This window comes from Podarcis melisellensis (genome assembly GCF_964234715.1).
Source record: "Podarcis melisellensis genome assembly, chromosome: 6".
NCBI classification, from domain to species: Eukaryota; Metazoa; Chordata; class Lepidosauria; order Squamata; family Lacertidae; genus Podarcis; species Podarcis melisellensis.
The window spans coordinates 48,388,704-48,520,614 of NC_138538.1; the positions used below are offsets into that span (position 1 = coordinate 48,388,704).

Here is a 131,911-nt window from a genome sequence, read left to right on the forward strand (position 1 = left end):
AAATTCAGTAGATAAATTGTGCCATTATTTTCACATCTTTTTTCTGTGTAGTGGGTGTGAATCTACTCAGTTCTGGGGAAAGCTACAGCCACAAAGTAAGGGTGTAATTTTAAACAGACTGTGGGGCATCTCTCGCAGGGGCAGGATAATTCTCCAGTGAAGCTTGCTTTAAACACTTTTGGAAATACATTATTGCATACATAGTTAAGGAAAGTATGTTATGAGTGGTACTCATATGTAAGAATGGAGTATAAAAGAAAGGGAAAGGGGGGATTTTGCTTGTTCTTCTCATAGACTTTCCTATTGGGCATCGATTCCAGAGATGGGCTACCAGGAACTCATGAAATCTGAAACAGCAGCTGCAGGATTGCACATCAAGTTTCCTCTTTTGCTGCTGCTGCTTTGCAAGAGCAGTTGTATGCTTCAGTTTCTTGTATAAAGCACCAACCTGCTATCATTGTTAGACAGGCATGCCTAACAGCAGATGATTCAGTGTGCCTTCAACATCTTTCATGTCATTATCAAGGACATTCAGATGGCACATGAGAATAGACTGTGGCTTTGAAATAAAATTATTCTCTTCTTAGTAAAAGGCAAGGAGAACACGGGCTTTGTCTCTTAGAACAATTTTATCCATTATTCAAAAATCTTTGCAACCTTTAATTTATTAGATCAATGAGCTTCATAATAGAGATGTGTATCATCCAGTCTTGGTTTGCAGAAGCATGATGAGAAAGCTCTAGAGAGCAACTGATTAAAAAGAATGTACTGGGGGGGTGTTTAAGACATTTTTAGTGATAATAAGAAGCAGAATTGCAGCCAAGAAATAATGCAATTCTGTCCTCAGTTTACACTAATTGAACAAGACAGAATTGTGATTGTCACTAAATCCCCTATGCCAGTGCAACTCCTAAGTTACATGGCAAAGTAGTGACTGACGATGGATTCAGTTTACATTTATGTTGATGTGCTAAGATTCAAACTAGAAATTGGAGAGATCAATTATGTTCTATGGAAGTGATGTTCTGGAACATCCCTTGAAAACTGAGAGGTTTCAGTCGTATATAAGATTTCACTATGAACAACTATCTGGTCATAACAGGCTTTACATATTAAGGTTTTGGGGATAGCCAGGGAAACTGATGATAGAAATAAATGTGTCCTGTCTCATACATTTAAAAAACGGAGTCTCATGGAATCAACAAGTTTTCTTAAAATATGGACAGAAACCATAAGAAGTGGTTTTAAAAGATTTGCCTCTGCAAAGAGAAACATAAACTCTAATTAGGCACAAGTAACAAAACAAAAAAAGAAAGCCAAAAACTTTATTGCCCAGATGACTCAAAAAGAATGAAAACAACGATCAAAATCAAGTCTACAGAGGTACCTTGGGTTAAGTACTTAATTCGTTCCAGAGGTCCGTACTTAACCTGAAACTGTTCTTAACCTGAAGCACCACTTTAGCTAATGGGGCCTCCTGCTGCTGCCACGCCGCCAGAGCACGATTTCTGTTCTCATCCTGAAGCAAAGTTCTTAACCTGAAGCACTATTAATGGGTTAGTGGAGTCTGTAACCTGAAGCATTTGTAACCTGAAGCGTATGTAACCCGAGGTACCACTGTATATCCATATATTAAAGGTAAAGGGTAAAGGGACCCCTGACCGTTAGGTCCAGCCACGGACGACTCTGGGGTTGCAGCGCTCATCGCGCTTTATTGGCCAAGGGAGCATACATTAAAGAGCAGTAAATCCTAAGCAGGCCAAAGTGGGTTAATTTGTTGGCTAAATCTTTGTCATTAATGAATCAATTGATCTAGTTGACAGTCTGCCCTAGCTTTTTATAACCTTCAGGGCTGCAAACAGTCAATTAATTCAGTGGATCACATTATTATTTGCAGATTTTGAATGTGAATTAATTAATCAGTGCTGCTTCATAAACGTGTTCCATGCAGCTGATGCTGTAAACAATGTGGATAGTTTGTTTCAGGTTACACGTTGAAGATGATTCTCCAAATTGTAATTGATTTGCCTGTATTATTTAGCAAAATTAAACTTATCATCTGTAACAAGACAGTATAGAGATTTTAACCCATTAACAAAGCAATTGAAAACATCACAACTAACAGGAAAGGTTATCCTATGGTCCTGCCACAATGAGAGGGGGTAGTATGTGAGGATAAATCGTCAGGCCTCGTATCACATCCATGGCTGAAGATGATATGTGCTGGGGCCCATCACCAAGGATGACACCTCCCAGGGCTTCTGGTCTGCGTCAGGTTCCAAAGTAATTGGACCAGCCTTAGGTACTGTGCATTTTGGCTGGAGTGGGTGGAGCAAGGGAGTCATATTTGCTGCTCCACCTCAGGCTGCAAAGTATCTTGGAGTGATCCTGCCTTTCACTACCTCCTCACCTCCACAAAATTTCTAGTTGCAAGCCTGAGAGATAGGGAGGCTCTCCTGAACTTATACAAGTTGGGAGATGGGATGTAAACAATATAGGGTGGGGCACTGGGGATGCTGAAACAGAGGATCACTCAAAATCTGGTGGGATTCCACACAAGATTTGACAATTTTCCCTTCCCCATTCAAGCTTCCTGCCTGCCCCCACCCCAAAGTTGCATCCTCAGGGTAGCTGAAGCTAGATCATACTAGGGGTTAGGTAAAGATCTGTTGGTACATCTTAGGCATTCAGTTGACATACCTGCCTTGGTGAGCAGATGGTTTTTCAGTTTCAACAGGGGCTCACGGTTCTCTTCACCACATATCCAGACCATAATTCAACCCATTTTTATTGTGCCATACTGCCAGCTCACTTCTGGAAGCTTTGTAGCATGTGAAATTGCACTGCATTATGCATGTTGTCAGAGCTGCCCCTCGGTCCCAGCTCACAGAGGACCAACGCCAGGCTGTGTTTATGTACAAAGGTCTTTATTGAAGTTCAGTTTCCATTTCAAAGCCGCAGCGCGCAGCTCTACGTCCTAAACCCTAGACCGGCGAAGTCCCGTCTGAGTCTCCTCTCCTCTGACACCAGTTTAATATCCTAGCCCTGGTCCACCTTTTCCGCTGCTCTCTCCTTCTCTGGGTCCTTCTGCCCATTGGTGCATTCCCCTTTCTAGACTTCGCTGATTCGCTTAGCTCCTCCCCCTGCCTCCGGCGAGCTTTGGGACCCGGCTCCCAATCCTCCTCCTCTGAGGTCCCGCGCTCCTGTACATTTGAACTTGCTTCTCGCGCCAAACCAGTGACCTTCCTCCTAACCGTTACACTACTCCTGTCACTGCTTCCCTCTTCCGGAATACTGGCCAGATCTGACCTCCCCTCCGTTGTCCGACTCTCCGATGGAGGCGTGGTCAGCCCTGCCTCGTCTTCTCCCCCGGTGGGGAATCCACTGGCCCTGATACTTGGGACTTTTCCCCCTCGCTATGCTCTGGTGGGGAAGCTGGTCCTGATTTCCAACTGCTGCTCTGGGAGTCCCTGCTTCCCCCTTGCTCCTGGGGTGTTCCCCTTGGGAACCCTCTACCCCTGGCCACTGGCGCCCCCTTCTGAGAATCTTCCGATTCACTGGAGAGACTCATGGAATCCCTTGGGCCACTGTCATATTCTCCTACGCTCCCCTCGGATTCTTCCCCTTCACTCTCCATCTCCTCTCTTCCCTGTGCCTCTCCTCCTGAGCCTCTGACACATGTGATCTTCCCTCATGCTGGACCTCAGTGCAGAAACTGAGTTTTCTCCCAGCACAGATAAAGCCATCGGTCAGTTGGGCCAAACAATCACTGATCCAAATTTCAAACCTTTGTACCCCGTACTATTCATTTTCCCATAGTCTTTTCAACAACCTCAGTGGGTATGATGATTGATGTCATTACTAAGAAGTGCCAGAAACATTCCCTCTCATCACATTATCAGAAACTTATCACTTTCAAAGAAACCATCAGACTGAGGAAAATGTAATGGGGAAGGTCATAAATATTTATTTTGCCTAGGCAGGAAAGAGTTACACCTAGATTGTCAACCAAAAATGTGGCCTTAATTGTAGAACTTAATTTCCAAGAGTCATGCATGCATTAACCAATTAAGGAAGGAAGAAGCAGGGAAACAGATCAAACTTCAGTAATGAATTTGGAACAACGACACAAACATTTTTATTTAACCATTTTCTCTGGGAATTAAAGCCATATTAGGAGGTCATACACAATCCAGACTATTCTTCCTTCCCCAGATCTTGCATTAGACCTCCTGGGCTGCTTTCCACAATCATTTATTCAGTGTTTAATGTTTTGAGGCCACTCATTTCCTTCCTATGCCTGAGTTGTTATCAAAGACAGACATCCCCCATTTTATGTTTCTCCTTCTGGAAATCCTATTAGTCATATATCACCAAACATTGGATTGATTTGACACAGTGGTATATCTGGAAAATAATGATGCTATCTGTTTTAGTCCTCTTGTTCCCATTCTGCTTTCTGAAAACTGCATTGTTTCAAATTTTTACACTCATGATCTAAATATATCCTCTCTTTGTGCAGATGAGATGTGACCCTGTCCCAGTATTGTATGCAGAGGAGAGTGTGAGATGCAGGCTGTGGCCATTCCTAAGCCTAGGAGACAAGCTGAGATGTTCATGGAATTGCATATCCTGATGTCTTTGGTTAAAAGACAGTGCAGTAGGGAGAATTTGGTTTGATACCATGGTATTGGGGGAAGAAGAGTTAACCCTGCCTGGTCTTTCTCCATACAGTGGTACCTCGGGTTACATACGCTTCAGGTTACAGACTCCACTAACCCAGAAATAGTACTTCGGGTTAAGAACTTTGCTTCAGGATGAGAACAGAAACCGCACGGTGGCGGCATGGCAGCAGCAGGAGGCCCCATTAGCTAAAGTGGTGCTTCGGGTTAAGAACAGTTTCAGGTTAAGAATGGACCTCCAGAAAGAATTAAGTTCTTAACCCGAGGTACCACTGTACTGTTTTTTATTATTTAGATAATTCCTCTCTCCAAGAGACAGTTATCATGCAAGTCCCTGTCTTTCTCCACCATCATGGTTAATAGCAGCTTTGAGTGTGATTTAAACTGGGGACAAGACACTGGAGGCAAAGTGTTAAAATTTATATCCAAGCACCACAGGCCCAGTTTAAATTGCCCATCCTCACACAAAAATGCTGGGAGATCTGATCATGGATCAGAGGATCTGCCATATTAATTGTGTTGCGATAAAGAATCCTTACTCCCACTTAAGTGTCTTCCACAGGAAGAAGACTTCCTGGAGCTCAAGAGAGAGAAAACACATCAAATCCTCCCAGTTGACTTCACTCTTGTCTTCTTCTTGTAACCATTGCCCCTGGGAATTGGCAGAGAAAAAGAAATTCAGATTTATGTAGCTGGTATGGTGCAATATGTATGCAGATCAAAGACTTAAAGACTGAAATAATACAAAAACAGCACTCACAGCATATGGGAGAGAAAGTTGAGTGAAGAGATTAGCTGTTAGTCCTCTCCCCTCAAGTCTGGTGGCCTGTCCTCCTTTCAAAAAGCTAATAATAACAAAGTTAGCGACTGCCTACAAAATCCTGATGAGCATGATGCTTTCTCATTCCTTCATGTTGCATTTACCCAGGTCACAGTTAGGTTTGCATCTGCATGCCTTCCGCACTGAGATGAGATCCCTGTGTATGGCAGTGTGCCTCTTTAAATGCCACACATTATTAAGACAGACAGATCCAGCCCCTAGCACAGGCTCCACTGCCCAGCCAAATGCCAATATGTTGCAACCATACATCAGTTCTAAGTACTTTCTCTCTAACTGGGCATCAGCTTGTATGTATGAAAGAGCCTGAGCTGGATGTGTCAATTTTGAATATGGACAAGGTGCTTAATCAGCCGAGGAACCCAAATCCCCTTTGCCACAGCGAGGGGCACTGGGGCTTGGATTGGGCAGAGGTACCCTCCACACAGCCCTGCCAGCCCCCAACAGGCTTCTGCCAACCACTGCCTGCAGAGGGATGCCACCATCACTCTGCTGCTGCTGCTGACCTCCTGCTTTGAGTGGAAGTGCAGTGTGGGGATTTGCATTGTTGACGGCCTGTAAAAAACAATGGGGGCATGGCATAGCACAAAATGGCTGTCACATCCAAAACAGCTGAAAAGGAAATTACACACACACACACACACACCACATTGGCCACACCACCAATGGGGGAAAGACCTGCTTCAGCCACTGCCATGCTACCTCTTTGCACCTCTCCTCTGTTCAGAATCAATGGGAGAGTGGTTATCCAATGAAACACGGGTCTGAAGGAGAGACTGAGCCAGTGCAAACAGGAACTGAGTGAGGTGAGTAAACAGTCTCTTGTGGGATGTGGATAGAGATGGAGGTAGAATTCAGTTTACTTTGCCTTTGAGCCTATGCAATTCACGCTTTGGCAACAATGCACAAACCAAAACACAGCAGTCCTTCAAAATTCATAGTTCTCTGAATTTTTCAATGCCGTTCCCCTGTCAAGTAATCCATACCAAAAAAAGGCATATTATATGGTAACGTGTGCACAGAAATGCATATATTAGTGAACATAACATTCCAAACTATATTGTGTAGGGCAAAACTGCATGCAAAAATGTGTATATTAGAATAAATTCGTAACGCTGATTAAAAGAAAACAATTGCCGTCAAATATGGAAATGTGGGGAATGAGTTTAAGGGGGGAAGTTCAGTTTGTTGCTTTGTGTCCTTCTCTCACTGGATTTATTTAGCCTTCTCCCCTGATCCAACCTTCAAATTTGTCTTATTAATCGCCTTAACCTAACTGAACACATACAGGTCAATTGCATAGACAGGTAGTCACAACCATTCACCTGCAGCTACCACACCTGTCAAGTGTTCAGTTGCTTCAGCGGCTGCAATTTCCATCTCTTTTGTTCTTGTCTCTTCTTTCAATTCCACCTGATGTTTTCAGCTTCAGGACTGAAAGAGAGGTGGAATGTTTTCTGGTCTATCAATGACGAGACATCATGAATAAACCAAGTATAGAACTCAGTGAAGAACTGTCTAAGAATGAAAGTATCACAAAGGGAAGACCAGTAACTTGCCAACTTTAAATTGAGGATAACACCTCCTTGGAGTATGTGTGTCCTACATATTTCTTAAAACAGCAGGAGAGTCATGTGACAACCTATAAACTTGCTCTTGTTCTGCTTTATGTATGCCTTGCAGCAACCAAAATGTCAAAGGAGTCACTTACAGATATCTGCTGTTCAAAACAAAGAGGGCCATATCCCAAGATGGTATCTATTTGTGTCACTTCACTGAAATCAGCTGAGCGATGCTGATTCACACCAGCTCAAGAAATCATTCAGAAGACTCTCTGCCATGTTAGGTGACAAAAAAGAGATCCTTCCATAGCCACACAGAAGCACTGTGCCAAAAATTACTTACATCCCCTTCTTCATCCATTGTGCCAATCCATGTGCTCCAGTTCTACGGTGAGATAGAGAAGGCATACCAAGCCATAGCTTTCTGTATGAAGTCGTCATACATTGTTGTGAGTCTCTGGAGTGGTACAGGACATGGTTCATGGGCCAGATCTAGCAGGGCACATCCTTTTGTTAGATTAACTACAATCAATATGCTGCCATGGAAATGAAATGTTTTGCCACCTACTTCTTGAAGTAGGATCATTTTAGGAATGTTCTGAGTAGGAAAAACTGAGAAGAGAAGGGGGCAGGTCTTCCTCTTTGTCATGCCTGACTCAGGTCTGAGCCACGACAACTTCTCCTCCAATGAAGACCCCATGACACAACATCTGAAGAGCCTATGGAGGCTCCTGACTCTAGCACTGCACCAGCCACTTCCAGCATCTCCAGAGAAACAATGCCAGGCCCTTGACGAATCAAGGCAGGGCACTCCTTCCCAGCAAAGGGCACAGAAATCCAGGTGCCTGTCTATACAGAAGTTTGAGTTGGAAATAAGTGAAGGGACAGAGAGCTGAGTTTAATATCTGTACGGATCACAGGTTTCTGGCAGTCTCTACAGAGATCTTGTGTAGGACCAGTGGACTTCAAGCCTATCTGTTCTGAATGTTTAAGCTGCATCTCTCCAACTCTGCTCAACTTGTACATTTGTAAACACTGTAAATGTAAATATTTTATCTCCGGTGACTTCCAAAAGAAAACTAAACCTGGGTTAGCAGCACCCCTAAAACTTCACACTACTCATTAAAGTGGAGTTTTCCCAGGATGAGGCTCATCCGTTGCACTCTGGGTGCACTGACCCCTGCAAGTTCCCCAAATCTGGGAAACTTGACTGAGTAATTTATGATTAGAGTAGTTTGCTGGCTTGACATTTCTACTGCACATCTTCAGCATCCCCTTTCAACTTGTCTAAAAGTTGTTTGGAGCCAATAATGGCCTCCTGTGAGTATTATGTTCTGTGATAGCAGATGCTGACATAAAAGCAAATCAGATTAGAAGAGATTTGTTCCTCAGAACCACACATTTGTAAGATGAATTAAAAATAATTCAGTTTATAGAGGAATCTTCTAGAGAAGGATTCTATCTTAAGCAGAAGTCCCATGATAGAAAGTGCTAGAACAACTCACAAAAACATTTGATGTTCATGGTATATAGTGAAGGAACTGGGTTTAGAAGTTTGCTCACTGCTGAAGTTTAATGGCACTTTAGCCCACAAGTATTTCACATCATTACAGTTAGTACAGAAACGCGGGCTGATTAGGAATAAGAATAACCTTTCTTCATTATTCCTAATCATCAAAGGACAGAAAGAACAATTAGGTTAATGCCATATTCATATGCAAGATTAAGTGGTTTTGTTAAAAATGGATGGGCAGCTTATTCCTGTTTTGCTCCCTCTGAATAGCAGACTGGGGGTCTGTCCAATAATTGTTTGGCTACAGAAATGGTCATAGTAACAAATAATTTCCCATGGAGCCTGGGAAAGTTCCTATGGGCTGGTGGTGAAGCAGGAGCACTTGAACTCAAAATTAGAATAATATGGATTCACATATTACTGTAGTGTAGCAAGTATTAAGAGAGAATGGTTTTTGAAGGAAAGTTATAATGTATGTGTGTGTTGTGTGATGGGCTTGCTTTTATGTTTGTGTGTATGCTCTGAGCAGTTGTGTAATTGTTTGCTATACTAATATAGCAGGTTTGGGGTACTAATAAAAATATTTAAAATACAACTATAAGACATAAAAAAGCAAAAATATATATATAACAGCATAAAAATTCCAGCAGCAGAGAGTAAAAGCAGTATAATGTTTTGGGTTCTCTTATTTCTTAGAAGTATGTAATAGTGCCTGAAATCTGCCAACCTAGCAGTTTGAAAGCATGCCAAAAAGTGCAAGCAGATAAATAGGTACCACTCCACAGGAAGGTAGACGACGTTTCCGTGCACTGCTCTGGTTTTGGTGTTCTGTTGCACCAGAAGCGGCTTAGTCATGCTGGCCACATGACCCGGAAAAACTGTCTGCGGACAAACGCCAGCTCTCTCGGCCAGTAAAGCAAGATGAGCACCGCAACCCCAGAGTCATCTGCAACTGGACTTAACTCTCAGGGGTCCTTTACCTTTACCTTTTTAAGAATATAAGAATAACTTGTTGGATCAACCCAGTGGTCCGTCCAGTCCAGCATTCTGTTTTCACAGTGGCCAACCAGATGCCAATCAGAAGCCCACAAGCAGGCTATGAGGATCTGAGGCACTCTCCCCTGCTTCAGTTTCCAGCAAGTTGTATTCAGAAGTATACTGCCCCCAACAGTGGAATTAGAACATAAAGGTAAAGGGACCCCTGAAGGGTAAGGTAATCTCGCTTTATTGGCCGAGGGAGCCGGCGTACAGCTTCCAGGTCTTGTGGCCAGCATGACTAAGCCGCTTCTGGCAAACCAGAGCAGCGCACGAAAACGCCATTTACCTTCCCGCCAGAGCGGTACCTATTTATCTACTTACACTTTGACATGCTTTCGAACTGCTAGGTTGGCAGGAGCAGGGACCAAGCAATGGGAGCTCACCCCGTTGCAGGGATTCGAACCACCGACCTTCTGATTGGCAAGTCCTAGGCTCAGTGGTTTAACCCACAGCGCCACCCGCGTCCCAGAATTAGAACATAGCAAGTGGGTTATCAGCATACTCATCCACTATCAGCAGCCTTGGATCAGAAAAGGTTAAGTTGAGAATGGAAAATGACTCCTCCATCTCTTGAGCATTCATATTGGTGTAAAAGCAGGTTTCTGAGTTCCAATCTTGATATATGCCATTTAATTGTTTGATTGCTGGATGTGTAGGGACTTAGTGTATTCAGACCCATCCCTGCATTGATGTACCTTCACACCATCACTGACCTCAGTTTCTTTGCTGATAGGTCTTATCTGTAGGGCTACAGTCAGAATTTCTGTCTCCACTATCCTGACCAGTGTACCATTTATAGCATTCAAATCCAAAACTTCCTTTTCCAGTGTGTTAATTCTGCTAAAGATTCCCTTTGCTGTTGTCTAGACAGGAGACATTGGTCATGTAAAAGTTCCCACAGGGAATAAGTTTCAGTCTGTGTTGTGGCTGAGTCTATCACACCTAGATTGTGTCCCATTAAACTTTAATTAGTTTAATGTAAATGCCCAGTGCACTTCCTTCTTTAAAAGTCTCACCACGGCAGAGGATTTCGTGCAGCAGCTAAGAAGGGCAGGAGAGGCAGCATCTTCCCAAAAAGAGTCCTGGAGCATGCGGTTTGTAAATCAAAAAAAAGGTTTATTTACAAAACACAAGAAAACAATCCTGGCGACGAACCACACATCTCAGCAAAACACACACCCAAAAGGAGAAGGGGGAGAACAAACAAACAGGGGGACTATTTATACAGACTCATGTTCCTGGAAGCCTAATGACCTCCAGCTGCTCAGTGATTAGAGCGTTTCTGCTACTCTTTTAACCCTTTGATAGCAACACCCCCTCTCGCTCGTAACACTGAGCTGCACCAACCTTAATACAAATTTAAACCTGAACAGAAACATTTATGAGATTGCGGACTCAAAGCTTTTGTAAAACCGTCTGCGAGATTTTCATGGCTTGGACAATACTTTAGTTCAATTAAACCTTGTTTTACACTTTGGCATACATTTTGATAACGGATATCCAAGTGTTTTGTGTGCGCCTTGAATTGACCTGATTTAGCTAGTTTAATACAAGGTTGATTGTCTTCCCACACTCTGATAGGTAGGGAACATTCTCCAAACAATTCTTGTACCAGTTGCTTATAAAATTCCAGTTCTCTACATATATCTGATAACGCATTGAACTCAGATTCAGTTGAACTTAAAGCTATAAGTGATTGTTTTCTTGATCTCCAACCAATTAGTGCATTTCCAAATTTTATCGCCATTCCTGACACTGATTTTCTATCTGGTCCAGCATCTGCCCAACTGCTGTCGGCCCAACATTCAAGTTGTGTGCTGCCCTCTGCTGATACTTTTAAGCGAAAGCTTTTGGTAGTTTGGAGATACCTTAAAACTCTTTTTACTCCTTGCCAAGCATGCATTGATGGTTTTTCAGCTTGTCTACACAGCATGTTGACAGCATATGTTATATCGGGCCGAGTCCACTGTGCAATGTGGAGTAGACTGCCTATCGCTGACTGGTAAATCCCGGGATTACAGAACTCTGCCTTTTGCTCAGTTTGAGCATCCTTTGTGTAACTTAACTCCATTGGGGTTTTAACACCAGCACAGTTGTCCATTTTAAACCTTTCCAGCAACTGCTGGATTTTAGCTTCTTGGCTAAGCCAATAGTTACCATTTTCATCTTGCTGAATTTTAACTCCTAGATAAACAGATACATTGCCTAGTGATTTTATCTGAAACCTTTCTCCAAGCTTTGTGGCAAATTGTTGTGCAAGTTTATCATCCTTTCCACTGTATAATAAATCGTCAACAAATATCAAAACGGCTTCTTGTTCACATCCCGAGCCTTTTAAATAAAGACACGCATCTGCTGCGCTCTTTCTGAACCCCATGCTCTCTAGAGCATCGTTTAAGCAGGAATTCCAATTACGGGCGGACTGTTTCAACCCATAAATGGATTTGTGTAGGCGCCAGACCTGGTTTGGCTTGTCTCCTTCAAAACCTGGTGGTGGTGTCATATAGACTTCCTCCTGTAAGTCTGCATTTAAATAAGCCACATTGACATCAAAATGAAACAGCTTATTTCCCTTCTTAGCTGAAGAGGCTAAAAGCATTCTTAATGACTCCGATCTTGAAGTAGGGGCATAGATTTGAGAATAGTGAACACCTTTGCGCTGCGAAAACCCTTTTGCAACTAGTCGGGCTTTATATTGCAACTCTTCAGTAGTTGTGGGCTTTAAACGATATACCCATCGACAACCTACAGCTTGTTGCCCTTTCGGAAGCTCTGTACTTGTAAACACACCGAGAGACTTCATTGAAGCCATCTCTTTTTCCATTGCTTCCTGCCACTTTACGGCTTCTGAGCTTGGAAGCTGTTGTACTTCCATATAGCTTTCTGGCTCACACTGTGCCATATTTACGTATACACTTGTCACCTTAAACCGCTCTGGCGGCTTGCCCTTCGTGGCGCGTTTTGACCTGCGCAATTGCTCCTCTTGTGCCCCCTCTGACCGTTGGCTGTCAGAATCTGTCTCAGACTTTATGTCTGGACGTGCCTCTAGGGATAAAGACCTCCGTTTAGATACCTCCCTTGGGCTTGGTGTTGCAGGTGACCTGCTTTGCTTTTGCTGTCTGCTAGGCCTACTGACTGGCGAAGTTGGAACACTCCTAGATTCTGGCTTTTCTACCTTAGGAGAAGAACCTCGTGCCTGATCAGAATCTGCATCTGAACCATGTGCACCATCTCCTTCTGGCTCATCACTCTCTGGGCTTTCTTTCTCAGCATGAATGCCTAAATCATCTCTCAAAATGTCAGGGTTAGCGTGTAAGCGAGTCCATCCGGACTGCTCACAAAAATCAGCGCTCCTACTGAGGACCACTCTTGTAGTATCCCCATCTGGGTCCACAAACCTCCAAGATTTGGCATGTGGTTCGTACCCGCAAAAGATGAGTTTCCTAGCCCTTGGACTTCCCTTTTTCCTTAACGCTTTTGGGATAAGTACATAGGCTTGAGATCCAAACACCCGAAAGTAATTAACTTTGGGCTTCTTCCCATATAAAGCAAAATAAGGCGTAGTATCAATTACCGAATTATATACTCGGTTCAGAATATGAGTAGCCGCCTGCCAGGCTTCCGCCCAGTAACTTTGAGGAAGTTTAGCATCAAACAACATAGAGTTTGCCAACTCTTGCAGAACCCTGTTTTTACGTTCGGCCACGCCTCCTTCTTGGGGGGAATAAGGTGTAGACAAACGATGCTTAATTCCCTTTTTCTTAAAGAAATTCTGCAACACAGACCCGGTAAATTCTGACCCTCTGTCTGTCTGAAAAGCAAGTACTCTAGTACCGAATTCAAGTTCTACTGCATGAACCCAATTTTTAACTGTTTCTGCAGTATCTGCTTTTGTTTTGAGAGGAAAAAACCATGTAACCTTTGTTTTGTCATCCGAGAGACACAGTGCATACTTCGAACCTCCCATGCTAGCAACAGGCATTGGGCCACATAGGTCCATATGCACAAGTTGGAATACTTTGTCAGATTTCCTATCTGAACTGGGATAGCTGCATCTATGAACCTTCGCACTTTTACATGCAGTACAATCCAAATACTTAGTACATTTGTTCAATTTGCACCCTTCTGATAATTCAGGTTGCCTTTTAACATACTGAAAATTAATATGCCCTAAACGGCGGTGCCATAAATGGACACAAGAATTATGGGTAGGCGTGTTCACACAACCAGCATGAACCTGTTCAACTTCATCTGGACTTGTCTCAAAATAATATAACCCATTTCTGCATTCCACCTGCAAAAGAGATACGTTATTCTTTGAAATAGTGCAAACCCCATTTTCAAACACAGTTTTAAACCCATTTCTATCAAGTTCTGACACAGACAAAATACACCCCTTCAGTCCCTTTAGCACGTAGGCATCAATTTCTGTTTGCAAACAATTTAAGAACACTGTGCCTACAGTCTCTAAGGAACGTTTAGTTGAATCTGCCATTGTCACAACTTTAGGAGTTTGCAAATGTCTGCTATTCTGCAAACGGACACTAGATGGCGCCACCAGGTGGTGAGATGCACCACTGTCGATCAACCAGCGTAGATTGCTGCCTTGGCCACGCCCTTGCATCAACGCCATTGCTGAAGCCACGTGCTGTGTGCTGTGGGAGTAGCCACGACCTCCTCCTCTTCTTCGACGTCCCCTGGAACTCCTTGTCTGGTAACTAGGGGTAACGGCCTTGTTGCTGTCTTGACCAGGTTCACGTGTGCAATTCCTGATTAGATGGGAAGGGGAACCACAGCGAAAACAGTGTCTAGCTGCAAAAGCATTTACTGTGTGCTCAAACTCAGCATCAACACTCTTAGGCACAGCATAACTCCCCTTTAAAGACAAACCTCTTTCTCTTTGCCTTTTATCCTGTTCATCCGCAAGCCGAGAAGAAATGTATTCAGGGGTTAATTCAGTTGAAGGCATAGCTTCCAAAGTTAGAGCTAGAGTCTCATAGCTTTTATCAAGAGAAGACAACAATATGTATGACTGCTGCTCCATTGAGAAAGGAATGCCCAGCTGTCTTAGTTGATTAAAGGCAGACACCATTTTGGCAATATGTTCTTTCACACACGCTCCCGGTTGGAGACGTAAATCAAACAAACATCTTGTAGCATGGATCTTGGCCCCCGCAGTGTTTCTGGAATTTAACCGCTGCAGAACCGTCCAGACCTCATGCGTGTTCTTTAACTCAGAAACATAAGGCATTTGCTCTGGTCCCACTGCCAAAACTAGTAGACCTTGGGCTTTCCTGTCGCGTTTCTGTGAAGCTGCTGCTGCTGCTTTGTCTGCTGCTGACGCGTCTGCAGCTGCCTGTAAAGGCGGTGCTTCAGTACAACTCCACAACTCTTTTGCTTGCAACCAAACCCTTACTCTAGCCTTCCAATCTTGCCAATTTTTCCCATTGAGTCGCGTAAACGGGACAGTAAAACTTTCCTGGGACTCTGCCATCCTCCCTGGGGCTTAGGAACGATACTCACACACCTGTAGACCGTCTCCCAGCTGCTGAGGTGGCTCCTTGAGGGACAGACGTCTTCCAGCGAGTACAAACTGCGCAGTGCCTCTTTAAAACTTTTCTAGGCACTTTGCAGGACTCAAGCTGCTTTGAAGGCTTTCGTTGTCGGCAACCGCTTCTGTCTTCACTCCAGTCCTTGCATAAATCACTCTGAACTGCTCTCCTTATCTCCTTCTTGACGTACAAACAACCATAACCTGTCCCATTAAACTTTAATTAGTTTAATGTAAATGCCCAGTGCACTTCCTTCTTTAAAAGTCTCACCACGGCAGAGGATTTCGCGCAGCAGCTAAGAAGGGCAGGAGAGGCAGCATCTTCCCAAAAAGAGTCCTGGAGCATGCGGTTTGTAAATCAAAAAAAAGGTTTATTTACAAAACACAAGAAAACAATCCTGGCGACGAACCACACATCTCAGCAAAACACACACCCAAAAGGAGAAGGGGGAGAACAAACAAACAGGGGGACTATTTATACAGACTCATGTTCCTGGAAGCCTAATGACCTCCAGCTGCTCAGTGATTAGAGCGTTTCTGCTACTCTTTTAACCCTTTGATAGCAACAGATTGCTATTACACCTAGCTGAGGTTTCATTATATGGAAGAAGGTGAGATTGCCTTGGAGCATATCTATCAGTGCCTAACATGTCCAGATGAATTGGCCAGTTAGCTAAGCTTTCATTAGAGGAATATGTAGCAAAACCTCTCACTTGGGTTAAGGCTTTTCCAGCCCCATTACTTGCACTCTCACATTGTAAAGGACCAGGCTTGTCCATGTTGTTGTTTAGTCATTTAGTCGTGTCCGACTCTTTGTGACCCCATGGACCAGAGCACGCCAGGCACTCCTGTCTTCCACTGCCTCCCGCAGTTTGGGCAAACTCATGCTGGTAGCTTCGAGAACACTATCCAACCATCTCGTCCTCTGTTGTCCCCTTCTCCTTGTGCCCTCCAACATCAGGGTCTTTTCCAGGGAGTCTTCTCTTCTCATGAGGTGGCCAAAGTATTGGAGCCTCAGCTTCACGATCTGTCCTTCCAGTGAGCACTCAGGGCTGATTTCCTTAAGAATGGATAGGTCTGATCTTCTTGCAATCCATGGGACTCTCAAGAGTCTCCTCCAGCACCATAATTCAAAAGCATCAATTCTTCGGCGATCAGCCTTCTTTATGGTCCAGCTCTCACTTCCATACATCACTACTGGGAAAACCATAGCTTTAACTATATGGACCTTTGTTGGCAAGGTGATGTCTCTGCTTTTTAAGATGCTGTCTAGGTTTGTCATTGCTTTTACCTCTGCCTCCCTTGCCGAGTCACAATAGTCCAGCATAGATTTTTGGACTAAATTTGGCAATGGAGTTCTGAAGTACTGCAGGTCTGTGCTCTTGTAATAACCATGTTAAGAACTGTTAAATGTGCTGAGTATCCTTTGGTCGATATGGTCTTCTAAGTGTTCCTTATCAGTTAAAAACGCTGAGCCAAAACAGCTGCTCTTCCAGCTCCTGTCCTCCAGTGAAAATATATGGCTTTTAAGCCCACATAGAAGTAAAACAGATAAAACAGATACGGTGGTACCTCTGGTAATGAACTTAATTCGTTCCAGAGGTCCGTTCTTAACCTGAAACCATTCTTAACCTGAGGTACCACTTTAGCTAAAGGGGCCTCCCGCTGCCACACAATTTCTGTTCTCATCCTGAGGTAAAGTTCTTAACCCGAGGTACTACTTCCGGGTTAGCAGAGTCTGTAACCCGAAGTGTTTGTAACCCGAGGTGTTTGTAACCCAAGGTACCACTGTATGCGCCTTGCCTACATGAAACAATTAGCATTAATTGCTGATCCAACTGACTTTAAACATTTAAAACTGTTCAAGAGAAAAACAAATTAAACTACAACAGACCACAGCACTCAAGGGCAAGCAGTCTTATTTGTCGCCATCTTCACTCAGAAGTCAAAGTGTGAAATCACTTCTTTTGTTCAAAGCACACGAGCTGTCACCTGACTGGGGGGGGGCAGGGAACCCAAGACAGACTAGCCTGCTCTGCTTTCTTTAAAAGCATCTTGCTCTGTGGAAACCAACAGAAGAAAGATAAGCTGGCTCTCATTTTCAGTGTTGCTAAGCCAGGATTTCACATTGTGAAAAGCATTGTATTTGACACTCGGTTTTGTGTGTGTGCGTACAGTGGTACCTCAGGTTAAGTACTTAATTCGTTCCAGAGGTCCATACATAACCTGAAACTGTTCTTAACCTGAAGCACCACTTTAGCTAATGGGACCTCCTGCTGCTGCCACACCGCCGGAGCACGATTTCTGTTCTCATCCTGAAGCAAGGTTCTTAACCTGAAGCACTATTTCTGGGTTAGCGGAGTCTGTAACCTGAAGTGTATGTAACCTGAAGCATATGTAAGCAGAGGTACCACTGTATTTTGTCAAACCCTGTTTACTGTTACCAGTGACACCCATGACACATCAACCCCGCAACATTTCGGAGGTAGCTTAGACTTGTGTACATATGAGGTGCCTGTCAAAATGAAATAGAATGGAAAGATAGCAGCGAGGCAGCAGAAAACATTATCTAAAGACCCCACTACCTTTTCCTGATGGACTTACCTCTGGGGCAGGCAAATAGTAGTGATCTGTAGGCACATTTAGAGATTTGTGGCTACTTCCCAGGCATCTGGGTTAGGCTTTTCTAAATGAGAATGAAATTCCTTTCCCATTGATGCTGTCCGTATTCCTGATGAAATTTATCAGCCATAGACTAAAAAAAATAGCAACATATTAGAAGGCTCAAACAGAAAAATAGTTGGTATATCCCGACTGAGAGTAGAACACCACCTGGTGGATAGATAATGTCATATCTAAGATCATTGCAATTACCTCCTATCTCATTTAATCCTTCCATTTGCTGTACAGTTTCTCTTTAAGGTACTGTTAATATCATTTGACAATAAACTAGCAGGATAAAAACTCCTGTTCAGGAGTAAGGAATGCTGGCATTTCTTGGCAAGAGCTTATTATCGACTAACTCTGCTCTAGCTCTTCTCTAGAATGTGGTTGCCAACTCTTTCTGGCAGGGCTCCTATGCCATTAACATATGCATAAAAAGCAGGAATTCAACAGGTAAAGCTTTTTTTAGCATGCAGGTGCAGTGATAGAGAGAGTGAAAAGTTGCCACATCCTTGCCCAAAGGTTGTGCTCATAATTTTTATTGTGTGTACTCTGAGGAAGGGGGTGGAAGGCAATAGCACCCCTCTTCTGTACACAGCGGGTGGCGCTGTGTTCTAAACCACTGAGCCTCTTGGGCTCACCAGGTGGAAGGTCGGTGGTTCGAATCCACGTGACGGGGTGAGCTCCCATTGCTCTGTCCCAGCTTCTGCCAACCTAGCAGTTCAAAAGCATACTAGTGCAAGTAAATAAATGGGTACCACTGTGGCAGGCAGGTAAACGGTGTTTCTGTGCACTCTGGTCACAGTGTCCAGTTGCGCCAAAAGTGGTTTAGTCATGCTGGCCACATGACCCGGGAAGCTGTCTGTGGACAAACGCTGGCTCCCTCAGCCTAAAAAGCGAGATGAGCACCGCACCCCATAGTCACCTTTGCCTGGTCTTAATTGTCCATGGGTCCTTGACCTTGACCTTATACACATAATCGGCACAAACCCTCTGGGTGGTATGCTGCTATTCCACTCATGTAGCAGACATCCATTTGCACAACAGAACAACCCTCTCTTCTTCTCTGCACCCCCTATTCACCCTTCCAAATCTACTCCAGAGCACTGAGGGACCCTGCGGAGCAGATTTGAGCCCCACTACCGAAACATAACTCTGCTCACAGTGGCAGATAAAAACTTGTCTATGTACAAACTGTCCATATATAGGCTTGTCCACATCATGATCTGAAAAGCGCACTCTGCTGAGCTTACTTCTGTATGGGAGCTCTCCAGCTATGAGAAAAGTAAATGGGATGATGGACTGTAGGGAGACAAGACATGGGCGAGGGAGGATGGTGGTCATGTGCTCTACTTTTTTGAAAGACTTTTGCTCCTTCAAATATGTTTTAAAGAGCCACGAGAAGGACTCCTGAGAAGTCCTTGAAACTGCCCATCAACATTAGCACCTGAACAAGAGACTGAGCAGGCACACAGGTCACTTGGTCGCAGTCTTCCCCTCCATGGTGAGATTTCTGTTTCAATTACTGTAACTATCTAAGCTTGTCCTCTTTTTTGCATTTCCTCTTTTCCACTGATGCATACATGGCCACTCTATTCATCTGACCGACTTGTTTCGCAGCTGATAAAGACATAGGAAGTACCACAGAAAGAGGTGCCGACCCTGCTTGGAGCTGGTTGATTTTGAATGCCAAAGTTTGACCCACATTTGAGGATGACGCTACATGTTAACACAGGCTAGATCTCCCAAAGTTTTTATTTTCACTTAAAAGCAGTTGCAGGAGGAAAGGACTGAGTGGACCAAAGCTCAGTGGCAGAGCACCTGGTTTGTCTTCAAAAAGTCTGAGATTTAATCTCTGGCATCTTCCGCCCTGGTAGGATTGGGAAAGATCTCTGTCTGAAACTCTGGAGAGCTTTTGCCCATCAGTATAAATACTACTGATCTAGATGAACCAATGGTCTGCCGTGGTGTAGGGCAGCTTCCTATGATGAGAGCAGGAGGGACTTAGCCCTTTCCAGCAACACCATTTCCCGCTATCTGAATGTCTCCCCTCACTCCTTAGGCTGCTATTTGCCTTGCAGGGAATCTACATAGTTTCAAAAGTGGCAAATAGCAACTGGGGGTGGGATTTAGATCAGGAAAACGGCACTGGGGAAAATGTTCACCTCTCTTCCCCCACTCCATTGCTCTCATGCAGTTCAGACCACCACCACCCCATACCCTGCAGCTGTTTTTTTAGCACTGCAAAACACTGAGAGAGCTTATCTCCTCCTACATAATGTGTGCAGTTTGACCCTAAGCAGGAAATGTGGATTGGACAACTGCTGATAAGTCAGGATTCTTTATCGCATGGGTCATGTTAATAATAATAAATCTGGCCTCTAGCAGTTTGCACTGATAGATCCTGAAGCTTAGAGACATGAGATTCTAAAAATAACAAGTCTACTTCCAAGCCCTCCACCCCCTTCTTTCTGAGCCTTCCTTAACCTTGCACACCCTTGGTTAAGACAGAAATCTATTCTTGCCTCACCTCGGGCCTTGTGAAAAATAGCATTACTGTCATATGCATATAAATGGCTTTCTTTGCTGCTGTGTTTCATGCTGTAAAGTATTTGTTTTCACAACTGGCATCACTTTTAGCAACAAAAATGAGGCTATGAGCTTGCAACCATTGCATCATCCAGCAGCTACATTTTAAAGTCCCGCTGATTTCAGTGGAAGAGATTTGTAATGGAAGATATTTTAAGCACACGCTTACCATTCCTGGTGAACTAAATGAGACTTTAACTGAGCATCCTATACATCATTTTGGGGGGGGGGGCAGGGAGATGCTGCTGCTACACCTACACAAACAGTTGTGAAAGCCCACTCTTGCCCTGTTCAGGAGCAGGTGAGACCACACAAAGTCCTATCATAACCAGCACTTCAACATGATGATATAAGCTGGGTGGTTGGCAGGTTGGAGAGGGTTTCATGGTTTTGGGGTGTTTTTCCTGCCTTGCATAAGCGGAAGTGTTTTCTATTACCACAAAACTGCCATTGAATTCAACCTAATATTAGACGTGCACAGTCCAGCTCAATCTGATCCAGACTGTATTTTAACATAGTCATTACCAGGGGCCTTGGTCACTTCACATGCATATTTTTCCAGTGAGCTACTGTAACAATCCCAGCAACTCAGGTTTCTTTTGTGCCAACCTCGGTGCAACATGGGATCTGTCTTGATGTGCTGAAATCAACAGCAACGTCTCCATGGAGCTTTCCTTTGGGGGACATCACTGATGATTCCACTCAGGCCCTCAATGAGCCACTCTCCAATACTGAGGGTGCTGACCGGGTTGCCAGCTGGCCAGATAAAACAGCTTTGCTTGCTCGTGTGCTTTCGACAGCCACTTGATCTGCAGAAATCAGCAGGGAAGGCTTTCATTGGGAGAAAGAAATCAATAGTACCTGCTGCTGTCTGCACATCAAACTGCTGTCAAAGGAGGGATGGGGAACCTATGGCCCTGTGGATGTTGTTGGACTCCAACTTCCTTCAGCCCCAGCCATCATAGTTACCAGTATTGCCGAGGGTTGGTGGGAGTTGGGCCATAGGTCCCTGTGTTAGGGAGACAGCAGCCCATCAAAGAAGCTGGCAAACTTAAAAGATGAATCTTGGGGATCTGTGATTCCAATTATGAAATTGTCATCTACTGAGACCTCTGCATCCCTGTTGTTGGCCAATGCCTGGGTCATCGTCATATTACCAAAACTGAGAATTTTGTTTAACATCTAAGCACCGGCTGTGATCAGAACAACAAACAGTGGTGCAAAACACTACTGCTGCTTGATTGTCTGCCAGCAATGCACTCAGTTAACCTGCCTCCCTTCTTATCCTTGTTGACAAGATTAATATCGGGCATTTTGTCTGAAATGGAGCCTCAGTTCAGGCCCATTTATCCTCTTTCCCATTAGCAAGACATTCTGTGAGCTCTTTATCAGGAGCTGGCAGATGGGGGCTGTATTTATCATGGCTGCCCAGAAACTCAGTCAGCTTTGGGGGAAATAGCAGAGCCTGTCAGATTCAGCCTAACTACAGGTGTGCTCGGTTTCTTCTCCTAGAAAAGTAAAATGCACGCACATGCAAAAAAAAAAGAAAATCCCATAGTGGGATACTTGAGCCAACCAAGCACCCAAAGTCAAACATTTGGTGAGTGGGCTGAACAAATGATCAGTGGGAGCGAGCAACTGGCACTGAGCCTGACTTGGGGTGGGGTGTTAGGCTCTTCCCAATGCAGCAAGCATAGGGCTGGCAACACCCATTGCGCAGTGGTTCCCAAGCACCCAACATCCCCCCCATCAACCATGTGATGTCATGATGACACCATGTAACTGACAGATGAGTTGTCTCAAATTCCATCCACCTGTTAAGTTAACCTGTCCTGCTCGAAGCCAAACAGTTCCCCCACCTCTTTGTAAGATGGTAGGACATTGGGCCTGAATCCTAGTTCTGCATATATATAACTTTGCTTACACTAAAGCACAGTACTCATCATCTTAATTTGCCCGGTAGTGTCTATACATATAAATTAACATGTGAATGTTATTTTTTTAAAAAATGTGTCTTGGTCCTGTGCCCCAAGTCCTTTAAGTAGCTACTAGCAATGCCCCCTGGAGCCAGGGAGCCATCCCTGGAATGAAGAGGAGCCCAAGGTTGTGCATGCAGCAGAGTGAGATGGCAGAGTAGACTGTGTAGCATGAGTGCAGAATGTCCTCCAATTGCCCCTCTTCTGTCTGGGTAGCTGCCTTTTTCTGATCCCTTCTTTGGTGGAAATCCCATGGCCCTTTCATCTCAGTTTTTAGGAAGCAACTAACTGCATTCCCTCCCCACTTCTTACTTATTTAGGAATACAGCAGCTGATACCCAACATAGGCATCACATATCAAACACCTACACAAGTTAGATAAATATATATATGCATACACCCCTGCGTTGTTATTATTTTTACACCCAATAACTTAACGATGATGCCAAAAATGATACCTTTTGAGACAAAGAAACTGGCATGAAATGTATTCTTTTAAAGGTACTTGCTGATTTCCCCACCCGCACCCCAAACTTTCCTCCCCTAAGCATGCATCTCTCTGTGTGTACATATAATTTATGGAGCTGAATGTGTAGCTGGCTTTTTTTCTGACTCACCAAAAGAGAGGTGGGGCAGGGAGCTGTATGCTATTTGGAATAGGATACAGCACAGCTCCTGCTTTGTCTCTGCCTGTGTCTACATGTGAAGAGCAGTAAGGAAATTGATAGGAATGAAACATGTTGTTGGAGGGGTAGACTACTCCTGCAAAGGGAGGCTCTGTTGATAAGCTTATGCTGCAAGGAAAGAAATGTGAGCTCCCTCCCTCTCTCCCTCTGTGCGTGTGTGTGTGTGTGTGTGTGTTATGCCAGTTATGCACACACACATGCACAGGAAACAGCTGTAAATAAATCAATGAATGGGTAAGAGTCTTGCATGGAGTCCAGAGTCTTCTCATGAAAAGGATTTGAGTCCTGTTGTTGAAGCAATGTCTCCAGGGAGACAAACCTCCATTAATACTGCCTATGTACAACACATATGCACTGCTATCTCTGCAATGTCAATCTGCATTTTGCAGCGGAGAACAGGCACGGTCAGCCCCAATACTGTGGTTGTCCTGCGTATGGAGAGACAACAGAATTAACTTCATCCATTCCGTTCACAAAGGGCAATCTTCCACAGTGAACTATGTACCAAACCAAGGTCAGACTTGAATGGTCACAGCCACAAGATGTCACTGTTGCCTTACCTGTGTGCATCCACTTGGGCTTGAAGCACAATTACCTGCTTGGTGGGCTTCATCCTATGCCACTCCAGGGCCATTTTGAACTAGAATTTGGAACCAGGTGGGCAGGCCCATTAGGACACCTTTGCACTTAAAAACAGCCGTCTTCCCAAGCTATAGTAACCCTGAATTGGGCTTTATTCAAGCCACACAAAAGGAAATAGCAGTTTACATTTGTCATGGATGTAACATTGAAAACAGCCTCTCTGAAGCTCCCCAGCCAAGTCAACCATATCTTTCAGATGTACAGCTTATAAGTATTGAGGCTGTCACATTGTGAATCTCCCCCACTGTCCACTGTGGCCACAAGACAGATCTTTTACATAAGCCTTTAGAAAACAGAACTGACTTGTGTTAGCTTGATATTGATGGCATGGATTATTATTTTTAAACTTACTCCCTAATGGAAAGCACTAATGAGTCCTTGCTTTGAAACATTAATATGTTTTAAATTAATAATCTCTTACCGCAATGGATTGCACAATTGCTTTCATTTCATTTTCAAATGATCTAAGGCAGGGGTGGGAACCTGTGGGCCATTTATTACCCCCCCCTCCCCAGCAGTTTTTTTACCTCCAAGATTCCCATCCCCAAATGACTTCCTCCAAAGAATTCTAGAAACTGTAGTTTACGTCTCAAAGAGCTACAATTCGCAGCACCCTCGAACTACTGTTCCCAGGACTCTTTGGGGGAGGAAGGGGAGAGATGTGCTTCAAATTATTGCTGCCATAACAAATAAAAATAAAAAGTATTGTTGCCAACAAAGGGGCAGGAGACCTCCAAGGTGCCCTGAGGATAATTTCTGGATTAAGACAGTGAGCCCTACAAAAAACTCTGGGGCACACTTTTGAGCAATCTGATTAGCGATGATACAAGTGTAAAAAGAGTACTCTTAAAACTCCAGTGCACATGGACGTGTCTACCTTCAACGTGACTTTTCTCATTTGTAAGCACCAATGGGGCTGTGTTGGGTAATGCCCTAACTGCCTGGAGTGTGCGCACCATTAATGCCAAGTACCATTCAGTCGAGTAGCATTTCAGATTGCTTGATGCATTCACCTGAAGATGTGCTCATGTCACTTGATGAGGAGTACAGTATCTCTCCATCTTGAGGTTTGGCATTTTCTCTTGATTTGCTTTGCCAGTGCCTGAAATTGATTACCTCAGCTAAACCCACATATGTCGCAGTACATAATGTGCAAGGTTTTGAACTCCTTTGATCTGAGATTATGTTTTATATCAACCAATATAAAATGGAACTGCTTTGTTTATGCTGAACAAATACAAAAACATAGGGATGAGCCCAGAGAGCATACCCAGATCATAGTGAAAACTACTAACAGGGGAGCTAGAATGATAACAGGTATTTGCTAAGGAATACAAGTGGGGAGGAGTTACCTAGAGTTGGGGTTATGAGGCTCTGGGAAATCAGGGCCCTCACAAAACATTGGAAAAACAGCAGCAATTTTCAGGCTTTGCTTTTGTTTTGTATTTTGCATTGCAACAGATTTCTTCTGTGTGTGACCTACAGAAAATGAATTGACTTGACATCTGCTTAATCAGATTGCATTAAGTAGATGTATTTGACTTTAAGCCAATTTACCCATTCCACGGGAGCTGTAAATATCTGAAAACTTGTGGGCACTCTGAGATGTTCTTATAAGAGGTAGAAACCCCACCACACAGTTGAACAGTTGTAAAAGTTAGAACCATGGCTGCTCTCCCTATAGCCAGGCAATCCCCAATCCTAAATCTGTTATTTAACTACAGGAGGGAATGACAAGGGAAAGGCTCTAGAATATTTCAGAGAGTGCTCTTCCACATATGAGCTCCCTCACTTATTAAGATGATCAGGAAAGCTCCCCTGCCCCCCGTGTATCCTATGCTCAACAGGACTGCCGTGGAATGGAGCAGGGCCTTCTCAGTAGTGGCCCTGAGGCTTTTGAATTGTCTCCAAATTCACCTCCATAAATAATAAAGGAGCCGTGTATCTGTTCAGGCCTTTGGTAGCTAGGAGGAGAGGAGTTTGAGTCTGCTGTTTTTGACATTTCAGTCAAAATGAACTGGTTTGGTTTTTCAACTTCCATTCGTAAAGGTCAGCCCACAGTGCTGCCACCACATATTGACATCTTCTCGGTTGGGTAATAGCCAGAAGCACAAAACAATCACTGCAGCATTTGCTGCTTCATTTGTGGTGCTGTTAGGTTAGAGCCTTCAGCCGCTTCACTGCAGTTGCTTGCCCAGTCTGAGCATAACCCTCCGTGCCCTCAGAAATTAAAGATTAGCTCAGTTTCCTTTCAGGCCGCTCACTTCCAACACTGGTTTTGTTAGGGGACTGAGGTACAGTGTGTTATGGCTAGTGATGAAGAAGTTTTCAGTTTTCCCATGATCTTCTAGATGCAGAACCCAATCAAGAAAATAGGAGGCCTTGTAGGGCCCAGACCTTGAGCAAGGGAACGAGTGATTAGTATTATCAGCAACCTTTAAGAACATGTGAAGCAGGTCTGTTTGTTGGACATGAATTTACTGGGAGTCATGTACTTTCAAAATCTGAGATAGGCGAGGATGATGGGAACACAACATTTTCAATAACAGGCTGCTCTTCTAGCTCAAAAAGGGGTGGCAAAGCAGCCCCACCTGGCTCTTCCTCTGGATTGGGAGGAGTTAGAAACATGACACCTTCTTGGTCAGGATTCTCAAAAGTGAGAGAAGGCAACAGGGGAGAGGCATCTTTTTCAGCATTCTCCAAAGTGGGAGAAGGCAAGAGGGGAGAGTCGTCTTTTTCAGCATTCTCCAAAGTGGAAGAAGGCAAGAGGGGAGAATCCTCTTTTTCAGCATTCTCCAAAGTGGAAGAAGGCAAGAAGGGAGAGTCATCTTTTTCAGCATTCTCCAAAGTGATAGAAGGCAACAGGGGAGAGTCATCTTTTGGGGAGTCCGGAACAGCAAGGACTGTGACTTCTTTTTCCTGCTTGGTCTCGCCATCGCCTTTAGGAAAAGAATCCTGTTTCTTCTTCCTTCTACGACGGAAGTACCAGCAGCAGCTGCACAGAGACAGGGAATCTTTATTACCGTAAGGCATGTGGATCTTAGTAGGCACCCCTCCCATGCAGCTCTGGTTGCCCAGAACCCCACGAGCAAAATACAGGGAGGGACACATATAAGGAATATGGAAGCCAGATGCATAGGAAAGTGGTAACATCCCCCTTGCCCAAGAACTCTGTTGGGTTAGGGCAGGGGTAGGCAACCTAAGGCCCATGGGCCGGATGCAGCCCAATCGCCTTCTCATGGACGGTCTGGGAATCAGCGTGTTTTTACATGAGTAGAATGTGTCCTTTTATTTTAAATGCATATCTGGGTTATTAGTGGGGCCTGCCTGGTGTTTTTATATGAGTGGAATGTGTGCTTTTATTTAAAATGCATCTCTGGGTTATTTGTGGGGCATAGAAATTCATTCATTATTATTTTTTTCAAAATATAGTCCGACCAACCACGTGGTCTGAGGGACGGTGGACCGGCCCATGGCTGAAAAAGGTTGCTGACCCCTGGGTTAGGGTATGCTGGTTGGGGTATCTTGGCCAGGATCAGGTGGTGGTTACTGAAAAGTGATAATAATCAAATTGTAGAAGGCATGTGTGGAAACTATGCAAGGGGGCTGTATTCAGAGGAAGGGCAAAGGTGGAATGAAAGCAATACCTGTTTGGTGCACTCTAGTCCCAGAAGCCAGGAATGATGATAATAATAATAATAATAATAATAATAATAATAATAATAATAATAATAATAATAATAATTTATTATTTATACCCCGCCCATCTAGCTGGGTTTCCCCAGCCACTCTGGGCGGCTTCCAACAAAACACTAAAATACAATAACCTATTAAATATTAAAAGCTTCCCTAAACAGGGCTTCAGATGTCTTCTAAAAGTTTGGTATTTGCACTGCACTGGTGGTGCAGATATATGATCCCGTAGTGGAGGCATTCCCTGGGCACCCCACCCCCAATTATCTGTGATAACTTGTTGCACAGCCACTGTCATTTCTCAGGATCTCTTGGGACCCTGCCCTCACTTAATGACCAGCCACACATCTCTTTGGCCCACCAAATTTTACAGAAGTGGGCTTAGACAGGAAAGAAGAAAACCCAGAACTCACAGCACAATGATACAGAGGCAAGTAAGCAGCAGGACGAGAAAGATCACCAACAGAGCAGGAAACCCATGTGTTGGAGGGACTGTGTGGAAAGAGACACAGATCACTCAAGAGTGCCAGTTCTCCTCAGCACCCAGAGCCAAGCTGCCTATCCAGCAGTAGCACCTGCCTCTATTAAGTTAAACAGGAGGTGAGCTTAAGTATCACAGTGGAAAGAAAGGCCAAAGGGAAATAGGCAGCCAGTGTAAACAAACACTGTTTGGACCAAATTCACACATGCACAGAACTGTTCCCTCACTAGATGCTCATATATATGGTTGCAGTCTAGGAGATCTGTTTCTTAGGTACCTAAGAACACAAGAAAAGCCTTACTAGATCAGGCCAAAGGACCACCTCCTGCAGCATCTTGTTCTCACTGAGGTCTGCAGGAAGCCTGCAAGCAGGACATGAGTGCAACAGTACTCAGCTGTAATTCTGAGTAACTGGTATTCAGAGGCATACTGCCGCCAATAGTGGAGGTGGAACATAGCCATCTGAAGTTAAATCTGTCTTTGGATTTAACATAAAGGTTTGAGGGAGCATTAAGTATACAGAGCATCACCTTAGGGAAGAGGGATAATTAACACGATCACAGGAGGTGAAATTTAACTCTCCTGTTGTGAGTCTTGTGGTAAGAATTTACTTCTACATCACTCTGTCTGTTACCCAGGTGAGGGGCCACCTTTTAAATAAAACACAGAACCAAGGAAACTAATTCAAGTCCAGCATCCCTCCTCTGGAGCTAGCATTTCCAGTGGGAAGAAATTCCCCATTGCAGCAAATCTTCCCAACTTCAGAGGAGGGATTTTTCTCAGGACTGTGGCAAGGAAAGAGTTAAAATCCCCTCCCCCATCACCCCCTACAATCATGATACTTATCAGCCCCAGCCACACAGTTGATGCTATGTGCATTTTTTTAAAAGCTTGAACATATTTTATGTTGTGTCTAGCTTGACTCTCAGTATGCTAAGTCCAAGAACCAGTGCTGGAAAATCCAGAGAGGTCTCTCAGGAAGCCCTTCCTCATGTCACCCACCTGATACATACCTTCTGGGCTCATGCATTCCGCAGCTGTTCTGGCAGCAGGATGCAAGGTTGACCCGTTGTGGTAGCACTGAATGCACACAGTTGCCCCATAGCGCAGGCTGTATGATCCGTTTGGGCAAGGAACACAATTTCCAGCTGCAGCCACACTATATGTTCCAGGAGGGCACGCGGCTGTCAAGCAAAATGGCAGATAAAGGCATGGAGGGGGGAGCGAAAGGAGCAGAGCCTGAAATATAGACAGCACACAGGTTTCACTCCTCCATCAGCTAAGCTGGGGCTTAGGGAGAGGGGTTTCAAAGCTGGCCGCATATCGTGTGAGCCCTACCCAAGGGGCATTGTTTTTCAATTGTGTTCCTCAAAGGAGTTGTGGAGATGGTGTTTCTTCCTGGAGTCAAGGGAGTCATGCTTAGCGCAATGTGCTAAACAGGTGGACAAAATAGCTCTGACTGGATGGAATTGCAGATCGGATCCAAGGGCTGTGTACACACCATGCATTTAAAGCATGTGACTTCCCCAAAAATATATTGGGAACTGTAGTTTGTTAAGGGTGTTGAGAAATATAGCTCCATAAGGGGTGAAAACTAAAGTGTACACAGCCCACGGGCACCTGGCAGAGCTACAGTGAAACCCTAGAGCAGTGTTTCCCAACCTTGGGTCTCCAGCTGTTTTTGAACTACAACTCCCATCATCCCTGACCACTGGTCTTGCTACCTAGGGATGATGGGAGTTGTAGTCCAAAAACAGCTAGAGACCCAAGGTTGGGAAACACTGCTCTAGAGGAAGGGACTGTAGAGAGAAGAGCGCCATTACAAACCCAGTGCTCTCCAGATGTTTTGGGGCTGGTGGGAGTTGTGTTCCAAAACATCTGGAAGGCACTGGATTTGCAAAGGCTGGGGTGACAGCTAAGAACAAATGTGGTGAGAGGCTTCCCAGTGGCGTGAACAAACACTGCTGCCTATGGGACCAGAGGCAGCGTCTGGGGAGGGATGAGGCAGCAGCTCATGGATCACCTGCTCCACTCACTACAGCAGTCGGGACAGCGTGCCTGTAGCTCCGGGGTCTGTCCATAACCTTCCAGGCATGTTCCACCCTCCAGGAAGTTGACAAAGGTGTTGACAAAGGAGGTGCGGGAGGTGGGCGCCTCTCCCAAGGGGAAACGCTTGTTGTTCTCCATGAATATGGTTATTGCTTCCTCAGCCTGTAGGGAGATGCATAGGGTGGTTCAAGAGTGAGGGAAGGAAGACTGGGAGGTCTGCTTTTTGTTATTGATCTTTTTTTCTGAAAAAGGAAGGAAAACAGGAGTGCAGGGAAAACAGAGAAGGATAAGAATCTGGTGACAGGGTCATCACAAGAGTGAGTGAACAAAATGTGGGAATTCCATAGTAAATGCCTAGAATGCAAGCACCCATACTTTCTTCAGAATATGCATAACCATCAGGTTCTTGCTTTTATTGCTTCAAAGTAAATAGCCCCAGCCATTCCATGTGCAGCAAAGCACATTAGCCTTGTTCCAGAAGATAAAAGACGTGGTTGCCCTTTGCAGCTCAACAACATATGTAGGTATAAAACCCCAGCAAACTTATTTCCTGGTAGGGGAGAGATGAGGTTTGGTGACGTACCTGCTGCAGATTGCTCAAGACAGCTCCATTATAACAATCAAATTCCAGTGCATCAGCCTTGGGGGAGCAGAACTTATCCCAGCCCTTCCCAAAAGGAGATACTAGAAAACAATGACAAATATGTTACGGTCCCTTTGCCAATAGGCTCGCTCTTCCATCAGTGTACACAGAGTCCAAACCCTCATTCCAGGATATGGCAAAATAGATCCACTATATGATGCTTGCATGAATGCAGTTAATTATGTTAATTCAACTTAGTGCAACCCTCCAGATCATGATACATATCCATTGCCACCCTTGCTGCTTAAGAAATGTTCCTCCAGGCAATCCAAGGGAATGTACCTTTACCCAAAATCTGTCTGTTCTCAGCAATGACACACACTGAGGCTACACTTACTTCTGGTGTTTTCAGTAGGCAGTCCTAGCTGGTGAAATCCTGCCTTTCTGCACGAGCCTCTCCTGCTCCAAACTTCACTTCCTCCCCAAACTGTGACTGAACCCAGCCATCCTGACTTCCTCTGCCATCCTCTAGAAACACCCTGAATTTCTTGGCTCTGACCTTCAAGCTCTACCTGGAAGTTGAACTCATCCAAGGGTTTCTCCATGGTGGGGAAGCAGCTGATGGCGCCAAGCAGAAGTTCACAGTGGAGGTGGTGCACCACCTCGCTCAGATGCTCTCGCAGGGTCTTCAGGAACCCGTGCGTCAATTCCTCATCGCAAGAGTTGCACTGAAAAAGCAGTAGGACGTGCAGCTCTGCACGTATGTGGTAGCCTGGGGAAAGAGGCAGAGGAAGGGGGATCTGGAAGGCAGCTTCTCCTGCAAAAACAGGAGCTCAAAAGACGGCAAAAGTCACATCTTCCACATCATGTCCACTATGAAGAAGTTCAAGAGGACGGAAAGAAATTGTAAACACACGGGTGGTGCTGTGGGTTAAACCACAGAGCCTAGGACTTGCCAATCAGAAGGTCGGCAGTTCGAATTCCTGCAACGGGATGAGGTCCTATTGCTCGGTCCCTGCTCCTGCCAACCTAGCAGTTCGAAAGCACATCAAGTGCAAGTAGATAAATAGGTACCGCTCCGGCGGGAAGGTAAATGGCGTATCCGTGTGCTGCTCTGGTTCGCCAGAAGCGGCTTAGTCATGCTGGCCACATGACCCAGAAGCTGTATGCTGGCTCCCTTGGCCAATAAAGCGAGATGAGCGCCGCAACCCCAGAGTCGGCCACAACTGGACCTAATGGTCAGGGGTCCCTTTACCTAAGAAAGACAGTGGATCCTCAGGAGAACAAAGAGAAACCACCTATGTTTGGCCACAGCGTCTGGCCACAGGCCAAAATTTCTCCCACATTTCTCCCAAGATATGTCCCCCCCCCAACTATCTTCCTCCTGGTTCCAGCCAATCACCCATCTAGTCAAATAGTTCAGTCCCCTTTGTTTCACTATCCTTCAAGACATCTGGAATCCACTCACCCACCACTGTGTGATAGAAAGTTTTAGTATGGAGCTGGCCATCCGTGGTGTAGGAAACTGTGCAGGTATACAGTCCACTGTCATCAGTATGAAAATCATGCAGTGTCAGGGAAGCATCACCACTGAGGGGATGGGTTCCTGAAAGTAGAGGGCAGAATCAGCCTAAGAAGAACAATGTTCTGTTACAACCAGCTTAGGCACCAATACTGAGGTCAAGAGAAACCCCCTGTCTTTTAATACTTCTATAGCTTCATGTGGCTCTCGGCTCATTGGTACATGGATGCATCGAGAGAGTCTAATTATTTTCTGCTGCCCATGAATGCCCATACAAAATACCTTTCTTGAAACCCAACATTCTACACCGTATTTTCTTATTATAGGAACCATGCACTGGGTAGCTTAGATTGGCAGGTACAGTTAGTCAATATTTTGTGACATGCTGATACTATTTTACAACCAAGTTTTGGGTTTGGAAAAGCAAGTTGTCTCACAGCTTGCTTCAGTCATAACTTTTAAGTAACAGGAACCTTAAAAAGCTGAGCTCTGGGTCAATTTCACTTCCAGTAGTTCTGATGTTTTTGCCAATATGCCTGTTGTGAAGAATAATCTGTTGAACTCTCCAGACTTTAATTTGGGCAGGCAGTTTCAGGTCAACTTGGTTTCACATCTGGGAAGCTTAACAGATGCATCAATGTGTTTGCGAGTTAGCTTTCCATGCATCTTCAGGCCTCACCCCAAGCAGTGATTGAACTGGTATAAGAGGCAAAGATGGGCTCCTTAATGAAATCCACAGGGCCCAATCCCCACTCACTCCAATTTTAGCCACATAATGGCCTCTCTGTAGCAGTCGTTAGGAGGAGGAGTGACATAGTTTAAATCAGTCTGAGGTGCAAAAAAATCTCTGTTGATGATCATTCTAGAAAAAACATTGGCAGCCCTGGAACACCAACAGGTGCCTTTTCCCAAGTAACCCATCCTCTTCTTTCCCTCACACATCTGTCCCTAACATCTACTGAGAGATCCCAGAGTCCCAAGCAATAAGGCCTAACCTTCATTTTCCAAGCTCCAGTTGTAGGTGGGATTCATACCAATAACAACATCCATCTCTGAAGACTTGCAGGGGATAGTCATTTCCTTGGCACCAATGTGGACAAAGATGGTGTCTGAAAAAATAGGCAGATATAGTGGTTTGCACGTCTGACTAGAACCAGGAAGACCCACGTTCAAATCCTCCCTTGACCATGAAGCTCCCTAGATGACCCTGAGCCAGCCACTACCTCTCAGCCTAATCTACCTCATAGGGTTGCCGTGAAGATAAAATGGAAGGTAGGAGAGCTGTGTACTCTGTCTTGGGCTTTTTACTAAATTTAGTAAATAATGAATAAATCAGAAGAATCAATTTGGCATTGGAGATAGGGAAATGGGAAAACAAGGTTCTTGGTTGGGCTTTGTGTTAATGGGCTCAAATCATCTAATGATCATCTATTGCTTGGCTAGCTCAGGTGGCCAGAGTGACATGCCAAGGCCATGGATTCAAGGCACAGATCAGATGGCCACTGAAAATGGATGAAACAAGGCCACAGTGGATCGAGCTGATCAGATGATGTCCCCATTTATTGCTTGTTTATGTGCAGTGTCAGCTAAACGGAACTGATCTTTATTACATTCTCACCCATCTCTCCAGCTGTCTTTCTAACACGTGCCAGTCCTGCAGGAGTTCCATTGTCAGACAAGTCAAGGTGAAGTCCACAGCCTGAAAAGGAGCAAAGACTTCAGCATGATGCCTCCTTTGGAAAGTATCATTACAGACTTATCTGCTTTATCTGTGTGTTCATAAAGCGGTAGTTCCCAGCTTCACAGTACGTTGTGCGGTCTGAAACCCACCCTAGAGCTCCCGTATTTTGACCAGGGAGAGTCGGAAGTTAAATTGGGATATACTGGCAAATCCCCGGATGACACAGAGAATTTCCACAACAGCAAGTAAAACTGATATATACAGCAGACGCTCGGGTTGCAAACGTGATCCGTGCAGAAGGCGTGTTTGCAACTCGCAGCGCAGTGTCTGCGCACGCATGGGTTGCAATCTGGCAATTCTGTGCATGCACAAAGCGTGATTTAGTGCTTCTGCACATGCGCAAGCGCTGAACCCAGAAGTAACCCGTTCCTGTACTTCCGGGTTCGGCGCGGTGCGCAACCCGAAAACATGCAACCTGAAGCGTCTGTAACCCGAGGTATGACTGTATCTGCCATTGCTGACTTTGTAGAAATCACTTATCTCACAGCCTCATGGTTCCTCACCTGGAAAGCAGGCAGCAATCTTAACACCATACCCAAGAGGAAGCCCTAGTAAATTCAACAGGACTTTCTTCTGAGTACACATAGGATTGTATTATGGCTGCCCCTGACCAGTTTTAGAGTTCTGTGTTAAAATCCCTAAACTGCAGTAACTTAGATGTTGAATTATTATTTATTTATTTATTTATTTATTTATGTACCGTAGTTCTTGCTACATTACATTTTCATTTGTGTATGTAGTTTATTCCAGTGTATGGTTTGTAGGGTGGAACAGATAATTCTGCTTGCTGAACCACCCTTTTCCATGGAGTGCCAATCCTGTTCCCACCGCCACCTTTGTACAATGTGGCTCTGTACTGTCCACCCACCCCGGCCAGGATCTTGCTCCTGACACCATTTGGTAGACCTCAGGATGTGATAGCAATATACAAAGTTGGTTTCAGAAGTCTCAAATTGAACTTCACTCCAGCTCTCTAGCTCCATGCAAGGAGCCATTTCGGTCCAGAATATTGTGTTTTTGAGCTTCCTGCGAGGCGATTCCATCCGTTTTTGTGGGCAGATTCGAATGTTAATTGAATTAATAAACTCGTATAACAGGCAGGCGTTTAGGAGACCGTGCCCTTGGCTCTTTTCACAGGCGACTGCAGCTCTGATGTGCTACCACCACATCCTCGAGGAGACACCCGGCTGCAGCCGAGCCCCTCAATAGCACCCTTCTCCGTACCGGGCCCATCGCACAGCAATAGGACTAGGATCCCCAAAGCGACGCCGGCCGACCAGCAAGACATGTAGCCAGACTTAAGGGCGATCTGTCCCATTCTAGAGCCCCCCATGAGAACGGAGGGGTCTCCGGAATCCCTGCAAGAGCCATGCGGTTGCTACGCAACCTAGAGCTCCTTCATGACGTCGAGGCATTCTAGAAACCCATCTCCGCCACCGTCCCAGCGGAAGACGCTGCAAAGGTTGCTTACGCCTCTGATTGTTTCTGGTCCTCGGCGGCCGCCGTCTGCGCGTTTTATACGTCATCCGATTGCGACAACCTGGAAGCAACGGCTTTTCGCAAACTAGGCAGCGTTGTGTTTGAGGACTGAGGACTACCGGAAGGTAACGAGCAGCGTTGTGTCTCCTTAGAAGCCAGGAACGGGTGGCTAGAGGTGAGGCGCTAAAGAGAATAGGTGCTGAGCGGGTGGCAATTGACACCCCTGGGCGTGTTTTCTCCTCTTAGGCTCTTAGCTTTTTCTTGTTTTCTCTTCTCAGCGCCATGAAGCCGCCTTCGAGGCAGCGTTCAGCCCCTGCTCGCTACAGGACGGCCTCCACGAGCCAGGCTTGGACGGACCCAGAAAAGCGACGCCTTCTTCGGGCCTTGAGAGCTCACGGCCAGGGTCCGCTGCGGCCCGAGCTGTTGAAGAAGTACCTGCCTTCGAGGGATGAAGAGGAGGTGGGTTGAGGCGTGGCCACGTGGTGGAGGGCAGGATTCGAATTTGGCCGGGCTGTGAGCTTCCTAACAATCCCACGAGTTGGCGGACTGATGGCCAGCATGCAGGGTTTGGAGACGAGGACTCCATCACTGGTCAGCCATGAGATAAATCGTAAGGGAGGACTTGGGAGGATGAATTGGGAGAGACCTGTGCTCCTTTTTTAATCCTTCTACACATTCATCCTGGCAAATCCTAGTTAAAGGGGAGTAATTGCAAACTTTCTGCCTTGAAGAAATACTCAGTTTTTATGTCTTCAGAAAGTAGGATACTGTCTTTTCCAAAACATTCCATGTATGTCCCCTAAGTTGTGCTGCTCTTGCAGATCATGGCATTTGTGGAGCACCTGAAAGAGCGTGTGGCAAAGGAAGCAGTCAAGGAACAATATCAGTATCGCCAGCGTAAACAGAAGGATGCTCCTATTCCAGCACCTATTGAGGTATGAGAGTTTTAAAAGTGTAGGTAATGTGATATGGCACAACATAAGCTAAAGGCTATTCACACAACTGACATTTCCTCTTTTTTAGATATGGACAGAGTTAGCTGAAAAATTGACAGGTCCCCTTGAGGATGCTGTGGCAACTGCTTTTTCCCAGGTAACCTTTTCCATGATCTTAATAAGATAGATATTGTTCTTGGTGTAGTAATTTAAGATATCTGTATGTCTCCATCTGACAAAATGTCTCTGAAATACATGGCTCTTTCCTGGTTCTCTTGGTTCTTGTATAATTTTTCAGACAGATTTAATGCTGGGAAATGTATTTGGTTTACTAGAGAATCCCTGACTGCTTGGCATACAAAGTCCATACTTGATTGTGACTTTTTCTCTACTCATTAGGTTTGGACAATTGCATCTACTGAGCCACTCACCTTGCTCCATTCCGTGCCTCCAAAGTCAGTGGTGATAAAGAATTCTCAATGTTCATCCCAAAATCTTCATAGTGAGAGTAGGAAATCCAATGAAGAATCTCATGAACCAACTGTATCATCAGATGTAGAGGAAATAGCCCCTGCAGAAAACAGTGGGTTCCATGTGGACTTTGAAAAGATCTACAAGTACCTTTCTGTGATCTCACGTGGCTGTAAGGCACCTGAACTCCCACCAGGTGGTAAGTCGGCGTTTGTGTTGGACCAAGATGAATTTAAATAACAGGCAGCTACTGGAAGAAATGTTTCTGCACTGGAATGTGACTCCAGGTAACCAAGACATCTATTACAGCATGCCTACTGTATTCTTGGTGCCAGGCAAAAACATTTCTCCTTATGGAAGCTGCCTTATTGAGTTTTATTTGCAATCATTCCATCCCTTCCATTTTATTCTGTTGCTTTTTCTTTATTGTGCCATTTTTGTCATCTGCTGTGGAGTTCTATTTCAGCTGAAGGGCTGGACACTAAATCTTAAAAATGCTTCCCAGAAATGGAGCATCCCCTAGGACTGGAAACACTATGTGTCCTGCCAAAAACTGTACTCCTTCTGCCAAAACTTCCAACTTATTTAGTGCTACTAAAAGCAACAACCACCTTGCCGGGCATAGTTGGGTAACCTTTGAGGTTACTGTTGTGGATGATGGGTGGGATTTGGGGGACTAAGGAAAACATTTCAGAAGGGAATTGTTTGTTATGTTTCTCCCCACCCCCCAGTGAAAATATGAGTGGCCCATGAGCGTGGAGACAGGGAGAGTTTTCCTAGGTGAGAGGAAGCAGCAACTTGTCATATAATGTAAAACAGATATAAGGTTCTCATCAGATTTCCAGTTTTTAAAATAAAACTTCTTATATAGAAAGTTATCCTTAACGTCCAAGACATAATTTTTAAAAATCTAAAATAGCTTAGCTGTTAATGTGAGAAAATTTACTACATTTGTTACACATGTTGGAGGCAGGGTGAAGTTTCAGAATCTGTAACTGGAGAACAGGAGATAAAAAAATCCTACCTATGTTTCTGCCAAAGTGAGTGTAGCCACTCTCCTCATACATTTTGCTTGCTTTCTGCAGAGTCAGCTGTGGTCCTAGATTTGCTACTGTCACTGCCAGAAGAGCTGGGCTTTCTGGACTTTAAGAAGCTGAAGAGTCACATGCACAAATGTTACACAGAGTTGAACACCCACTACACAGGTGAAAGAAGCAGAATGAAAGAGGGCAACCAGCCTGTAAACAATAATGGGGAGCTATTTCCGCATGTTCAGCCAGCTACTAGTGGCTTACCACAACAGGAGGAGAGTAGTAGTTCTCCTACCACTTCCAAAGATGATGCAACTTCTGCCTCTGCCATGGACTGGAAGACTCTGGGTATCTGCCCTTTGAATCCATTCTTGTTTCCTTTAGCTATCCTTGCACGTAAAGAAGAAAGCTTTGACTGAGGGAACTGGATTCTGTGCTGCCCAGTAATGAACTATGTCCTCTCATAACATGTGAGGGAAGGCTAAACAAGCTTGCTGAGCTTTCCTTAGCCATGATCCCCCTCATCGTAGCATGGGGGTTAAGCAGCCTGACCTGCTCTTTTACACCTTGGCTCATGAGTATACTTGTTTTGTATCAATATTATATGTACACTGAAGTCTGGTCTTACTACTCCATGACAGCTGCTAGATCTTATTTGGCCAGTTGCTATGTAGCAGCACAGAAAGGGCCTTGAGTGTTAATCTTGACCTTGGTCTACAGATCATTGTGGTTAGTAAAATAAGATGTTGAATATCATTCCTGAGTCACAGAATAGTCAAATTATTTTGTAATAAAAATGGACTACAAAAATATCAGTTGCAAAGCTGTAATAATCTCATATTACTTGCCAAGTGCCTTTTGCCTTCTACCTGTAACAAGCTCACCAGGGGTTACCTTCAATATGTTTTGAGGAGCTATAGAAGCCATGAAGGCTTTAACTGAAATAAACTAGGCAAAGTTAACTTATAACATGCTTAGGAATGTTACTGTTAAGCAATGCTTGATGATGCGGTATATCTTCTTGGAAGAAATGCCCCCCATCTACCACTAACACAATACTGAACTGTTATAGTTGCAGGCACTGAAGAATGCAAAGATGAAGTTACTATGTTATAGCATAGAAGCATAAATGCTACAGCAGCCTGTGTCAAAACATAAACCCTCCATGTAGCATTAGTACTTATTTTATTAAGGAGATATTAGTATGGATATACTTGGACTCATAACAGCTCATAGCAGATTTGCCATAAACTGGTGGGATTGGTGAAAGAAAGCATACTTTGTAACATAACATAACTAGCACCTTAAGTAAATATTACTTCAAACATAGATTAAATGCACTTCTCAAAATCTGAATTTTAACTGAACCATGTTAACTTGGGAAGGAGTTCCTAGCTCCTAAATTGGCAACATGCATATATAGTTTAACAAATTACTACAATTTAGCATCTTTGCTTTATTTATTTTATTTGAAGAGGCCTCCTGTAGAGAATGTAAATAACAGGCAAGTCCTAGAAGACTAGTGTGCCATCTTTGTAAACTCAGACTCTTGGCATGTTGTACACGCATTATGTGCTGCACTGAGAGCAGCAATTTCATTCACTTTTATGTCCTTTAAAAATAAAGTGCATTCTTTATTATTCAGTGTGTCAAACTCTTGCCATAGGTACAATACTGTCAATGCTGATGTTTGAATTAAAAGACTTCTTGAAGGTGTGATAGCAGAACATCTTACTACCGTCCTAATAACAGATTTTGGTTAAAAAATTGACTTATTTTCATCTCTTGAACTATGATAGCCTGTGGAAAATGTTTCCAGGATGTTGTTCTACTGCTAGAAAACAGAATGATCCTGGAAGTATCAGGAGCTGCAGTGCAGAAAATCCACGAGCTGATTCTCCATGGAAGAAGTTTTCCACTTAGTGGTGTAGATTCAATAAAAGTACAAGGAGCAATAAAAATATGTAAAGTTCAGGCAGCTTCTTCATTTTCTTTATTGGCTTGAATAGAGGAGTGCAGCAAAGCCTAAAGAACAAAAGTAACAAGTTATACACAGATACTCACACTTTGTATGATCCCCCAGGGGTGGAGGAAGACGGGGTGTGTGGTGGGGGTGGCCGCCACAGGTGTCGCCACTGAGAGGGGTGACAAAATGCAGGGCAGCACTCACCACGGGGCCCGCAGCGCGCCTGAGCCACGCGTCTCTCCTGGGAGTGACACAATGGCTTGGGCGCCTGCAGGCTCTACACTGCCCCAAACGGTCCACCTGATGCCTCTCCCTCAGCTGTAGGGTGGCTGAGTGGGAGGAGGCACGCAGACTCCTCAGAGGCCCCACAGAGCGTCCTGTCCCAGCTTGGGTGGCCCTGCCCCTGGGCACAGGACATGTGTGCCTTCCCAGGTGCCCAGTCAGCTTGCTCCGCCACTGTGATCCCCTGGGGGTGGGGGGCATTTCTGCCATATGGAAGAAAGGGGCAAGGATTCACTATGACCTTCCACTACTTTTTTCTTTAATAAAGTATGGGCTTGTAACAGTATATTCTTCTTTGGAGAGGGAAATGTAGGGAAGATACATTTTGCAATTAGGGCTGCAGACAGATGCTCAAGAGCATTGTGTCTATTTCAGGGTTACAGAGGAATGGTGGCCAGATATCCCTAATTCAAAATGCCATTAGTCACCTGTGGCGCTTGTTCCAGGCTCCTATATTGCCGTTCCTTTCTCCCACCCTCCTCCCTTTGCAGTTTATACAACACAAAATCAGAATGTCTACGTTGCAGATGGTTATGGTAGCCTAGTGGCAGATTATCACTTTACCTGGGTTAGAAATTTTTCTTTCTTCAAGTGCTTGTAGAACTGCAACACATATGGATTGGCTCTCACTACCTTGGGATCAAAATCCAGAACACGAAGACCTGCAAGGCTACGTGCTCGAGAAAGTGCTACATAAGCTTGGCCAAATTCAAAAACACGAGCCAATGAAATCTCAACGCAGTCCAGAGACATACCCTAGTAAAAGAGAAAAAGTCAGGAAGCAGATACTCCCTAGTTATTCTGATAAGTATGTACACCCCCAGTACAGTAAAGTACCTATATATTTTATGTATGATGCTTGATTCCGCAAAATGGGTACCAGGCAAATAGGAAGAATTAACACTGCTGAACATTTCCACAGTTCCCTCACCCTTTATAATTTTGTTTGCAGGGTGGTGTGATTTTCCAGTGTTTCTAGAATAGCCACATGTTGCAAGGAAAACAGCTTGAGTTTGATTGGTGTACAGGATTGGTCTGCCTAGATTCCACTGACTTATCGGGGGACAAGACAAATGAGCAGATTCTTACAGATCCTGCATAGATGTGGAGCCCAACTGGAAACATCCCAGAACCATAGTAACTTTGGTGGGAGCTTTAGTACAGATAAATCTAGATAAACACAAGTTCCTTACAGACGTCCCATTATGAACCATTTTTACTGTCTTGAGTTCTTGTACAGAATATCACACAATGTATCACTAACCTGGCTCTTGTGGATGGAAATAGCCCAGGCAAGTTTCAGCGGCAGCTGCTGACGACTCAGATAAATTCCTGCTGGTCCCTTAAAAACCCATCGTTCCAACCCAACAACATTAGTGACACCACACAGAAATCTCACTTTTGGTAGCCCTGTAGAAAGAGAGCCATGTCAGAACTTTGATCTCCTATGCCCAGGAGTCAGGGGCAGATAACCTCCCAAATATCTATTGTCTTTAAGGAGATACTGCAAGGCAGCCTAGAACTCATCCACTTGAGTTATTGTAAATGGGACACCAGTAGAATAGCAGCTCATGTACAAAAAAATAGATGGCAAAGAACAGCAACTATGTCTCAAAAAATCCACCACCACAGCGCAGAGGCACCTACCAAAGTTTCATTGTGAATCTAGAAGAGTTCAGACACAGTGCGAAGAACACCCAGTCATGGGTGATAAGTGCATCTGTCAGAAACTAACCTTTTCCTTCTGTTTCAAATCCAATCACAACTCCACGAGCCCCATTCACAAGACCTTGGGACACATCAAGATTCTTAGTAAGCATCACCTAGTGAAAGAATGTAAAAATTACTAATGAAGAAAAGCGTCATAGCTTTCACCTGTCCAGTCAGTCGACTTTATTGTACATAGTCAGCATTAACAGTAGAGTCTCAAGAACTGCCACTGAAAACAAACAAGAATGTCCCCACCCTGTTCCTCGGGTAGGGAAAGCCTCATACTTGTTTGGATGTTATTCATTGTATACACTTATCCTGCTTTTCAAGAAGGCAGCACACAAGGTAGATAACCAAACGAACAGTCAAATATTAAATACATACATGAGACCAGAAAAAAACAGTAATCCATCTAATAAAGTGAATAATGTGTTGAAAATGGTAATTGGTCTCAGTTAAACTTTAATATTACAATACTATCTCAGTTAAACAGCATCACAGATTTGCCACCCATATTTAATAGCTGGGTGCAGCTCTTAAAAGTCAAGGACTCTGTGGCATTTGGCATGGCCTGACTTCCCAGTTTTGAGGTTTAAAAGTTATTGAAAGCAGTGCACAACCAGCTCAAATAAAGCAAATGGGAGCCACTAGGGTCCATAAGAGTATCATTTCACTCAGCTGATACTCTAGGTTCTGTCATGTGACGATCTGTCCAACCTAGCCATGGCAGTGCAGGTAACAATTCCTGAGAAGCTATAATCAGTGCTAGCCAGCCACGCATTTGTAAGAGAGAAATCAGTACTGTATTAATAGAATGCAAGGAGTAACTGAATTGCTCAGCAGGCAAAACACTGAGCACATATAAATAGCTTGCAGATGTGTCCAAGCCTATAGCTCTGACATTCCAAGCTACAGTCAACAATTACCTGTAACTGCCACCATGACTCCCTCAAATGAACTATATAATAGATATTTGTTATAGAAACCATTCATTTTACGATTACTCTGCTTGCCTGCTCCTGTAAGATCCAGACAGCATTTGCCTGTAACTCTTTATGCTGTCATATTCTGCATCAAGAGGACTCCAGTATCCTGGGGTTGGGGACCCCTTTTGTGAGACCCCATGGGAAAGGTGGAGAATACAGGACTGTGGCGCTAGTGTAAGAAGCAGATAACATAAAAACCTTTCCCACCCCCCAAAAAAACCGCAAAATTCCATTGCCTACTAAAGAACCGCCTCTCGCTTGGGCAATTCTCACCTGGGCACCTTGTTTAAGTTCAATGTTGCTGCTTACTGGACACTGTGCATCAAGAGTTTTCACCAGTACAGGGTCACTATCCACTGCCTTGAAGGACCTTCGTTCTCCTAGAAGACAGACAAGATGTAAAAAACTTGCATCCCTCCTACCTGATGTGTTTTGAAAGGGTTTCTTCCCAATAGCTGAGCTGCATGTAGGGGGCTCTGCTTCATCCTTCCACAGCCCCAGGTGTTGTGAGCTCCAAGTATTAGGGCTCTGCGCACTATTCTGAAAGCATAATTCTGTAAACTTCCAGAATTCCAGACAATACGTATCATAATATGTTTCCCATTTCTGCAGATATCAGCAACAGAAGAAAATATTATAAAATAAATGTGTCCTTGTATTCACCTATCAAAAAGCAGTGGCAAGAGTATCAGGACTGGAAAACTTAACTATTGGTGTCAGTAGGATGTATTGCCTAATTTTTATAATGGTCTCATGTTGTTTTATTCAGAAAGAAGAGGGGCAGGGCAAGTTCCCAAGGGTTGGTTCCCAGCTCTTAGCTGAAAGTCTGTCTCCAAAAGGAAAGGGCTACTTGTCACAGTTGGAGTCATTGCAGCATTCTCACCTGGCAACTCATCCAGCCTTCTAGCATTTGTGAGCTCCACATCATCCTTGTGCGTGCACAACCGGGTAGCCAAGATTCCATCTTTCTCCACCCGATGGGTAGCTGTTAGAGTTAGCTGTCTGGTAACCTCCTCTGTGCATCTGAATGGGGACAATTAAAATTAAGAAGACATTTGTATCTGATGAGAAACATTGAAGACCAAGAAGAACTATCTGCGCCCATTCAAATTACTTTCCATGAGAACATGAGGCCGTAACCAGCACCAAAACATGGAGATCAACTCTGCATCGCTAGTATATGAGCGAGGATGCTTGCAGGTGAAGGAATACCCCAGAAAACACAGTACCTCTAAATTCCCCATTCCTCCACACCCAGTGTCTCCCAGCATTTCTCCATGGTTCCTCAAAGAGTACTTGACCCAAATTTCAAACAGTGCAATGAGTTTAAAGGAAGTATTGGAGCAGGCCAGCCAACTTGACAGAAGCAGCTATATCAGCATTCAAATGTTTGGTGATGTCTCTCTCGACATAGGACTTCCACCCCAAGAGATTAGAATCTCCCCAGCCAGATATTCTGCTGGGGGACGATGGCATCTCACCTGCCCAGGCGGACAGTATGCAGAAGAGAAATGAAGTCCCTGTCAGTCTGCCTCCGCACCTCTGTCAGCTCCATGTTCAGGTGGATACACTTGCGCCAGCTCTTTGCCTGTGAAGGAAACCCTTTGATCAAAACTATAGCTCGGCCTGTGACAAGAGCATGCAGTGACAAAGAGCAACAGCAGCACACCTGGAAACAGAACCTGGGCTGCTCGGAGGATTTGCTGACAGGAGGCAGCTGCAAGAAGTCTCCACATACGATGAGTTGGATTCCTCCAAATGGATCCTCACATTTCCTGACCGCTCTACGAAAAGAGAATGGAGACACCTTCAGGGAGCTGATTTTATTCTGGTCCAAGAGAAAATAAATGCAATACCCTAGACCAAGGATGGGAAGCCTGTGGCCCTCCAGATGTTGTTCTACTGCAGTTCCCATGATGCCTGGCTGTTGGTCATGCTGCTTGGGACTGATGGGAATTGTAATCCAATTGCATCTGGAAGATTCCCTGTTCTTGCTCTGCATACACATGCTCTGCATATGCTAAGACAGAGTAACAAATATAATTAAGTTCTGCTTCTCTCTGTGGCTGCAAACCCCCCTTCTAGGACCACATTATACTTAAGCAGTCATTTTAGAACTATGGTGCATGGACAGGAGCATGGGAAACAGGCAGGACTGAAGCACAGAGATGGCAATGCTGACTGGTGGCTCTGGGTGGACACTGGCCACAGCGTTACCAAAACTAGATGTGGGACTGAAGAGAATACACGGGCAAAGCTGTGAGTGTGAAACTGTTTGCTGCAGAATTGCATCAAGTTCCTGCTTAGGCAAAACTTTAGAACAACTATGCAATGTTTTGTCTTCTGCCCTATTAATACCCTCCCTAAAGCCATGTACACACAGGATTAATGCAAGTGCAGCAATATCCCCCAAAAGGAAGACTCCACCCACCTAGCTACTGCCTCCAGTTTATCAAAGAAATCTCCCTCCACCATAGAGATTTCATCTATGATCAGATGGCGGCTGTTCAGCCATTGTTGCCGAATTCCGGGTCTCTGAGCCAGCTCAATGCACTGATGTAGGGAGGCCTTTCCTGACCCGATACCTATCAAAGGAGAGGGGAAAGAGTATGTCAGCAGCAGTGGCGTAGCGTGGGTTGTCAGCACCCGGGGCAAGGCAAGTAATTTGCACCCCCTAACCCGTGGATTTGTGCCCCCTAACCCGTGGATTTGCGCCCCCTAACCCTAACCCCCAGATGTTGCGCCCGGCCCCCCCTGCACCCCTGCTATGCCACTGGTCAGCAGTAACCCATCACTAGGCTCTTTTTCGCTTCCCTCCTTTCCCAGGATCCCAGTTACCTGCAAAGGCATGGAGAGTAGTGCCACCAATCTGACATGCTGCCACCCCTGTGCTGGCTGTGGCGTAAGTGCTGTTTGGAGGCAGCGAGGCTATGATCTTTTTCAGCAGGTAGGATTTCCCAGTCCCTACAGAGAGAGCCCTTGTATTTAGAGGCACACAATCTAAATTTCAGTTTTACAATTACTCCAGCAGCATTCATACTTCCCTTCAAAGCCGAACCATTTAAATGGCAAGAGGCAGATGCAAAACTTGATCAGTTTTAGAAGTGACACCTAGATTGTAAATCAAAGTCGACTCAATGGTATCTGCCTCTCATAAATCTCCACCTGCCCCATGCCACTACCCCAAAAAGGAGAGACATCAGAATCACCAACTTTACATACCTTAAATCCCAGGTTTGTTCAGTCCTGGAAGGAATGCGGGATTCCCACCATAGTAGATGAAGCCACTACAACCTCTAACCTGCAAACACATAGACCCTCCTTGTCCCTCTTCTCTCACCAGCACTGCCTGTGAAGAAAACATTCTTCCCACTCAGCACTGCATTCAACACCATTGACTGTTCCTGGGAGAGTTTTGCTCGGGAGCACATGGACCAAGTCTTCTTCACCTGCTGCTTTTCAGCCACCTGAAAAGAGCACAGAAACCTGCCTTATGCTGAGTCAGACCAGTGGCTCATTTTGTTCAGTACTGTATCCACTGACTGGGAGCAGCTTCAGACAGGGGTGTTTTTAGCCCCACCTGGAGATTATGTGGGTTGAGCCTATGACATTCTGCCTGCATAACAGAAGTTAATACATTCCCCAAAAGGCAAACTCCTCTGAATCCTAAGTGCTCATGAGAATTTTCCATCCCATCTCTCTTGATTACAGCAGCCAGAAAGGAGAATGCCTCTCTTATCCAGAGGGATAGTTCTTTGAATTTCAATTGGACCAAAGAAGCCTTACGTTCAAATAAAATAATAATTTGACCTTGCCCATACTACTATGGACGTTCTGCTCAGGTATCCGCCAGTAAGACCAGCATGCATTGGAGAAAGGGCCTACTCTGTGGTGGCCTCAGTTATGGAACTTGCTAAGTGAGTTTCTGAAGTGCTTAAGGAGTGCAGGGATCTGTCACTTTGCATAACCACAACTTCAGCATCTAGGATTAGCAGGTGAGTATGTCCACTTTTCAGAAACTAGCCACCACTCTTATGCCAAGGATGGGGAACCTCCGAGTATCCTTGGACTCCAACTCCCAGCAGTCCCAGCCAGCACTGCCAGACCATGGGTGATGGGGGTTGGAGTCCAGCAATACCTGGACGGCCAGAGATCCTTTTATTATGGGCAGATCCAACTCCCAGCTTGATCATACTTTTCGACAGAAGCCGACTCACCTGTTTCCCATCGATGGACTCACTCCGGATGCGCTTCCGAGACGCGCAGCGTAAGGGCTGACCTTTCCGCGGGGTGCCTGTCACGTCAGTCAGAGCCTGCCGGGCGCTCGCCTGCTGCAAGTCGCGAGTCTGCACCGGGCTCACCGTGTCGAACGTCCGCGGTAGGCCAGCGAGAAGCCGCGTTCGCTCGGCCACAGGCTTGGTCCCCCTCTGGGCGGCTGCGTGCTTGATGCGCAGCGTGTGGACGAAGCGGCGCAGCCGATCCGGAGGACAATTAGAGAGCAGCAGCTGCACGTGATTGTGGTTTGCACCGAGCTGCACCGAGCTCTTCCCCTCCTTCACGAAGCGTGTAAACAGCCGCACTTCACCCCGCCGCAAGGGGAAGTTCTGGGGGCGCCCCGGACCGGCGGCGCTGGCCACTTGGAGAACCAGCTCCTGGAACTCGTCCCGGCCCAGTGTGACCCAAGCATCGCGGAGAAGCACACGATTTGGGGCTGCTGCAGCACCCAGGTGCTCGATCGCTACGGTGCAGCGAACCCGACCGTCCGCTTCGGAGCCTGGTTGCATTCCGTCCGACTGAAAGCGAGGAGGCAACGCAGAAGTCGAGACCTGCTAAAATGTTTGTACTGAAAAGACGCCGACTTCTTGCTGCCTTTCCCTTTCGCGTTGATTTCGGCAGCCACTTATTTCTCCCATGTGCCTAAGTAACTCTTCCAGCCGTGCCTTCGCTTCTGCCGCAAGCGGATTCAAACCTTTAACGGGGGTCGCAGCAGCCAATCAGCGCTGCGGGAGATTTAACTCCTCGGCCAATGAAAAAGAGAAGGGGCGCGGACAGAATCCTGGCGTAACTTTCGGCTGCGACGTTCCGCTCGGTTGCTAAGATACGAAAAGGTGGGGAAACGCCGCCCGCAACATACACGAAGGGCATTTCGGGGCGCTCCGGGCACGTTCCAAATAGCCTCCCCCCCAGATAGCGGCAGATGGCAGGAGCCGTGAGGGTCCCAAAGGAACCACTGGACCCAGTAAGCCAGAACAAGATCTTCTGTGAGACGGTCCGGAAGGAGCTACGATGCCAGCGCCTGCAGACGGAATACGCGATGAACCCCCTGATGACGGGTACGGGGGTACCGGGGGGAGGGGAGAGACTTCTCCCCTTCTCATGGGTAGACGGAGCTTCCCAGTTAGGTCTATGGGAGTCCCCTGGCTCTTGACTCCAGCTGGCTCTAGTTTTCTCCTTTTCCACGAATGAACCGTGTTTGGGTGCTGGTTGTCATAAGTTTCTAGAAGGTCAAGTCACTTGCTGCAAACTAAAATTAAAAAAACCCCAACCACCACCAGAGGGGTTTGTGGCACTTTAAAGAGTGTGATCCACAGGTTTCTGACCCACACACACATCTGTGTAAAGGAGGGAAATTTGTAGGTTGGAAACAAGTAGCAAAGGAATGCAAAAGCAGTACTGTACTGGCAGTTGAATTAGAGCTTAAAGGTATGCAGACTGACCCTCTCGACTGACCCTCACAGCAGCAGCAATTTGTGATATCACATAAAGTGCACTTTAAATGCCCAAGCAGAAATATGAGCTGCAATATGAGCTGTTAGATCTCCATAGGATCAGGGGCGTTTAAGAGGTGCAATAAAACTAAAGGGGAGGGGCTGTAGCTCAGTGCCTTCAGAAGGTCTCAGGTTCAATTCCCAGCATCTCTAGGTGAGGCTGGGAGAAAATCCTGACTGAAATCCTGGAGCTGTTGCCAGCTGGTGTGGACAATACTGTGTTACATGGACCAATAGTCTGACTTGGTGTAAGGCAGCTTTCTAAATTCCTAAACCACATTCTCAGTGCCAAACTGAATCAGGAGGGATTCATAGAACAGAGTCATTTGTTGGTAATATCTTTGCAGTTCTGTGTGCGTGGATTTGCAGTCCTAAAACTCAGTCAACAAGACTTATGAAGAGCCATTTCATAAACACATCAAAAAAGCTTGTTACAATATCCATACTAAGGATATGTTCACATTACTACTTTCTCCCCATCCAGGGCACCCACTTCTTTTTGAAGCCGCATTCACACGATGTTAGCCACAATCGATACTGATATTGTACTTTGACAAATACTATTGTTTGATGCATTTCCCAGCCCCTCTCCCAAATTAGCTGTAATCTGGCTATTAAATGTGAACATTTGAAACAGCTATCTCACATGCCCAGATGAGCACACTTATACAGATGACAGCTTCATGAATAGAAGTTGGAAGGTGGGGATTGCAGGGGCAAGAAATCGAAAAGATATCATATGTGGGGAGACAACCCCGCCCTATCTCTGATGTGAACACCACTGTGCAAATGCAGATTGAACCACAGCAGCAGGGGCAATGGCCTTGCTACATTTTAAGCCACTAATGTAAACATACCCTAACAGGCCTACCCCTCTGGAAACTAATATATTACACAAATCTCTCTAATAGTTTTGATCCCAAGTGCCAGTATTTTCCTCTAAAATGATGCACTGGCTTTGTAGTGTCTCCCATGCCTATCTGTGGGACCCCCAAAGGTTATGCAACAGTTGCCCCCCAAATATCCTTGTGGTTCTTTGAAAATCTGCATTTAAGAAAAAGGCCTAAATTCCTGCCAAAGACGGGTGGTGTGGGGAAAGAAGAATGATAAACTTCTAAGCTTTGTTAGTTTTCCTCTGCCCTTGCTTAAGGTTATCTAGTAATTAATTTGGCTTATTTTGCTTTTACCTTTAGTTTACACCATAACTCGAAAGCCTACCTCTTGGCATGATAACTTAGAGGAACCTGCAGATGGTAAGCACATGCTTTTAAACAGTTACATTTAAGTTAGTGAAGCAGAGGGGAGTCATTTATGAAATGTTTTCCAGCATGAATCAAAGCAGGCAAAGTATGTAGCACCATACTGAAGTCTAAACGTCAAACTTCACTCTTTCTCCCTCTGTAAACCAAAAAGCATTATACTATACAATCTGCAGTGGAATGTGGCAAGAGACAGCTGATAGTTCCAATTTTTGTATTTCTTGGATCTTTTATTGGATCAATTCCTGTCCATGTATGTTGGAGTGCTGAAACTTTCAAGTTAAGAAAAAAGTCACTGCCATTATGTTTTTTTCTTAATAATGATATATTTTTGCAAATAAATATTTAAAAGCACAAGCTTCAATATTCAAAGCAACAAACCCCAACTTACCTAGCCACACAGTGATACTATCAAATTTGACTTCCAACTTAATATTATTTCACTAGATTAGTTCCCATTTCATCTTTTTAATTCTTTACCTTTCTAAGGCTTCTGAGAGACCTAAATGGTGCTTGTTATGTTGAAATGCCTTTATCCAAGATAGTGGTTTCAGGATGGACACTGGTTTGTGGCCTTTTTGTAACTTGAATTCTTGCCAGCAAATATAGTTAAGCCTTTTGGGACAACAATGAAGTTAACTTAAGGCCAGTGACAGCTAACCTTTTTGGAAGGGTAAAATGTAGAGCAGCCAAGAGGACATGTCTTTAGGAAATGAGGTTTTCTGCAACCTCTTTATACAAAATACTGCAGTCATCCCATTTTACCAGAACAATGCAGGCCTCCTGTCTGCCTTAGAGAAGATGTGAACTTCACTGAAAATCTTTTCCAAGCTTCATTCTCCTGTCATGCATCTACAGAGCGAGAGCATGGCAGCACAGGCATCAGCATGCAGTTGCTATACTCTGTGCAGAAGAGCAGTGCCTGGAAATCTAGAATTAGGGCCAGGGTACAAGACTTACTGGAAATATTAGGAAACAAGATGGTAAGCAAATGCCACTTTCGTTACGTAATTTAGGCCCAAGTGAAAATGAGAGAAACAAGACAAAGCCATAACACAAGCTAAGAGTGTGTTCTTCAGAAGGATTTAGTACCTGCTATCCCAGCCTTCACAAAGCTCATGCCCTCCAGCTGTTTTGAATGGCAACTCTTCATCAGCTCCAACCAGGACAATTGTACTGGCTGGGGCTGATGGAAGTTGTGGTCCCAAGCATCTAGAGGGCATCAGGTTGCCAAAGGGTGGGCTATCCTATCCTATGACCTTGTCATTAAATACAAAGAAAATTCAATTGCATTTTTACTAGGTTTGCCAGTGTTTTTAGATATTTGACACACACAGAACGAAAGATACCGACTTTTTTTGCAATGCTGCTCACAGAACAGGCAAAGCAGCTGTCCTTCCTCATTCACAGCAGGAACCAACAGCATGTTCAACTCCTCTAACATTTTTTGAGGGGGTTGGTGGTGGGCATTATTGGTATATGATTTTGTTGTATCGTTTTGTAGTTGTTTTGATGCAAGCCAGCTTGAGAGAATTAACCATGAAAGGCAGCATATGCATTGTGAAATAAATGATGTATGTAAAAACTTCAGGTGCAAGCTAATAAGTTATGCAAGCAGAACAAACATTGAAATTGATAGTGTATAAGCATTTAATAAAGCACTGTAGCATCATCACATCTAAAAATTTCAGTGCAATCTAAGTGCCTTGCACCCAGTCTACACTAAGCAAGTCTCATTGCCAATGCTTTAACCCTATAGCTAAGTTCCTGAAACTAATTCATCATGCTGCACTTGAACCAAACAAGAAATACACAGAACCACAAACAGAAAGCCAAGAAATCGGCTGGTTTTCCTCACCTTTGGTAAGTGGGTTTTTAAGGAGCTTTTGGGGAAGTGTGTGTAGTTGCCTGGAATTTTAAGACTCCAGACTTTACAGGAAAATAATTTTAAGCTGTTATAGCTATGGAGAAAGCTTTGAACGTTTGTAGGGAGTACCTGGTTGGCTATCAGAATCTAGACATTTCACCAGATGGGGAGATAGTTTGGGGAAAATATTCAAATCCTAGCTCCTCCCTTATGCCAAATGTTCTTATACTATGGTAATATTCTCCTTCACAGATCAGTGTAAACCGGAATGACAACAGGCTATACTTCCCAAGTCGGAGCACTGAAATCACCAGATATATGGCTGCTATGTGGCGCCTGAAGGGGATGACAAAAGATAAGCGATAAAGGAACACAGCATTGCAGGACTTTAAGGGAAGGACTGTAGACATAAATTTAGGCTTCCAGACTTCCATGGTCTCCATCTTTTCATTATTGCAAAGCATAAGACAGAGGCCTGACACAGGGTGCAAGGCAGTGGGTATAGGAAAGTCCTGTGTTATGTGAACATTTAATATTACAATAAACCTGACCTGAAACTGCCTGCTATTCTTTCTGCCACCATATTCATTTTGTCATCAGTTTTTATAGTGGGTGGATAGGACAATCTGTTTCTCAACCAGAAGTTGTGGTATGAGCAGCAACAGTAGTTCATGTGATTGTTTGCTGGTGAACCACCAGCTTCTGCTGTTGAATGGAAGAGGAGGACCCAATGCCCTTAGCAAAGAAAGTCATAAAGTGGCAGAAATACAAAAGCTGTTGCTTAGTACTCTGCATGCACCACTGCTGGGTGACAAGGAGGAGCACACAGGATGATGTTATGTATGAGGTACCAAAAAAATTTGAAGGATTTAGTGAGACCCAGTGCAAACCAGAAAGGATCTCTCCCAACCTGACACGGATGATCAAGCTATCAAGACTTTTTAATTCACAATCTTGCACAAGGAGGATCAAGAAAGAACAAATCAGTATGAAATATAGGCAACCAGAAGCATCTGCTTGTTATTTATGTACGATGGGTGCGTACACCCAGTGTCAGGCAGTACCACTTGCTGACTCTGAATGGCAATCTGAACGGCTATGTTGTCCAGGTCAGCATCACTTCATGCCCAACGTTCCGTAGGGAGTCACACTTCGCGAAGAAGGTCACCCATTTTTCTCGTTATCGGGAACGGTTCTTCATTTTCTGCCTCACCTTCTTGCCAGGCCTCTTCTAAAATGAGATACAAGTTGGATGTTATCATTTTACTACCTTAGCTATACTGTACAAGGGAAAGGGTGATGGCAGGGAGGAAGAAGGGGAGCTGTGTACCACAATGGGCTGGTTCACATGTAACGGCAAGCCAAGCCTTGTGGGTTGCTTTTCTGGGTCCAGGCAGGGCAGAGTGACTGAACAGTCCTGCTTGTTGCTCATTCACAGAACGCCATGGTTTACTTGTTACTGTGGCTTAATGTGAGGTGTGAACCAGCTCAGCAAATGCTCCACTAGCAGCCAGATTACAGCACGATTTTCCCAGTTGGCAGCTGTTAGCTAATTTTTATTTATGCCAGCAGAAGACACCCTGATAAATTTTAATCATTTAATTTATGCACTTACAAATTTAATGAATTTATACCCTGCCTTACAAAGTTCACTAAAAAAGAAGATAGCAATATATAATGCAATGTAAGTAAAACTCAAACACACACCCACAATATGAACAGCAGCCATAAATAAATACTAAGAGCCCACTCTAAACCATAAGAAACGTAGCCTGATTAAAATCCCTCGAAATTATATGAATGCATTGGTAATTTATTATAAGCCACTTCTGTTCATTAACATTAAATGTCTAAATAAAAACAATTCATGGCAGATACTCACATTGGCACCCTTTTTCCCTGCTTTCCCAGGACCCTTGTGGTGGGCCACACTAGCACGGAAGTTGGACGTATCATTGTGACTTTCTCGAGTGTTCCATTTTGACCCTTTCTTCTTGCCACCAAAACCAAACTTCTGATTCTTGTAGCGTCGTTTGGCACTCGGTCTGAAAGAAAAACAACCAGCTAATTATGGCTGGGTACTTAACCATCTCTCCCCCCAAAAACTGTCCGGCTCCTCAGCACACATTGTTATCTTTCTCTCCCTGCCCTCAAAAGGAATTATTCCAACTTCAGTAAACCATTATTTTAAGGAGCACCCCACACCCCATCCTGACACTTCACAACCCGCTTCCCACTTTGCCAGACACCTAATGGCAAAGACTACTCATTCAGCATCAAACAGAAACACTGGAAGCCAGTAGTCAGTTTGCTTTTTCTGTGCACCCGAACAACAACAGGCTGTAGGTCTCAGACCGTTCGGTCTTACTAAGCTAGTTTTGCTGTAGCAATCAAGCACCCTGAGAGCATTAGTCTTAGGTGTTAGGAATGAAAGAAGTTAAATTTTTATCTTGGGCTCCAATGGTGTCGGTGTAATGGCAGTGAGATCAACTTGGGATCCAACTGGCCAGCTCAGCCCCTCCCCACCTCCAAAACACCGTTTTGGAGAATTTCAGTGACTGTCACCAGCAGGCACCTCACTGACAACACTTGTGCACATGCATTTGCAAATGAAAGGGGTGGTGCCACATCAGTGGAATGACATGCCACTCAGTTGCCATCTGCCATCAGCTAGCAGGAGGCTGCTTTAGCTGAGAGAGCTGGGCAGAGGAACACCTTTGGCCAATCCAACCCCATCGCTGCCGCCTCGCTCCCCCCTCCAGTGCTCTGCTAATGGATCAACTTTTGTTATTAGAAGGACTTAGAACTTAAACACGAAACAAAACAAAACTGATCCAATAAAAGACTTATTCATGGTAAAGCAAAAGAAATGCAAGTTTTAGTAGACATCCCGGCACTTCACAGGCCTTACCCTTTATTTTTATGCTGGCCTCCAGCCCCTGCCTTCTTTCCCTGAGTTGCTGGTGCTTTTTCACCTTCCAAGAAGTCCAGCTTGTCCGAAAGACCTGCATAAAAGACAGAATAAATGAGCTGCATGCCAAGCCAGAAAAGAAACTCCAGGACCAACACTGCAGGAAGGCTTGCTTTATCACCCAAAGGGGTATATCTATGCACAGGAATATTGTGCAGCATCTAGACCATGAGTAGGCCTGGGGGCCGGATCTGGCCCAATCACCTTCTAAATCAGCATGGGAATCAGCATGTTTTTACAGGAGTAGAATGTGTTTTTTTATTTAAAATGCATCTCTGGGTTATTTGTGGGGCATAGGAATTTGTTCATTTAAAAAAAAAAATCTAGTCCAGCCTCCCACAAGGTCTGAGGGACAGTGGACCGGCCCCCTGCCAAAAAAGTTTGCTGACCCCTGATTTAGACTCTCAAGTACTAGATTATAATTTCTATATTTTCTATGCAGCAGTGGCTGGAGGTATCAACAAGCTTTTCCACAAACCAAGTTCTTGCAACATGGACTACACATAAGCCTTCCTTTAGGTATTCTACTTGCATGCAAAAGCAACACAGCAACAGCAGGGCTCTGAATCATGCAGGGAGCTTCCACAACCCAGGAAGCTGTCTGCTTCAGAAGTGTGCCCTCCCAAGTTGTGGAGGGACTGTGATGGAGCTGAGCATACTTATCCCCTCTCTCATGTTGCTTTTACATGCAAGTGGAATGCCTGAAGAGGGCTACAATTTTCTACTGCTGTAGAAAGGGTTGGGGGGAGTAGTGAAGGATAAAGTGGGAGTGGAGTGCCTCACCTTTCTGGTATTTCTTGATTGCATTCAGCATTGTGGATTTCTCCTTCTGCCTCTTCTGCAGCACCTCAGTTTGGACCTACCAACAAGAAATAAAAAGTGAGCCTTTCCTTCCACTATTCCCCAGTCCTTTCCAAAATGCTCCCCTTTTTTGCACACAGATGTATCCTTCCCACACCCTAGGAGTCCTGTTCATGATATTTCTAGATATTTCTGCCCAATAATTCCAGTGCTGAGACTGCCAATCAAAACAATGGGTGTGTCTTTCCCGCTTCCTCCATTCCAAGGGGGCTTCTGTTTTTGACACCATTTTTCTCACCTTTTTGCCATATTTTCTCAGGGCACGGAGCTGTTTGGCTCTTTCAGACTTTTCCATTGCTTCTTGTTTACTCTTCAGCTTATGCCGAATCTAATTGAGAGAGAGCAACCGATGTGCTTTTTATGCAGATGAAGGCAGGTTCCCTGAATTTGTGACTATGAAAATCTGCTTGTTTGTGGCAATGATGCTCTTTTTAATTTCAGAAATAAAAACCAAAGCAGCTTAGGGTGTGCTGCACTCCTAAACGTGAATTTCGACAATTGCTTCAACTGTTTAGGACTACACCGACTCTATAACTGTTGGGCAAAAGTTGCCATCTTTCTCCAGCAAGGTCACACAAGACAAGAAAAAGCATCATACCAGAAACTCATAACCCACCATTATTTCTTGGATACAAAATGACCAAAGGGAGAGGCAAGAGCAGACGCACAAATTCACTATTAATGCCTCAAAATGCAGCCATGGCCTTAGATGCATCATTTTGTTAATACAGAAAAAAAATTGACAGTTCTCTAAAGAGCTTGATAAGGACATATTGCTGCCAAATAACTGCTACAGAATCCAAGGCTAATTCTTTATTCTGAAGGCCCAAGACAATATGCAGCAGGGATGGGAACCTCTGACCCCTAGGCCTGGCACAGGTCCCAACTGAGTCTGCAAGACCTGTTTCCCTAAACTACACATTTGCCCCATACCCAACATTGTATGTGACAGCAGCATTATGTTCCACACAAAATCAATCTTCATTATAGTGCCTCTTTCTTAAGAGTTCAGTACAAACTGAAAATGCCCACAAGCAAGCTTTTTATTAACAAATTTTTAATTAACAATTCATGACTGTAGCATTATGCACTGAGAAGAACTTTGCTAGAGCTCTTTTTCTCCTTTTGCTGATGCATTACGATGAGGCACCATCAAAATACCAGACCCAATGAGCCACAATTTTGTATATGACCAGCAACTGTTAACATATCCATTATAGCAGCCAGATGAGAAAAGAAGAGGAACCATGCACCTTACCTTCTGCATCTGCTGATCAGATTTTGCCATCTCTGCAAAATAGTCATCAGGCCGCCTAGTTGGGATTTTGAACTTATGCAGCCGAGGCAAAGCTTCTAAAACAGATGCTTGGGCTTGACGATAGCTGGAAACACAGGATAATGTATTAAGATGTTATATGCAAGCAGCCATTGGACCATTAGTAAATTGTTACTTTTTCCATTGGACAATAAAAAACTCTTGAACTACTAACATATTGTTCCATTGTGCATATGGCTGAAAAAAGCTAAAAGCTCAACACACCAGGCTGATAAGAAGCAGCTCTACTTCCTATACACAGACTTACAAGCTCATCTCTCTCTTGAAGTCATCCTCGGGGTCAACATCATCTTTGTCAAGTGTTTGACTAGAAGCTGCATTTGTGGCACTTGTTTCCAAATGAGAGGTAACATCAAGCCTTTCAATCCAGTCCAGGTGTTTCTGGAATTCAGACAAGCACTGCTTCAATCCATCCTAGAAAAGAGCATATTCAATGTGCATTAAATGCAACCCAAAATCTTCTACATGATAACATGCCAACCAATGCAGAACTAGGAATCTCTTCTCCCCAAACAGACCATGTCCTTATTACTCCCACCCCAAAAAGATGCATTGTCTTCTGCTCTCTATCAAAACAGATGCCGGAGGTTTTTGAGCCTCAAACTCCTCCTAGTGCTTCAGTCTTAACAATGACAACACGTACAGAATTTCTCTTCTAAATCTGAAAGAAACTGAATAGCTTAAGGGGTTTTATCAGCCTGCAGAACATGGTACCACTCTTATTTTGATAGAGTGTAGTCAAATAAGTGTCAACTTCTTTTCTTGCCCCACCTCCAGCATGTCTTGGTGGTCCAAATCAGTAAAGAACCAAATTACCATGTAAGTGGTGGATGATGCCCAATCTAAAAGGTGAGATTCATCAAGCATGCAGATAAATAAGCCCAAGCCATTCCAAAAAATGAAGAGGATTGTAGATGCCAGGAATTCAGTTTAAAGGTTTAGTTCATCAGACAGACTGAACTGAGTGGCTGAACAATTTTATTCTGGCTAAATGGTATACCCATCCACAAGAAGCTCAATCTGCCCACACAAATTAATCCCACAAAGGTCATGTTCGTACAGCACTCACCACGTTGTTGAAAGCTTTCGGCTGTCCCTCTAGCACAACGTTTAGGCCTGGCTTGATTGAACCTTTAGAAAATGCGTCTTGGAGCTATATGGAAGAAAAGTTATAAAATCAGCACCATCCCAGATTGCTGAAACAGAAGGATGTTAGCTCACCCACCCCAAACCCTTAATAATAGAAACCTTGGAAAAAGTAAGAAAAAAACACACAGGAGCACAAGTGAGAGGAAACCTAAAATTAAGCGCTCAAATTGCAAGTGATTAGACAAAGCAGCTCTCTATCTGCCCTATGTAAGCATGCTTTGCTTTCGATGCTGAATTGACACTGTACTCTGACGTGCTACTGTGAACAGGCATTGGTGGCTAGGAGTGTGAGTCGGTAAGCTACTAACTCAAATTTCACTCTAGTCATAAACCAACTAGGCAAGCTGCTATTCTTTCCACCTCAGCTGCTTACTTACAATATGAACAATAATATAGGGCTATTACTTAAAACACCAAAAAATGTATGTGATGTATGATGAACCCATGAAATGGGTTGTGGAAGCTCTCTACATAATTCACTATGGAGAGACGTTCAGTGTTGCCTGGTGTTACACCATCACATGAGCAGCTCTAGCTAACATGGATTAGCTCTGCTGCCCCCGTGTTGCTTCTACATGCAAGTAAAGATATTTATATAGGGAAATGCCCTATATAAATTTTATTTTTTAAGGTATTGCTATTATATTAATATAGTCCTGTCTACAACCTTTGTAAGAAATGAAGTGTAGCCCTCCACGGCAGGCTACAGAGAAATGAGCTAAACATCACCAGCCATAACAAGCATCCTGCCCACACTCCAGCACAGCATGATCACAGCACTAAACTTACCTCTCGGTCAGTGACAAGAGACTCTTCCGAACCCGATGACGAGAAGCCCTCCTCCATCTCTACGTGACGCATTGCACACTGTGCTTTGGGGCGCCTCGAATCCACCGAGCTACACGAAGAACCGGGGGGGGGGACACAGAAAGTGCGCTCCACCTTCAATTTCTCCACTGGAGAGATTGGTATTGCTTCCCCGCCTCCTCGCGGCCAGGCTGGTAAAAGACGGAGAAACGGCATACATTTAAATTCCGGGAATGTTTCACCTGTTGAACTTCCACCTGCCCCCCAAAACATTCCTAACGTTGCATTAAGCCGAACCTGGGGCTTCTTCCCTGCCTAGAAACCGCCTCGCGTGTTATAATCCTGCTCGGAAGGAGCCCCCGCTGTATTCAATAGCGCTTACTCCCACGTAAACCGTACGACTATAGACTTGGTCTTACCACGACTCCTCTTCTGGAGGCCCCTTCCACGACTCCAGCCAGACGCTGGTTCAGAAACCACGCGGAACGGCACAAAGCTACTTCCGGTTTCCGTGTATTTCCCCTTCCGGTTAGAGTGCCCCACCTCCCCCGCCCGCTCGCCATGCGACCAGGACGCCGTCTCCATAGCAACCAGCCTCGACTTCCTTTTTTCTGCTCTTTTTACCTTAAGGAGAGAGGTGGTCTGGGTAGTTAGGGAAGAGCAAGACCCGGGACCAGCAAGCAAAACGACTTGGCGGGTCGGGGCCCCATCCCTGGGCGCCTGTTGGGGGAAGGAGCACGACAACCCCACCTGGGAAATCTTCCTGACGTTTCTTTCTCCTTTTCCAGCAAAGTTTGCTGAATCTCTGGCGCCATGTCGGTGATTGTGGCGCAAGCCCTCCACATCTTTGGCTTCCAGTCTCGGGTGGCAAATAATATTTGCTTCTTCGATGAACAGATCATAGTGTACCCTGCGGGGAATAGCTGTGTGAAATATCACATTGAGCAGAAATGGCAGAAGTTCATCCCAGGTAAATCAGCTTCCTCCTCTTCCTCCTCCCCACCCCGCTCTCCCATGTCCCTTCACTGCCAAGGCTGAAATTTAGGAAAGGAAGTGGGAAGGTGCAGCTACCCACCTAAAATATCAGTCTTCTAAATAGGCAAGGCCTTGTCTGCATTCCTAGCTGCTGACCCTTCCCTTTCAGATTTTAGACATGATACTTGTGCTATTTCTTACTAATAAAGTAGCCACCTGGGTTTAAATAGTTGCAGTGTTAAAGATTCAGGCTCGGAACCCACATATCACATTAAAGTTGGAAAGCATGGTTGAAGCTGGTAGAAAACTCAGTTTACACTGCCTCATGGTTTCCAAAAAATAATTACAGTATTTGTTTTTATATGCTTTCACAAGAATGTCGTTTACAGATCTGACACTTGGTTGCAAAGTGGCTTCTGCCCATTGTTATGTTCTGTCTAGATTTAGGTGAAAGATAAACATTTTCGCTTCTTGTTTATGCTGTTTTAAAATACAACTTCCCATTAGGTGTATATTTTAGAGATTCATTCATTCTTACATTCAAGCATTGCTGACCAATTCATCTGAGTATCCTTGGAATGTTTTTGTATAAACTGCTTAGATATTGATTATATTAAGTGGTATTAAAATGTCATAAATAAACAAAACAGATGTTCAGGAAACTATGGTTTAGTATCCTGTGAATGAACCTGAGTGAGGTTTTTAAGCAGAGGTTGAATGGCCACCTGTCATGTTATTGTTTATTGAAACAAGCCAAGTTTGTAAACCAATGTTTGAAGCTTGGCTTGTTTTAGTAAAGGAGAAAAGTGACTGCAATCCCCTCTCTGAGAACCTGCATGGTCACACATTCATGCTAATACATAGATTCAACTATGCTAATACATAGTTTGGCTTAATGTTATGTGTGAACTGAGCCAGTGTCTCTACAACAATGAAATTATTGGGATTTCAGTTTCCTGGATTATCATCTCTATAATCATCTCAGTAATATGTAGTTATTTTCTGAAGTCTTTGAAAAATGTTGAAGCCCACATGGGCAACCTTGATATTGGACTTGGCTCCTGAAAATGTAATGTTCCTACATGAAGCTCACATAAGCTTTTTCTCTGTGCTTTATAGGCTCAGAAAAGAGCCAAGGGATGCTAGCCCTGGCAATTAGTCCAAATCGACGCTATCTGGCTATTTCAGAGATACTGCAGGATAAACCTACCATCACAATCTATGAACTGTCATCTGTCCCATGCAAGAAGCGGAAGATCTTGAACAGTTTTGATTTTGCGGTCCAAGAATTTATTAGTGTAGCTTTTTCCCCTGATTCCAAATATCTAGTGGCACAGACAGGACCTCCAGAATCAAACCTTGCCTACTGGATGTGGGAAAAGCAAAGAACAATGGCAATTATCAAGGTTGATGTCCAGAACAATCCTCTTTATCAGGTAACATAGAAGAGAAGCACCACATGCAGCAGTATAGTACTTGGGTACATGAGGTAATTATCACCACTTGTCATTGCCTCAAAGAGAGAGGCTCTGCCTCCACCATTGGAGACCTCAGTGAGAAAAGTTGCCATATGGAGATAGACTCAGTGTGAAATCTCAGATCTTCTGTTCACATTCACACATTTACATATACGTCTGAGACACAGAACTTGCATGATTGAATGGGTATATAAGCATTGCAGCTCTGCAATTATACTTTTGTCTTTTTCTTGACCCTGGTGGTTAAGGTGTATGGAGTGTCAGGGGAGGGGTAGTACTTCTGGTGGGGAACATATTGTGCTCCTTCTGAGGTAGTTTGTCTACCTTTGGTCCCCACCCTGTCACCTCTGGCTCCTAGAAGCCGTCAGCATGTCATAGCAGCCACGCCCTGGGAAATGTCTTCAACTGGCTGGCTAAACCAGGTGATGGATCTCAAAAGCTTGGTCAGGTAGGAGCTTCCTCTGTATGTGAAGACAGGTTAGAGCAGATGAGACCAATAGTGGGTCCTACAGTCAATAATGTGTTTTCTGCACATGCTGTAGAGGGAAATGAGGGGCAGATGGGATTTGTCAACCTGGGAAAGTAGCCCATCTAGGAGATCTTAAACCTCTGCTGCCTTTTGGGTGGTATTTTTGGGTGAAGAAAAGGCTAAGGAGTAAACCCTACACAAATCCAGGGTGGAGTCTCTAAGATGGTTGTATGGCACTTTGTGCTTCTCATTCTGGCAACTCCTTCAGCCAGGCTGGTGCCAAACGTATTGCTCTGCTTTTCTTTGAACCACATCAGTAAGACCAAGAAGGGGATCTTGTTTGGGCAGCCCAGGACCTCCATACACACTGTCCAGGCTTGTGCCCTGGGGAGGTCACTTCAGTGCTGTTAACACAGCAGTTTGACTTCACCCCTGAAGGCGCACTCCATTTTCTCTTGTCTCAACAAGTGGTTGAGAATTGTACTGCAGTGTAACATCCTTATTTATTTCACAAACTGTGTGTCCTAAACGTGGCTCCTAGCTAGAGTCAAGTTTCTTATTTAGGTTGCTTAGGCAGAACTGTGCAGTTACACAGAAGGGCGAGACAAATTCCCTACTCCTTGTTTTATCATGGAGGCCTTTTTTCTGAAGTATTATGTTTAAATATTTATTATTTTTGTTCCTGTTTGTTTCCTTTATTTTTACACATTTTATATTGTAACACTCTGGTGACCTTTGCTCTTAATTTTTTTAATCAATTGTTCATGTTGCTTATCAAGTAATCATTTATTATATGTTGCTTTCCTTTCCAGGTGAGCTTCAATCCACAGGATAACACCCAAGTCTGTGTTACAGGATATGGCATTTTTAAGCTATTTAGATACACAGAAGGAACCTTAAAACAGACCAACTTCTTGCGAGGGGAACCTCAAAACTACCTGTCTCATGCCTGGCTTTCTGAAGAGAAGGTGATTGTGGGCACTGACACAGGCAAGATCTACTTATTTGACTCCGGTGATCTTCGCTGGGAGACAAGTATTGAGCGCAAAGAGATAGTCTCTGAAGTAGATAAGGAGGAACCACAGCAGGATTCAGAGAGGTGAGACTGCCTTCAAACTATTGACACTAGAGTGGTCAATGTGCTCCAGCAGATAATGTGTTTTACTATGATCTACAAATGGTATCATGGTCATGACTGTATTGCCTCTCTGAGAAAAGTTATTGCCTCTGAGGCAGCTCTCAGGCTTGAAAAGGTTGTCCACCCATTTTATACATACTTTCCAGAATGTGAGTCCCATTGAACGCAGTGGGACTTAACTTCTGCATAGACATGCACAGGATTGTACCGTTTGTCCCACTGTCATATGGGACTAATCATGATCTGCCACACTTGTTGGAGGATGAATAACTGAAATTTATAAGATATTGTTTAAAAGCTTGTGTAAAGTGCTAATTAAATTTAAGAAGCATGCTTAGGATTGGAGTGTTAGGCTTTGTATACATTACTGGCTCAAAATGCAGCAAGGTCATTGCCCCTCTGCTGCATGTTGAATTGCATAGGCATGCCCTTGTATACCTCAGTACAGTTGGATGTGTTTCCAAGTCACATGCCGTCTGCCCACATCAGTGGGCAGAGGGGGACATGGTGCATTCATGGGTGCATTCAATCCAGATTGACACTGGATTGAGGCAAGAAACATGAAAACACAGTATTTCACAAACAACTACAGGACAGAGGTCGATTGTGGCTAACATTGCATGGACATGGCTTCAGAAACCAGTAGTGAGAGTGCACTGAATGCAGAGTAAATGTGAGTGTGTGCACAGCTTTAGTATCTTCCCTAAACCCTTCAGCATGCTGACTTCGAAATGTTATACCAAGTTCAATGAGACGTATGTCCTAATATATGTGTACAAAATTTCAGATAAGGGAAACTTTATGTTGATACTAGGACTATGTGGTGTCTCTGAAATGGAAAAAAACAAGTTTAAAATGAACAACAATCATTTTTTTATGCCTCGTGCAACTGACATGTGGAACTTGTTAGACTTCTCTGTTTGTTCCTGATTGATTGATTGATTGATTGATTTCTTTTTAAAGCCTTATTGAGTTTCCTGCTCACAATTCCCCTGAGATTTCCACTGAGGTGGTTTGTGAAACCGAAGCACAGCAGCAAGCATTTTTACCTCGGGTCTCTGCTATTGCTGCATATTCCAAGGGATTTGCTTGTTCAGCTGGTCCCGGGATTGTTCTACTGTTTGAAAAGTCAGATGAGAAGGAAGGTTACAGAGAAAGCCGAGAGATACGGGTAGGTAAGATGTCTGAGACATGGAATGCTTGATTTATCGCATAGCTCACCAACAATATAAATGTTGGAGGCAAAAGGAGGAGATTCAGCAGAAGTAGAACCCACACTGCGCCAGACACCACTCAACCCCAGCCGCAGGTAGGAGACAAACACATGATGAGGCATTTGCTGATCCCCAACCAACAGACCCAGCCATATCAATGAGATCCAAGGTGGCTAAATGACAAACCCTACCTTGTGGTGCATCACAAGTCTTGCATACAGGAGGCCTCAGGTTCAGGCTTTGGATATGATATTGTGAGAACTGCTGGAGAAAGTCCTCACACACCTACAGATGCCAAAGGCAATCAGGGGAAGCATTCACATTCCAGTTGGCTGCTCTCACACACCCAGGTTGCTGTTTGCATCTTGCAGCCACCACTATCATCCCACCTTGCTGTACTTGTTCCCTGCTCTGCTTGTTTAATTGATTGCCAGTCCTGCAGGTTATTGCTGCAGCAGACCTTGTTATTTGCCCACCCTATGCCGTCTGAATTATCATTGTAGCAGTAGTGAGCTTGTGGGCTGCATGGAGCCTGCCCCCACCCTTCACTGGAGCTCATAGATGGAAGAGAATGTTGCTGAGTCATAGTAGCAAAAATGGAGTACATGGTTCCAGCTAAACAGCCCATTCTCCATCCCCAGCTCCAGCCCCCTCCACCCTACAGAGGGTTCTGATGAGCTAAGAAAGAGCCTTGAATAAGAGATTGTGTTGACTGTAATCTTCATTAGCCCTTATGAATCATGGGGTGGGGAAATCCTTGCAGCAGCTGCAGTGATGAGATCATCAGGATGACGCTAGGTGGCAGCAGTGAGGTTGGGAGAGCTCCATGGTGGAAATACCCTTGTAGGTGTGTACCTATCTGCAGGGCCAATGGCACAAACCCAATGCTTCCCCAACCTCACCACCACCACTTAATCCTGCTGCTGCTGGAAGGACATCGCTGCCCCACTATTTCTTCTGCTCCACTGCCCAGGCTGATGGTGAGAGCTGTTCAGCAGTGGAACAGACCCCCACAAGAGGTCTCCTTCCTTGGACGTTTTTAAGCAGGGGTTGGATGGCCATCTGTCATGGATGCTTCAGCAGAGATTCTTGCATTGCAGGGGGTTGGACTAGATGACCCTTGGGTCTCTTCCAACTCTAAGATTCTATGATCCCTCAAAACACAAGGGCTGAAGAGCGTTTGACAATGTAAGGTAGGGGTGGATATTATGTTCATTTCAAAATTTTCTTTTATATCCCCTATTTTACCAGCATAACATTGTGAGCACAGGGGTCAGAATTGGGGTTAAGGCAATTTAGGTTATGGACTAAGCCCTCTCTGCCCTGGAACTGCCCATTTTTGGTCCATGTGCCATTTTGGCTCTGTGCTTTTAAAGGTGAAAATCTTTATTAAGATAATCTTGCTGCCATTGTTTATGGAATATTATCTATTACTCTGCTGCAAAACCGGACTAGAAAGTATGTATCTAGGAAAGTGGTTAACTAAGCTGCTTTATTTCATAGATTCCACAAGACCAGTGCAGCAATGATCCAAACCAGTCAGACAAACAGGATGTTGTGTGTATTGCCTTCAGTCCTGCAGAGGAAACACTTCTGATCAGCACAACTAAGAATCAGCTCTATCTCCTCTCCATATCAGCAGCTGAGATAAGCAAGGTGAGTTCATTAAGAGCACTGTGTTCTGAGCAACAACTTGGAAATGTGGTGTTCAAAGTAATTTTATATTCTTGTGCTGCAAAGAACAGAACAAAAACAAGAAACCAAGACAGTTTGGTAATATGACTGCATCAAATCAATTACTCAGCAACCCTTAAAAAAGGAGAACCAGCAACATAAAGAATACTCTCAATTGCACAGTTCCTTCACCAGTCATGATATCACCACTGAATAACTCCTATAGCAACTTCACATTGAAAGCACCAATAACCATGCAGCAATATCATGACCACACAACTCACGGCACTTAGGCCTTTCATTGGTATTTCCATCTGGACCATAGCCAGTATCAATTTATGGATATAGAGAGTGGCAGCCTTTCCTGTTGCAACCTCCTTTGCCCTGGTGCATAGACGTGTTGGTGCAATCGTCATCAAAACAATTCAAAATGTCATTGTTCCAGTTACAGATAGGTAGCCGTGTTGGTCTGCCATAGTCAAAACAAAAATATTCCTTCCAGTAGCACCTTAAAGACCAACTAAGTTAGTTCTTGGTATGAGCTTTCGTGTGCATGCACACTTCTTCAGATACACTGAAACTGGGTCTGGTAACTTCTGTTTCAGTGTATTTTTCAAAATCTCATGTTCTCCTGCGAGACAGCAAGGACACATTTCAGCTATCTTAAATACCTCTTGCGGAAAATCTCCCCAAGATTTGTAAGGTCTGTTCTCCAGTCAAATTTCCAGTAGTGGCTGTTTCTGTTTGGACCTCTTCAGAGTACTTTTCTATAGTCACTGGTTTACTTCTCTACAAATGCCCTATTTGTCACTAGACTTTCCAGTGCTTTGATAAATTTAGTACATATCAAATGCCTCCTTTTTGCTATGGAGAGAAGTTCAGTGTTGCCTGGTGTTACACCATCACATGAGCAGCTCTAGCTAACATGTTTGTGATATTTCACTAGGGGGAGACAGCTCACTTTGAATACCTGAACCACCCAATACATTCTTCTTCCATTACTGGCTTGGATACCTGCATTCGCAAGCCCCTCGTTGCTACCTGTTCACTGGACAAATCTGTCCGCATCTGGAATTATGAAAACAAGTAAGGGGACATGATCTGTTGCACAGCCTTTTGATTTGTACTCAGACTATGAATTGTACTCAGACCATGAGTGAGTGGCAATTCACTACAGAGCCCCAGGCAATCATCAGGGCAAGTCTCAATCCTATTCTGATAAATAGAAACTGCTTATATTTACTCAGAGAACAAAATAATATTAAGAGAGGGTGGTTGCTCTAGAAATCAGTTGATAGGCAAGGTTCAGATACATAATTGTACTTTTTCATGGGACTCCTGTGTATGTAATAGAAGCATAACCCTAGTTCTAAATGCAGAAAAAATCATTAAAAATCTGGAGCTATCAAAATTAGAAAGCCTATTTTATCAACTTTAGGTTTTAAAAATGGCAATTTTATTGTTATTTCTGGTTATAAATTGATTCTCATGTGATGCTGAATTAAATTGGTTGCCTGACAGTATGAACTGCCTGTCATGTGAAAAAATATTTTTGCTGCCCTGATGTATGCATTGAAAGGGACTGGTATAAAGGTGTCAAGTTGTCTGTGTTCCCCTTTGTTCACTGTTGCCCAGCATTTGACCTTCTTGGGGGAACTGTGACCAAAAATAGCACTGGGTACAACTTAGTTGCACAGAAGCGTGGTCTGTGCTTTGATTGCAATGGTTGCTCTTGCTGCAGCACACTGGACCTGTACAAGGAATACCAAGAAGAGGCATATGCACTTTCCCTTCACCCTAGTGGGCTGTATGTGTTGGTTGGTTTTGCTGACAAACTCCGACTTATGAATCTGCTTATTGATGACATCCGAACTTTCAAGGACTTCACTGTACGAGGGTGCAGAGAGGTGAGCAGTGCAGGGGAAAGAACTGGTGGAGGAGCTTGAATGGGGAACACCAGATTGGGTGGTGGCACAGGCATTTTATGACTAGTAAGTTGTGTTACCACGTTTGCTTGGAACAGGTCTCTCCCTACACATTGACAGACTATTTTTCTGTGTTCAGGAAATAACCCATACCAGAACACAATTTCTGGGGGAGATTTTGCTCAAATATGCCAGAGGAATTTCCCCACATTCTGCTGGAATACAGAGTAGGGTGTGATTCCAAAAGGGTGATTTCCAGGTACATACAAAAAGACTATTGCCTTCTTCCTATGGAATAAGGAGAGTCTTCGAGTTAGGTAGAGTTTAGGATACTTCTTGTACAGACACCTGAAGTCTCAGGGTTCTCTGTTGCGAATCAATTAGGCTAGGATTTGAAGGAAGATTCAACATTTAAGCATTTCAGAAGGTCTTATGCCAGTATAGAGTGGTACCTCCAGTTACGAATGGGATCCGTTCCGGAGGCCCGGCTGTATCCTGAAATCTTTGTAGCCAGAGGCTACCTTCTGCACACGCAGCGCGATTGAGCGCTTCTGCACACACACGGTGTGTAGAGCACTTCTGCGCATGCACGCGCAGCGAAACCTGGAAGTATACATTTCCGAGTTTGCCGTGTTCACAACCCTAAAGTTACGTTACCCAAAGGTATACATCCACTGTATAGTGTGCGGACACTCCCTTTTCCATTTCAATAGAGTTCAGTGGGACCCTCAAGTAACTTTGTCCTAGTTTGGTACGTCCTTAATAGGTCACTTTCCCAGACAAAATCTGGAGCCAAAGGAGGAGCACAAAATAGTAGAATACCACTCTCTGACAACAGATGCATCTGGTTGTGATGAAGGATGATTAGAGGCTGTTTTCTGCATGGCCTCCAAATTATGGATATCTGGTACCTTCACAAAGAGGTTACCTATGTGAAGTCTCATTGCTTCATGCTGTCTCCTGCTTCTGTCTACAGTGTGCCTTCAGTACAGGAGGTCATCTGTTTGCAGCAGTAAATGGAAATGTGATTCACATTTATTCTGCCATAAGTTTTGAAAACATCATTAACTTGAAAGGACACAATGGGAAGGTCAGTAAGTGATACCTACAATACAAGTAAAATAGTACATTAAACTGAATATATTTGAAATGCCAAAAGAACAGGATTTCTCAAGAAGCTGGTTTTGAGGCTCTGCCTATGATTGAATTATTTTTTTTTATTACAAAGGCACTAGAAACTAAAGAATAGGAGTGAAGGATTAAAAATACTCCAAGGTGCTCCTGAGTATAGTTCTCTGGCAGTGCAGATATAATTTGGATCACTTTTTACGAAGAGTGGAATCAGCTTTCTCCTCTGTTATGTGAAATAGCTTAGGTTAAAAGAAAGCCAGCATTTTTACAGTACTTTGTAATCCTATACACACGTAGCTGGGAGTAAGACCAACTGAACTCAGTGGGACTTACGGTACTACAGATTTTAATAGGAATGTGCTTAAATTTCTCTTGCTGAAATAGTAGGGCTTAAAAGTACTTTTGTTTGTCTGGGCTCGGCTTATCAAGAAAACAGATATATTATTTAATGTTTGTTTACTGAATTGCCAACAACCTGTTAAATGACTGTGGAGACGACATTCCCTCCAACCTCCCTTGCTGTAATTGGCCTCCCAAATATCAGTGCAAAAAAGACTTGAAATACCCTGAATTTAAGAACTTTGACCCAATGAATTTTAAGGAGCAAGTGGATTCCTCTGGAACTGTCATCAGCCCTGCTTTGATGCCCTAGTGATCACAAATAGGTAAATTCCAAGCTCATGAAATGTTTTGAGATAGCTCCATAAGTTCCACCCATGATTACCTACAGCAGTTCAGTGCCCTCTTATCTCACCATTTTGTGCTCGTGATTCCAATTTATAGTGAAAGAAGCTGAAGCTTTGCTAAGGAAAGCAAGGGAACTATCTGGGATGGAATGAGATAAGACTTATTAGCGATAAGGGAAAAGGTTAAACAGAATAAAGCAAGTTTGTAAACAGCCACTCTTATGTGATGAGAATTGCCTCCAGGCAACTAGGCAGATAATTTATTATAATTTGGGAGAGTTTCATAAATAATTTTATAATTGACTCCAGTATTTATAAACATTTTTAAGTTACTACAATATACACGAGAGCAAGGTGAATGTGAAAATGAAGTGAATACCTTTTTAACTGAGTTATTAGAAATATGTATGGGTTCAAAAACTACAGAGCCTGTTTTTTGTTATTCACTTTTTATTGATTTGTCAAAAAAGGCATAGAACTTTGAGCAGGGGAGGACAAAACCTGAGGAGCAACAAGGACAGATGGTAATCTGCAGGCCTTTCCTTGCCACTGGCTATTAGCTATGATGTGTTTGGAGACCAAATGTGTAAGCTGTTATAACTCGGAATTCAGTTCATGAACATAATTCCAGACCCTCTTAGCCTGACCTGCTGGATTATAATGGGAATCTTTATCTTAACTGCTTACAGGTAAACTGTGAGCACAAAGGACACAGGGTGAAAAGGGGCTGTGTTCTGTGAGTTTCTTATGTAAAAGGTTTGATGCAATGACACCAAGTAAACAGGCACAGTACCAAGCAGCAACCTGTCTCTTGTGCCTAAGTAAGGATTGCCTGAGCATTCTATATATATTCTCACTCGCCCCTCCAGGTACGCGCAGTGGCGTGGAGCATGGATGACTATAAACTGGTCTCCTGTGGCACAGATGGGGCAGTATATGAATGGAACCTCCAGAATGGCAAGAGAGAATCCGAGTGTGTGCTCAAGTCCTGCAGCTACAATGGAGTGGCAATATCACCCGATGCAAAAGTCATATTTGCTGTCGGATCTGATCATAGCATCAAGGAGATCTGTGATTCTGCGGTGAGCTCATGTGCGGACACTTATGGAGCTGATCAAAGTGCAGCAAACAATGCAGAAGAAAGTGAAGCTCAGTGAACCCAGTGCTGTAGCCAGTGGCGGAGCTTCATACTCCAGCAATGGGGGGCGGAGAGCAGGTGGGGGCAGGGCACACCGCCTGCAGGGGCGGGGTGCCCAGCTGGGGCAGGGGGGGCAGCCGCAATGGCACCCTACTGGGATTGCACTGCTGGGGGCGTTGCACTCCCCCCGCACTCCTCTTCCTCCGCCAGTAGCTGTGGCTTGCAGTCCCATCCCCCCCTCCAGCTTTTAACACCAGTGGTTGCCTATCCCATGTAGTGACAGTTGTGTTCATAGTTTCCTCCTTCTTCTCTATAAGAGTATAGCCATCTATGGAATCTATACCTTGCCTTGGTTGCCAAAAATTGTGGGTTTCTTCCCAGTTATGAAGTTGAGAGGGGAATTCATGACTCTTGAGGCGTTGAGAGGATAACAGGACATTCACAGTGGAGAGAACAAATGATGGAGTTGTGTATCCTCTGCCACTTTCCAGTGCAAATTTAATCCTTGCTGAGTGACTTGCTAAAAGCACGGTGGGTGTCCTTTCTTTCAGATACTGCGAGAAGTGCCCACTTTTGAAGTTGCCTACACTTTCATAGTGGTATCTCATTCTGGACGCATGGTGTTCGCCGGAACCTCTGCAGGGACCATTCGGTCCATGAAATACCCACTACCTGTGCACAAGGAATACAATGAATACCAAGCCCATGCTGGTCCAGTCACCAAGGTAAAGGCCAAGTCAGTCTCCAGGTCAACTTAATTGCCAAGCCTTTATTTATCCCTTCTTTTTCTGAGTCTGCAGCAACAAATAATGAAAGGAGGCACACCTTAAATAACGCAATGAGCCACAAATGGGCATATCTAAATATGATATATTTATTGTGTGTCAAAGTAGCTTAATAAGAATGACAATAGACAACAGAGTCTCTAATCACAGTAATGGGGAAAATAATGAGAATGAGTTCTACCTAAACAGTACACCCATCAGCCTCATTCTCTTCCAAGCTGAGTGTATGTAGCTGAGTGTATGTAGCTGGGAGAGTGTAGGGGAAATCTCTCTGGGTTGCTAACTTCTCAGACACTGGAGTGCAACATTTACAACATTGTTGCTGTACAGTACTATTTTTAAAATGTTATTTCATCCAGAAGGCTTGTTTATCACTTATACTTTCACCATAGGTTCCAGTAATGTTGAGAGCAAGGGTGTGAGGGTGACTGTGCTTCTTGGTGTCATGTTTAAAATCAGTCTACTACTGTGCCTCATTAAAAAGATAAGACTGAGATTGATAATGAGAGCGAATGGAAAAGCCACTGAAAACAAGGACAAGTTGTTAATTAAATGGATTCTGAGGAATGGACAACAGCCTGACAAATGGCAAGGGGAATGCTTGGAGCATAATGGGGAAAGTGGAGAAGAAGAGAAGAGATATCACTAGAGGCAAAGAGATGGATATATTTTAAAAATAATTGTTCCTTATTAATCCAACCGGAGCATCTTCTTCTGATTCTGCCAACTGCCCTTTCTTTTCTCTGACTCTCCAATTGTGTTTTATTGGAGTTCACTATGCCTTTTTTTCTCCACAGATGTCCATAACAGCTGATGATCAGTTCTTACTAACATCTGCAGAGGATGGCTGTATATTTATCTGGAAAGTTTATGACAAAGAAGGGCGGGGGTTGAAAAGGGAGAGAGATGTGCCATACTCTGATGAAGTATTGATCACTAGAACAGACATGGAAGAGAAGGTCAGTACGGATGAGTTTTGAAGTGGGAAAAGAACACATCAGAAGACGACGTATCAACTAACCCAAATGCGTTTTATCTCCATGGGGGCAGCACTTACCCAGTACATATCATGGCCCTAGTAGAGAGGTGACAGCAGGTTTGAATTAGCCTTATAATACAAGAATCAAACGTACACTTAAAATGTAGCTCATGAGCTACATTGCTCCCTGTCCTGAAACCTACTTCACATGTTATAGGAAATGCATATATATGGCCAGATACAATATATGCTGTCTTTATATATGATAGTTTTTCAGATAAACGTGAAGGGCAGGATTCACCTGGCACCCATCAGTGGAAGCCCTGTGCAAGGACTTTTGCTTGCGCAGTAGGGCTTCTTCCCCCACCTGCTTGAAATGGGCTTGGTGGGGGTTGGGAGAACCCCCAGAATAGCATTCCGGGGGAAGAGAGGGGGCATTGTTCTGCCTGGCGTGCTAGAATGCTTGCACTAATGGAACGATTTGAAGGCCACCATTTTGAATTCCACCTGAAATGCCTTGTGTGTATCCATGACAAATTTAACATATGAAACAGCCCTAAAATATAGATATGGCAAGATACTGTGTACAGTAGATTTTTATTTAATTTGCATATCTGAATGTTTTGCCACCAATTTATTTTCTTATGATTCCTTACCCTGCAGACTCAGATAATGTTAGAACTAAAAACACGTGTAGAGGAACTGAAGATGGAAAATGAGTACCAGCTGCGCCTCAAGGACATGAATTATAATGAAAAAATTAAAGAACTAACTGAGAAATTCATCCAGGAAATGGAATCACTGAAAACCAAAAACCAGGTGAGGGTCCAGCAATAACTACAACTCTCAGCATTATTGTGTCTTCTTTTTCCCATCATGCAGTCACCTGAGGGATTTGAAGGTTGGTATGCCTAGTTTCAGGTGTAATTCTCATCTCTATGTATTTCAGGTTTTGAAAGCAGATAAAGAAAAGCAGGAAGCACAGCACCAGGAACAAGTTGCAGAACTAACAGAGAAGCAGGCAAGAGAGGTGCAAGACCTAGGTTAGGAGGACTTTAAGTCACACTTTCCTCCAGACTGTGAGAAAGGGCTTCAGTCCCTATGGTGAAAGATGAAGAAAGAAAACCTTTCCCGTGCTGAGTGTTTGTCGGTCATGGCAAAGGGGCAACTTAGAGGACTGAGTACATAGGCATATTGACAATAATTTGCTTGAATGTAACTGGAATTAACTCATCTTTTTAATTATAATTATATCTCCCTGCCAATAAAGGCAGGAAGAAATGAGCAAACCTAATAAAGAAGAACATAAAGGGGCAATAGATACGCAGGGCATAGTAAGGTAGGTAACTTTCTGAAAACTGGAGATACCTTTTTAAAGCATCTTATCTCTGCAAGCCACCAAGAAACAAGGTTTTACTGCACACTTCTTCCATGGCCATCAGTATATTACTGCCATTGCAAATCCACCACAAGTGGAGTAGTCTATATCATCTTAGCATCTGCACAGCATTATGCACGTCACATCATTCCCACTTTTGGGAGGATGGCATACAGAAGTTAATCCCCCAGTATTTTCTTTTGTGCCTAAAGAGCCAGAACTACTGAGTATGGAGTTCTGATGTAGATGCACCTGTAAAGAGTGTGCAAATGGGGCTTCAAAGCTAGTGATCGAGGAATAGTATGAGCTAGAGGAGAGAGATGTGAGCAGGCACCAAGATGTGGGTCTAAAACAGCTCCCTAAGACTAAGGATAACTGGGAGAGGACAAGACATACCTTACTCTGTAATACATCCCCCACCCCACACATTAATTTCTTTTTTACTCTGTCTTTGGGTCAGAATCTGGCAATAACCAGAAGCTTCTGCTAGAGTTTGAGAAGTACCAGGAGCTTCAGATGAAATCCCAACGCATGCAGGAGGACTATGAGAAGCAGCTTCATGAAATGGAAGAGCACAAAAACCAGGCGCTGGAGGAGCTGACAGAATATTATGAGGCAAAGCTGCTTGAGAAAACCACTCAGCTGGAAGAGGTATGAGCTGTGATGGTTTCATTTTTATTTATTTTTAAGGATGGGCACAATTCTACTATGCTTGAAGTTACTCCTGATTCAGCCCTTCATCGCTCTTCTGACTTCCACTAGCTGTGCTCTGAAGTTGAGCTCTGATCTGTGTACACTTTTGTCCTTGCCTCTCCTGATTAGGCAACCATCACCCATCCCAAACACAGATCTTTCCAGTCTTCTTCTTCCCTGAGTGCCACATGTTAGTGCGTTTAACTTACAGTTCTGACAGATAAAACCCCTAGGCAGGCTGACCTGTTTCTGGCTTAGATAGGATTGCCATATTTCAAAAAGTAAAAGTAAACCACACCAACAAAAAGTCTCTGTATGACAACATTCATACCGTATTTTTCGCTCTATAAAACACACTTTCCCCCTCCTAAAAAGTAAGGGGAAAGCGTCTTATGGAGCGAATGCAGGCGGGAAGCTCTGCTCAGCGTTCCCTTTAAAGAGCCGCGTGGAGCGTGTCTGCGGCTCTTCGGGGCTCTTCGGGTTGCCCTTCTCCCTCCTTGGGGAAAAGCCCCCAAGAGCCACACACACACTCCGTGCGCTCTTTAAAGGGAGTGCTTCTCTTGGGGGAGCCTTAGCCGCGCACAGCCTCTCCTGGGCAGGGGATGAAGGCCAGGAGAGGCTACGCACGGCTATCCCATAAGCCAGGACAGCAAGTGGGATCACTGCACAGTGATCCTGCTTGTTGTCCTGGCTTCTGGGATTCAGAATATTTTTTTCATATTTTCTTCTTCCAAAAACTAGGTGCGTATTATGGTCTGGTGCATCTTGTAGAGCGAAAAATACGGAACCTAAAACAAAAGGAACACTATTCTTTAATCATTGTCCAGAAGCTTGTATATTGAAGCTTGTATATGGCAGGTTATTTATTGGATTTATATACTGCCCTATACCCGGAGGTCTCAGGCCGGTTCACAGAAAAGATCAACACAAAAACCACAAAATATATAATCAAAATAAAAACAACATTCCAATAACACTACCCCCCCCCCAAAAAAAAGAGCCACTCTACTGGAGAGGGATCCTACTAAGCAATTTCACAACTACAGAGATTCTAGTTTAAAGTACTCTTCAAGTAGATTATGCTCAACCCTTTTCACCTGTCCTTTCTGGCTGAAGTCAATGACAGCTCCAAATTCTCATTTTTTCATCCTTACTGTACTCAGAGTGACATAAGTAGCTGGATGTTTCTATCATTCACCTTTCCATACATATACTTTTTTATATCCAGACTTGCCCACCTGTCAGAGTTCACCTGCAAGGTTGGTGGAGGTAAAAATCTGGTGCACTGATCAGATCCACTTACCCACCAGTAATTTATGAACTGGGTCATTCAGTGCTTTTGTAACATGTAATTAAGCCTCCAGCACTGTAACATCATGTTGCTGCATTGTCATCCCCGGAGAGCTTGTGTCAATCTGCCTCATCTCCAAACTAGCCCATGGTCTTGCCTCTCCCAGGCAATCATTTCAGTCTGGTCCCTTAACAGTTCGGCTCCTTTAATTCCTCCTTTTTACCTTTCTCCTTTCTAACTTTCAGGCTCAAGATGAATCAAGAACTCAGCTCCGAGAATTTGAGGAAACTAAGAAACAAATTGAAGAAGATGAGGATCGAGAAATCCAGGACATAAAAATTAAGTATGAGAGGCGACTTCGTGAGGAAAGAGAATCAAATTTGCGGCTAAAAGGGGAGACAGGAATCATGAGGAAGAAGGTATGCTCGCCTGTTTCAGGCTATCAGACTTCAGGTTTGTGATCATTTACTTCAAGATGTATATACCACTTTCTCTGCCAACAAAATGACAATAAAATAGATAACAAAATTATAAAAAGCAACACAAATTTTAATACCCAACTGTCTATTGAAACAGTGTCACAGAAATGTCAACAAAAATCTATTTTACATCTAATGTAAAATTATTTCCTAAAATGCAAGGTTTTATCTAAAGGCTGGAATGCTAGCAAAGGGCCAAATTAAATGTTAATTGTACAAATGGGCCTTGCATGCCTGTTTTCTATAATTGTCAGATGATTGACAGGTGGGTCATCCCACCCACCTGTCCAACTCCCTTATGCAGCGCTTCCCAATATCCAGCTGCCTATTAGGTGTTTGGGAAGTTCTGTGTAAAGTGCTTGGCATGCTCAGCATTTTCCAAGCACCCAGTATAGGGTTGGCAAAGCTCCTTTCTGCAAGAATCAGCTGTTTGACCGAGATTCCCATTAGAGATTTGGTTGCACAGCCAATCCTGCAGGTTTGAACTCACTGTCCATCAGTTGATGGGCCATGATAAACTCTGCTTCCTGAAGGCAACAGCTGTACAGAGATATGGAGATGCCCACCATGCAGCTTTCACTGATTCCTGTCAGCAGTTCTCATGGAACTGGGTGAGACACTGGCTTCAGACTGAAAGATACCTTGTGCTTTTTTCTCTAGTTCAACAGTCTGCAGAAAGAGATTGAAGAGCGCTGCAGTGACATTGAGGCAATGAAGGTGGAGCAGCAAAAGTTGCAAGGAATCATTAAAGCCTTAGAGAAGGACATCCAGGGGCTGAAGAGAGAGATTCAAGAAAGAGATGAAACCATTCAAGACAAGGTGAGGTGCTTGGATCTATGCTCCTTTCCCACCCCTTTACCCCCAGCTGGATTTTGTTGTCCAAATCTACAAAGGCTCTGACCCACTAAGCAATGCCTCTCTGTGTCTGCCTCCCAGTCTGAAGGATGGAGCTTAGAATTCATTATCCCTTCTCTGGTATTTGTGGCACTTTTCCTTTTTCCTCCTCATATGCCACAGTCCCACACATTGTCTCTTGACTCCACTGATATAGGGCTGAAGTTGTAAGAGATCCCTCTGTCTCTTTAGATACCGCTCACCTTATGTCTCTATTTTATTTATCCCAGGAGAAGCGAATTTACGATCTAAAGAAAAAAAACCAGGAACTGGAGAAGTTCAAATTTGTACTAGATTATAAAATAAAGGAGTTGAAGAAGCAAATAGAGCCGCGTGAGAATGATATCAAAGCTATGAAGGAGCAGATCCAGGAGGTGAGAAGCAGATTAGGCAGCCCACTTCCAGCCCTGAAGCTGGGCCAGCTTGAAGACCATAGCAGGCCACAGGCCTCCTTTAAAACCTCTCCTCTTCTCATGCATCTGTGCAGATGGAAGGAGAGCTGGAACGTTTCCACAAGCAGAACACACAACTGGAACTGAACATATCAGAGCTACGGCTAAAACTGAAAGCCACAGACCGGGAGATGCACAAAGAGATGCAAAAGGTGTGTCAAATGGCAGCTGAAAAAAGTGGTACACCAAATTATAACTGGTCCTTCTTTAGGGTGTCATATAAAGACTAAGATGAGCTCTAAAGTTTCCTTCCATCTTTATGATTCTGTAATGGTAATTGAAATTTTCTTCCACTGAATCTAGTTTTAAATTTCACATTAAAGCATGGTAATGACAAATGTGTTGGGGCTGCTCTAATGTAATAATTTAATAGGTGACTCCGCACATGCCTGTCCATGACTTGATGACTTGCATGTGTAAAACAACAATTTCATTTCAGGCTTTCACATTATTTCACTACCACTGTCCCAATAGGTTGGGTAACCTCTGGCCAGTATTTGTCCCACAGACAATTTGTGAGATGTAATTTGAGCCAGAGCAAGGAAGCCTCACCAACAGGCAATGTATTCTGCTGCATCAAGCTTTGGTGTTCCTCTGACTGCAGGAACGAGACATGGAAGCACTTGTCAAGCGATTTAAAACAGATCTTCACAACTGTGTAGGCCTCATCCAGGAACCCAAGAAACTGAAGGAGAGCATCCGGGATATCTATGAAAAGTATGTGCAGAAGGCAGATATGGTAAGTGAAAGTTCTTCTCTCTCAGCAGCACATACCCACCATATTTCCTTTGAGCTCACTTCATTTGCTCCATCAGGTGGAAATTGTTGGCGTTGACACAGACTTGCATCAAGAGTACACACGGCAGCGAGAGCATCTTGAGCGCAACCTGGCAACACTGAAAAAGAAGGTGATAAAAGAAGGCGAGGTACATCGTGCAGACTATGTGCGCATCATGCAGGTACTAGCACTGTGAGGGAAAGTGGGCAGGTCCACTCTTCTAAACCGCTATAAGAAAAAAGTACTATTTGCTCCATTCCCAGGTCCAGAAGGTCCAGAAATTTCAGTTTAAATAATGAATTTCAAATGTGGATTTGAAAAGTACTGTGGGTGGGATTCACCTAATGAGTCCCATCAGCAGAAGCCCTACACAAGAACTTCTGCTGGCACAACTGGGCTTTCCCATGTGCCCCCCTAAATTGGCTCTGCAGAGCTCAGGAGAACCCCTGTTTTATTTTAATATATAGGCAGTGCATACCTGGCAAATATGGAGAACACAAGAGGCATCCTCCATTCTTTTATACCCCAAAGCATCTGCTTTGTTTAGCTCTTGGTCTTGTTCTGCATATCAGTATGCTTTCCCACAATGTCAGCAATATATTTTTGGTGTATAGACAGTAAATTTCCTATCACCTTAGCTATGCTACATCTTGTTTCTGTAGGAAAATGTGAGCCTCATCAAGGAAATAAATGAGCTGCGGAGAGAACTGAAGGTCACCCGTACTCAAGTTCTTGACCTCCAGTCAACCTTGGGGCTCCTTATGAAACGCAAGAAGCAACCAGCACAATCCCTAGGTAACCGAGTTGTTATTCAGCTCACTTTCCCCTTCTGCTCTTTCCCAGACAATGTTTCCATTTCTTTTTCTTTCCTTTTCCCTAGAACAGGGGTAGGCAACTGTTTTGTTCCCAAGGGCAACATGCAGCTGTTGGTGGTGCTGTATTGCCAGTGGGAGGGGTTGATCAAAAGTTGGCTGGCATGTGTAAGTCCCTCATGTTCTAGACTCACTTTGGTATTTTGTATTATCTAAAAGATTGTGTTCTGCTGCTGTTGTGGATGCTGATCCAATTAAAAAAGGCACCTTACGTACTTTATAGTCATATTGCTCTGGGATTAACACAGTAACAGTTGTCTTTGCAAAACAACTGGTTGTGAGCAAAGCAGAAACCTAAGTTTCAGTTCTACTTTTCTTCAAGGAGGATTGAACAAGATGCTCTTCGTGAGCCCCTGCTCCCTAAGTTAGCCAAACACCTCCTAGAGAGAGGTAGAGAGGATAAAAACATGCAGAGGTTCTTTAGCTCATCTCACTGCTTCCTTACTGCTTAGAGAGGGGGCAGGTAGTGTCCAGGAGTGTAGTGAAGTGTCCAGGAACTGTCAGTGGGCCTTGTTCTTTGCTGTAGACCTTGGAAATTGCCCAATAATTCCAACCCCTGTTTTCCTTTTGTCCTTTCTGTTGTGTTCATGGCTAACCCTCATCCTGGCTCATCTCTTTGGGGTATTTTCTACAGTTACAACCAAGCAATGTGATTTTTCCATTTCCTCCAGCTCCCTCCCCTGAACGGCACACTCCAACCATCCTACGGTTGAATCCAGAGGAGGAAACGGAGAGGATCATTGAAATGCAGCGGTTGGAAATCAAGTACCTCCAAGACCAAATGCAAGGGCAGGAAAAAGCTCTTGCAGTTCGACCTACATCAGGTTCGAAACTTCCAATGCTAGAACTGGACAGAAGCAGCGGTGGACAATCACATTGACGCGTGCAGAAGGCATCCAAACTTAGCTAATCTTCTCTGCATCTCTAGAGCAAGGACCCACTCCTACCCTGACCCTTTGGGTTCTTTGTTTTTGTTTTAGCACCTCTGATTCTGGATAGGGAAAGGAAACAATAAACAGGTCATACCAGATTTGTCTGCCTCTTGCTAATACGTTGCAAGTCTCCAAACAGGAGAAACAAGTGAAAAAACATGCAGAGCACCAGGGAGAAAGCTGGCTGCTCATAGGTGAGGCCATATCTCTACCGCACAGCATAGCTCTGTTTCAACTCAAAGCAAAAATCCTGTTGGAGACAGGACCCTTGTGCCTAGCACTGATGCAAGAAAGTCTCAACTCTACACATTCTCTGTCCTCTGAGCTAGTCTGGGAAATAAATGATTGCCTGCATCTTTCCCCATTGGCAGCAAAACTTTGATTGATGAACCTGAGACCTGTTGGTACACTCTGTGGCAGATCCATCGCTCTGTTCTGAGTTGCTTTTCCAGCTATTTGCAGAACAGTAAGTCTGTGCATGGCTGACTGCAGGTGTGAACCTACTTACTTGAGCAGTATCTCTCTCACTCACACACCCAACCTAGGAGTCCTCAATCCTTCCCCCTCACCCCTATATCTCTCTTCTCAAATATATCTTGCTAACTAACTATTAACACAAATGTGATAAACGTTTCGACAGTGTGTGAATAATGCTAAATGGGAGATACTAAGGAAAAGAAGGGACCCACTATCCCCATGAGTGTTAGATAGTAATGATAAATATATTTATTTAAATCATTTGTACAAAGAGCGTTGTGTGTTAAAATACACCAGTTACACAAAATCTGCAAAGCACAAAATAAACATATCTAATTAAACAAACCAACAAACCTGTCGGCTGAACTGAGGGCTAAACAGAAATATATTTACATATGTAGGCACATGTGCATGCGCACACCAAATGTCAATAGAGAGGGACCTTGGGGAATTCCAGCTTGGTGCAACTGATGCTTGCCATGATATGCTTGAGTTGGTAGGTAAGGTGACTTGATAGGTAAGCATCAGGGCCTTGAATGGAAGTTGGAAGCATATTGACAGCCAGTGAAAATGCAATAAAACTGGCTGACTGTGTTTGCAACAATAATATGCCTTCTGCTTTTCGGATACCAACACTGACTGTTCTGTAATCTAATCTCCTTAGTAACGTATCCTTTTCACAACACAACCATTTGTTTTCTGTCCTCCATGAGGCAACAAAGCAAAAGCACTTCAGCAATTTATGGTGCGCTGATGATAAGCTATACCCTTCAAGTTATTCCTCCCTGCCTTCTCAGAACAAGACTCTGCAGCACCCTGGGTCAAGTAGTTTCACTATTCTCTTAATTATTTGCACTTATGAATCAAAAGCCTTCTGAAATTCCCCAATAACCTATGTTATGGGTAGTTGCTATAACTGCTTTAGAAACTTTTTTAGAAGATCAGCAGAGTCCTTAACAAGGCAGGTGCTCTTCAGAGTAAGCTACATGTAATGCTTTCTATGAACTAATTAATAATATGCATGCCTACAATACCTAAATCATTCATATCCCATGTTCTTCCGTATGTCCATCACTAATTCTTCCAGCAATGGCAGCGGATGTGACTCAATCTTTTTCTTGATAATTAGTAGGTAGCTAGGAGTGATCTTCCTCTGACAGGTGCTTAAAACACTCCTTAATAGTTAAGTCTTTGCTCCACAATGGTGCAATGCTGCCCTCAGGTGAGAAGTTTTCCCCATGGTGCACGCACACACAGGCACTTCAGAAGATGTAAATAGAGAACATGCCATAAGGATGTTGTCCTGATCAGAGAAGATTGCTGAACAACCCACTGCTGACAAACCATCTCACCAAGGGACTTTTGGAGTCTAGCACTTGCTGGAAGATTACTCCTAGACCAGAGGAAGTTCATGGAACAGAGGCAGAATGGCAATGTAGATTTTATTGGATGTTTTAGCTATGTTTACAGTCATGTCTTGGATTCTGAGGCAGCATAACAATCCTTTGTGCTCATGTCATGCCTGCATCACAAGGTAAGGTTTTTCTTTTCTTTTTTTACAAGAAGGTATGTTAGCATTTTTCTTTGTGTCAACATAGCTATGAAAACCATGCTTTGCATTCCAGTGCACACTTAGTCTTCATATTTCACCCAGCGTTTTCCAAATAAAACTTGCATGTTTTTAACAGGAATCAATTCACACATGGTATCAGCAGCATTGTCTCCTGCTGAAACATACCTGTTTAAATCAGACAGTATCTCTAGAGTAATATAAGTATTATACTGTATACAGTTGTGCAAATTGGTAGTCAACCAGAAGAAAGGTGTTGAAGATAGGGTTAGGGTGAGAATTAGTACCACAGATTTATAGAAGGAAATGTGAATTGTCATGCACATAATCAGGCATTACACCAGACAGTTTATGTTGCAAGAAGCCTACCAGAAGTTCAAAAAATCCTTCCAACTGAAGATATGACCATTGTCATTTATAGGAAAGGAATATGTGCTATTGTATTACACTCGGGTAAGGGAAGACACAATAAATGAAGAGAGGGAAGAGTAACAGAATCCAATAACTCAGCATGATTTAGAAATCGCATAACCTGGAATTGTGACTTTTTGTCAGTAACGAGGTAGGTAGGAAATGTGAAGCCAATGGAAGACAGGCCTTGTGGTATGTGATGGCAAGGTAGGGGAGAAAAAGGAAGAAAAGCAATCCTAGACTGCTGTTGTCACCATCAACCACAAATCTTTTAGCACTCAAAACCCAGGTGGCACTTTGCTTGACCGTGTGTTGGGTATGCTGAACTCTGACGTGAGCTTGCTGGGTGACCATATACATGGTTCTCTTTCTATCACATTTCTCTATCAAATGGAAATGACAATACCACATATCATAAGCTTTCTCGACCCCCACAATAATGAAGTACAGGCAGCACTGGAGTATTGAGATAAAAATATGTATTCAGTCAAGCCTTCAATCCCATGAAATGCAATGCATTTACAAGTCTTAGAAAATATCATATGCAATCTTATTCCCCCAAAAAACTGAATGTTTTTTACTTAAATATACCTCTGTATTGAAAGGTTTTGGGAACCTTAAGTTAATGGATAGAAGGGGGGCAGAGAGAGATGGTTCATAGTCTCTCTATTTTGTTAATCCAAAAACCAAGTACAGTGGTACCTCGGGTTACATACGCTTCAGGTTACATATGCTTCAGGTTACAGACTCCGCTAACCCAGAAATAGTACCTCAGGTTAAGAACTTTGCTTCAGGATGAGAACAGAAATCGTGCTCCGGTGGCGTGGTGGCAGCAGGAGGCCCCATTAGCTAAAGTGGTGCTTCAGGTTAAGAGCAGTTTCAGGTTAAGAACAGACCTCCGGAACGAATTAAGTACTTAACCCGAGGTACCACTGTATCTTGTTTATTCACTTACTTTATTTTGATGAAACCATCATGGGAGGAAAGGCTTTGAGGGTGTAAGGGGTTTGCTGCCCATCAGTCAAAGTCTGATCCATTCATTAGCCAATATTCCCACAAGTCCCTACTCTTTTAGAAATGATTATAGTATACTAACCTAGTCATACCATTGCTACTTAGACACTAAGGCAGGCATAGGCAAACTCAGCCTTCCAAATGTTTTGGGACTACAACTCCCATCATCCCTAGCAAAGGGACTAGTGGTCAGGGATGATGGGAGTTGTAGTCCCAAAAACACCTGGAGGGTCGGGTTTGCCTATGCCTGCACCAAGGCCTTCAGAAGATGCTGCCCAGTAAGAACTTTTTATCCCAAAGGCCAATAAAATGCTTTGCTTTAGGCTAAAAGAAAAGCTCTCTTTTCAAGAAGTCTGATGAAGATTCCTACCTTCCTGACGGGTGCACAAAAATGCAGAATGGCTGTGTTTCTTTCCTGGCACCACCCTGCATCCTAAATGGCCCCATGCCTCTCTGCTGCCCCTTAGCAAAAGTCAAGAATGTGACTGCGCTGCTCCTTAGGGGGTGGAAATGTGAACCCGTCTGGCAAGGAGCTTGTCTGGTGAGGGTTAACATAGAACTCTTTCAACCTGTATTTGCTTACCTCTGCCTGTATTGTATATCCTCCTGCTTCCCTTGCTCCATCAGCCTTCTTATTTCCGCTTCCCTCAAGCACACAGTCACCAGGCTGGAATGCTTCCAAGGACAACAGCAGGTTGTCTCTCCATCCCCACCCTTCTGGAGAATGTACCTGCCTGGGCAAAGGTCAGTGTATGCTACGAGCCTATCAGATGCGGCACCTGGGCTAGGACAGGCGGAGGAAGGAGGTGGGACTTGCACCTGTTGCTTGACAGGTAGACGCAGGCAGGGAGGGAAGAAGATTTATTTTAATTTTATCCTCGGGCCACAACCTGAAAATTGTCCCATCCGTCAAGTATAATAGCAGGAAAAGACGATACCAGCATCCTGGCAAGTCCAAGAGCTTAGGCAAAAGAAACAAGACTTGATACAGCATCTTCTGTGAAGAATCAGCTTTAGGTGAGTGAAGCTGATGTCCCTTCCAGCAATTACCTGGTTGTCTCCACTACATACTGTCATCTTCCCTTTCAGTCAAGGCTTGGCGTGGGATTGAAAGCTCTTCAAATTCCACGCATACACGCTGCTCGTCCCTTGTTAGCCTGCAACTATATTTAGGGGCATTCCTGAGGGACTGGTGTGCTGCCTTTTGCTCAGATACCTTCAGGATATGAGGATGTGTGGAAAGGAGACGGGGTCTTTCCTCAAAGCTTCTCTTCCTCTGATCACCAACACCACCATTATTTGAACTTCATTTAATAATGGCTTCCTAGGAAACATCTGTTGCAACTGTGAAACTGCTAGCAGATTTGCAGAGCTAAGCTGAGTCTGGTATGGTTTCATATTGGATGGGGGACTGTGTGTTGAGATTCCTGCATTGCAGAGGGTTGGACTAGATGATCCTCAGGGTCCCTTCAAACTCTACCATTCTAATATATCATGATCTCAAAGTGCCTGGAAGAATTCCGCTATGTCTGCCCTTGTTCAGTAGCCCCATAGACTTAGCTGTGATTCCTGCATAGCAGAGGGCTGGACTAGATGACTGTGGGGGTCCCTTCCAACTCAACAATTCTACGGTTCTAAAAGCAAGGAGGGATGAGAAGGAGTGCAAGAGGTCCTTTCCCATATGGGTTAATGCTGAATAGTTGAGAATCCAAGCTGGCTGTAATCCCTTCCTGGCCGCAGGCAATCCAGCAAAACACAGCAAGCAGTGTGTTAGAAGCCATCGTGTGCCAACAGCAGCACAGATCCCAGGCAAGTACCGCTTAGAGCACGCAGCTGCTCTTTTGCCGGCTTGGCATATAAGTGACGTGGATGGAACCATGGACTTGGATGCCTCTGCCCATGAATCCACAGGGTACAATCGGTTGTTCCTCCAGGAGTTCAAACTTCACACACAGGTAGAATGGAAAGGCTTGTGTGATGCACAGAGAGGGTGGGGGAATTTATTCAACTCCTCCTGGCCTTCCTACAAATCACTGAGCTTTGATTTCTGCATCAATGCAGCCTCAGCTGGCAACGTGCCCTGAAGAAGCCTGTTCTCCTTATGGTTTTAACAGTGATCTCATGCTCTGTCAGGCTTGGCCTGACACGGTCAGGCTGTGTCTGGATCAGGCCCCTCCCCTCTCTGACCACCTGGTTCTGCCAAGGCTAGGCTCAAATAACCACTGATCTAGATGTTAAGCAATTGGCCAAAATAAAGGGGATCTGTTTCAAGAGGAGCAGGGATTTTTAGCTATCTCCTTAGTTCCCTGTAAAGTAGTAGTACTTTCACTGAACATCTTCCAGATCTCTTAACTGACGCAGCAACAAGAGCTTAAACTGGCTTTTAAAGATAGCCTGGACCCATGCATGTTTAAAAGTTTACTCACGAGGCAACTCCTACTGACTTCTAAGTAAGTGTGCATATGATTGCAGCCTTAGATAGTGGTGGATTTTAACAGTAAGATGCTCGTATGATTAGACCTCACTTCACTTTGACCCATGAGCCACATTTCCTGCTTATGTTCAGTCCTGATACCTGACTGATCTCTCCAAAGTGCAGTTATCTTTAGTGCTGAGCTGAAATAGGGTAGTGGTGCATTTTGTGGAGATCTCTGGCCCCTCTGATACGATGCCTTGCTTTTTCATCCATTTTTTACATTCCTCGGCAAAAGGGGATGAATAAACTGTAAGAAGGTGGATGCCGGAGGAAGAGTGTACATGCCTCTGTTGCCAAAGCAACAGGGCAAACGTTCCCTCAGGCTGGGATGCACATACGAAGTGCCTCCCATTGAAAGGAATGCAATGCAGAGACAAGATATGCAGGTGTCATTTCTCTGGGCTGCATTGCTTCCAATGGGATGCGCATCTCAAGGTGAGGGAGTTTCTCCCCCTTACACCAGTGGCAGTACAGGGAAACCGTATTTGTGAAAAGGCCCTTTAAAAAAGGATAAAAGAGGATGAAGGTAAGGGATTTTATTTATTGTGAAAACTTTCAAGTGGCAGCTTTTACAGTGAAAAATTGTAATGAAAATGCATCATAGCATTGTGTTGCTCTACTTTTAGCATATCCTCCTACCAGTGTTTGGCATTTTCCCACCGCAGACGTGTAATGGTAAGAGAGTGAGCTGGTGCTTTATCGTGCAAGAAGCTTTAAACTCTGCCAGCTTAGACAGTGGGATGCAAAGCTCCCTCTCCACAAGGGCTGTCTTCAGTCATTCACATTGCTGTACAGTGGTAGCTCAGGTTAAGTACTTAATTCGTTCCGGAGGTCCATTCTTAACCTGAAACTGTTCTTAACGTGAAGCACCACTTTAGCTAATGGGGCCTCCTGCTGCCACCGCGCTGCCGGAGCCCAATTTCTGTTCTTATCCTGAAGCAAAGTTCTTAACCGGAAGCACTATTTCTGGGTTAGCGGAGTGTGTAACCTGAAGCGTATGTAACCCGAGGTATCACTGTATACTCTATAGCAGGAGCGGGGAACCTCAGGCCCAGGTACCAAATGCAGCCTTGGGACTCTCCCTAAGCTACACCCCACATAGGTCCTACCCCACACCTTCTGTGCTTTGGCTTGGCTGGACTATGCCCTAGGCCTGTCTTGATTGCTTGATTTTGTTTGTCTGGATGGGAGATGGAGAGATGTGTGGAATAAGGCCTACTCATATGTGGAATGAGGCCTACTTATTTCTTTTTCTGTCCACTCTTTAATTTTTTTAAACAAATTCCATTTATAGACTGCTTTACTATCCAAAACACCTCAAAGAAGTTTACATACAGAATACGTACGGTTAAACCATATTGAATGATTCACATAACAAAATACATAAAAATATACATATCCTAAAAAGGTAATACGCCTCTGGCCCCACCTACTTTTGCTTCTGATCTTGCCCACCTCTGGCTTGTGGCCCTCAGGCTGTAAAGGGTTCCTTATCCTGCTCTGTAAGAGGAACTGGGAGCCTGTGGATCTCGCCATTTCCATCAGTCTCGTGGGATGTCACGAGTTGTAGCGCAACATCCTGAGAGCCACCGGCTCCCCACTCCTGCTATAAAGTCACAAATGGTACTATACTATACAGTACGTAAAATACAGGTCAGTCCTAGGCAAAAGGTAGACAGCAAGAAGCTGAGTGGCTTTCAGAAGATTAAGGGGCAGCATGCAGATTTAGCAAGCACTGCATTTACTCATGAAAATGACTCTGTTTTTCGTTCTGTTCCTGCCATTTTCAATATCCTTCTAAACAAAGTTTGTAGCTGTAGAGGCTGCAAAGATATTCCAAGGTCGCCTTGGCAGGGATGCACTTGCTTGGGACAGTAGCATTTCTGTCTGTTACATATGGGAATACTTAACAGCCATTTCCTGGAGATTCCCTGGAGGGAGACGTCAGGAGCACTGGCGGACGAAGGTGGGGACATGAGGAGTGGTCCGGCCCAGGTGCCGTGCCGAGGGGGGTGACATCGCGGCCACCCAGCCCCCCTGGGACGCTCGGTGCTCACTGCGCACCCCCGGGACATGCGCTGCCTGCCACGCACCCCACGGGAGGCGCTCTATGCCCCCTGGGACACGTGCCAGCCACACCCCCAAATGTACACCGCAGGTAGCTCCACCACTGGTCAGAAGAGCAAGGTGTTTACTTGTGGTTACATGTAGAGACAACTGACAAATGGTTTGCATCTGAGCAGTGGGGGGGGGGGGAGAGTTTACTACACAGAAGGTCCTAACACCCTATCCAGGTCTCCGTTCTTCCTAGACAAAGACTTGCGTCTCAAGGGTTAAGGCAGCCTTGACGCAAGGATCTATTGTTCAACAAGCCGGAGAGCCAGTTGGTGACAAGAGGCAGATGCTGATGAGGAACCATGTGAGGCTGGTGCTGTGAATGGGGCTTTATTACTGTGTGGGATCCCTGCCCTCTGCCGCTATCCTTGCTGCCAGCACCAGAGGCGAGCACAGCTCAGCTGAGGGATGTTGTGGCGATCTGATCCAGGAGCCCTAATGCAGCTAAGCTTTGACAGACAAGGCAGGTACTCTACAAGACAGGTGCACTATAGCACCAGGGGCAAGCTTGCTGAGGGGAGATCCCAGACTGCAGCACCAGTGAGTGGAATCTATTAGAATTCCTGGAGGGGGGGCTGCTTATGAGGGCCCATTGACCCATCACCATTAGGGCTGCCATAGGTCCAGATTTTCCCAGACATTACTGGGATTTCAAAGGCAGATTTGACATCTGGGGGGAATTTCCAAAAGGCGGCGCTTTGTCCTGGATCTTAGGCAGGTCGATTTGGGGGTCTTCATCGTGTCCTGGTTTTTACTTTTTGAAATATGGCAACCCTAATCCTCATTGGAAGTGGGATGTCATTGCGAAGGCCCCCATGTGGAAGATCACTTCAAAGAAGGATCTTTTATCAGCCCTGTGGAAGATGGAGCCTCATTTTAAGTATCCACTGGGAAGAAGCTTTATTGCAGGGGTAGCTTTAATGAGGTCCATCAATTTAGCCCTTGTGGTCAGATGTTGAAAAAGTGTAGCAACTGGGGCTGCTAATACTTTTCTGAAGATTGCTAGCTTCTACTATTTATTCGTTATGCTAAATACCCTGAGCATCTAAGGAACCAGCTATTTTTGCACATATTGCATGTATTTTCCAAGAAGATATGCCTTTTTAAAAAAATGTGCCTTTATTTCACAGAATGATCACCAACTCTAGTATTATACAAAATACCACCTTTCCCTCTTTTGTTTTCCAATACATTCTTGATTTTTATAGATAAGAAGTTCTAACCTAACTACTTACAACTTTCCAGCTGCCTACTCTGCAGACTGTAGTCCTACATTCATAAGCTGTCATGTGAAAGGTATTGCATATTTCTGCTTACTTTGGTTGCATTTTCTGCACATAAACCTTCCACTAAGATTCATGAGGCAGGCAGAATTTGTACAGGAGCAATGCTGGTATTTGGGGACTACTTTGATTTGTCTTGCTTAATAATCTCTAGCAACTGATTTGCTTTTCTACGTGTTAAGCGTGCATAAGCAATATTTATCTTACTTGAATGGTAGCAGGGTAGGATACATGACGAAGGTATTCTTCCCCATGCCATTCCCACAACTTTGCTCCTAAGCAACCTTGTGGTTGCAGTCTTGTAACTACTTACCTGGGAGTAAGCGCAGATGAACTAAATATGCATAGAATTTTACTGCACATTTTAGCTGCTACTGACCTCTTTACTCTCTTCTTGTAATCATTTGCAGTTGTGTAGGCACACTGCAAAAATCTAACTTCTCATTGTGGGTTTGCCCCTTGGTTTTATTTTTGCTGACTCTTTTGAAGCTTTTGACCTTGCGCTGTTGTTTTATCTGCTTTTTTATGTTGTGATTTTGCCTGCAGTTTTAAATTACTTGCTTCCCGTGGATATTGTGAACAGCTCTGAAAAGCCACAACGGCTGGAGATTGTTTTGAAAATCAGTTTATTAACAATCATCTTAAACCATTTGCATCATCTATACCGTATTTTTCACTCCATAAGATGCATCAGACCATAAGACGCACCTAGTTTTTGGAGGAGGAAAACAAGAAAAAAAATATTCTGAATCCCAGAAGCCAGAACAGCAAGAGGGATCGCTACGCAGTGAAAGCAGCAATCCCTCTTGCTGTTCTGGCTTCTGGGATAGCTGCGCAGCCTGCATTCGCTCCATAAGACGCACACACATTTCCCCTTACTTTTTAGGAGGGAAAAAGTGAGTCTTATAGAGCAAAATATACGGTAAATGTTGCTACTTTGCCTCACATTCTCTCCAGAGTGCTAATGAACTAAAAACTCGCAGACAAAGTAGGGTATGATGATTTAAAAATCGTATGTGAAACCCAGCTCTCTCTTTGCCTCTTCAAGCCCAAATCTCCTTAGCCATCAGTGCTACTCCTCCTGCATATAGGCTTTACTTTCTTGAATCCCTGGTGGTCATGACTTCTTTGGATTACATTAGGCGTGCTATTGTACTAACGAACCTTCCTGCACTGCTGTGAAAAGCTATAAGGATGTTACTGTTTGGAAAGCGAACACCTCTAAATCCTTTAATCTATTTCTAGACTGCAAAGTGAATCAACAATATACAGTAGTATCTCGGGTTAAGATCTTACCAATTTGTTCTGGAGGTCCGTTCTTAACCTGAAACTGTTCTTAACCTGAAGCACCACTTTAGCTAATGCGGCCTCCCGCTGCCACTGCGCCGCCAGAGCATGATTTCTGTTCTCATCCTGAAGCAAAGTTCTTAACCCGAGGTACTATTTCTGGGTTAGCGGAGTCTGTAACCTGAAGCATCTGTAACCTGAGGTACCACAGTGGTGCTTCAGGTTACAGACTCCGCTAACCCACAAATAGTACCTCTGGTTAAGAACTTTGCTTCAGGATGAGAACAGAAATTGCGTGGTGGCAGCGTGGCAGCAGCGGGAGGCCCCATTAGCTAAAGTGGTGCTTCAGGTTAAGAACAGTTTCAGGTTAAGAACGGACCTCCAGAACGAATTAAGTTCTTAACCCAAGGTACCACTGTACAACTTTTTAAAGATTTCAATACAATCTTGTGCTGCTCTGCTATAATAGACCCGATAAGAAAGACCCCCCCCTGTAAGAGAACTTTTTCTGCCCCTTGAAGATCAAATGTGTTGAGGTTGTGTGTATGTGTGCAAGCATATGTATGCAGACTTGCATGGGTTGGGTTTTTTTGCCAAGTCTTTGACGTGGGTGAAAGAAAGACTAGTTTCTCCCCTGTTTCCAGCTACCTCCTGCCTTTGGAAACCTGCTGGAGAGGGACTCTGAGCAACATCTTGGGAGAGGTGAATGGAGGAGCAAGGCAAAACTGTCAAGATCCCTTGTTATTTTTGGTATTGCTAGGAGGTATAATGTTGCTAATGTAATCTTGCTATATTATAGTACTGAAATGTGTTTTGTATGTTCTTAGATTTGTAGTTATGCTGTTGTTTATTATGCTATTATGGAATTATTCTTACGACGGTTGCTTTACAGATGTGGTTCATTTTTATTTCTTGTAAAATGGTTCTTTTGTGGAAAGGCAGCATACAAATAAGATGATTATTATTGTGATTTTAGCATTTCTGGATTTAATGCAAGGCCATCTTTGGCCCCGATCCAGAGAGTTGTTCATAACCAGGTGTTGCATGCAACTATCAAAATGACGTCATAACCAAATGCACTGGACCAAGAAAGCAGATATGTATCCATGTTCAGTAGCATCCAGTGCTGATCTATACACATGTAAAGTGGATTTCTCCATTTGCTATTTCTCTCCACAGACAATAGGACCCTGTGCAGGTTTTTGTACATGCGAAACAGCAAGAACAGCCCTAAAACAGATTAAGTGTAGCTACACATGAGAGAGCTGCATATTTGTCTAGACTATCCTTGTTCAAATATGGAGGGGCCTGGAAGCAGTCTTCTGACAGTTATTTAACATTGACTGGAAAGTTCTGGACAGTCTTGGATAAGGTGTTTTGTTTTTTCATTGTTTCTGTGACAGTAATATGACTGGAGGATGTCTCCAATGATAAAAGCATATGATATGTATATTTTAAATATGAAAAAATAAACTAAAGGAAGAAATCACAAAACTTGGATTTCTGCTTTGGCTACTCACCCTTCACCATTATCTAATGAAAGAACGGCCCAATTCTATTTATTTTTCTATCTCTCTTTTTCGTGTCATAAGCAAAGCTGGGTGCCATTCCCAATTGCCTCACTCCAGCACAGATGTTAACACAGAGAATAGAACTCAGAATCCTGAGGAATAACAGCATTCATCGTTTTCAAAATGATTCTAAGCACTGTGGAGATAACATTGTCCTCAAGATGGGTGTGCAGCACATGGTAAAATCAGTAAAGGCTGAGGCAGAGATGAGAACTGCATTTCCTGTATAGTGTTGGAGCTTCTCTATGACAGAATGATTTGGATTCTGCAAAACGAGAAAAATCTGTCCAAATGGTTGGTTTGTTTTCATATGGATAGTTCAAGGGCAAATTACAATTTACTTATGAAAGCAGAATTCTGCTTTTCTTGGCATGCGGATCTAGGGTTGGCAACGTGCAGAATTTTGATTTATTTTCCTAAGGCATGGACAGGGCTATTGCCCTGCCCACAAAAAGCAGGTTTTACTTGCATGGACATTAGCTGACCCCAGAGGGAGTGGCGTTTTCCTTATGACTCTTTTTTCTTTGGAACTCCGGGAGTGGAGTTTCAAGGGAAAGGAGGTGGGTCCCTTCCCTCTCTAGAGGCAATCTTCAATCCGTAACCTTTTGCCGTCATTTCTTTTTCAGATATGTGCCAGGATCCCCGTGAGCTTGGAAGCAAATGAGCTACAAGGCTGAAGCAGCTTTTCACTTTTGGCTTCAAGAGAGAGGAGTCCTACATTCCTCCTGTGCTGCACTTCTGACAGCATACAGTAATACGCTGGCTGCAGGCTTTTGGCTCTGGCACTGCTCCCTCACATAGGAAGAAAAAGTGAAGGGTGCTGCCCTCTCCTGCTGGGAAATGTCACACCCATCCAGGCTTGCCAGCTGAAGCGGCAGCTCCATCTGCACGACCCACCTTTATGTAGGAGCCAATACAGTGTCCAGCATGCCTGAATTAGAGCCGCTGGGTGTGCCCAGACCCCCAGCCAACGCCAGCCGGATCCAGAGGAATATCCTGGAGGAACATGTGGAGCTATGGTGGTTCCAGGAGCCCAGAAAATCATTTGTCTGCTATGGGGTAGCAGTGGCTCTGATCCTTGCCTGTGGGGTAGGTGGCATTGCACTGCTCTATAGTACAAGCAGCCGCTCTGGGGAATGGAGGCTGGCAGTGGGCACAACACTCTGCCTACTGGCGCTCTTGGTCTTACTGAAGCAGCTGCTGAGCTCGGCCATCCAGGACATGAATTGCATTCGCAGCCGAGAGCAAGTTGCGCTACTGAAGAGCGGCGGTGCCTCGGACTGTGCGGTGTTGCTCGTGACATCCCTGGTGCTGCTGGTGTGTGGCACAGTCCTCACTGTGCTTTCCACCACCAGCGTTGGCAGCAACCCAACTGCCCAACGCCCCCTTGCCAGCATGTTTGTCAGTGGCATTGTGCTCACAGCCTCTGGAGCGATCATCCTGCTCAGCCTGCTGCTCTATTTGATGTGGACTTCTTGTTGCTCAGCTGTGCCTCCGAACCGGGACGCTGGGGACAACAGCACCCTCTTCACCATCTCGGGACGCATCTCAGCCGACCGGCGGCTCGCTCCTACCTCTAGCACAGCAAATCTCATTTAACCCTCAAGTAAACGCCTAGTGGCTGCCGCCGCCTTTGACCACAGGGTTGAACTCTCAATATTGGACTGGCATTTGCACTTTACGACAACCAGCCTGGCCCAGATGTGTCTTCCTGTGCTGCACTCAGCAATGTGCCGGAATTTCTGCTGCAGAGCTGTGCTGCCAAGATAGCGGCCTGGGCTTGTTGGCCAGAGACCACAACACATAAAGATGTTTTCGCTACTGAGTGCTGGGAGATAAAGGTGTGGAAATAGTCGACGTTCCGAAGAAGGGCTTTTCTAGCACAACAGTGAAAATGGTACTAGAGGCTGTTCAATTTGGATAGAGTGTTTCTCACACACACAAATGTTCGTTTCACTAATTAGTTTCCCCAACATTTCTGAAGTGGCACCAGGCATTACCCCAACCTTTTTCTTTTTTAAAAAATAATTTATATTGATTTTCCCAACCTCTTAATGTTTATCTTTGCAGCCCCAAGGTCTACTTACTTTTACAAAAATGAATGATGCAATTATATGGAAATGGAATTTGGTGCCCAAACCTTGTTTTTGTGTGATGTGATTGTCATTATCATGGAATGCATACAGTTCTATTTTGAATGGATAGTTACATGGAGGCTGAGGGATAACTAAGCTGCATGGAGCATATATCCTAACAGTTTTATTGTCCTTGCCAGAACAGTGAAGACAGTGGCAGGCACGCACACACACACCCTTACTACCCAGCACTGGCCCCTGATAGCATGATACATGGATGGGAGTGACATTTCCTTGCTTGAATGCTCCTGCGTACTCAGGATTAGAAACAAGACCATGGAAATTGATACCAAGAATGTGTGCGTGTATACAAGATGAGCATCAATGTATGAGTGGCGAATACAGCTGGCATTGGGGGACTTAGTTCATAGAGTATGAGGAATTAATAACTACTTTGCTTACTCAGGAGACCTCTCTGTAAGGGAAATCATCAAAGCTAACAGCCAAGTAGGCTTGCTCTGTCTGTCAGTTTCTATCTACAGCACCTTCCCAAAAGGTCTTGAAGTAGACTCACATGTGGATACAAAAAATCAGTGGGTACAATTTATTTTGTGACCACAATTGTGCCCAACTGAGTTTCCCCACACTACTGTAACCATCTCTCTTTAGCTTGAATCAATTCTTAAGTTGAGGTGAGCCCCAAGCCCTGATTTATAAAGGAGCCCAGAATCCACAGCCTCTGCCCTGAATGAGTTGATGCTCAACAGGCAGAGCAAGGGCAGTATTTGCAACAGCTGATATAATTTTTTTAAAGGGCCAGGATCACTGAAAGGCTTACAATAGAAGCAGAAGCATGGCAATGTCTCCCATGATATACTACAGCAAGGCAGAAGGCTACACCTTCACAATTTGCCCTTATACCAAACACAAACCACACAACTGTATGCCATCAGTATGCAAATTGGTGAATCTAGGTATTCTGTACAAAGCAACTCCAGATTGTGCACTCAACAGTAAATTATACAAATTAGGAACAAGTTAATGTTTCCTTTTCCAATCCAAATACAAAATCTCAAGTTCCTTTTACAGGAGATGTAAGGAAATGAGATATGTGAAATGTTATGGTGGTAGTGGGGTCACCTACAGAGGAAATGAGTTGCAAGAGATTTAACTCATACAAGTCTCAAGCAGTCCTTTATTATTCTACTGCAGTACGATGCAGCAGGATAAATTTGTCTCATCTATTAATGCCTCTGTCAGCTCCCTGGATACAGTGCTGTATCTAGGGAATAATGATGCTTGGGTCAGTCTCCCTCCCCCTTTTAAATCTCATTTGATCATGTGTGCACTGAAAACCAATGTGAAATAAAGTATAGAAATTGTAGTGGGTTTGTTGCTAGGAGTGTGGGCTACATGCAGTTATTCACCAAACTGGTTCAAGGCCCAAACTTAAAAGTGCACCTATTATTCAGGTCCAGGTGCTGTCATAGCAGATTTCTTTAGGATACCTTAGTGAATAATATGTTGGCATCCCAAGCAGGCCATGTTCCCATGACCCCTGCCCTACCAGCCCCCACACTATAAGTGCCATCCAAGTTGTGTTCACATGTCCTCAAAGAAACCATCTGTGATTAAACCTTAAGGTAAAAGCCCACAAATCCAAGGCTTCAAAGTCATATTCCCTTTCTTTATATCGCACAAAGGTGAAAGCCAAGGACACAACACATTTTCATGCTCCAAGGATTAGGCATGGCTTTGATATAAGGCTGTGGACCTACTGCAAAAACTCAGTAAACTATATGTATATCCTTCAAGATTTTTCCAACATGGCAAAAACCTCTATGCCTACTTAGAAGTAATCTCACTGGGACTTACTTCTGAGTAAATATGCAAAAAGAGGCACATAGTGTCTCTCTTTGTGAAAAGTTAGTAGGCAACTTGAGACTTGCACTTTTCTACTGTCTACAAACCAGCTCCAAGTCACATGGCTTGAGAATGTACAACAAAATGGTTATTTATTCAATTTTATTAATATCAAAAGCATATACTGCAGAAATGTTAACAGCTCCTTAAGAATAAAGTAATGCACAATGGGGTACCCTTGACCCTGGCTACTCATGAGGCATGATGGCATTCAGCAGAGAGGTACCTGCACTCCTCTTCATACCTTCAACAGTTACCAATTTCTTAGAACACGGATGGGGAACTTGTGGCTCTCCAGATGCTGCTGGATGGATACTCCAAATATCCCTGACCATTGGCCATGCTAACTGGGACTGATGGGAGTTGGGAGTCCAAACAATCTCTGCAGGACCACAGGTTCCCCAACCTTGCTCCAGGAAAGGGGAGGGCACAGAAAAAGAGAGGAATGAAGTCAAGCTACAACAACTCCAAAAGACAAAGGTAAGAAGCCCAGTTGGTGACTGCAACAGCTTTGAAGCACTCTGGGCCACTGCTCTTTGAACAATGCCATAGTATCTGTAAAACTAATGGAGCGAAGGGAGGCTCAGGGGCCTAGCATAGGTGCAGGATGTTGAGGCTGATAAAATTCCTTCCTGTTTAATCAGAGGATAACTAGATGTAACAGGAACTAGATTCGCAGGCAGCATATGATCCCTTTACTCTTTAGGTTTTGGTCTCCTTTCCCCAGAAAATACATGTCTAGTCAACTTTCCCAAGCACAGGGCTATCAAAGGAAATCTACAGCATAGCTTGGTCAAAAAGGGAATGATCTGTAGGAACAATCTTGGCCTTGTGTTAAAAGGCAGCAGAAAGGCCACCTTCCAATACGTGTGCCTGCAGAAGGTGATATTGGGCTCTGCATCTTCAAGACTAGTCATTTGTGCATCCTTGGGCATACATGTGGAAAGTCAGAGAACTGGATGACTACTTTACTACCAAAATGAACAGCAGGAAGATTAGACAATAGCTCACCAACAACGGATTTTGGTGCCGACTACATGTGCATATAGCCATTCATAGGTGACATCTGCATGGATCTTAAATCATGGGCCTGGAGCTGTGTGCCTATAAATAGCTTGGAATACAATATTCCTGGTCTCAGCACCTCCACGTTTGCTTATGGAGCCAGTGACAGTTGTCAAGCCCTAGCAAAGACAGCATATTTAGTAGGCATTGAGTAAGGAACATGTATGCAAGGAGAATTATTGAATTTCTACAATTCTATGGGTACTCAGGGATTATGCAAGCGCATTAAATGCTTGTGAGAAGATGTATGTGAAAACACACTCACATTTCCACAAATCACACACTGAATGCATGTTTCTGTTAAAATTACACTAGAAGCTACGTTGCTTGTTCACATTGCCCCTTCTCAAAAAAATTCAATCTGATGGCAAGGCACAATAGTTCCTGGTCCACACAGCAGCAGGTGAAGGAAGTGGAATGTTATAAGCATAGTCTTTGTAAATATAATGGTAGGACCGAGACCTCCTCAGCACTAACCCTGGTGTCTGAATTTGAATTATCAGATTAAAAAAGGAATAGCTGGTCTATTGCTCATTGAATGAAGGACCAAGCCTGCTGATGCATCTACAAAATTTGCCATGACCACAATGTCAGAGAAGGTAGGAATGTCGGTTCCAAATAAAAGTCTGGCCACCTGTTCTCATGGGTCCTTCGACTGAGATCTGCATTGAAGCAGCAGACTCCAGAGGTCTGAACAAAGACAAGATCATAGTAATTGTGTGAATGTAATGCATGGTTTAAAGGTACATGTAAGATCTTGATCTACTGCCGTTATTCTCAAGTCAGGCTCTAACAATACCAAGAAGATTTCAGCAATGCATATTCATCTGAGTGTAACAGCATTTCTTACCCAGGGTCTGATCTTGGGTCTAGTAAAGGCTGAAGCCCATCTCAATATCTAGTTAACACAATAGTGCCAGTCTCCAGAAAGATGCTCAGTTTCCAGAAAGATGCTCAGAATTTCAGAATTAGGCACTTGATTCATACTCTAATGAGCTATAGCTCAATTTTACCGTATAGGTAAAAGACATGAGTGTTTCCATCTTCCCTCACTAAAATGAGGTTTTTACTATCAATGGCCAGGACTCTGGGTCTTCCCATCTGACCCTGGCCACTGAACACAACCTTCCCAGTATTATCATATGGCGAGAACTGTATCACTTTGAACTGATCAATCACAAAAATGTTCTTGTCTTCATCAACACAAATGCTGAATGGCTTGGACAGCAGTGAAGTTGAGGGGTTAAGCACATTCAGAACAACCCCAGACTTCTCCATGACCACAATTTGTTTCTTAATGAAGTCTGAAACAACAAACTCCTCCCAGCTATTTACAGCAATGAACAGGAATTTCCCCCCATGATAGTTGTCTGGCTGGACTCTACCAACACATGCCCCAGATGGGCTATACAATGAGATGGAACAGAGAGTTCCTTCACTAACAGCCACATAAGAGTCTCCATATGAGGCAAGGGGATAGGACGATTCAGAGCCCCTCAGCTGCAGTTTACGCAGGAATAATCCATCAAGATTCAGGAAAAAAAGATGAGTCTCTGAGGAACAGGCCAGGATTTTTCCACACACAGAGATGCCACAGAAGACAGAATTAGATGCAGGCAAAGGAATCACCCCCTCAAAGTGGCCAAAGGCGCTATATTGCTTTATCTCAGCATTTGCCTGATCCAAAAGGACGACTTGACCACTGTGAGGCACAACAGCAATCCCAGTGATATTAGGCTTTTGTTTGGTGAGGGATGGATCTAGCTGAAAGCTGAAAGCATACCCTGCTCTTCTGCTCCAGGCAGTGCAGGAAAAAGAGCTTTTAAAGTCAGATTCACTTGTGAGGGAGTCTTCATCTGAATCAGAAGGAGTGCCCGTAACCTCCCCACTCTCCTCGCCCAGAGATGTCAATGACTCACTGCCCAGCTCCAACGGCTGCGCATTTCTTGTGGGTTGCTCCCCAGGAAAGACAAGACTGAAAATTGATGCTTCAGAGAGTTGCTGGGGTTCATCCCAGGCAATGGTTAATTTTGGAATCTGACTTTGGAGTTGTGGCAGTCTGTGCGCCTGAAGCTCCTCAACTCTAGTCCTGATCATTCCTTCCAGGTGAAGGATCTCAGAGTCCTTCCCAACACATAGAATACGCTGAGAAAACTCTTGAGTGTTCATTGCTTTGTCCTTCTGACTCTGCAGCTCCTTCTGTGCTAAACAAAAACGCTCCAGCTGCTCTGTTAGGAAGGCATTCAGTTTTGCCAAAGCACAGTCCTTCTGGGCAAAGATGTAAGTAGTGATATCTTCCACATACTTGCAGATCTTCTCCTTGACACGTTCACTCTCTACTTTGAGTTTGTCCATTGCCTCCTCCACAGCTTTCTCTTGTTCAGAGATGCAGGTAATTGTTCCCTGCAAGCTCTTGATCAACTGCTCTACAGAAGGTCGTTTCCGCTGCACTGCACTGGACATGGACACCACTTTGTGCTGGAAATGGTCCAGCATGCGACAATCCCTGCAGATGGACATGCTGCAGGTATCACAGAAGAAACGGAGCGCCTCCTGTGGGTGATCTTGGCACCACAATTCCTGTAAGAATCTTACCTCAGTGTCATAATGCCCAGCAAGGAACTCTTCCAGGTTCACCACCTTATGGTGCAGAGTGAGGCGGGAGCAGCAGTGGCCCTGGGAACATATTTGGCACAAGAAATCCTTGCAATCCAGGCAACGGGCAGTGGCAGCCACAACCTTCTGAGCACTAGAGCAGACTGTGCACTCTAGGTCCTTGTTGTGCTTCATCTGGAACAGTTCCAAGAGGCTATTAATGAAGAAATTGGTCTTCAGCCCCACAGAACCTCCAGGAACTTCCGACTGCAGACGGCACTCTGGACAATGTATTGTCCCATTTTCTACCAAGGGCTCTAGGCATTTTTGGCAGTAGGTATGCAGACATGGCAAGATTTTGGGCACCACATACAGGTCATAGCAGATTTTGCAAGTCAAAAAATCTTCCCGAATCAAATCCTGCAGTGACGTGGAACTCTGAGTTGCCATGATCTTGTCTGGTCGGTCTACAAACAGAACAAGAGACAATCAGCATGGCCCAACTGGGTCTTGCACCAGCTATGAGGCGGAGGTGGGTGGGTTTAGATGTTGTGTCAATAAACCTAGCAAGCTCTTTGCCTACTAATTCCAAGAGAGCCACACCAGACCTGTTGAAAGGGAGGTGGAAATGTAACTCAAGACTACAACCCTATGCACTCAGCTAGAAAATAAGTCCTGCTGGATGGAGCTTACTTCTGAACAGATATAGCTAGGACTGCAGTCAGTAATATAAATAAGGATTTGTGATTAGGGAGCCAGGAACTGCCCCCAAAGGAACTGGAAATAAAATTACCGCCTTCAGTGCTGTAGCACAAGGGAACTGGAGAAGGGATTGGAGAGAATAACACTTGGTCAAACATTAGCAAGCAGAGATGGGCTACTGGTACATTTTGTGCAACAGTGTAGAACTTCAGTCTAGGAAAAAGCATGAAAGCCATGCATAGATTACAACAATGGAACCAGAAAAAATATGGGGGGTGTGCAGGGAGAGAACTTTGCCCCATGTTAGACCTCTGAAAGGGAAATAATGGGGAAGAGCCCTAGCTCAGTGGCTGGGCAGCTGCTGTCATGGACTTCAAAGACGCTCAAACTCAGGATGAAAGGGAGAAACGAGCTAAGAGGAAGACATGTTTTGCAAACCCTCACCATGCTCATTTCCCACCTAGAAACCTATGGCCCCACTGTGGATGTGTGAATCCAGGATTGGCCTCCACAGTCACTTATGGACTCACTGTTAAGACCATGTTCATGGAAGACAATCTTACTCGGCTATGAGTGATCACCGAATAATAAGAGGAGCTCTGTATACAGAATGTCCCAAGTTCAAACCCTGTCCTATCCAGGTAGGGCTGGAGTGGGGAGGGGATTGCTACCAGTCAGTGCAGAAGATCTTGTGATAGATGGAACAATGGTCTGACATTAATACTCCGAACCTAAGGAACATTCTCTGAAATATGTGATATGGATTTTGATGGGAGTTAAATTTCAAGCAATCATATTTAAGATTACAGGCTTAATTTCCAGCTTGTGTTTTCGGTCTAATTTCCAAGTGCTGGCATAAGTGTGTGTGGAGTTCTTTTCGTAGAGAATAACGAAAAACCTATTTAACTTGCCCTACAGAAATGTGCCAGGGAATTGGCTCAGCAAGCGAGCCGGTCGAGATCGGGGAAATTGCAAAGCACCAGCGTGAGGAGGAGACGCTTCGCCAAGCGGGAAACCGCCTGCTTGTGGCCCGATCCTTTTCCTTCTATCCCTTTCGGGTTCTTTTGCGGGCGCCTCTCTCCCATTCCCCAGCCTCGCCCCCCCCCCCGCCCCACCCAAGGCAGTCACTCACCTGCAGGCGCTTCACGCGCAAACGCCCAGAACATTGCAACACCTTCCTCTAAGCGGGCAGTCTCTCGACCGGGCGCGAGCGATTTCCGCCTCGCGGCGTCATTTCCGGAAGGCGCTCTACCTCGCTCATCTTGGTAGCAGAGCCGCCTCCTCTCCGGTTTCCTGTTTGAGTTAAGAGGCTCCATTTTGCACTGTTGAATCAGCGCGACTGGCTGCGAGCAGTCACGCCTCCCGGGCGCGTGGAGGGGGAGTTCCCTCTGCTAGTGTCCCGGCATTTTAAAGACTAGCAAATTTATTCCGGCAAAGTTCGGTAACAAGTAGAAACATAGGAAGCTGCCGTGTACAAAACCAGACCTTTGGTCCACCTAATTCATTGCCTATTTGGGGTTTTTTTCATTGGCGGCTCGTGGTTCTTCAAAGTTTTAGGAGCAGTTTCACCCAGCCCTACTCGGGATTCAGCTGATACCTTTTGAATGCGAAACCTGTACTCTGCCAAAAAACCTGTACTCTGCCAGTGAACTGTTACTCCTCTGCCCCTTATGGCAGGAAGTTAGAAAAATGAAGCGTCATTATCAGAAAAATGGGGCGGGCTTATGCTGACCATACATCTGGCTTTAGAGTCTTTTGAAAGAGGCCTGTCTTTGAAGGACTATTCAGTCCAAGCCTTTTAAATATAAAGAATATAAGAAGAGAGAACAGGGAACTTAGAAGTTGCCCATAAGTAGTAAACACAAGCTTGGCACCTTGATTACGTGATCAGACTTTACGCCACAGTGGTGAGATATATTCTATTTTCATTTATAGTAGCAATTTCTTCATGTGTGCCTCTTAGTATACATTAGTATATACAAATCTCTGTCCCATTTTTCAGAGCCTGCTATCATTAGGTTGAGTAAGGGTGCTACGCCCGTCAGCAGTTTCCAGGGGGTAGAGTAGTGGCACCAAGCTGTTTAGAGCTGCATGTGTCATGTGGCCATCTGATGACCTGTGCCCTCTAAACTAGCCTGCTGCCCTCAGGTGTGGTGGAGGATGCTGTCCCATCACCAGTGCTGGAGTAAAGATGTCTATTTATTGAGCATTCATCCTGGTTTGTTTGCAAGGAGGTAAGGTGATGTTATTTCAAAGTATTACTCCACACCTTCCAGTGCATTTCCCCATCATTTTCCTTACCACAAAAAGTCCACGCTTTGGGGGAAGTATGCTTGCCAGAGCAGCTTCATCACGCTGGCCACGTGACCCGGAAGTGTCTTCGGACAGCGCTGGCTCCCGGCCTCTTAAATGAGATGAGCGCACAACCCTAGAGTTGGACACGACTGGCCCGTACGGGCAGGGGTACCTTTACCTTTATGATTGTTGTGCAAGAGCTTCTAATCGACTATAATTGTGCAACCTGAATTTCCCATTAGGTGATTTAATCCCACCTGAAAATAACAACGGGGAACCACTGTCTTGTCTTTTGCTTCAGGCAACAAAATGTCTTGATTGATCCTACCTCTTTTGACTTTCTTTTGGTAATGCATTTGCTCCAGTCAAACTAGATGAAATTGGGTTACTTTGACTCAAGTTTTTTTTTTAAAAAAAGCTTCACATGTATTTTTATAGATATCCTGCAGCAAAAGGAAGCCTCTAACCCAGCCCACTTTATTTAGATGTTTAAATTAAGTTTTGCATAGTTCCACTGTTCTTGTCTGCACATGGACAATTTCTTGCTGGAGAATCATGATGTCCGTCACTCAGATTTCTGCTTCCTTGATGGAAGTAGACATTTACAGGGAATGGAAGTAGCTGCAGCTCATGACTTCTTTGGGTGAAGCCTGTGTGTGTTGCTATAGATGTCTTCTGCAGGCCTTGTTTTGTTTATATCCCAGTTTTTGTATTGAACACAAGCTGGTTGCTTCCAGCACCTCTTCATCTTCTGACGTGAGGCTGCAAAACTGAACCATAACTCTACAGTGAGGGACAGAAGTCTGAGCAAACAGGGAGAAAACAGCTAAAAATGAGGAGTGTCATTTATTGCTATGAATAATTCTGGCAATACTGCACGACTAGCTGAAATATCTGATTAAGGCATAATGTGGAGTCTTGGTATTTGCACAGAATCCGCTTGCTGTAGAGAAGTAAAGAGAAGGTGCAGCTCAGTGTTTTGTTTGGCTAAAGGGAAAACACTGTACAATCTTATAAACCTTGAGAATAAACACCCAAATGATCCCATTTTCAGGGTTAAATTTACAATATTATCATTTGTTTAAAAACACTGGAGTGTATTTAATCATGAAACAGCCACACCACTGCACAGATTCTGGTGGAGATAATTTCCATTCAAGTCTCCCTTGTATTTCATCCTAGAAATACTTTCATATCACTTAAATGAGCAATTTCTTATTGATACAGTTACTGTAATAAAGGTGATGTTCGCCTACTGGGAAACATATTGCCTTCTCTGATCCCAAAGCCTTATTCAGTTCACCCAAAACAACACTGGGTTGACACTGCCATATCAGGAAGGAATTGAAACAGCAAATGGAGCAAGATTTTTTCCTAACATAGGATTTGGAGTTTATGAGGCTATACCTGATTCTACAACATGTGCCATTGTTTCCTTTGCTTGATCCTGCTACAAAGCCCTCTCATAGGAGGAGGGAGAAACTCTGCAATGGAAGCAACCTTGCCGTCATCCCCAGAAAAGGATAGCAGAAATGAGAAACAGGAGACTCTCCAGTAGTGAAACCATTGTGGTTTCAGTACTGGCCAAAAGCTATATTGACAGAAGCACAGCTTCAGGGAAGAGGTGTACATGCCCACATAATCTGAAGGGCCTATGATGTACTGTCATCTGAACATCTTGCATCAAACAGGAGAGGTTCTAAAGCTGAACACTTGATGAAACTACCAGTGGTCAACAGGTAGTTGAAGAAAACTACAATCAGAAGGAAGAATAATGAGAAATTAGTAAGAGGAAGGATTGCTGCTACATTTCTAAAGCCACTGCAATGGGCAGTTCTCAATTCAATTATACCAAGCACAGAGTGGATGGCTTACCTGGAAGCATAAATATCATTTGATACACAGATAAAAGAGATTGTATAAGGGAATTATATACACTGGTTGTACAATGTGCAGCCCAGGGTATGGAACAAAACCTAGATAGCAAAACACACCTCTGCCTCAGTCCAAGCAGTGTTGCTGGTGTGAGTGATGCCAGTGGCAGCAGAAAGTGAGATGCTGCAATGCTCCTTGTAATTCTGCTTCTGTTTTGAACTAATTCCTACAAAGTTTGCAAGAGCTGCATCCTAGAGCCGCTTGCCTGCAGCACTTTACGTGCACTTATCACTTATCACAGGCAACACTCAAAAAACTTTGGCCACAAGCAAGGTGTGAATGAACCAAGTGTCCCTCCTAGCACATTCCTGCATTATCCTTAGAATAACTTCTTTGTTTAGGTACATCTCTCTTCCACATGTTGGCAACATATCTTCCAAAAATCTCACAGCAAGGCTCTTCTCACAATTTCCACTCCATCTTGAAATACGTTGGAACCACTACAAAATTAAGAAACTTGACTGTGATGGGACGATGAGCTGCTTGTGCGTAAAATGCAAGTCCCTCAGAGTTTGATCAGGTTTTCAAACCTCTGCCTGTGACGGAGCCCCTCCAGCATGGCTGCGTCAATCACTAGTAGAATCCGAAAGTGGCTGCTTTCGGAAACGTTTCCAACATAAAAGCTCCTTAACGGAAACACGTCGTCTGGCCTCTCGGCGTGACAGTTTCCGTCGAGGTGTGGGTGTCCCTATAGGAGGTCCTGAGACCTCCCCACTGGTTTCGCTTGAAGCGTCTCTGAGCCATCCCTCCGACTCACTTTCTCTTGGAGTTCTTGCTCGCCCTCTACTGGTTCCCTCTTCCGCTGCTACTGCTCTCTCAACCTCAGGGAGCCTTTGCACCTGCGGCGCTTTAGATGTCAGTTCCCTGACATCCACCTCCCCTCCAGGGCCCCCTTCACCCCCTCCCGTCTCCTCTCCTACTGGCGGTGAGGAGGTAAAACCCCTGAAAGAACCTCCCTCATCTTCCGACGTCGCGAACACTTCCTTCCACTTGTTGCTGTTCCTACTCTCTAGGTACTCTTCGTCATCAGAGTCCACTCCATCTTCCAACTCCGACTCCGTGAACCCTTCCATTTCCTCTTCCTCATCGGTGGTGCCGAAATACTCCCTCCTAAACCTTGCTATAGGCTGAGGTTTCCTCGGGAACCTTTGGTGGAACGTTTCTGTTAAAACCTCGTCATTGACTTCCTCTGCACTTACCCAGGTGTTTTCTGACTCCGGTTCCCCTTCCCACGCCACCAAATACTCCACCTGATTACCCTTCCACCTGGAATCGAGGATTTCCGCTACATGGTTGCGGCGTTCCCTCTCTTCCAAGGCTGGTCCCCTGACGTGCTCCCCTTCACGTCCCCCCCTGTATGGTGACAGTAACGACCTGTGGAACACTGGGTGCAATTTCATGTGGTTGGGTAATCGGAGTTTGAAAGCTACCGGGTTGACCTGCTGAATCACCTCAAAGGGTCCCAATCTTCTGGGCCTCAGTTTCTTACAACCTCCTTTGAACGGCAACCCTTGGGTTGACAACCACACTTGATCCCCCACCCTTATGGTTTCACCTTCCCTTCTGTTCTTGTCTGCCTGCTTCTTATATTGTGCCTTGGCCCTTTCTAAGTTGAGCTGGAGCTGCTGATGGATGGCTTCCATCTCTTCTACAAAATGTTCAGCCGCTGGAACGCTCCATCTCTCCCCTCCTTCCCCTGGAAATGCCCTGGGGTGACACCCGTAATTAGCCAAAAAGGGACTCATCCCTGTGGACACATTCTCCGCATTATTGTAGGCAAATTCTGCCAACGCCAACTTTTCGACCCAATCGTTCTCTCTGTCATTGACATAACACCTAAGATATTGTTGAAGAATGCCATTTGCCCTTTCCGCCTGCCCGTTGGTTTCAGGGTGCCGGGCAGTTGAAAAATTAACTTCCACGTGTAGCAAGCTCATGAGCTTCCTCCAGAACCTGGAAGTAAATTGTTTGCCTCGATCTGAGATCACCCTCGAGGGAGCCCCGTGCAACCTAAAGATATGTTCCACAAACAACTTCGCCGTTTCTTCCGCTGTGACTGCATGTGAGCATGCTACAAAATGGCACATCTTAGTTAACAGGTCTACTACTACCATGATGGCTGTTTTCCCCTTGGACCTTGGCAGATCCGTCATAAAATCTATTGATATCGCTTCCCAAGGCCGTTCTGATGTGGGTAAAGGTTCTAATAACCCTGCCGGCGCCCTTCTTTCCCCTTTGGCTCGCCGACATTGGTCACACCCTCTTACATACTCCCTTACATCTTCCCTCACCTTAGGCCACCAAAATTCCCTGGTAACCAACCACATGGTTTTGTGTTGCCCAAAATGTCCCGCCGTGGGGCTATCATGCAACTGCTTGAGTACTCTCCCCCTCAATTCACCTTCGGGTATATACAGTGCCCCTTTGTAATACAATGCCCCATTTCTTTCCTCAAAACCTCCGGGGCTCTCGCCCTCCCCCCTGAGACCTCTGAGCTTATCCTGGGCATATTCATCATTTTCCGTTTCCTCCACCAGTTCCCGTTGCCCCACCAGCGCCGCCCCACACACCCAGCGGTCCTCCGGGATGACATGTCTCTCTTCGATCACCTCCTCCCCTTCCCAATATTCTGGTTTGCGTGAGAGCGCATCCGCCCTGACGTTTTCTGGGCCTGGCACATAACAAATCTCAAAGTTAAATTTGGAGAATTCCTGTGCCCATCTCACTTGTCGTTGGTTGAGCACTCGAGCTGTTCTCCAATACTCTAAATTTTTGTGGTCGGTGCACACTTGCACCTTGTGTTGTGCCCCAATTAATAAATGTCTCCACCTCCGGAATGCTTCGTGAATGGCAAGTAGTTCCCTGTCATACACCGTGTAATTCCTCTCGGACTTATTCAGTTTCCGCGAGAAGAATGCACACGGTCTCCACTCCGACGCACTCCTCCCCGGTTGAAGAAGGACCGCTCCTATAGCCCGGTCGGATGCATCTGTTTCCACTCTCATGGGTTTTTGTAAATCCACATGCAGAAGTTGTTCTTCCGAGGCGAAAGCCCTTTTCAGTTCTTCAAAGGCTCGATCCGCCTCCACCGTCCAAACAAATTTCTTCTTGCTGCTGAGGCAGTCGGTGATGGGCGCCGTCAAGTGGGCAAAGTTCTTGATGAACTTCCGATAAAAGTTCCCAAACCCCAAGAATCTTTGCACGTCCTTCTTGGTCTTCGGTGTCTTCCATTCCAGTACCGCTTGAACCTTGCCTGGATCCATGGCCAATCCCTTGTCTGACAAGCGGTACCCCAGGAATTCCACCTCCTTGGTATGAAACTGGCACTTCTCCAGTTTCACCCACAGCTGGTTGGCTTGCAGCCTGCCCAACACTTCTCGAACGTCCCTCACATGCTGTTCCTCATCTTCCGAATACACCAACACGTCGTCTAAAAAGGCCACACAGTTCTTGTAGAGCAAAGGTCCCAGAACGTGGTTTATAAAAGCTTGAAAACAGGCGGAGCCCCCTTGTAGACCGAAGGGCATAACGAGGTATTCAAAGGCTCCCAAAGGGGTAAACATGGTGGTCTTCCATTCATCTCCCTTCCTTATGCGTATCAGATTGTACGCCCCCCGCAGGTCCAGTTTTGTAAAAATCTTTCCCTTCCTTACTCTGGTCAAAATGTCGTCAATTCGGGGCATAGGGAAAGCCAGGGGCTCCGACACTGCATTGAGGGCCCTGAAGTCACACACCAGTCTCGGTTTGTCTGTGTTCTTTTTGTCCACAAAGAACACTGGGCTGCCCCCCACCGCTCGGGACTCTCTGATGAAACCTCGCTTCAAGTTTTTGTCAATGAACTCCCTCAGCTCCTGCATCTCCCTGTCTGACATGGCGTACAGCTTGCCTACTGGGAGTTGGGCCCCTGGGAGTAGGTTGATTTGACAGTGAAAGGGTCTATGCGGTGGCAGTTTGTCTGCTTCCCTTTCGCTGAATACGTTGCTCAGATCTGCGTATTGCGGGGGCACCTTCCCTTTGCCCATCACTTCCATCCCCGCTAGGGTGACTCTGTCTCCTCCCGAGACCTTCCCCTCCTTGCAGTGTTCTAGGCAATGCGCTGACCCAAAGGAGACCACCCTCTGATGCCAGCCCACTAGCGGATCGTGTAGCGCCAGCCAGCTCATCCCCAAAATGATGGGCGCTCCTCCCAGGATGGCCACATTAAACGCTATCTGTTCGGTGTGCCTTGCCACTCTCATTATCATCGGGACAGTCTGTTGGCTAACTTCTCCCCCCAACAGCTCTCTGCCGTCAATCGTAGTCACCTGCAAGGGGTTACTTAAAGGGATGGTCTGTATCTGGTGCTCAGCTGCAAACTCCTTACTCATGAAATTACAGGAGCTGCCTGAATCCAAAAGCGCCTTGACCTTTAGTGGGTGTCCGTTTGGCAGTTCTAGTAACACCTCTATCACTAAAGCAGGTCTGGGAGGTTCTGGCATGGGCACTTTCATTGCTCTTTGGCCTGGCTGCTGTGCCCCGACGGTGGCAGCCAGGCGTTGGCTTTTACTTGCTCCTTGCTTTCCTCTTCCTTTCCCCCAACAGCTCCTGCCATCCCTTGCCATTCCTTTCTTTGTGGGCAGACTCTGGCAAAGTGCCCTGGCTGTTGGCAGAGATAACATCTCTTGGCGCTCTTTCCCTCCTTCTTCCGCCCTTCACTGGGATTTGAAACTGCGCGCGCCCGCGCTGTTCCAACTTCCATCGGCTCTGCCGGCGGGAAAGATGGCTCTGGAATGTCTGGAATGCGGAACTCCCTCCAACGGTCTCCTTTCCCTTCCCGCCTTTCCAAAGCCCTCGCCTCCTGGCGCGCTCCTATGGCCAGCGCAGATTTGGTTAATTGGTCCATAGACTCCGCCCTGGGCCCCCGGGAAAGCTCATCTTTGACGGTTGAAGAAAGCCCCTCTTCGAAAAGCATTTGGATGGGCTCCGCCGATAGGTCCCACCCCAATTTATGAATCAGCATAGTAAATTCAGTCCAGTACTCACGGACAGATCTGCTTCCTTGCTGGCAAGCCATTAACTGCCTTCGCACCACCCCCTGCTCAATATCGCTGGAAAACATCAGGTCCATGGCACAAAAAAACTTCCTCGTGTCCTTTAAGATCTCATTATTCGCTGCCATCAGGGGTCTAACCCAATCTTTCGCCCCGGATTCGAGATGGCCAATCACATACGCCACTCGCGATTCCTCGTCGGGGAAGTCATCAAACTGCAAGTTTAGAGCGTATTGCATCTCTGTTCTAAAGGCATGATAGTTCCTGGGATCCCCCCCGAATTTCTGCACCAATCCTGGTACCTTTCTGGCGAGCGGGGTGGTTTTCTCCTTTCCCTTTTCTGCATCCTGAGCCCTCCTCTCCTCAAGCCTCGCCGTTTGCAGCGCCAACTGGATCTCCAACGCTCTGTACCTTTCTTCCAGGCTTGGACCCCCTCCAGCTGCTCCTGCACCCCCGGTTCCGGCTGGGTTGCTCATGATGCTTCTCTCTGCACAAGCTGGCTTTCGGTGACTTTCGGATTGCTGTGATGGGACGATGAGCTGCTTGTGCGTAAAATGCAAGTCCCTCAGAGTTTGATCAGGTTTTCAAACCTCTGCCTGTGACGGAGCCCCTCCAGCATGGCTGCGTCAATCACTAGTAGAATCCGAAAGTGGCTGCTTTCGGAAACGTTTCCAACATAAAAGCTCCTTAACGGAAACACGTCGTCTGGCCTCTCGGCGTGACAGTTTCCGTCGAGGTGTGGGTGTCCCTATAGGAGGTCCTGAGACCTCCCCACTGGTTTCGCTTGAAGCGTCTCTGAGCCATCCCTCCGACTCACTTTCTCTTGGAGTTCTTGCTCGCCCTCTACTGGTTCCCTCTTCCGCTGCTACTGCTCTCTCAACCTCAGGGAGCCTTTGCACCTGCGGCGCTTTAGATGTCAGTTCCCTGACATTGACACTGGTTTTAGAGAGAGGCCATGCATAAACATTGTAATGATGTGTGCTAGTCTGGACTTTTTACTTTTTAGTCTGGCTTCTTTCTGTGGATCAGTGCAGCTCTTCCTCTTCACTAGCTTGGGTACAATAGGAGTTGTCCAACAATATCTAGAGGGCATCAGTTTGGGAAAAGCTGCTCTTCACCATTCTCCCCACCTCTACTACATGCAGCTTTTCCTCATGTACCTTGAATATTTATCTGATCAAGTGTATGCTAGGACTTTAAAGAACACCACCACATAATTTGGGGTTTTTTACACTTAAAAACTGCTTCCACAGTGGGCTGGGTTCATTAAAATTCTGCCTGTCTTTCAATAGCCTAAACCTGCAGTCTAGTACACAATAATGTGGGAGGTAATCCATGGATAACCTCAAATTACACAAATGAAATGTATTGAGAAGCTACTGCAGTTCAGTGTACAGAAAACGGGGGGAAATATAGTTGTTGGCAAGAAGCTAAGGGTTGTAGATCAGATATTGGTCTGAAGCCAAAGAGCAGGTAGGAGAATCTGTAACAAGTAAGAGATAACTGGAAGCTCCTAGAAAATGGGGTGATAAGGTATTGGAGAATATGAAAAATTGGTGCTTGGTTCCTGATATCCTCTCAAAGTTTGAAATGGGGTTCCAATTCATTTTCTTTCTCCTCTGCCACCTCCTCCTCCTCTTCTTCCTGCAAGCCTTGATTGGGTTCAATGTAGTTATCTTCAATGAAACCATCATCATCCTCTGCAGGACACCCAGCTACTCTAGGGATGCCTTGGTTCCTCCCATAGGCCATATCCATGTCAGCTTCCTCAGCATGGCTGCTTCCAATGGAGCGGGAATCAGGCAGCCGTTGATGGTTGTAGCTGGCACGGTTCCTCTGCAACAATTTGCATTTAGCAACCAACGCAATCACAATGGAGATGGCGATAGCTGAAAGCACAAATGCAGCGAAGTATGGCCAGCTATGAGCAACTTTTCCAGGGGGAAGTGTGGTAGTAGAGGCTGCAAAGGAAGGGAAAGCTGGTGTATAATTAAAATACTCACTACCCATGTTCCCATTCATGAAATATATTTGACTACAAACATATGTAAAAACTCAGGAATAAATCCTGTGAGTAAGCATGCATTGAATTGCATGGCACACCTCTGTCTTTTTTCTTAATAGGTATGAACAGGGGGAAACCATAGTTCTATGTCCTTCCTTTGATGAAAATAGTACAGTGACAGAGGTCATTGGAGATATGAGCCACTCTCCCTGGCAAATGGCACCCATTCCTGAGCTAAGCATATCAAGCTGAAATTGGAAGTTATTGATGTCAACACAGAGTAGTATAGCAAGCATTGCATTCACTGAATCAGGGACTACAGTGGAGCCTGTCACTGGCCTTCCGTGCCTGATCCTTCCCTTCTACAAGGTTATCTAATATTGGCTTAATACAATAGTGGCATAAAACACAGCACAATGTGACTAGAAGAAAGTTTGCTGAGAGTAATCTGCAGATCCAGCCCCAGCTAACTAATCTAGAGCAAAACAAAGCCTAAAATTCTACCTTGTTCATTTGTGGATGAAGGCATTCATAGAGATTTGGCTCTTTTAGGGTTAGGTTGATTTGAGGTTTTTTTCCTGCCTTGGGATCATCATTGTAAGCTTCTCATAACTGTGTGGAAGCTGGTAGCTAGAATCAGCTAATTATCTCATTTGTAAATGACTGTTGCAAGCACCACCACCATCAGGAAGGATTTCCTGCTTTCATATAGCACTGTTGTGAGCAACAATGCTGGTAAACAGGAAACACAGAAAGAAGCATGTCATTAAAAACATTTTTCATTACCAGGGTTTAGAGTTACCCTTTATGGTTTTAATCAGAATGGGATACCTCTGTCAACCCTGCCAAATCATCTCAGTATGCCTGGATCAGCAAAAAATGAGCAGGAATTGGCCTCCCTAACACATGCTGTTTGCACTGGTGATTGCAACTCTAATTCATTCTCACAGAAAGCTCTCCTAGGGGAACACCAGCGAGTGATGGTTCTGGGATTCGGTGGAGAAAAAATGTCAAATGCAAAAATTACAAAATGGGTGTTATAGCTCATCAGAAGGACCCCCAGTTTATTGAGCATTTGTCGTGATTTGTTTGCCCCAAGGTTGCTGAGGTTTGATGACATTGGTTATTTCTTGAACACTCATACAGTTTTGTTTGCAAGGAGGTTATATGTCGTTAGGTCAAGCAAGTGTTATGCCAGGCTTCCTCAACCTCGGCCCTCCAGGTGTTTTGAGACTACAGTTCCCATCATCCCTGACCACTGGTCCTGCTAGCTAGGGATAATGGGAGTTGTAGGCCCAAAACATCTGGAGGGCCGAGGTTGAGAACGCCTATGTTATGCCATGCTTTCCTGTGCATTTTCCCATCACTTTCCTAACCACAAAAGTCCAGTATTGGGGAGAAGCACATTTGTTGTTCAAGACCTCCCAACCTGCATTTATTTATTTAGTTATTGCCTATCCTTTACCCTAAGATTCCAGGGTGGGTTACATCAATTAAAACCTGAATCTGCTGGTATGTAATTCAATCCCACCTGAAAATGGTGACACTCTGGAAGTGGCCTGTCTTCCTTCACTTACTGTAATTTTTAGATGTCAGGTTGCCAGTAGCTGAATGTTCATCCGGAGGGGCCCTCACTTTTCTTCTGTGTCCCTGCTCCTGATAGTCCAGAGTTCTAATCTCTTTAGTCTGGAGCTCTAGGCGTGAATCATGGATCAGCTCAGCTAGAGGACACAAAAGCTGTTAGTGCCCATTCACACTGAGAGATTACAGTTTATTTTCCATCCTAGGTTCATTCCATTGAGATAATACAAATCTTAGGTGGTTTTATGAGAGGCAAAACCTTTTGCCCACCTCCCGGTTTGAGACTGCCTAAATCGACTTGGTTTTCTGGGATTATTCCTCAGTCTTCATTTTGTCAGATATGAAGCCTCTATTCCCTCAATATAAGCAGAAATACTGCAGTTGTGCAGAGAGCTTGTCATGAACACATCTTATTGGGTGTAGTCAGTGACACACTGAAAACATGCCCTCCATTGGTTCTATTTTGTATCCTCTTTTTTTTACAGGAGTATTTAATCTTATTATTGAGGTTGAATCCTGACAAGACAGAAGTACTGTTTTTGGGGGACGGGGCGGGCGGGTGTGGGGGATTCCCTGGTCCTGAATGGGGTAACTGTGCCTCTGAGGGACCAGGTGCGCAGCCTGGGAGTCATTTTGGACTCACAGCTGTCCATGGAGGCGCAGGTTAATTCTGTGTCCAGGGTGGCTGTCTACCAGCTCCACCTGGCACACAGGCTAAGACCCTACCTGCCTGCAGAATGTCTTGCCAGAGTGGTGCATGCTCTAGTTATCTCCCCTTTGAACTACTGCAATGTGCTCTGTGTGGTGCTACCTTTGAAGGTGACCCGGAAACTGCAATTAATCCAGAATGTGGCAGCTAGACTGGTACTGGGAGCGGCCGCCGGGACCACATAACACCAATCATGAGAGATCCCAGTACGTTTCCGAGCACAATTCAAAGTGTTGGAGCTGACCTTTAAAGCCCTAAACAGCCTTGGTCCTATATACCTGAAGGAGCGACTCCACCCCCATCGTTCATCCCGGACACTGAGATCCAGCGCCGAGGGCCTTCTGGCGGTTCCCTCATTGCGATAAGTGAGGTTACAGGGAACCAGACAGAGGGCCTTCTCGGTAGTGGCAGCCACCCTGTGGAACGCCCTCCCTTCAGATGTGAAGGAAATAAGCAGCTATCTTCTCTTTAAAAGACATCTGAAGGCAGCCCTGTTTAGGGAAGCTTTTAATATTTAATGCTGTATTGTTTTTAGCACTTGATTGGGAGCCGTCCAGAGTGGCTGGGGAAACTCAGCCAGATGGGTAGGGTATAAATAAATTGTTGTTGTTGTTGTTGTTTAGAAACCAATTATCAGAGACTGTGTGCATGTTTTCCCATTATACGCCTCAAGCAGGGGCATACAGTATAGAGTTCCATATATGCAAGCGAGCAGCCTGCTTGAAGACAGGCCACTGCTCTGCCAGTTTCCTTGGTAGAAGGGTTGCTTTTCTTTTAACTAGCCCTTTTATAAACTTCTATCATACCCAGAGAACCACAGTGCTTTCTAGTTGGATGCAACCTGCTGCTTTTTTTTGTTTTGGTTTGAACACTGAGTATCGGGAGCTCCATGTTTCTGAGTACTGTCCACTCGACAACCCACTTCCCATTGCTTGACTCACCTTCTGTTTGTTGTAGTCCCTGTTGGGAAGGAGTGATGGAGGCACTGTACACCCAGGGATTCCCCTGAAGCTCAACATGGTGGATTCTTTGCACGAGTAACCGAGCAAGTTCAGCTGAATATAACAGCTCATTGTCCTGCAGGTCCAGATGGACGAGGTTTCCAGAGACAGGAAACACAGAGGGTTCCAGATACTGAAGTTTATTGTTTTTCAGGAGCAGTATGTGAAGGTTTTTCAAGCCCAGGAAGCTCTTTGAGTGCATGCTGGAAATGCTGCAACTGCTCAAATCCAAGAGGTGGAGAGCACCCAGGTTACAAAAGAGGCCAGGATAGAGAGTAGGAATGGTATTGCTGGAGAGGTTTAGAGAATGCAGAGAAGGGAAGTTTCTCATAAATGTTCCATGTCTGGGCATTATCAATGAGTTAAAAGACAGGTCCAGGTTGGTGATATGTCTGGGAAGAGATTTTGGAGCACGGAGAAGGCTCTTTCCACTGCAGGCTGCCCATCCCTGTGAAGAATCATACTACCGGCATGAAACCTCAAGACATTCAAGCATCATCATTCAAATCAATTATTTAGTTTGGGTTGAGATCTTTCCCTAACAGAATCATTTAGCTACTGGGTGACAGAAAAGCTTCTGCAGCTTGCCTTCACCTCAATTAAAAGTGGTTGGGACTGACTGCCAAGTATATAGATGCTCAAATTTAAGGCTGCTTTTGCATGCTACTGTTAGCAAATAACCATGTTTTGCAGGTTGCAACATCTCATGTAATTTTTTTTTTTTAAGTGTTAAATTTGAACTAGAGTGCTCTAAAGCTGAAGCAAGCTGACATTTCCCGCACATATGTTAGTGACATACTTGAAATGCATAAAGGACTACTGGCAAAATCAATTACGCAGAGATTATGCATACCAACAGGAGGGCTGCCCTCCTGTTGACCTTGTTAATCTCCCCAATCTGCCCTTTAGAGTAGCAGGGATCAGTATGGGGATTAGTGTTGATAAAGCTGAATAGCTAAATCACATATTGATCCAGTTTAGTTAAATCCAGGCTATGTCTGGAGTAGTTATTTCACTAGGATTGCAATCCTGTGCAAACATACTTGGAAGTAAGTTCACTTTCACTGACTTCTGAGCCTTGGATCAGGCTACAGGACACAGTTCATGACAGTGTTCATTATCGTATATAAATAACAACCATTGGAAGAATAAGTCTCTGTACAATAGTGTATAGGGACGCGGGTGGCGCTGTGGGTAAAACCTCAGTGCCTAGGACTTGCCGATCGTATGGTCGGCGGTTCGTATCCCCGCGGCGGGGTGAGCTCCCATCGTTCGGTCCCAGCTTCTGCCCACCTAGCAGTTCAAAAGCACTCTTAAGTGCAAGTAGATAAATAGGGACCGCTTTATAGCGGGAAGGTAAACGGCATTTCCGTGTGCTGCGCTGGTGCTGGCTCGCCAGCTGCAACTTCGTCACCTGACCCGGAAGTGTCTTCGGACGGCGCCGGCTCACGGCCTCTAGAGCGAGATGAGCACGCAACCCTAGAGTCGGACACGACTGGCCCGTACGGGCAGGGGTACCTTTACCTTTACTTTTTACAATAGTGTATGCTTTAATTGTGAATGCTATTAGAATGCATAACTTTTTTTAAAAAGTGGGAAGTGGAACTGAAAAATCTGGAGATTATCACATACAGCCGAACTTTAATCAGATAAACTGATCAAGATCTTCCAGGATGCAGAATTTTCAGATTATTCTTCACTATATACAGATGTATATCTTGCTTACCTGCTTGTCAATATTGCAGGGATGTCCTGATGCAACAGTCCATACCCAGAGCATGCTGGAGACCCAGAAATACCAGGCATCTTTCATTTTGCTTCAGGAAGCTGTAAAAGAAAGGGAGGAATGCCATGGCACAGTTGGTGACACAAGAATCCTGGAGACCTGCTCCATGGTAAGAAGCGGGTGATGTGGGTAGGATGGATATGGCACAGCAATTTTCAGGGTGCTTCTCTATCATTAAGAAATGCTGGTGCCTTTCAACTCCGTGGCTGTGAATGCAGATTCCTTTGTATTGCAGTTAACGTGGGGAAATGAACTGTATGGGTGGACTTTGCAATATCTGGCCTTCAGAAACTAATTTGGTATCAGGAGTCCATTCTAGCAGATTAGAATCATAGTTAAAGCCAAGACATCAGGTTGGAGAGGAAAACTGAAGGAAGAATAAAAGATCTAAAAACCATGAGCTTTGAGTTCCTCCAGATAAAGTGCTTGTTCAACATTCACTCTGATTCGTTTGCACAAAGCTTACACGGTAGTCTGGTCTTTGTTGAGCATTCATTCTGACTTGTTATTGAGTGGTTATATGACAATGAGCAGTCATTTTGATTCATTTATCCCACTCTTTCCTAATCATCACTTTTCAAATTTCAAGAGGTCTGTTGTTTTTTAAAGTGGATTTGTTGCACAAGGGCAACAGAGCACTTGAATTGCACAAACAGCTTGTGCATGCTGGAGCTTACTGTGTGTTTGCAGCCTTTTGCATTCCCATTTAATTTGTGTATTGTAATAGGAATTTTATGGTCTTAGATATATGGTAATGTTCATAAGTGTACCAACCAAGCACATACATAGATCAGCACAGGAAGGCCAACCTGGAACCATTTTGATTCCTAAACTGACTAAATCTTTTCTCTGCAAGGTCAAAATGGAAAAGCCTCCCCATTGTCTTTTCCTGGCTACCCAGGAAATCCAATCAAGTAACCTGTCAGACAGGAGATAAACAAAAACAGGAGAAAAACAATATTAAAATTTCTATTTTGGATCGCCTTTTTGTGATGTAGGTGTGATGTATCTGAGGGGTGGTCTTAGGTTACACCCCTTCTGTGATGTATGTATGATGTTTCTGGGGGTGGTCTTGATCTACAGGATGGGAATTTCAAAAGTCTTTATAAGGCTTTGCACACCATTTTTCTGGGTCCTCCTTTCCTGCGTGTGAAGGGAGCACCCTGTTGCAACAGATCAATAAAGATCAAGCTTACTAGCTGCTTTGCTTCTCAATATTCTCTGGTTGGCCTCTGTTATTCTCTCCTACCAATAGGGAACTTATGTAAGGACTCTATAAGGGCTCTTGGATACCCCGTAAGGGAAAAGGGCAATTTTTGTTTACAGCAGTATGACCTTACAACACACAACTTGATGCATCCCCACCATCCCCACTGGTAAATCCAGGTTTACTCAATATAGGGAGAATTCACTTGGGGTCACATAAAGTATTTTTCTGTGTTTGGGGGGTGAGTGAGTCAGTTGTCACACGTTGCTCGCCTGTCCATTCCTACTACTTCCTCAGTACGTACATTTCTTTCCCAGCTGTCCTCATAACTATTTCCAATGCACTCCTGAATGGATTATTTTCGCCCCTTTTGGTCCCCCAGATTTGCACAAACCACAAAACTGCACAAACAGACTACATTTAAAAATTCTACACCAGATGTATTTGGCAGCAATCTGAAAAGTGCACTGAGAATTTACAATTTTTTTCATTTCTTTCCCAGCAAGCTAATAAGAGCGCCTCAGGAGCATAGCCACAGCTCAGGAACACGTCAATTGCCTGACTGTGTGTCTCTGCACACTACCTGGGCAGGGAAATTTTTCAAAACCACAAATTGCACAGAAAATTATCTGTGCGCATGCCCTGTTAATACTTAATCGGCATATAATGGAATCAACAAATTAGAAGGCATGGATGCACACAAAAGGGTATGAAAGGGAAAGGCTGAAATTACTCCCGATACACAAATTCAAATATGTGCAGGTGTGAACCACTCCAGTCTAATTCCAACTGGGCAGGGCTGTAAGCAAGCGAACAGCTAAATAATACTCAAATGTGCATAAGACCCTAAAGTCTGAGAATGGACTTCAATACCTCCTGCAAAATACTAACAGCCTGGAGGCACCCTCTGCCCTTAAAAAGAATAGTAGAACATTGAAAGATCACATTGAGGTTGGAACGGAGAATGGCCAAGTGCCAGAGACCTGAACAGGAAACGGGGAAATCAAGTAGTGTACAGAAACAGGACAGATGGCAAGCATCTGAGCTCAAAGACTAGCAAAGCAATCGTAATGAATGAAGAGAAGAGCCTAGACAGATACAGCAGTTGTACCGATTCTAATAGGTGCCCTTTGTAAGACAGCCAAACTTTCAGGACTAGATTCCCGCACTCATTCTGCAGGCTGCATTTACACACGGCGAGAACAGCAGTTGTTCACACTGTTACATGCAAGGCATACAAAATCTCAGAAGCGTATTATTGCTTATCTTGTGCTAAAAAAGGAGGAAGACTGGCGTTTGAATTCTGAACCACGCCCAAGACGACTTCACCCCTGCCTCCACACAGACAATTTGGCACTGCCGGAGTCAGGCCAGAACCCCCACACCAAAACAGCACAGGGAGTCCTGCCATGAGGGAGAGTTACTGCAATTTAAAATGTTTACTCCCTTTGCCATGTTCTCACTCTTCCCCAAATATTCCCTGCAGGCAGAAAAATAATTTACCTCAGGAATTGTGCCAGTTTGCGTGTGTGCTCTCTCTCTCTTCCTGGGTCTGTGTACTGTGGGAGTGGCAGGTGCTGAAGAAAATGGAGGGTGAATGTGAAAAAGGTGAAAGGTAAAGGAAGCCAGTTACATATTAACTGGAATCCGCACCTCTTGTCTTTGGGACATGGTAGGATCCAAAATAAGGCTCTGGTCCTAGGACAGGAGGAAGGGAGGTGCCCAGTAGGCACTGTTTGCCCACAGATCAAGAAACAAAGTCATAACGGTCATGTGCAAACTTGTACAACTGTTTACATGGATGCCTGCATTAATTCTGAATGACACATTAATCCTGAAGGATATACAAAGGGTATTTCTGTGTGGAAGAGGCCAGTATTCCTGGAAGGGCTACAGCTCAGTGGTGGATTGTATGTTTTGCATGCATAATGCCTCAGATGCAAACCCAAGCATGTAGGGCTGGCAAAGACGCATTGCCTGAAACCCTGGAAAGCTACTGCCAATCAGTAGAGGCAATACTGAGACAGATGGATCAATATTCTGGACTCTGTATTTGGAAGCTTCCTATGTCTTTTGTGTTGTACTTGTGTGATTCAGATTGCACATCTTGTGAGGGTCTCCTAGGTTGTTCCTGCTTATAATAAAATATCAAATAGGTGCCCTGTCCATTGAACACCATGAAGGTTTTCCGGCAGGCAGGGTTAACACTACAAACAAATGTTGCTATTTCATGGTGATCTGCAAGCAGAATTCCACCCTGAAGGTATTGTGCTTTTTCTTTGTGTACATCCAACTGTGTTCCATCTATACTAGTTTGTGTTAACACAGCCATATGGGCGGGAAAGTACAGTTCACCCAAGCATTTGACTTTTTTGTTGAACCTCTCCTCTCCCCACCCCATAGCCCGCTCCTGCTTTCTGCTTTAGTGCTGCCATTTTAGACCAGCTGTAGAGGAAGCTGCTGCCGTCTGGCAGAGAACAGGAAACTGTGTGCAAAGGAGAGCCAACTTTTGTGGAAGAAGGGAAGCATAAAACACACTCCACCCTGTCTTATATGCTGTGGGGATTTGAGGAAAAAATGAACCGCCCAGGCTGGTTGCAAGAAGCACATTCCCTTAATTCCTCTCACACCTTTTGCTCTGCCCTCTGGGGTCCCCAAGGGTGAAGTGTTCTCTGTAAGGGTTCACAGAGCACTCACAAAATAGCTGACCACAGAGTGTCATTAGGAATGGGTGGGGAATTACTTTGTGGCTGGATCCCCTGGTCTAGGGATGTGGTGGCTTCTCCAGCTGTCTGAGAGGAAACGGGTTCCCTTAATTAACAATAGTACAATTTACTGTGAGTGTTCTCTGGTTCTGTTAAAACTACCCTGTTGTCCCTTATTGTATAACTGCTTTCCATGTTTTTATCTTTAGTATTTTGACAGGCCAGTGGCAGAAGCAGCCTGTTCTATAGTTCTCGGAAAAGAACCTCCAGTACAAAATGGAGGGTTGTTTCTTTCTTTCTTTTTTTTACATTTTTAATGTATTTTATTTTAAAAAAAGAAAAAAGCCCCACAAAATCATGACATTCAAGTTGGTTATTGAATTTTTCTGTCACTGTGTTTCTGGGAATTAACAGAAATTGTTTATTATTAATTTAAACCACACACCAGAAAGGAGACTAAAAATCAGGCTGGAGAGTAACAAAGAATAATCTGCAGGGGACTTCATCAAAACAAAGTATGAGCAGCCCTGGTTGTTTCTAAGTACAGTCGTACCTTAGAAGTCAAACAGAATCCATTCCGAAAGTCCATTTGACTTCCAAAACATTCGGAAACCAAAGCGCGGCTTCTGATTGATTGAAGGAAGTTCCTGCAGCCAATCGGAAGCCCCTTCGGACGTTCAGCTTCCAAAAATAGTTCACAAACTGGAACACTCACTTCTGGGTTTGGGGCGTTCAGGAGCCAAAACGTTAAGAACTAAGCTGTTCGAAAACGAAGGTATTAAGACACGCCACATGATTTGGGTATGTTTGGTGTTTTTGAAATCACTTCTTTGTGGACACCCCACTTCAGGGCTGGCCCAAGATATTTTACTGCCTAAGGTGAAGAATGAGGTATCACCCCCCCCAAACGACACACAAGACACATACTGAAACCAACTAGAATGCAGTGGTACCTCTACTTACAAACGCAATCATAAATAGTAAAAGTCCGTAAATAGACAGCCGCTACTGCGCGTGTGAGAAGCGCAATAGAGCGCTTCTGCACACTGTGCGAAGTGGACAGATCACTTCTGCGCGTGCGCGCGCAGTGTATACTTCCGGGTTTGCCGCGTTCACAACCCGAAAGTCCGCGACATGAAGCGAACGCAACCAGAGGTATGACTGTGGTAGGCTTTCTTTCTTACTAACTTACTTACTTACTTACTTTTCTATTCTGCCCTTCCTCCCAAAGGAGCCCAGGACAGCAAGCTCGAAATGTGATGGAGAACAAGGAATATAATCAGTTTGCCAGGAATTAGAATTGGTGGGAGTGACTGGCTGCTGCTTTGGAAAGGATACAGGAAAAATATTAGGTTTCTCCTGCCCTTAGCAGAAGCAGGAAGAAGTGAAGAGGGCAATGGCACCTGTCAGCGCCCTTTATGTTCTTGCAGCCACCTGGCAGCCAAGCTCCCAACTTCCTCTTAGCAATAATGTAGAATTATTAGGGTTGTGATCCACCTGACTCTTTCTTAGAAAAGGGAAGTGTGCTGAAAATTCTCCCCGCCCCAGTCTTTCTGCTTCCTCCCAAATGCAAACCAGCCTTCCCTTTGCCAGGATCTGTTCCTGTTCTCTGTATGTATAAACACACCCCCTCTGCATTCTTTCAGCAAAGATTATTTGATGCAGCCTTTTAGCTTGGGGTCCTGCCAACCTAGCAGTTCGAAAGCACATCAAAGTGTAAGTAGATAAATAGGTACTGCTCCGGCGGGAAGGTAAACGGCGTTTCCATGCGCTGCTCTGGTTCGCCAGAAGCGGCCACATGACCCGGAAGCTGTACACTGGATCCCTTCTCCAATAAAGTGAGATGAGCGCTGCAACCCCAGAGTTGGACACGACTGGACCTAATGGTCAGGGATCCCTTTACCTTAACCTTTTAGCTTGGGGTTGTCAGTTGTGCTGCTGGCAGGGCTCCAATGCTTTTAGCTGTTGCACAGGTGGCAGAAATTCAACAGGTGAAGCATTCCCTGCATTATTTATTTTTCACATTACTTAACTGATGCCCACTTTGATGTCTTTTAGGCACCAGGTAAAAATAATCTGTTCATTATTGAGCGTTCATCCTGATTTGCTTGCACAAAAGATGATGTGGAGGTTATAGGATTCTGCTCTTAATTGAGTGTTTGTTCTGATCTGTTTGTGGGGAGGTCATTCACCCAGGACATTTAACAATAAATAAATAAATAAAGCCATCTTGAAAACTGCAGTCAAAAGGCAGGACAGAAATATTTTCAATTCATAAAAATTCATGCCCTACATCTTGGGTGACGAGGGAAGGCTAAGATCAGACTGAGGTTGTTGGGGCCATGTCCCATTTGCCCTAGTGGACTAAGCTGCCACCTCTTCACATCATTTTCTGGGGCTTTGAACCACAGAGCACAGCAGCAATATAAATGACCCACTCAGTAGAAATTCCCTCACCTTCCAAACATTTGGTTGAATAGGTTGAACATTTGGTTGAGTAGGAACATGCTCACTTGTTTCTTTATTCAGGTGGAATTCAATCACTTATCAGGTTGCACAGTTAAAGTTGATCTTTCACAACAAATCTGCTTATCCAAAAAAAATCAGACTTTTTGTGATAAAGTGACATAAGGAAGCCCACTGGATAACTCATGCTTTTACACAGTATCTTCTAACCTCCCCTCAAACAAAGCAGCATGCATGCTCATTAAATAACCAGTGTTATTTAATCTGCCTGGAAACAAATCAACCTTAATTCTCAATACTGTAAACAGTTTGACTGGAAGCACCCACACCCCAACATTCAAGTGGGGGAAAGGAGTTTGGTTTTTTTAATAGAAAAAATGCCAATACACATATCATAATATCATACCTGCTTACTAGTCTTATAAACTAGGGAGTCGTAGTGTGAGGGGTGGTGCATAGAACGCTGATTTCTCTAACCTTGTCATCTAATAGAATCAGTTTACAGGCTTCCCTGGAGAGAAGTAACTACAGTGAAATGTGTAGCATAAATGTTGATATGCACACACAAGACCAGAAATGTAAACACTATATACATTCAGCATTTCTAGTTTCTACCACTGGAGGGATCCATAACCACACTGGACTCCTTGATCTGCCTTGGACGGTATCCAACACTCTATTAAAGAGTGCAGCTGTGAGAGTTTGGGCCTATAAGGGTTCTTCTAGAATCATAGAATTGCATAGTTGGAAGGAACCCCAAGGGTCATCTAGTCCAACTCCCTGCATATTATATTGTAAACGTATCATTCAGATCCATTTCTTTTATGTGAACATTTGGCATGTTAGCTTCTATCCATTCCCATTTTTCAGTCATGAATGTGGGTTGCTATTCTACCACTTGCCATCCACACGAGTGGGTGAAGGCTGATGGAATGTGTCCCGGGGTTTTCCCTGCCCTCCATTTCCTTCTTCTGTTCTAGGCACACGCAAAGGTATTTCAGTACCTTTAGACACACACCCTTAAATAATTCCCAGGAAGTATGAAGAGCACAAGAGAAAGTTATACCAAACTTTGTTACCATGTTTCACAATGAGCAGAATGGAGGCTTGTGCTTTAGGGGGGAGACGGGAGTAATACCTATTTCTATTTGTTTTGGGTTTTTTAATTAATACCTGTACCATCATGGTATTTGCCTGACTTAAGCTTGCTCATGAGTAAGAAAGATGTTTTGTGCAATATTTCTGTATTATTTTATTTAAAAAGAAAAGACCGGTGTATATGCTGCACTTATAATCTATGATATAATCACCCACTGCATGGGGATAGCTCCTACAAAGTATGTTGTTTAAATTTTGGAAATACTTCCAGCATGCAGCAGTTGCTGAAAATGCTCATTTTGTCTGGGCCACCAGAAACAAAATGGCTAGTGCGTGCTCAGGAGCAAACTGAAGTAGGATTGTGGTTGGGAGTCCTGGTAGGGCGCCCTGGACTTCAGCAGTGGCCTTCTGGCAGCAGCATCACTGCCACTTACCAGGGCTTGAAAGATTCTGTAGGGTGGAGCTTAGTTCAGGGCAGCATGGGCACACAATAGGAATACTCCCCCGCCCTCACCACCACCACCTCCCGTCCCTGTCTAGTGTATGGTAGTGGCATCGCTGCAGGGAGGCCAGCTCCACACTGCCACCCTGATCTAGCTGGCACTGCGTGTGGGGATAGAGACTACCCATCAGAATGTCACTGCACATGTGACAAGCCACACATCAAAAAAGTGTGCTGGTGGTATTCAGCGGCGGCGGCAGTGAGTGCAGATTTTAATGGGTTGTTTTTATTTATTGGGTTTTCCATGGCAAACAGAAATCTGGATCAAAGGTTTTAAAAGTACAAGCTAGCATTTTGAGGATGGTATGTGGCTCTGGGAGGGTGTGTGTGTGAAAACATGAGCAACGCCAATTTCAGGACCAATCTCGCAATAAACTCCTATCTGCCTTTTTTTTCTTTTTTCTTTTTTAAATAAATTTTTATTCAGATTTTCACAAATTCATACACAACACAAATAAAAAGAAAACAAAGTAAAAAGACAATATAGAAGAAAAATACAAACATATTTTTCTTTCTTATAGCTTACTTTCCCGACTTCCTCATACCTCCCCTTTCTGTATTCTAATTTCTGATTAAATTGTCAGCAAATTCTTCCCATACTTTTAACTTAATTTTAATATTATTTCGTTTCTTTAAATTTACCCTTGCCGCAATTAACCCCTTAATTTATAATCCAGCGTCTTTCTAACATTCATTAATTTTGCAGTATTTCTTTAAATATTCTTTAAATTTTCCCCAGTCCTCTTCCGCCGTATCCCTTCTCTGGTCCCGGATTCTGCTCGTCATTTCCGCCAGTCCCATATAGTCAATCACCTTCATCTGACATTCTTCCACGGTGGGTAGATCTTGCGTCTTCCAGTACTTTGCAATGAGTATTCTTGCTGCTGTTGTAGCATACATAAAGAAAGTTCTATCATTCTTTGACACCAATTGGCCAACTATGCCCAGAAGAAAAGCCTCTGGTTTCTTAGGGAAAGTGTACTTAAGTACGTTTTCAATTCATTATAGATCATTTCCCAGAAAGCCTTAATTCTTGGGCACGTCCACCAAAGGTGAAAGAATGTTCCTTCAACTTCTTTACATTTCCAACATTTATTATCGGGCAAGTGATAAATTTTTGCAAGCTTGACTGGGGTCATGTACCACCTATAGATCATTTTCATAATATTCTCTCTTAAGGCATTACATGCCGTAAATTTCATACTGGTGGTCCACAACCTTTCCCAGTCAGCAAACAAAATGTCATGACCAATGTCCTGTGCCCACTTAATCATTGCCGATTTAACCAATTCATCTTGTGTATTCCATTCCAACAGCAAATTATACATTCTTGCTAAATTCTTAGTACTGGGTTCTAACAGTTCAGTCTCTAATTTTGATTTTTCCACCTGGAAGCCAATTTTTCTGTCCATTTTAGAAACTTCCATTATTTGATAGTAATGAAGCCAATCTCTCACTTTCCCCTTTAATTTCTCAAAACTTTGCAGTTTCAATTTGTCCCCCTCTTGTTCCAAAATTTCTCCATATCTCGGCCAATTGGCCTCCATATTAAGTTTTTTAGGAGCCTTTGCCTCCATTGGCGACAACCACCTTGGAGTTTTACTTTCCAACAAGTCTTTATATCTAATCCAGACATTATATAGTGCTTTCCTGACAATATGATTTTTAAAACCTTTATGAGCTTTAACCTTGTCGTACCATAAATATGCATGCCATCCAAAAATATTGTTAAATCCTTCTAAGTCCAGAATGTCAGTGTTCTCAAGAAGTAGCCAATCTTTCAACCAGCAGAAAGCTGCTGATTCATAGTAAAGTTTAAGGTCTGGCAGGGCAAATCCGCCCCTTTCTTTTATATCAGTTAATATCTTAAATTTTATTCTCGGCTTCTTGCCCTGCCAGACAAATTTAGATATCTCTTTCTGCCACTTCTTGAAACAATCCATCTTGTCCAGTATTTGCAATGTTTGAAACAAAAATAACATTCTAGGCAACACATTCATCTTTATCACTGCAATTCGACCCAACAAGCAATTGACCAAATTTCTAAGTCTTTTTTGACTTCAATCCACGATTTCTCATAATTATCCTTAAATAAATTCAGGTTTTTTCCTATCTGGAAAATAAATTCAGGTTTTTTCCTATCTGGAATTCAGGTTTTTTCCTATCTGGAAGCACCCAGCAATCTGGCTTTGTGGGGAATGGCTAAAAATTTTACAACCTGGAGAGATGCAAAAACTGCCTGCTTCAACAAGCCTCCCTCCTCCCTTCCCTTCCCACGGCACCATTAGTAGTTCCTCTCCATTATGTGGCTTTTGTGACTATACACAGTTCATAATAACCAGCCAAGCAAGATATTTCAGTTTCTTCTTTGTTGTTATAGCAGCAGCCTTCTTGATGATGAGAAGCAATTCCTGTTCATTTATTCCTTGGAGTTTAGCCTTCAAATACGTAGGCAAATGTGTGTACTCTGCCAGAGAGACCCTGAGATTCCTTCTGTGTCTTAATCTAGACTTAGGTCAAGGAGAGGTCAGTTCCTGCCTTTGCTGCTATTGTTGTCAGACTGCAAGCAGGTTTTTCAAAACTATATTTTCAAGGCAGCTGCCCCTATGTTTACACAGAAGTGCTCTCCAAAGGGAAAGAGAGGAGCGGTGCTTATTAAGGGATTAACCCAGCAGATGCCTGTTCTGCTGACTGTTTTGAGCATTTTTGCACATGACATTAAAAAAATGACCCTGAGCCTCTCCTGTACTGTTGGTTACGCATAAGTGTCAATGCAAAACACACATTAGAGTTCAAGGGCACATTGCAGGAAAGCAAAACATTCAAGGAGGGCATGAAGCAGAGCAGATGAGAGGTGTGGTCTGGGGAGAGTCCAGAGGGCAAGACAGGCCCCAAGCCTGAGGCTGCTCTAAGTATCACTTCTGATACCCATTTCTATTTCAGTGAAACTTAGGGCTGAACTCCACATGGTGTTAATTGTGTCAAAGCAATTAAATACCTGCTGAGGTCCCGTACCCCTGAACAGTATTAGAAGAGTAGGGAAGGGTGCTTTTACGCTTTCCCCATCCTGACAAAAATAATTCCCACCCCGAAGCCCATATTAACCCAGGAAGGAAGCTCCAATCAGATTATTCACATATTGTAGATAAGGTATTACTCAGAAAATAAAATAACTTCTCAGTTAGTGAACATTCGTATTAAGGCCCATTTACAAAAAAAACCCCAACAACCCTGAAAGCAGGAAATAAATGAGGCAAATGAAAACTGTCATTATATAAGCTAAATGGGTGGTTAATTTGCAGGCACCTTACCTAGAGAAACAATTTAATTCAGTATCAGAGATAAGTTGTCAAGGAGAGAGAGGGGAAGAATAGCTTTGCCTGCCTGCTAGGAAAGTGGCCATTCAGAACATCTCCAGACTGGCAGTACTCTGCAGGATGAAATCAAATGCATACATGAAAATTTAGGTTTAATGTGATCTGTTGCCCTAGCACAACAAATCAACTTTTAAAAAGAAATTATTTTTATGGCTAGGAAAGTGATGTGGAGATGCATTGAAAAGTTGTGTAAACACCCCACAATCAATTCAGGGTAAATGCTCAATAAATAGATTGCCTGCAGTAGCTCTTAGAAGGATTTTCAATTGTCCTCATTTTTCCTCATATTTATGATTTTCTTAATTCATCCACTATGATTTGTTCTTCTAGATATTTAATGATCTAACAGTGCTTTCTTCCAGTTTACCTAAAACAAATGTTGACCTAAGAGGCTTAATATTTTCTGTCCTTTCCCCTCTTCCCTTTTTAAAACATTGATGGTAGTTTGACCACCTTCCTCTTCCCTTATAGGAATGTCTATTTTAGTGGCATCCCCCATCTTTTTGTTGGAAGATGAATTTCGCATTTGAGTTATTTAATAATTTGGATATATATTGTTTGAACTTGTTAATCTTTAACTGATTTGTCAATTACCCTGGACTTGAACAAAATCTCCTGTTACTTGTATTTAGCGTCTCCAGATGCCCTCACAGAAAAAGCTTCAGATGGAATCTGTCCACCAACTTCTGCAGTGTACAGTAATGCAATGAACTCATTTAAATGTATTTGCAGCTCTGGCCCCAAGTTTTGGGGTTCCCTTAGGCAAGATGCCTTCAGTGCACCGCCTCCCTGAGTGGGCCTGTGAAAGGTAATCTGAGATTGAGAGTTACCTTAATCTAAGATTTGTTAGTTAATATGTTTGTTAATATGTTATTTCCCCTTTCAGTGAAAACCAGGTAGAACTTTGGGGACTCGGGGGGTAGTAGAGAAGGTGTTCTAAGACTTTTGAATAGTTCTGTAAGAAAGTAAACATTTGATTTTTTTCACATCTTCCTAGACTGGAATGTAACAGGACCACGTCTTCCTTAATGCTGTTGGCACCACCCATTTACTTGCTCTCTCCCATTGGACCCAATCCACACAAACACACATAGGAAGAAGGTAAGTGAAGGCAGATTAACAGGCAGCAGCAATAGGAAGGAGGAAGGGGAGTAGAGCTAGGGGTCTCCATGGGATGGTAGTGGGTTCCCTGTTGGGGTGTAGACCTTCTCAGGTGCCCAACAATACCAACATGTGCCTCCTTCTCCAGTTTTGAGGTATTTAAAGCTGCTGCTTTAAAAAAAAAAGGATGGTTCTTTTATCATCCACCAAATACTATCAGATTTGACATGAATCTGCGCCTCATCTGGTGTGCTTTCTGTATTGATCTCCAGTTCTGCAAACATAATAATCTTGCTTACTCATTAAGATTAATTACTTATCTTTAGCATCTCATCTACTTGGAAGGGTAAAAAAATCCATTGCAATCCAGTTTCTATGTATTTCCTGATGTTTTTTCCTGTGTGTTGTTGACATTTTTAGTTTCAGGGAAGGAGTTCTTATTCTGATCACATCAGCAAGTTTAGACAAATTAGTTATCATAGTTCCTGTTTATACTGTCTTTTTTGTTCTAAAAAACCTCATCTTGAATTGTTCAGAGACTGAAGGTGCTTCTTCCAGACAGGGACTTGTTGGGGGATCAGTGCTCCTCATGCATGCAAGTTTTCTGCAGTGTCATCTTGGGATGAAGAATGTCAAATTTGTTTCTCTCAGTTGCTATTTTTCCAGTCTTAAATTCACTGCTCCACATTTCCACTGCAATTTTCAATGAAAAAAAGTTATAAAAGTTTTCCAGCACTTTTAAACAATTTTATTCTAATAAACACATTTTTGGATGAAGTTTAGACTAATATATACAATTTCCCAAGCAATCCTTAGAATCCACATACTGTTGGCCTCAAAATGCCATCCTGTATTTCTTTCCCCATTTCATGTGGATTTACCCCTTCTAGACAAATTCTAATAAGTCAAAACAAAAAACAAAACAGTTGCCAGAAACCTGTTTGCAATATCTCACTGACACTTCCCATCTGGAAATACCCTCAATCCCAGTCCTCCTGCTTTGAACCTAAGGGGTTCTGTTTTAACTAAATACCTTCTAACTTTCAAATGCTACTTAGGCTACATGTTTATGCCCACTATGCCCACTGCTACAACCCTATGGTATTTATTCCCCAGGTAATCATGCACTGGGGTGCAGTGGTGTAGCTAGCCACTTGGGTGCCCAGTGTGGCACATGCATCCTGCAGCCAAGGGTGGGGCGAGCTGCCCATAGGGGCGGGGCGAGCCAAGGCAGGGCGCGCTGCTTGGAGCCTCTCTGCAGCCTCCTCCTCCTCAGCTGTAGGGCGCAGTGGGCAGCCACAAGCCCTGTGCTACTCGAAAAAGCAGCGCAGAGCTTGCAGGCAGTCTGCCTTCTGCCTCCCCTTCAAGAGAGACGCGTTGCTCACACACACTGCAGGCCCCACGGTGTGGCACCCAGTGTCCTCTGCCTCGCCTAGCTACCAGTGGCATAGGAAGAGGTGGGTGGTGGGTGGAAGAGGTGGTGGGTGCAGGAGTTATTTTTTCCAAAAAAAGGTCGTGAGCCCAATTTTTAAAATTTTATTTTAAAAAACACATATTTTTGCCATTTTGTCACCCCCCCTCAGTGATGACACCTGGGGCGGACTGCACCCAGTGCACCCCCTTCTTGTGCCACTGCTGGAGTGTGCCTCATGTTAGGTACTGTCTCTCTCGCTATTTGTTTTAGTTGCTTATTTCTCTTGGTCATGTGGCCCATTCTTTAAAGAGTGTGGTGCTATGCCCCACGCAGGGAGTGCAGCTGAGTTGTTTTGGCACTCCTCCCCAGGCAGCTGGCAACACTGGCTCTGGTGAGAGGGAGTCCAGGCCTGCTGTAATTCACCCACCCAGTGCTCTGCAGGGGTACCCGCTTTCCTGAGCTCCACGTCAATAGTCGGAAACAGTGAATGGCTTTCCTCTTCCTGGCCCGGCTTGCTTTAGATTATCAGCAGGATAAAGAGTGCTCTCAGACTTTCTGTCAGGCCTCTTAGCCCCTTCTCCCTTTCTTCCAAGTGGCCTTAAATTTTGCGTGGGAATTGTTCTGAACTATGGTCACACTTCTCAGCCTAGACTCAAGAGCTAGGTTTCACAGCCAACTCAAAGAAAGTGTCTGGGACGTCAGCCCTGAGCCACTGTGCACATGATGCAATGCAACGTGGGAGCACTTCACATGTTTCACAGTTCCTCAGCACATAAACCCTTCCATGTGAGTTCACCACACATGACAATGTACGTGATGGGATTCGTGTGATTTCTGATTTTACTGTAGGAACACGTGAATTGGTGCTTGCTTCCAGAACTTTTGAAAACTGAGGTCAGTAGGCTATACCTGTGTATTTGCAATTCTGCATCCATGTACATTAACATTGTGTAACCCAGAGTGGGACACATCTTCTGGGCAACACTTGAAATAAGCTGTGCCCCTGACTGTGTTGCTGATACATGGACATTTTAAGTGTGGAGGTGGAAGGTGGGTAGAAATTGGTTAAGGAAAGGTGGTTTGGCA

The 131,911-nt window shown here is 44.4% G+C and overlaps 9 protein-coding genes across 20 annotated transcripts; 4 read left to right on the plus strand and 5 right to left on the minus strand.

The window, feature by feature from the left end:
• Positions 1-26,200: 26,200 nt before the first annotated feature.
• LOC309372531 (zona pellucida-binding protein 2-like) lies at positions 26,201-35,229 on the minus strand. Of its 3 annotated transcripts, XM_081916165.1 has the most exons (10): positions 35,035-35,229; positions 33,688-33,768; positions 33,065-33,178; positions 32,016-32,153; positions 31,107-31,319; positions 30,548-30,648; positions 29,952-30,126; positions 28,929-29,099; positions 27,848-27,926; positions 26,201-26,736 (listed from the first exon to the last, which is right to left on the minus strand). In XM_081916165.1, exons 1-10 carry the CDS (start codon positions 35,141-35,143, stop codon positions 26,229-26,231), a joined length of 1,689 nt encoding a protein of 562 aa, XP_081772291.1. In that variant the 5' UTR covers positions 35,144-35,229; the 3' UTR covers positions 26,201-26,228. The 3 variants fall into 3 exon arrangements, with proteins under 3 accessions (XP_081772291.1, XP_081772292.1, XP_081772293.1); XM_081916166.1 differs by lacking the exon at positions 32,016-32,153; XM_081916167.1 differs by lacking the exon at positions 27,848-27,926.
• A 77-nt stretch (positions 35,230-35,306) lies between these two features.
• Positions 35,307-39,366, plus strand: SNAPC2 (small nuclear RNA activating complex polypeptide 2). Of its 3 annotated transcripts, none has more exons than XM_081916170.1 (6): positions 35,307-35,414; positions 35,568-35,748; positions 36,111-36,224; positions 36,313-36,381; positions 36,624-36,894; positions 37,781-39,366. In XM_081916170.1, the coding sequence occupies exons 2-6, from the start codon at positions 35,572-35,574 to the stop codon at positions 38,143-38,145; spliced, it is 996 nt and encodes a 331-aa protein (XP_081772296.1). In that variant the 5' UTR covers positions 35,307-35,414; positions 35,568-35,571; the 3' UTR covers positions 38,146-39,366. The 3 variants fall into 3 exon arrangements, with proteins under 3 accessions (XP_081772296.1, XP_081772295.1, XP_081772297.1); XM_081916169.1 differs by having other exon boundaries at positions 35,312-35,464; XM_081916171.1 differs by having other exon boundaries at positions 35,312-35,464; positions 36,624-36,807.
• Positions 38,334-47,681, minus strand: PIF1 (PIF1 5'-to-3' DNA helicase). The gene is made up of 12 exons (XM_081916164.1): positions 46,888-47,681; positions 46,011-46,137; positions 45,509-45,634; positions 45,102-45,255; positions 44,340-44,454; positions 44,152-44,258; positions 43,554-43,693; positions 42,944-43,050; positions 41,710-41,797; positions 41,239-41,384; positions 40,539-40,730; positions 38,334-39,751 (listed from the first exon to the last, which is right to left on the minus strand). Exons 1-12 carry the CDS (start codon positions 47,452-47,454, stop codon positions 39,698-39,700), a joined length of 1,923 nt encoding a protein of 640 aa, XP_081772290.1. The 5' UTR covers positions 47,455-47,681; the 3' UTR covers positions 38,334-39,697.
• Positions 47,682-47,763: 82 nt separating this feature from the next.
• Positions 47,764-52,126, plus strand: CFAP144 (cilia and flagella associated protein 144). The gene is made up of 4 exons (XM_081916172.1): positions 47,764-48,003; positions 49,632-49,691; positions 51,457-51,560; positions 51,817-52,126. The coding sequence occupies exons 1-4, from the start codon at positions 47,868-47,870 to the stop codon at positions 51,928-51,930; spliced, it is 414 nt and encodes a 137-aa protein (XP_081772298.1). The 5' UTR covers positions 47,764-47,867; the 3' UTR covers positions 51,931-52,126.
• Positions 52,127-52,487: 361 nt separating this feature from the next.
• On the minus strand, positions 52,488-59,288 carry EBNA1BP2 (EBNA1 binding protein 2). The gene is made up of 10 exons (XM_081916168.1): positions 59,108-59,288; positions 58,671-58,879; positions 57,802-57,885; positions 56,980-57,146; positions 56,655-56,778; positions 55,635-55,724; positions 55,319-55,394; positions 54,476-54,569; positions 53,447-53,609; positions 52,488-52,795 (listed from the first exon to the last, which is right to left on the minus strand). Exons 1-10 carry the CDS (start codon positions 59,271-59,273, stop codon positions 52,745-52,747), a joined length of 1,224 nt encoding a protein of 407 aa, XP_081772294.1. The 5' UTR covers positions 59,274-59,288; the 3' UTR covers positions 52,488-52,744.
• A 45-nt stretch (positions 59,289-59,333) lies between these two features.
• Positions 59,334-80,147, plus strand: CFAP57 (cilia and flagella associated protein 57). Its single transcript, XM_081916192.1, has 22 exons — positions 59,334-59,658; positions 60,783-61,099; positions 62,423-62,709; positions 63,712-63,919; positions 65,466-65,618; positions 66,583-66,722; positions 67,378-67,543; positions 68,538-68,651; positions 70,248-70,460; positions 71,068-71,241; positions 72,099-72,260; positions 72,944-73,099; positions 73,230-73,323; positions 74,119-74,309; positions 75,888-76,061; positions 76,782-76,940; positions 77,246-77,389; positions 77,503-77,619; positions 78,072-78,206; positions 78,283-78,426; positions 78,908-79,040; positions 79,789-80,147. Exons 1-22 carry the CDS (start codon positions 59,502-59,504, stop codon positions 79,995-79,997), a joined length of 3,747 nt encoding a protein of 1,248 aa, XP_081772318.1. The 5' UTR covers positions 59,334-59,501; the 3' UTR covers positions 79,998-80,147.
• A 1,694-nt stretch (positions 80,148-81,841) lies between these two features.
• On the plus strand, positions 81,842-95,727 carry TMEM125 (transmembrane protein 125). Of its 7 annotated transcripts, none has more exons than XM_081916214.1 (2): positions 81,842-81,961; positions 92,880-95,727. In XM_081916214.1, exon 2 carries the CDS (start codon positions 93,181-93,183, stop codon positions 93,850-93,852), a length of 672 nt encoding a protein of 223 aa, XP_081772340.1. In that variant the 5' UTR covers positions 81,842-81,961; positions 92,880-93,180; the 3' UTR covers positions 93,853-95,727. The 7 variants fall into 7 exon arrangements, with proteins under 7 accessions (XP_081772340.1, XP_081772337.1, XP_081772338.1 ...); XM_081916211.1 differs by having other exon boundaries at positions 81,912-82,060; XM_081916212.1 differs by lacking the exon at positions 81,842-81,961 and adding an exon at positions 84,382-84,538.
• Positions 95,728-96,317: 590 nt separating this feature from the next.
• On the minus strand, positions 96,318-102,506 carry LOC309372543 (E3 ubiquitin-protein ligase TRIM56-like). Of its 2 annotated transcripts, none has more exons than XM_081916199.1 (2): positions 101,788-102,506; positions 96,318-100,378 (listed from the first exon to the last, which is right to left on the minus strand). In XM_081916199.1, exons 1-2 carry the CDS (start codon positions 101,927-101,929, stop codon positions 98,313-98,315), a joined length of 2,208 nt encoding a protein of 735 aa, XP_081772325.1. In that variant the 5' UTR covers positions 101,930-102,506; the 3' UTR covers positions 96,318-98,312. The 2 variants fall into 2 exon arrangements, with proteins under 2 accessions (XP_081772325.1, XP_081772324.1); XM_081916198.1 differs by having other exon boundaries at positions 101,746-102,506.
• A 1,229-nt stretch (positions 102,507-103,735) lies between these two features.
• Positions 103,736-119,867, minus strand: LOC309372545 (type III endosome membrane protein TEMP). The gene is made up of 6 exons (XM_081916201.1): positions 119,666-119,867; positions 116,896-116,996; positions 115,110-115,617; positions 113,456-113,599; positions 110,803-111,834; positions 103,736-105,299 (listed from the first exon to the last, which is right to left on the minus strand). Exons 2-5 carry the CDS (start codon positions 116,980-116,982, stop codon positions 111,452-111,454), a joined length of 1,122 nt encoding a protein of 373 aa, XP_081772327.1. The 5' UTR covers positions 116,983-116,996; positions 119,666-119,867; the 3' UTR covers positions 103,736-105,299; positions 110,803-111,451.
• Positions 119,868-131,911: the final 12,044 nt, after the last annotated feature.

Coding starts and splice junctions, on each gene's coding strand:
- LOC309372531 (XM_081916165.1), bottom strand. CDS start 35,143: ATGGGGGGCTCTAGAATGGGACAGATCGCCCTTAAGTCTGGCTACATG. Junction 30,649..31,106: donor CTTCCAGGTAGAGCTTGAAG/GTCAGAGCCAAG, acceptor ATTGTTTTCTAG/TATCTCCTTTTGGGAAGGGC. Junction 30,127..30,547: donor TCTTGAGCAATCTGCAGCAG/GTACGTCACCAA, acceptor ATCTCCCTACAG/GCTGAGGAAGCAATAACCAT.
- SNAPC2 (XM_081916170.1), top strand. CDS start 35,572: ATGAAGCCGCCTTCGAGGCAGCGTTCAGCCCCTGCTCGCTACAGGACG. Junction 36,225..36,312: donor CTATTCCAGCACCTATTGAG/GTATGAGAGTTT, acceptor CCTCTTTTTTAG/ATATGGACAGAGTTAGCTGA. Junction 36,895..37,780: donor ACCTGAACTCCCACCAGGTG/GTAAGTCGGCGT, acceptor TGCTTTCTGCAG/AGTCAGCTGTGGTCCTAGAT.
- PIF1 (XM_081916164.1), bottom strand. CDS start 47,454: ATGCAACCAGGCTCCGAAGCGGACGGTCGGGTTCGCTGCACCGTAGCG. Junction 44,259..44,339: donor AGCCCAGGTTCTGTTTCCAG/GTGTGCTGCTGT, acceptor TTTCCTTCACAG/GCAAAGAGCTGGCGCAAGTG. Junction 41,798..42,943: donor AACTTAAACAAGGTGCCCAG/GTGAGAATTGCC, acceptor TTCTTTCACTAG/GTGATGCTTACTAAGAATCT.
- CFAP144 (XM_081916172.1), top strand. CDS start 47,868: ATGGCAGGAGCCGTGAGGGTCCCAAAGGAACCACTGGACCCAGTAAGC. Junction 49,692..51,456: donor CTTAGAGGAACCTGCAGATG/GTAAGCACATGC, acceptor TTAACCCTATAG/CTAAGTTCCTGAAACTAATT. Junction 51,561..51,816: donor GCTGGTTTTCCTCACCTTTG/GTAAGTGGGTTT, acceptor TCTCCTTCACAG/ATCAGTGTAAACCGGAATGA.
- EBNA1BP2 (XM_081916168.1), bottom strand. CDS start 59,273: ATGGAGACGGCGTCCTGGTCGCATGGCGAGCGGGCGGGGGAGGTGGGG. Junction 58,880..59,107: donor CCTCCAGAAGAGGAGTCGTG/GTAAGACCAAGT, acceptor GTCTTTTACCAG/CCTGGCCGCGAGGAGGCGGG. Junction 57,147..57,801: donor CGAAAGCTTTCAACAACGTG/GTGAGTGCTGTA, acceptor GCTCTTTTCTAG/GATGGATTGAAGCAGTGCTT.
- CFAP57 (XM_081916192.1), top strand. CDS start 59,502: ATGTCGGTGATTGTGGCGCAAGCCCTCCACATCTTTGGCTTCCAGTCT. Junction 59,659..60,782: donor ATGGCAGAAGTTCATCCCAG/GTAAATCAGCTT, acceptor TGTGCTTTATAG/GCTCAGAAAAGAGCCAAGGG. Junction 78,427..78,907: donor ACTATGTGCGCATCATGCAG/GTACTAGCACTG, acceptor TTGTTTCTGTAG/GAAAATGTGAGCCTCATCAA.
- TMEM125 (XM_081916214.1), top strand. CDS start 93,181: ATGCCTGAATTAGAGCCGCTGGGTGTGCCCAGACCCCCAGCCAACGCC.
- LOC309372543 (XM_081916198.1), bottom strand. CDS start 101,929: ATGGAGCCTCTTAACTCAAACAGGAAACCGGAGAGGAGGCGGCTCTGC. Junction 100,379..101,745: donor TGCGCGTGAAGCGCCTGCAG/GTGAGTGACTGC, acceptor TTCTGTTTGTAG/ACCGACCAGACAAGATCATG.
- LOC309372545 (XM_081916201.1), bottom strand. CDS start 116,982: ATGAAAGATGCCTGGTATTTCTGGGTCTCCAGCATGCTCTGGGTATGG. Junction 113,600..115,109: donor GGGACTACAACAAACAGAAG/GTGAGTCAAGCA, acceptor TGTGTCCTCTAG/CTGAGCTGATCCATGATTCA. Junction 111,835..113,455: donor CCTGACATCTAAAAATTACA/GTAAGTGAAGGA, acceptor CTTCCTTTGCAG/CCTCTACTACCACACTTCCC.